The 121,896-nt window shown below is 44.0% G+C and overlaps 1 protein-coding gene and 1 long non-coding RNA gene across 3 annotated transcripts; one reads left to right on the top strand and one right to left on the bottom strand.

The window, feature by feature from the left end:
• Positions 1–512: 512 nt before the first annotated feature.
• On the bottom strand, positions 513–77,901 carry sema3fb (sema domain, immunoglobulin domain (Ig), short basic domain, secreted, (semaphorin) 3Fb). Of its 2 annotated transcripts, XM_061219319.1 has the most exons (19): positions 77,519–77,901; positions 72,344–72,496; positions 31,462–31,622; positions 30,854–30,916; positions 27,968–28,087; positions 24,855–24,944; positions 22,745–22,838; positions 20,804–20,923; positions 20,222–20,361; positions 18,732–18,846; positions 11,658–11,727; positions 10,773–10,917; positions 9,318–9,540; positions 7,907–7,995; positions 7,218–7,259; positions 6,314–6,471; positions 5,988–6,055; positions 5,740–5,873; positions 513–3,610 (listed from the first exon to the last, which is right to left on the bottom strand). In XM_061219319.1, exons 2-19 carry the CDS (start codon positions 72,453–72,455, stop codon positions 3,176–3,178), a joined length of 2,379 nt encoding a protein of 792 aa, XP_061075303.1. In that variant the 5' UTR covers positions 72,456–72,496; positions 77,519–77,901; the 3' UTR covers positions 513–3,175. The 2 variants fall into 2 exon arrangements, with proteins under 2 accessions (XP_061075303.1, XP_061075304.1); XM_061219320.1 differs by lacking the exon at positions 24,855–24,944.
• A 171-nt stretch (positions 77,902–78,072) lies between these two features.
• LOC133110760 (uncharacterized) lies at positions 78,073–80,236 on the top strand. The gene is made up of 3 exons (XR_009704908.1): positions 78,073–78,182; positions 78,714–78,818; positions 79,113–80,236. It is a non-coding gene; the product is annotated as an uncharacterized LOC133110760 (long non-coding RNA).
• Positions 80,237–121,896: the final 41,660 nt, after the last annotated feature.

Below are 121,896 nucleotides of genomic sequence, written 5' to 3'. Positions count from 1 at the left end.
AGGGTCGCAGGGTGGCTGGAGCCTATCCCAGCATACATTGGGCGAAAGGCAGGAATACACCCTGGACAGGTCGCCAGTCCATCGCAGGGCACACACACCATTCACTCACACCTACGGGCAATTTAGACTCTCCAATCAGCCTAACCTGCATGTCTTTGGACTGTGGGAGGAAATTGGAGTACCTGGAGGAAACCCACGCAAACATGGAGAGAACATGCAAAATCTGCACAGAGAAGAATCCCAGTGTAGGCACAATAAGATCCACACAGCCATTGGGCCCTTGAGCAAGGCCCTTAACCCTGGATTGCTCCAGGGGAGGACTGTCTCCTGCTTAGTCTAATCAACTGTACGTCACTCTGGATAAGAGCGTTTGCCAAATGCCAATAATGTAATGTAATGTAATACGTTTTATGTAGATATGTGTCAACTGCATCTCTCTCTCCAACTGCATCTCCCCCCCACACCCCACACCCCAAACACACACACAATATCACAAGTCACAAAAAAGCTGCTCAGATATAAATATTACACTCCATTTCTATAAAATATAGAGCTTTAATTTATTAGTCAGCAACATCAACAATGAAAGAGGAAGTCATTACAATAACATCACCTGTGCATTTAGTCTTTTTCAGAAATTAACAGTCCTCCTAAATAAACCATAAAAAAACAAAAAAACAAAAAGACACACGCTTTAAAAATATCAACAAATTGTACAACTGTTTGTTGTAGCTCCCTGTTTGAACTAGAGGAAGACAGGGACCGTTTGGTAAGACGGGAGCTAATGATGTCCCACGCTGAACAGGAGAGTATAAAAAAGTGTCTTTATTTCAAGGTACTGCATCATCTTCCACTAAAGTACATTCCTTTAGCACCTTGAGTCTGCCCCCTCAGGCATAGTGTTGACATTATTCACACACAAATAGTTCACCATTTCCTGTTACTTGAGGAAAATGAAAAAAAAACAGCAACATGGGCTTTTTAGTTTCATATTTATATACAGTACATAAACATTTCATGCACACAATGAAAAATAAGCTTCCCCATATGTTGGTGGCACGGTGTGTCACACACTGTCATTTTCTGTTGTATATTTACATGTTTTTTTTCCCCAGGCTGAGCTAAAGTGTCCACAATGGAGGTATGGGAATTCCCTATTCTTTAGAGAGGAAAAATTCATTGGTCAGGAAGATGTTAGAAATTATTGCAGAGCTTTTCTGTGCTGAAGGCCAGAATCTTCCCTCCACTCCAGAGTATCTGTCCCTTTGCACACTGAATATCTGTATCAATGGAAATCATTTTAACATGAGTTAAAAAATATATATTTTCACTCTCTTTCTCAAAATACATCTGATTCTACTTTCCGGCAAAAGTAATATCATCCCAACTCCTCCAAACTTCTGCTACTTCCCAAAGACATTGAATTTATGTTGCTGTGTACTTACAGGATGAGGTGGTATTAAACTGCATTGCTACAGAAGTGGAGTTGAGTAATGTGCAAATTGTTATCGATCTAAATTTCTTCACACGGTGCATACACTGAAAATGTACCCACACAAACCTGTTGTACACCGAGGCAATACGAACCCCTAATTCAGATCCCTGTAAACCTTATTCCATTCCTTTTGTCTGACAGAACTCTATGTACAAGCTGGAAGAAGGAACTTATTTTTCCCTATTATATAATCATCATTGAAGACAAGTGGAACTATGTAATGTGATCCTATTCTGACAATTTATAATGATCGATGAGCTATGCATTGATATTTTGGAGTTTTACAAGTAATTATGTTTTTCATAAACACTATTTTTAAATCCCCAACATCTGCAAACATTTGTTGCCTAGGAAACAATGCGCTAATCGAACCCTTTGTGGCCTCACATGTACAATATTAAGAAGTAGAATATATACACAGTAGCGATGTGTTCATCGCAAATCAGGGTGGAAGAGTCTGTGCTCGGAAGCCTTGAGAAACTAAATAAAGAAACAGTCAAGACCAACAAAATAGTGCTGATAAAGGTCAACAACACATTCTGAAATACACATTAATTGTGATGCACACAACTCAATGCTTGCAAAGTATTTCAGAAAAATGGTTTGGTATTGTGTGAGATACTGGTATATAATAACACAGACACATACAATATGGTGATGTGTGTGGACTGACCCGCAAGGCCAGTCTTGGGAACCCATTGGTGAAAAGACATTGCATACCTGCACATCACAAGTCACTGCTTCAAGGGAATTATGGGAAGCATATCATACTCAGCAACATGAGCTGTGTTCCAAATGAATACCTGCATACTGTATACTTGGAAAGTGTGAGCCATAAAGTATACCAATGTGTAGTATGGAAACAAACTGGCTCAATTTAGGATGCACTTTCAAACAATCACCTTGCACTTTGAACTTTGACCTATGTATATATATACTGAGTATATGAACCAACATATTTCAAAAGAAGCTATACATACCTCATAATACTTTAATCAAAACCCACTTTAATAGAACTTGTACAAAAATCACTGCTTTCTGCCTTGAATTTGAATAAACAGTGTCACTTTGCAATGACTTCTGGGAAACAAAAATATGGAAACTATGCTTCATGGATGGTGCTATTCTCCCAAATATTGTTGGTCAGCTACAAAATTCTTTGCAATCTAGGTAGTATGCAAGTATGTTTTTTGGAACACAGCCATGGTTCCAGCCAAAAGCAGAAGACCCTCCCTGCCATACTCCACCCACCTCACCCAGTCCCTGTTCCCTGTTTATAATAACCCTTTTAGTTCATTTCAAACGATGTACGCTTCAGTATACTCTTACAATGTAACAGAAATGTTGACGTCAAAAGATACTTTAAAAGATGGAAAACATTTTTTTGAAATAATAATAAAATTAATAATAAAAATAACAATAATAATAAACAATAATATTTGCCCAGAAGGTACCTATACACAAAGAGCCTTTCTATTTAAGTACAAAGAAATCCACAGAATGATACTATGTACAACCTACAATAAATACTGTGTATCTTATTTTCGTATTGTTAAAAGGAACGTAATTGTCGCTTTTCACGTTTGTGTCTCTTGCTTGTAGTTTTAAAGATTTGTTCTCTCCATTTCCTCTGTTCCTCTTATTTGAGTCTTTCCGGTGTTGAGTGTATGCGGGGTCCCCTCATGTCTCCTGCGTCCCGGTTTGCTCATTGTGATTCCGCCGGTTTCGTGGTTTCTTCAGCTCCTTCAGGTCCTTCCCTTTAATAGCCCCCAGTGCGGGGTCCTTAGGGCTGCCATTGCTGTAGTGCCAGTAGTCCTGGCAGTACTGGTTGATGAGGCTCATTTCAGGCTGGCTCAGGATGTTCAGAAGGTCTTTGTACTGGCCGGCGCTGGGCGTCCACGGGCTGGTCTGGAGCGGAGCTGCCCCGGGCCTGCCCGTCTCCATCAGGATGCTGTTGACGGCGCGGCCTGAGAGCACCACCAGCTGGAGCTTGACCAGCGTGTGCTTGAAGTTCTTCTCCGTGGCCGTGCACTGGTACAGGCCGGAGTCAGAGGGCTGCAGGGAGCGGAGCAGCAGACCCTGGTCTGTCCTCAGCACACGCCCGTCCGACCGCATCTGAGAGAGACAGAGAGAAGAGTATATCAATATGTTTCATATACACAGTATGGCAAAAGTTTAGATTTGTAATCAAACAAGTGCAGATTTTCAGCTTTCTTTAAAGAGTGTTTTTATCGACTTCGGCTTCACCATGCAGAAATTATGGCAGCATACAGTAATGAAACCAAGGAGTGGTTCAAAGAGTTTCATTTACCCGGAATACGAATCCAACTGAATATACAATGAAGAGAAAGAATACTTAAGGCAACTAGCCCCCAAAACAAGCAGGAGCTGAAGATGGCTGCCATACAGCACCAGGTTATGTCAATGGGTTACAGACTTTACATTAAATTACATAAATGGCATTTGGCAGACGCTCTTATCCAGAGCGAAGTACAGTTGATTAGACTAAGCCGGAGACATCCCTCCCCTGGAGCCTTGCTCAAGGGCCCAACAGCTGGGCGGATCTTATTGTGGCTACAGTCGGGACCTGGGATCGAACCACCGAACTTGCGGGTCCCTGTCATTTACCTTAACCACTACGCTACAGGCCGACCTCAAGCAAAATGACAGTACATAGCCAAATCAAGAAAACATAGGTCTTTGTCCCAAGACATATGGAGCTCATTGATCAAGTTTGTCTATACAAACACACATACACACATACACCTCAAATATGAAAAAATTATTCCAAATATAATTCAAGTTTGCAAGTGCCACACAGAACAGCTCCAGTCAGCAAGGCTCAGAAATGCACTCTATTGTGAGACATCAAATCACATGTCCCTGGAAACAGTCCTCCCAGTGAAGCCATTTCTTCTGTTTGTTCAGAGCGCTGTGGGTGGCGAGGGCGGAGGGGAAATGCCCTATGCACTCTGCCTCCTGTGTGCATTCACTACAACCCAGAGCCCACGCCAGTGTGGAGGTCCCCGCTGTGACGACCCACCTCTCCCTCCATTCAGTGTCATGAATGTGTCCGTGTTTATATGGCTGATGTCTGACTTGTACAGACTCTTAGGGTTTCAGTTGATTGCATTCCAGTACATGCTGTTTCCATGACATAATATTTAAAATCAGATGTAAGGAGCAAGGGCACAGCTGAGTGAGCAATGCCAACTGGAACGCTGATAAACAAAAGAGGAAGCCTAGGCTTCCCAAAACAAAGCCTCCTATAGTAACGATCCTCTGAGGCTAACTGTATCTAACTGTCGAGACTGTATCCATGCGCTTCAGCGTTGGCTCCTCCATTCATAATGCTCGCTATATATTGCTGCATTAATAAGCAACATTAACAAAGTAGTAAGGTCAATATTGTGAACAAAAAAAAAAAAAATAATAAATAAAAATAAATAAAAGAATAAATCTATTTCTTAATTAAAATAAAAACTGAAACGAAATCAAATTACAATATTGGCTTTAGAACTAAACAGTATTTTAGTACTACAAATAGTGAATAAAAGTGTCATTAGTTTTCAAGAGAGGCGTGGAGCAGGACAAGGCAGGTTTTTTTTCCAAAATAAAAAATAAAACTAAAATTAAAACTAAAACCAATAATAATATGGAAGCTAAATAGAATTGGATGTGTGAAAACTAAATAAAAAATGGTCAGCAACTCATAAAACTAAACTGAAATTAAACTGAAATGGAATGAAAAATAGAATAGACATAAAAATTGATTCAAAAAATAAAAAATAGTATGCAGTTCAAAGACAAATTAAGTGGTGTACAGAAAAAATGTGTTTTCAATGTCCTGTACACATTTCCTGTAACCATTTCACATTATCTGCCAAAAATGCCACTGCCTGTAGAAATGCTGACAGCTATAGCAGTAACTAATGTGACAACTTGACTCTGCACCTTATTGCCAATAAACTTTTAGAGCATGTATGATAATTCTCACTGCTACAGCAGAGGGATGAGAAAGGAAACTTCAAGGTTTTAAAAGTTTAGGTTCCCAGTTTAGGTTAGCTAAATGGTATTAGCAGGTTGGTTTCATCTCTGCAGTGTCATCCATCTTGTGAGCTTGCAGACAGCAGGTGTCCCTTCTCCCTCCATAGTCCACCCCGCTGAGGGAGTGTTTTCACAGAACGAGCCACTCAGGTGTGTGGAGCTAGCAGGGGCTGAGGAAAGAGATAGGAATGTCTCACCTCCTTCTTCCTGTCACTGTTGTCCTTCTGCAGGTGCCACTTAATGGAGGCGTGAGGAGACCTGGCCTGGCACTCCAGAAAGGTGCTGCTGCCCTCCACCCCATACTGCACCATCTCCAGTGTGTTCTTATTGGCTGCGGCAGACACAGCACCAAGCCAACCATGACATTAGTCTCTCACTTCCGCTACAATAGTAGTGATATCGATGTTATCAGTGGTACCGTGAACATGGTGTTTGCTGGGCTCACCATTAGAATTGTAGCCCCTGCACTGCCGAATCGGGTTGCCATACTTCACATCCTGTCTCCGGCTACGCCTGAAGGTATGGAATAAATATTTGAATAAATAAAGTATTTGAGAATAAAATATAATTTTGAATTAAATCATTCACCACAGACAGACACATGCACACACACACATACACACACACACACACATACACACACACACGCACGCAGGAAAACACACACACACACACACTCACACACACACACACACGCACACACGCGCAGACACACACACACACAAACATACGCAAACACACACATGTACACACACACACACACACACTCACCTCTTCTGAGATGCAGAGTAGCGTGAGCAGGACTTGCCGTCCCAGGCGCAGTAGGGGTCGCGGGCCAGGCAGCAGTCAGCGCAGGCCTCTCCGTACACGTCACAGCGATGCAGGGCCAGGTGAGTCACGCCCACCGCTGACCCCACGTACAGCTGTTGCTGTTAGCAGAGAGAGAGCACAGATTTCAGAGGGACACTGGAGAGCTTGGTTTCAGCCAATGAAAGGGAGGAGGAGCCTGTTTCAGCCAATGAAAATGGGGGGAGCCCATTTCAGCCAATGAGAGGAGGAGAAATCTCTGTGAGACTATTACTCACAGAGGAAGGAGACACTACATTTACACATAGCATTCTTGCGATGCTTCTGAATAATTAAAGCAATCAAATAATGATGCATTTATGCTGTGAGAATGTTGTGTGTTTACTGGAAAGGGCCTTGTATTTTGCATTTGCGTTACCTTTCTCATCTATTTTTCTACATCTGCTGGTTAAATCAGCTTTATAATAAGCAGTTTTGAAATCTAAAAGCCAGGCAGACAGCAGGTCTATGCAATGTCATCCATAAACCTGAAGCCAACAACATAATTACAGTGAAAGATAATCTAGAAATATATTTTCATGCCTTTTTCCATATAATCTCCATTGTCCTGCCCAGAATGAAGGCATAATGTGAATTATAGGGGAAGCACTAATTGTGATTTCAGCAATTTCATATATAGCTCTTGGCATTTGAATCAAAGAAAATACACATTTTCCTCGCATGATTTCTCATTTAGTCAAATGTGTTTTGAAAATAAACTGTGCTGCACGTGTTAGAGACACAATAGTCAGCAGATAAGTCAGTGTTGCTAAGCAACACTGCTGTTTGCTTAATGAATGCAACTTTGAATGAAAAAGCAGGCACTTACCCTTTTGGATGAAATTTTCATTGTTGTGATTGGAGTTGGAACCTGGAATTCAAAAAGAAAAAAAATCTATCAGTCTTGACTGCATAATCCCATCCTCCAATATTCCCTTAACTGCTAAAATCTGGTGTATACTGGCACAGTGTTGTACACTGACACGGTGCTGTACACTGGCACGGTGTTGCATACTGACACAGTGCTGCACACTCACATGGTGTTGTACACTGACACGGTGCTGTACACTGACACAGTGCTGTACACTGGCACAGTGCTGTACACTGACACAGTGTTGTACACTGACACGGTGCTGTACACTCACATGGTGCTGTACACTGGCACGGTGTTGTATACTGACACAGTGCTGTACACTAGCACGGTGTTGTACACTGACACGGTGCTGTACACTCACACAGTGCTGTACACTGACACGGTGTTGTACACTGACACGGTGTCGTGTTGTACACTGACACGGTGTTGTACACTGACACGGTGTTGTACACTGACACAGTGTTGTGTTGTACACTGACACGGTGTTGTAAACTGACACGGTATTGTGTTGTACACTGACACGGTGTTGTACACTGACACGGTGTCTTGTTGTACACTGACACGGTGTCGTGTTGTACACTGACACGGTGTCGTGTTGTACACTGACACGGTGTCGTGCTGTACACTGGTGCAGAGGCCCTCACCTTGAACACCTCCACCTCCTCCAGCACCAGCTCCTCGGTCTGCAGGTCGTCTCTGGGCAGGACGATCACCTTTTGAACACTCCCTCGATCTGTGAAACACAAGAGAACCGTAAACCCTCACACATTGACCGTCATGTTCTTCCACCCTTTTCCCAGCCTGCTGCCTCTCTGGAGCGCTTCAGCATTCCGAAGGGCCACACCTTAAATCCGACCATGCTTGACTCTTCCCAGGAATGCTCCTGGGTGTGTTCACGTCTTCGAATGATAATTATGACAGGCTCAACAATGACCCAAACTTAAAGAAGTACGCTGTACATTTTCATGACAGACGCGGAAAGGGAAGGAACATTCCACAGCTCAGTACATTCATGCCTGACTTAGAGCCCTATAAAATCCATTAGTGCATCAGGTCAGTGAGGGGAACATGAAAGATTGGAAAACGAGGAGAGCGAATGCAGTGGTGCAGCATTCGGGGAAAGTGATGTCATTCCCCTTAAAGGTTCACAGAGAGGAGAAGGACAGAGGTATTTGGCAGCAGGGGAAGGAGGATTAAGGTGATGGATCCTATCCAAGCAGCCTGCAGTGCCCTAAAGGTGCAAGACCTAAAGCTTTTACAATGAGAAGATGATGTAAGCTAAAGTTTTTTACACGTTTGATTTTGAACTAAAAGGGTAAAATGCTCTGCTCCTGTCAAAAACCAGACAGCATACATTTATAGGTCTATCCTATTGGAGGCTCAAGATGAAGACCAACTCTGTCTGGTAAAGCTACATTAGCTGAACCTGATACAAAAAAGGGTACTGGCCATCTATCTACTGCAATTCACTGTGATTGTGGAGCATGTGTAACGAGAGATTGTTGGATGAACGCATTACCAGTCAGCTAAAGACTAACTCACCCCTAGCCAAGGGCAACAACGTTGAATTTGAGGGTTACGTCATCAGGGACCATTGTAGCGGTAACCTGCTACGAGCCTTCGCTTTCCTGCACTTTACCCTGCCTACTAGCAAACTAGCCAAGCTAACCCTGCCACACATGGCCATGTGATGACATGCAGTTAAGAACATCTACATCATGAGCTGGTTTAGCATTAAGACATGAGTCAACCTTAAGAAGCCACCCGACAGATATAATTACAGACAGTCAATGCTCCAGGTCCACAGGGCTGTACTACTGACCCTGACCAATTAGGAGCACTGGCATCAACAAACAGCTATTTTAAGATGGTGTTTTATCTTAAAATTTTACAGAGAATAGATTATAGAGAATAACATCAACAGCATTCAGCGTCGGGTGTTTTGGTATTGATTTTCAGTGTAGGGAGTTTATTTTTGGTTAGTGGGACTACCTACGTGGGAGAGAGAAAAACAGAGAGAATGATGGTAGTGGGGAGTGTGACAATGTGACTCACCGGTCCCTAGGAACAGCACCTCGTAGTTCCCATCTGCTGCTGTAACCTGGTCAACGGTAATGGTGGTGAACTCGTAGTCCACATTGGTCCTCACCACTAGGGGGCGCTTGTGCACTGGGTACACAGCATTGTACATGGTTGGGTGGTTGCGCATGAAGTTGATGACCTCGTCTGGGTAGTCCTTGGTGGATTTCATGTTTGGGGTGAAGGTCCCTCCTGGGCACTGTGGGTTAGATTGGTTTGAGGAGACTGATCTATGCCACAGACAGCCACAGACTGAAAGGCAGGCGTTCATTCCCACTGTGGGAACCATCCTAAAGGGTACTCAGTAAAATGGAATGCATATTTTCTCTTTCAAGAACTACGATTCTTCGATAAAACAAGCATTGGCCTGAATTCAATTAACGTTTGTCCTTAACATTGATTTTACAGTATGTAAAGGCAAGTGCTAGACTTTTTCTTTTTGGTTTTTTTTTCAGAATGTAGAAATGTTCTGATGTCATATGTTGTATCAGGGATCTTTTACAATGATGCTCCTCATTATGACATTGCCATAGTTACTCTGTTTGTAGGGACCATATGTTATAATTATGTACATATTATGTATTTATTTTGTAGACATGTTTACATGTAAAGGCCTGTTAAACAGACACTGCATTGCAACCTGTAACGTGTTGGCAAAAGGGGTTAGATTGAAGTCTGTTGAAGTTTAGATTGGTGAATTTAAGGAGTCTTGAGATAAAAAGGGAGAGAGAATCTCATTGAGGGCAGGAAATTAGTATATGTCATTCTGCTGGGAGGGTGGGAGTGGGGGGGTGCTGCCTCATAACATAAACATGGCTTCATGTTATAGGCACACAGTACGCTACATTCACTTTGTTACTTACAGCTTTCCCTCCACAAAACATATCAGGTACCTGTCTCCCTCAGCAGCCAGAGGCTTGCTCATTATTCAAATTACAGCTTCAAAGAGCAGATGTGCAGTTTAGGGTTGCATGTGCAATATGCACACTGAAAGAGAGACTAGATTAAGCAGCTCATATACAGAACTGTACCAGCACATCAGCACACAAGTGAAATTTGTGTGGTGTGGGAGGGGGGGGGTTAGGAGGGGGTTTATTTACTTGTTAGACAGACAGATGGTGTCTGGTGACAGTAGCAGCGCATTTCTATGTCTATTATGCCAGCTGCTTGACTCGGAATTAACAGCGGGGCTCAGGTAACATCCCAGCGCTGTCTTCTCCCTCTGGAGACAGAAGCGAAAACAAATCAATTGTCAGATCCCTGTGATGCAGACGGTTTCTGCTGTTTTTACAACAGAGGATTATTTTCCCAGTGATTAACGGTGCACAGAGAGGTGAAGCTCTGAGCGGCAGAGTACGGCGTAAGGTATGAGGGGCCTCACAGGGGCCGCCGGGGCCACAGGACGGGGAGAGGGGTGAGGCAGCAGCTCACCGTGCCGGGGCGGGGGTACGGGATCTTCCCGTTGTAGGCCACCCACTGGTAGTTGGGTCCCTCTTTGTGAGCGAAGGGCCCGTTGAACACCATGCGGATGTCGGCCATGGAGTATACGCACACTGCAGAGCCCTTGAACACAGACCTGAAAGTGGGAGAGAGGAGACGCAGTCAGCGTGTGTGTGTGTGTCTGTTTGTGTGTGTGCGCGTGTGTGTGAGTGTGTGAGTGTGTGCGTGCCTGGCTGAATAATATGTCACCCTATTTAATTTCGTATTTTATTCCATCAGTTTACCAATATTAAGTTTTATTTGTTTGGTCTATAGTAATACATACAGCTGAAATTGTATGGTTGACAGTCATGTTAGTGTGTTTAGCAGATAATGATTTAGGTGTGTACGGCATAAAATATTAGCGGTCATTGGCCTAACGTGATTGTGGTTCCCAGGCATGGTTCTGACCAAGTGTGTGCAATTCAGTAATGGTACTGATCCTAGCCTTAAAAGAGCAGGGCCACACTAGTGTTTGAACCGCAGAAATCATTTTTCTATGTGCAGAAACTCAGATGCAGTTCCTACAGCAGGTGTGGCAGCTATGAGTTCTCTTTGATGAACTCTGATGTTTCTGGGGGCAGTTAGTGTAAGTGCTGACTGATGGCTTGTTATCGAAAGGTTCCAAGACGGAAACCGTGTAGGAAGCAGGCCTCCCGTGTGAGGGTAAAGACTTCCTGTTTGACTCTTTGTAGTGTGTGCTGTACAGGGCATATCCTATGCTCTGTGGGTCTGTTACAAGGCCCCTTTCAACACAGTAATAATAATAATACATGCAAGAGATACATTAAGTTAAGGATAAGGTAAAAAAACAATTCAAGATCAACAGTCACTCACCCAGACACAGAGAAGACCCCATAGATGACTGGATTCTTTGTGTCCTGAGTCTGCTGAATGTACACGTCCCCTGAAGCACAGAGAGAAAGAGAGTTTAGTTTAGTGGCTTCACAATGGCGACCCAACTCAGAGTGAAGGTGTGTCCAGATGCCAACCAGAGCCAAAATGGATTCACTCTGAATTGAATGGTCCACCGTCTGTCCAACTGCTGTCCAAGCGTTGGGGGTGTGTGGGGATTACTTCTGTAGATGGAAATCTGTGTAAAATGTCCAGAATGAGTGAAGACAGAACGACAGGGACCGCACCTCGAGACAGAGGTGAGGGAGTGAGGGCAGGGAGATGAAAAGAGGTGGGAGGGAGAGTGCAGTGTCCCTGCCGGACCCCAGCATCCTGCTTCCACACAGGAGGACAGTAGGAGAACAGGAAGCACACAAAGGAAGCAGCCATAGCTGTTGGCTCAGAGTAAAGGCCAGGGCAGCAAGTACGTCATTCATAAAGACTGAGCTCATCAGCTACCGCACCTGTCATAACGCCTGCTTCGGGAAAAATAACAGGGGAAAACTATATTTGCCCGATTCCCCGGTGAGTACAGGCATGATGCAGGGGCAGTTTCAGGACTGTGGCCTATCGGTGACGATCTAAGCTGACGGCTGCGGTTAGAAGTAGTGTGTGGGCGTCGGCCCCTCACCCGTGTGACTGGACGGAGAAAATGGCGTCACGGGGTCACCTGGAGTGGCCTGTTATTCAAGGCGTGACGGACGGAACCTTTCCATTTCCTGAGTTATCGGAAAAAAAACGTGACAATGACGTCCTTGTATGTGGAAGAGCTCCTGTATCGTGGATTACAGTCAATTATAGCCAGGGCTACGGTCTCCATGGGCGTGCCTCGGGATGACCTGAGGTGATGTCAGCAGCAGCCCTGTGGCTCCCAGGAGCCCTGTGATTGGACACTGATTATACTCCCACCTGCTGTGGGTAAGATCACGTCTGAAGCTCCCATAACCTGCTCCCATAACAGTTCCCATAACCTGCTCCCATAACCAGCTCCCATAACCTGCTCCCATAACAGTTCCCATAACCTGCTCCCATAACCAGTTCCCATAACCTGCTCCCATAACCAGTTCCCATAACCTGCTCCCATAGTCTGCTCCCATAACCAGCTCCCATAGTCTGCTCCCATAACCTGCTCCCATAGTCTGCTCCCATTACCAGCCCCCATAGTCTGCTCCCATAACCTGCTCCCATAGTTTGCTCCCATAACCTGCTCCCATAGTCTGCTCCCATAACCTGCTCCCATAGTCTGCTCCCATTACCAGCTCCCATAGTCTGCTCCCATAACCTGCTCCCATAGTTTGCTCCCATAACCTGCTCCCATAGTTTGCTCCCATAACCTGCTCCCATAATCTGCTCTCATAATCTGCTCCCATAGTCTGCTCCCATAACCAGCTCCCATAACCAGCTCCCATAACCTGCTCCCATAACCTGCTCCCTGCCCTCCAGAGCAACACGAGTCTTATCTCCAGCATGCCATTCTCCACACTGAAGGAAATGAAAGAGTTGAGCACGGCGTGCCTGGCGGGTGACGTGGGAGGGACAGAAAGGAGAAGCAGTCTGTGAGCGTCTGCAAGCCAGAGCAGGAACGAATTACAGCCCAGCCCCGATTTAAACTGCATTCTAAAATGTTCAGAAAAGTACAGCACTGCTTCATAAATGAGGATTGTTTTAGGATGTTTGTCTCAATAATAATAATTGTAGAGAGGTGGCATACAGGTGGCATTTCATAAAACCATGAAAGTACATTTGGCGTTTCATTTCTTTTTTTAAAACAGCAGATGCATTTCACTTCTTACTGGAGCATGGTCCCCCAGGTGTAGCAATAACTATGTGTGGAACACGGCTGGGTAAGAGCTAGCCTGTTCCTGTTCTTGCAGTACTGCAAGTAATCATCATGGAATAAAATCCCCACATTACTGCAGAGGTAGAGCAGTGACAGGTGAAGAGGTCTAGAAACAATGGGGGATTCAATTCTAGCGAACAGGGAAAACTCATTTTACATGAGGTGGCAGAATAAGGTCGTGTAGCACACATGGAGCTGGGAAAAATGATGGGGCAATTGTTTTTGATGGGTGGTCAATACTGTGTGTGTGTGTGTGTGTGTGTGCACAAGCGTGTGTGGTGTGCAAGTGTGCACAAGCATGTCTGTGTGCGTGCCTGCATGTGCCTGATACAGTGTGTGTGTCATACAGTGTGTGTGTACATGTGTGTGCGTGTGTGTGCGTGTGCCTCTCAAGCTGTGTCTCAGGGAATAGCCTGTAGTTATAATCCTATCCAAATCAGACCCAATGCTAACAAGGTGGGTAGGCGGACAGCACATGTTTCCAATAGCCCACCTCCCCCTCTCCTCTCTGCCAGTCTCAATTATCCCCCCACCAGCTGGCAAGAGCCCACAGGCTGGGCCCTCAGGGGCCACAACACTGGAGCGGTCACGGGTTACCACAGACAGAGAAAGCAGACCTGTCGGTGCTGTCAGGTAGAATATGCTCACACAGCAGGAGGGCCTAGACTCACTACACCACCTCTACTACTGCAGAGCCTGTACTCCCACTCTCTCCATGTATAGCAGACTAAAGCTCTGATAATATTACAAACTAACAGTAAGACGATAAGAAGACTCTGAGGAAATGTTTGGCATTTGGGGGCTCACAGCACTCGCATGTTAATAAGATCACTGAAAGAGCCAGACTCAGAATTGCCACCCCCCCTCATCCCCCCACCACCACCACCACCAGCAATGAAACCCACTCTGCACATTTTTCCTTTCTTGTGAAGAAAGAATGGAAGTCTGCACAATCCATCTCTCTCTTTCTCCTGGAAGATTCCGGAAAGAGCGAGAGCACCTCTAACTGCTGCCTGTCCAGACAGAGACGGGGACACTGCCTAAATCTTATCGTCTCACAACGTTCACCCCATCCCTGCGTCTCCCTCTCTCCCGCTCTCTCTCCTGCATCGTTATACAACATTAACCTCGAACACACTGCGATCATGTTCTAACAATTCAGCGTAAAATGAAAAAAATGGATGGAGCATTCATTGACGTTCATTGGCCATTTTGCCTTTGCCTTTAAGGAAAAAAGAAAACATGTGTTACTGATTTTGTCTGTGGTTCTCACTTGGTAAAATAAACTAGTCAAGCAATCACCACATTTATTTTCCTTCTCGTGTTTAATTTATTCTTCTGGATATAATTTTGCAGAAGAATCACTTGTGGTGAAAGAAGCTGAACACAGCTTTGGAACTGGGCCCCCTGTTGTTTCAAAATGGAGCCCCCTGTTGTTTCAATATTGCCACAGTCCAATTTGGTCCGACTTGATTCATGGAACTAAAACCTCTTTGCTCTCCAACTGTTTAAACTCCCCAGATCTCCGACATGCTTACGCAAAGGTACACACACACGCAAGGACTCCACAGTTATTCTTCACTTTCATCACAAGCTTCATCACTTTTCTGAAAAACACGCCACCCCCCTAGCCTCCAAGGCTCTCCTTACCATGGTTTACTGTGAAAACTAAGCATTTTATGGCTGCCCATTTTCTATTGAGTGAGGGCCATTAAAGCGCTGGGCAGGCCGTCTCCTCTCATGCCTTCACTTCTTTAAAGTGGAGAGCTGGTACAGTACAGGCTTTCACACGGCGGGGTCGCCCACTGCGGCTGGGTGGGGGTGAATGGGAGGCCTGGCTTGGCAGTTTTACCCCTCTGCCTCCAGGCACGGACCCCCGCCCAGTCATTAACAGCCTTCCAGAGCTCACGCTAAACTGCAGCTTAACAGCTTTATTAGAGGGGCCGGAGCAAATGCGCTCCAGCTTTCAAGCACCCCGTCACGAAACCGCAGCTTCGCCAGTGTAAACGAAGGCCCAATTAAAAACAGGGGAAAAAGTTGACACTTTTATTACAGCGAGCTGAAACCACCTGCTTGGGCTCTGGAGCACCAGTCTCCTGTGGTATAACGACTCAACTCCAGCCAATGAACTGACAAGGTACTGTTTTAATCTTGTTGAGTACTAGTAGGTCTAGACAACTTCGAGCTGACCTGAAACCCACAGTTCAATGCCATTTAAGGGGCTGCACTAAACACTGACCACCTAAAAACAAGAATGTGCGATTATGGTCTTAACCTCTGCAGAGTCAGTAAAGCACAGTGTGGAAAAAGGAAATGTGGAGATTAATTCAATGAATAAATGAATTAATATGTGTGCATAAAACAGAAGAAGAGACTGAAATACATTTGCAGTTGAAATGAGCCGGTGAAAATGACAGGTAAAAGACCACTGTGTGTACATATAATGGGAACACAATCAAGTTTGGGCCGAAGACATATTTTTTTCTCGAGTTGGCTCCGTACACTTCAAAATGAATTATTCTGCTATCAGCAGTTACATCCTCAATGAAGATAAGTGAGCCAGTACCTACATGCCAGTGACATACGGTACATGCCCAAACCATAACACTTTGCTCGTATCATCACTCTGATACAAATCTTTGTCACAAAACCCTTTTCCAGGACTCTACAGGCTCTTTTAGGTGCTTCTTAGCAAACTGTAACCTGCTGGTTTGCATATGCCAGAGTAGTTTGTGAAGTCTTCTGAGGAAGACAGAAGTCTCACTGACACATCCACACCTGCCTCAGTCCCAAACTGGCTTTCATTGCCACAACTCTTATTGACAAAAGCCAAAAACAGGCTGCAAATGCTTCAAAATCATAGAATCAAGACTAAATACTGAAAGTTTTCCTTTCCTGCCATAAGGAAGTGATTGAACACACCTGACTAATCAAAGACACCAGTGAAGCCATTTGTTCCAAACATGATGGTGCCCTGAAATGGGGGAACACATGTGAATTATTTTATTACAAATCGAAAAGTCTGGAGGAAAGAGCCCAATCGAGAAAAATATGTGTTTGTCCCAAGCATTATGGAGCTCATATATCTGTACACGTACAGAAATATGACATATCCCTCATTACACTTCTCTCACCACTTCTGTAATTCAAAATCAGGGATAGACAAATGGAAGTCCCCTACTGCAGTATGGTGAATGTTGTACACAAAGATTTGGCAAGGACAACAAGACAGATATGAACTTGATAAAAAACGCCATCTGTTGGCATATCCTTTTGTTTCTGGTCTCGTCTATGAGACAAGAGTCTGTGAAGAACATTTCTTCAACAAACCCTGCATTATAGCATGAAAACAAGCCTTCTGTGACAGACTTCTTGAAAGAAATGGACAAGCAACCATTTGTGTCTCCCTTTTTGCCATGGCTCATGACTGCGGTCTACAAATTCTCAACATTGCCTCCAACTGGGACAGCAGACTTGTGCACCATTGGTGTTAGGACAGTAAAGCTTTGCCAAAGCCCAAACGGTAGGCGTTACAGTATCATGTGTTATCAGTGATTCGCCCATTTTGGGTTCATGAAGAATCACTCTCTGATCACTATTCACCACCCGTTAAAGACCTAAGAATGCATTTTGTTATTAATCTGAACTAATCTGCTGGTTGGTCTAACACACCTGCCTGTTTTGTTTTACAAACAGATCAATGAAAAACTAGCTATTGTAGAGTACATTTGAACTGTTAGAGTTGCACGTTGAAATTATTTTATTAAAAGGAAATTGGCAACTTACACAACTGATTGCTTAAATAATTATATAAGTATCAATAATTATAATATACTGTGCATAAGTATTTATAATGAATGTGTCTGCAATGTGCTTTAAATTCACAGGCAGAAGCAGATCATCGAATACCTATGGAGGTACCCAGGGGGCAGTAGTGCACAGTAATGCGGGGGCAGTGACTTCGAGGAGTGGAGGGGGTGTATTTAGAGAGGACAGGGCAGAGAAACTTGACCCATGTGTTGATCTGCGATCTGTCCCATTCACTCACTCTACAGCTGATCTCCACGTGGCAGCCAGCCAAAATAAACCTACTACTTTCACAACTGCTGCTGGAAATCACATTTATGCACTCATTCAGTTATAGACTCCACAAAAGAAGGAGAGGGAGAGAGAGAGGAGGGGAAGAGGGAGGGCACAGAGAAGGAGTGGGGCATGGGGATGAGGGGTAGAACAACAGAGGGGCAAAGTAGGTGTGGGGAAGTAAAAATTTAAGACTGCCCAAGAGAGCCACAATTTATGGCATTATTTCCCATTACTGCAAATTATTTTCACTGAAACCCAGTTGACCTCTTAGTCCTGCACTCATCAACTAACAGACATATTTTGCAGAAGGGAAGGGCAGATCTATGTAAGTTGAGACATGGAAAGAAAACTACAATTTCCTTGGAAATGCTTATTTTCTATAACTCTGTTATGAGTTCGCTTTCTGCTTACAAAAGCATGTCATGCAAGATGACCCAGGCAGGGGTTGCTATGGTTCCCAAGCTGCACTTCCATAAAGTCACCTCAGTGTGACCCTCTCCTGCTAAGGCAAGTTGATGTACGTGATCTAGCTAAAGTTGGGTAGCAGTAGTATAATGGCCAGGGGACTGGGATTGTGAAGCAGAGGTTACTGGTTCAAATTGCCGCAGCTCTACCCTTGAGTAAGGTCCTTAACTCAAATTCCTCACTTTCCATCTGTATAAATAGATAGTATTCACAAAATGTAAGTGTTATACATTCCTCTGGGTAAGGTTGTCTGCTAAAAATAAATAATGCAATGTGATGCGATGCAATAGCTAAGGTGCTTGACTGGGACCTAGAAGGCTGATGGTTCAAGCCACAGTGCAGGAGCAAGGCCCTTAACCCTGCATTGCTCCAGGGGGGATTGGTACCTGCTTAGGCTAATCAACTGTAAGTCACTTTGGGTAAAAGCATCAGCTGAATAACTTAACTGTAATGGAAAAGAATCAGAATGGAGAGCGATAGAAATCTAGACAGACGATGAGGGACTAAATGACAGGCCCAGCCATTTAATCTGTGATTAAATTAAGCCCCACTGGTGTATTATTCTGTCTCAAAGCACAGTTGTGTCTGTAGACTGTAAGAGGACATTGAGAGTGTGAGAAGGCACTCACGGAGTTCGTCGAAGTGCGTCTCGATCCCGTCAGCCCCTGGCACAGAGCAGATGAGCCGCGCCTTCAGGAAGGTGCTCCACTTGTTGACCAGACAGCAGTGACCACCGTCGTCATTCTGCCAGGGAGAGGAGAGAGGCTGTTAAAACATACAACCAACATACGCACACGTATGCGCACACACACACACAGACATACATGCACACACGGACACACACACACACACACACACACACACATGCACACACGCACAAGCATACACAGGCACAGACCACCCACTGAAGTTGCACTGCACTCTTCTCGTGTCAAACACACTGTGGTGGGAAAAGACACTGAAGCACGCACTAAATGTCAGCTCTCCGCCTTGGAGGGACGAGACGCCAAACACACTGAGTCTATCCCATCTGCTGTCGCTACTGGCCACAGGCCAATACTGTCTGCTGGGGTGATCAAACCCTCCCTATAGAGGATTTAGAGCCCTGCTCTGTGAGACATATTTAACTTTGACCAGGAAACCTACAGTGGAGGGCATTATTCAATGGGAATGGCATTTATCTATGATATATACTGTAGCAGAGGCACATTATATTATATCAATGTCCATAGATTTGTTAACTCCCCAGTATTTAAAATTAGACGATGCCAAAAATGCTGGGTAAAATAATAAATGTGCTTGACAGCAATATATTACTCCTGCAGGGGAATTTAACTATATACTGCGTATAAGATGCCACAGGTTTTGAACAATTACACTACTGTATATTTCAGAAATGTATCTTTTCAGTGAGAATAGCCTATGGCATGAATATAAAAGTAGGACTTGCTGCTCCAGGCTAGGCTAAGAACAGACAGCAACTCTTTAGCCCAGACTCTGACATGCAGACGGCAAAAAAATAAAAAAGGATGGGGAAAGAGGCTTGGCCATGGAGTCACAGGCGGACCTCTCCTAGTAAACGCTAAAGGACTGAATAGGCATACAGGTGGGGTGGACAGGGGGGCTGTGCAGTGTAAACCAGACCTAATGAGATTATCTGAAGTCTATCTCTGTATCCACAGGCAACTCAGGATAGGCAACTCATTCGTAGTTCAGCACAGAATGGGGGCAGCATTGCATAAGGACATTATGGTGAATCAACACCCCTCCCCTGTGAGGTACAGGTCAGGGAGGGTTGCTTTGGACTGCCGCCTAGTGCTTTCAGCTCCAGTACTCTTACGTTTCGGGTTTCCGAGCTGGGGCAGGGTCAAAGGGTCACAGGCGCACAGGACTGGGGGTGGTGGGGCAGTCCAAGTACCTTCTTCTATGAATGAACTGTTTACTTGCAGATTCCAGCACACTGGTGTTAAACAAACTACAGCTCCACAACCAAGCATACCAGAGAGCACTTTCTGCACATAAACATTACTGCACATTGTTTGTACTCCTTAGGGCCTGTTGCTTATTGGCTGCCTGGCTGCTTGACAGCCTACTTGCTTGACCGATTTCATTCACTAACCAGGCAGATCCGGCCAATACGAGACTGGGCTATGGGGCTCTGGCCCATCTCTGAAGACTTCTCCCGGAAGAAGAAGTAGAGCTTGTCATCGTTCCTTTCGGCACTGTCAGGAATGAGGTGCACGTGGACAAATGCAGGGTCTGAAGTAGAGAGAGAGAAACGTGGTCACGTTCATCATTTATATGTGCACACATTCACTTATTTCACAATGAAAAAGCACTATATCAAAATCAGGTACCCAATATCATATAAACTCAACAAACAGTTACTATACCTGTGACCTGAACCATTTCTCTTTCTATGTTTCTGTGTAGACTGAAGCACCAAATACAAGACTAGATGCACAGAAGCCAGCACTCGGTAGATGTTGCTCATGGCAATGACAAATCCTCTATGAACATAGCTAGAAATGCCCAGCTTGTCAATTTGCACCCAAACTGGTGCCAAATGGAACATTCTAGCATGCGACACCACATGCTAAACTCACAGAGGAGAAGTTTAAGGGACACTAATTACAATGCATATGAGAGCTGGTTACATGCCAGAATCTGGTGAAAAAATAAGACACAAGTGAACTGGTACCATTTAACCATCTGGAGTTATACTGGTCTGTCCTCATTGCCGTCTGCTTCCCAAGAGTCCGGAAAATCGCAGAATCTGTTCCCATGAAGTCAATGTAGACCCCAGCATACAGCTCACCATCTGTAACAGACATCATTCTGTTCTTAATTTTTATTTTTTATTAATTTATTTTCATATTTACTCATGTTTTTTTATGTATAAAGATATTCCTTACCTTTCAAGTATACAAAATATAACATATTTATATTTCAAAATCTTCTTTCCACTTTAGCCAGAAAGTTGGTAAGTGCTAAATATATTTTTATGTGATCAAATATGTTCATTTATATAATTCACTAAATATTTAATAACCAAAAAGCCATTGGATCTGAATTGAAATGAGACAAATGAAGACTAGAGGAGTAGATAGTGCAGAGAGGCACAGAAAAGCAACTGCAGATAGACAGGAAGGCGATAAAGAGTCTCCATGTACAGACCAATACAGAGCAGCTATGCCTTCATTTCACGTTACATATGAGAAGTGACCCCATCCCAAACAGACCCAGCCTAAGGTCATGGTGGCCCAAAGGTCACAGGCACAGGTGGAACCCTGGGCCAGGCTGGGTTGAAGGGCTTGGGGAACATGTGTCCCTCTAAGGGGACATGATGTGTCTCAGAGTCTGGTCCCCAGGCCTTGTTAAGCAGTGGGGAGACCGGGTGGGGATCCACCAGCAGCTGTCAGGGGCCCGACCGGGGGAGCAGGTGTCCCAGCATGCAGCTGGCAGCCGTGTGAAAGCAGGACAGGCCGGTGGATAATGGTGGCAGTGGTGTGTGTGTTTGTGTGAGGAGGGGGTTAGGTGGCGGATATGGGAAAATAAATGGATGAATAAAGCAGGGACTCTTTAAAGATTAAAAAGAGATTTATGTGAATTGTCCAGCCATTCTCTAAACACTAGCCGGCCCAGCAGTGAGCTCAGTTTTGGGAAGAGATGGAGAAACACAGGAAGCACTCAGGGTTCTGGTATTGTGGTTTTGGGTTGGGAACTAGAATGTGTGAACCTTAATGGGACAGGCTCTCTTCATGAACAGGGACTCCTATCGCAGCTATCCCACCATAGAGGGGCGGTTCATCTGTGTGAAAATCACTCTCCCATTCTGCCAGGGTCAGCTGGAAGTGTGTGTTAATGTGGGAAAGCACAGTTGGCAGTTTACACTGGGAAGTGTGTGTCATCCGGCAGTGATAAGATACAAGATCCACTTACAACCGTGGCAACTGCACGGTCTGAACTCACGCAAACGGACCACCCTCAAAATGCCAGGAGACCACTGTGAGAACGCTGCTCTTAGAGATCAGTATTTCAAACACAAGACTAGGACCGTTAAGCATTTCTTTATTCAATATATCATCATATATTTCCATTTTACATGTATAATCATCAACATATTGACCATTACTACCACTACTGTTATTACTATTATGAAGAAGAAGAAGAAGAAGAAGAAGGAGAAGGAGAAGGAGAAGAATGGCTACAGAATTGAGTTGGAATGCTTTCCACAAATGTGCTACCGAACCTTCAAAAAATGTGGATCTATAATGACTTTGAACTAAATTTGAACTGAATGTAAAAAATGAGATAAGAAAGCAGTGAGAATGAGCAAACATTCCTTACAAGAATGTAACAAACTCTACTCACCGTTTGATCCAGTGAAAAGAGGACCTGAAAAGACTGGCCAAGCCGTCTGTCCTGACCCCACTCAAAATAAAATGTTTTAATGGGAGGGTTGCCCATTCCAACTGCTGTGAAACATCCCTGGACCAGCAGCAAGACCTGCCTGGCTACATTACCACCCGCTCTGTAGGAATCTAAAGTGAACCTAGTCATGACTAAGTTCTGCATTCTCAATTTAATGGAACATGTGACTCCATTAAAACAACATGAACATGTGGCAGATGGCACTTACTGATCAAAGCAGAGACGCTGTTCAGTTTGGGGTCATAGGAGCACTTCCCTTTCCCAGAATCCACTCTGCCCGGCTCCAGGTGGAATATGTATTCCTGGAAAGGGGAAACAGCATGTGAGATTTACCATCAATAATGCTGCAGACCTCATTAGGACAATAACGGTGATCCCTGCTCTGCAGGGCGCATTAAGGTGCACTACTTCCTTGAAGCAAACCCTGATGGATGGCACAAGATGAAGAGAGTGCCTCAACACCCATAATCCTTTGTATTGAGGATATTGCTTCCTGTCCTGACTTTGTTAAACATGCAGAAAAAAACAGTAGTGTCAGAAGTGTTTCAGTGGAGACTTTCATTAAAACATCCTCCTCCTCCCGCCTGACCAATGGCCCTCAATTGCTGACATATGTAATCCAGCAAAGAGCTGAAGAGTGGGGTTGAGGCTTGCTAGCCCCGTGTTGGTAGGGCGCCACCCGGCAGCAGATTGGCAGGTCTTTGGACCAACTGATATATGACGTTCCCCACTGCCTCGCCCTGAACTAGAACCACTCCAAGTCTCTCATTGTCTCAGAGGGAGGAGAAGAGACAGAAAGGGAGACATCACCGTCTCCCTCTATCATCGCCCGCATCACAAAGGAGAGGAGCTAGCCAGAGCTGTCTGTTCTCAATGCCGCATTTTACTCAGCTACACCCTTAATCAAAATCAACTGCAGTGTGTTTACATGGAAAAACTGCAGACGTTGGCATCTCCCTTTACTGCATGCCAGATGTCGATGTATACTCAAGCAAAGAATATAAATAAATATTAAGCAAATCATGATCCCATATTTGCCAAAAACTTCTTTCATCAATGAATTTTCCATTGCAACATTCCTCCAGGGGAAACCCAACATGCTGCACATGTACAACAAGACAACACTGAGCTGAAAACGAAGGCCAACAAGGGGTTACTTTTGTCTTTTTCTGCCCAGAATGGCAGAAGACCTCAAACATCCAAGTAATGCAGAGCTACGTGGGTCTATTATTTCCACTGGTTTAACAGATGAACACGAAGCCCCATGTTTGTCTTGGACCAACAGAACTGCAGTGGGAGCAGGTCAAACTGAGCATGTGAGAGAGAGAGAGGGATAGGGAGAGAGAGCAAGAGAGAGAGAGGGAGAGGGAGAGTGTGTGAGAGAGAGCGTGAGTGGTTAGTGCGCATTCCTGCGGGAGGGGTAGGGTGAGGTGGGTGGGACGGTAGAGTATGATTGGCAGTGCTCACATGCGTGTTTCTCAGAGTAGCCGCTCACATCCTGAGTCACTTCTCAGGCATGTGAGATGGTCTCTGTACTGCTGGCTTCTAGTACCAGCCAAAAAACTCAATATAGACCAGGACACTCCCACCCATCCCATGTCAAAGCATGCAGCACAAATGGCTCCATGGCTAAACAGCTCAAGGGGCGATGAGCAGAGATAAGCAACATGGCACACTTCTCCCACTTTGATGAGTGGTGCTATCTGACTGGTTGGCAGGTTTAGCTGGTAAACCTCACTCACCCATGCCAATTTGACCATTTCAGACAACAACAGCAGCCTACATGCAGAAGTCTGGGTGCCAAGGGCAAGCAACATTCCCTCTACAATGACTTTCAAAAAGCCCTCTTCCTGCAAGAAGACAACCATGGTAGAGAGAAAGAGACAGAGGGCGAAATGGTGCCAAAGAATGCCAATGGTGGTAAAAAAACAAACATGGCAAAAAATGCATTTGTGAAAAAAGAGAAGAAAATAAACAAACATTCATAAAATGAAAGAGGAGAATGAACAGGGGCCGGAGAAGCTACATGCTTAGCTGAGATAAGCAGGCGACTTCACTAGACTCCCGTAAGAGAGGGGGACTGGGCCCCCTCCCAGTATGACAGAAATGTCAACGTGAGACAAAATGCGTGAAAGTAAATTTTGTCTGAGAATGAGGTGTTAGGTGGCAGAGGCATGCACCCCCCCGCGCTGAGAGAGAGCGTGCTGGCCCCGCCCGCAGTGGGTCTACCCCCGGCTCCCTGCCCGCTGGGCGGGGCTCGGGGGCGGACAGGCCAGCCCAGGCTGCTGATGGGCGCCTGACCCACACCCACGTCCCACCTGCGCTCCCATTGGATCGGCCGTGGCGCCAAGGTCCGCGGCTCTGCTGGCCCTTCCTCCGAGCGGTGCCGTCTGCAGGTGCAATGCGGCCTAAAACAGAACACAGCAAACGCGAGGGTTATCTCCTCCTCCTGACGCACAGTGACCGGGCCGGCCTGGGAAGCCTGCCATGGGACTGACCCTGAGCCCACCAACCCGCCGTAACCCCTGCCATGCCGATGGGACCACCGCTCTCTCTGACTCCAACATGACACCTCTGTCACAACAGCACAATACAGGGCTCTGATTTGAGGAAATAAGACTGGATAAATGAATGCACATCCAGTGATAACAGTTAATGTAATCACTTTGGAACTTCTGGAGCATGGAGAGTGAAGATTAACTCATGATTGAGCAAATTTTCCTCAACCTTTTGCCTCCATCTTCATATGATTCTGACAAGTGCTTTTGCTTTATTAATTGGAGCTGGCATTTAGTTCACCTGTCATTTTTACAATTTACAAGATTAGGTTCAGTATCTGGGTACTTCACTAAACTTAACCTACCCGTTCTAACAAATACACCCCCCCCCAACATTACTAAGAGGCAACTTAAAGATATTTAAAATTACAATAAAAAACTGTCAAACCACAAAGTTGCACATGTAGCCTTGCAGCTGCCCCTCTATTACAAAACAGATAAAGTGCACTTCATGTAAAGCTTGAATGAGGAATTAAAGAATTCATTCACATTTTTTATTTTTCATTTGGCATCTCCAAAGATACCCAAATCTGTACAAGCAAGCTCGTATATGGCCCTGCTGCCAGCTCAGGAGAGTGAAGACAGCCCACAGTCCCCCTCTGAAACACACGCCTGCCACCAACTGCTTCTTTTCACACCATATTTTCAAGCCTCGCACAGAGAGAGGAGGAACCCCATTCATGTGTCTGCTCGGAGAGCAGGCCACGGGGGCACGGCTGCAGTAAATACCATTACACAAGCCAGCCTCACTGGCTGCTTTCAGCCTCACGGTGGAAAGTGAACTAGGAATCTTGGCCATTGGTTTCAGGTCATATACAGATATACCTGGAGTGTATGTACACTCAGTGAGCAATTGAATGCAAATATTTAATCAGCCAATCATGTGCAGCAACTAAATGCAGAAAAAGCTTTCAGACATGGTCATGAGGTTCAGCTGTTGTTCAGATCAAATGTCAGAATGGGGAATAAATGTTATCTAAGTGACTTTGACTGAGGAATGATCATTTGTGCCAGCAGCCGACGGTTTGAGTATCTCAGAAACTGCTGATCTCCTGTGATTTCCATGCACAAGACTCTCAAGAGTTTGCAGAGAATGGTGTGAGAAACATCCAGTGAGCCACGGAAATGCATTGTTAATGAGAGAGGTCAGAGGAGAAGTGCCAGACTGGTCAAAGCTGACAGGAAGGTGACAGTGGTGCAAATAACCACAGAATACAACAGTGGTATGTAGAAGAGCATCTCTGAACAGATAAGGTGTCAACCTATAAGTGGATAGGCTACAGCAGCAGAAAACCAATAAACCTAAAAACTAAGTCTAATAACTACCTAATAAAGTTCTCACTGAGAGTTAATACATCAACATCTTAAATATCCAGTGTACAGGGAAAAAAGTTATGAGTGACATCAATTGGTGTACAGGAACAGGCCTTAGAAGTGGAGTATGTGTGTGTGTATGTGCGTTTGAGAGTGCGTGTGCGTGCAAGCATGTGTGTGTCTGTGTGTGCAAACCGACTTATGTGTGATGATGTGGAAACTCAATAAGCAGCAGCTTCAGACCTGGTTTCCTGTCTGGAAAAGCAGCGTGTTCAGGGCACAGGATTCCATGATGTTTGACATTGTTTCCAGGACAGTTAAGAGGATGCCTGTTTCCAGGACAACTAAGAATAATTAAGGTGAAACATTCCCAGACCATTCCATACGAAAGAGAAAACACTCTAATGCAAAACAGGAGAATTCATGTAAAGTTGGTTCCCATGGTGGAACACACTCTTTTACATTGTGTGACCTATGAACCCTGACAGGAGCAGTGGAGTTACACGGCACAGAAGGGATGGACAGACCAAGCAGACAGGCTGCTTTAGGGATGGCACCAGTAGACATGCATGACAACCCAGTGTTTGGTTACGGAGAGATTAGTGGGAGGCACAGGAAACAACAGTGGCGTGCAGAAGGCCTCAGGCTCCTTAAGTTAGGTCCTGGAGGAAGCAAAGTCTGAACAAATGGGTTTTATACAAGTCCTGTTTCAAATGCCCCTGAACTGTCATTAAAAAAAAGTATTAAAGAAGTGGTGCAATGGAAAAAATAAAATGGGAATGCGCCCATATTGTAATGCCTGGCAGGGAGGAGGAAATTCAACCCTCCCCATTAGACCGTAAGACTAAACATGCAGCGCAGTAACAGTGTGCTGGGGACAACAGCTGGGCTCTGAAGTCACCCCGCAGAGGGGATGGCGATGAGGCGGTTCGGGGGTGCAGGGGTACAAGCTTGACGATGGAAGGGAGACTCATTCATTATAGTCTTTCAGAGTCTCTCAGACATGGAACTGGCACCACCTCTGCAGCGGTACATTTCTCATACTTCTCACTGCCAGAACTCGAGAGCCTGGCTGCAGTGAGCCTCCTCACCAGCAGGGGTCACTGTCAAGCTGTGTGTCTCAGGTACAATATGGCATCCAGAATTCCTGTGCATTTTTCTTGCTGGCACACAGGAATGCTAGATGCAGACACGGTGATTGTGTATTGTACTGTCTATACTGACTGAAGCTAAATATGGTTGCTCAGACTGACTCTTCAGTAGCTCTGTCTGTCTGCCTCACCACTTACAAATTAATGATATTTTTACTTTGATTTATCCCTAAATTTCTAAACAAATGAAGAACAACTATCTCAACATGTGTACAATCATAAACAAAAGGCAGAAATGAATACACACAGGCCAGTATTGTAGCATTGAGAAAGCTCTGTGGCAAAAGTGGAGGCATTATGGTGTCACCGATGATAGAACATAATTTTAGCCCCAGTGAAAACAGTCCTTTTACAAGTCCTTTTTCAAGGCGTGTGTAAGTTCAATCATTCAGCAGGACCCAGACTTACCTGAGGCTTGCGTCCTCGATTGACATAGGTGCACACGGGATTGTAGGCTCCAGTTCCACAGACATACAGGTGAGTGCGGTTCCACGGCTCGATCAAACGGATGAAGTTCCCACATTCTCCCTAAAGCCCAAGGAAGAGAATCATCATTAGTAATGAAGATTAGTGATGAACTGAAGATGACCTCTGACTGTACACGACAGTTGGTAAACATTTGGGACAGTTAAATTATATTTTCAACTGAAGGCTATAACATTTATATTTAGGCATTGAGCACATGCTCTTGTTCAGAGCAACTTAGATTTTTATATAGTCATTTTATTTACCCGTATATTTACTGAAGCAATTCCGGTTAAGTATCCCGCACAGTGGTACAACAATAACAAGGCCCAAAGCAGAGAAACCAACCTGAACCCTTTAGGCTTAAAGCCCAATTCCATAACCATTATAGTACACTACTACCCAAACAAATGAAGACTGAACAGGATAACGTACAGCTAAACATACTGTATCAACAATAATTAATACTACATCAATTAATTAATTCAAGCAAATATGAAGGCTGTTATTTAAATAAGATCGTCATTATTTGAAAAGCATTATTAAATTATTATGTAACAAGAGGTGGATCCTTTGGAAAAGCAGGACCTTCAAATTGCAAGTTTCTCCACCACCCACCCAACCAAACCACACTGCCAGTCCAGTAACATCTTGAAGCAGTTAACGCTTTCTTCAAGCCTTCTGATAAGTTGGATGAAGGTCAAACCAAAAATTTGGCCCATTCAAGCCTGGCGCCCTTCAACCCCTCTTTACTACTCATGCTGAATCTGTATGCGATTGAGCATCCTGCTACTTAACTTCTCATCAGCAAGCTCTCTCAGGGGTCAGGTTGGGACTGAACACCAGTCTTTCAGGTGCTAATGATAACAAAACAAACAAAACAAAACAAAACTAAAACGGTACCGAGGCCCTGGCGCCTTCCCTGGTATCTCTCTATGTAAACTTGACTGGCGTCTGTCGTGGAATTTCTCCCTTGTGTTTTTGTCTCTCTCCATACCACCCTCATTGTGGTCAGGGCAGGAGGGCTTAACACATCTGTGTCCCTGCACAGATAACTGCTGCAAGATGTGCTGGAATAAGATGCCATTATATGCCCTCATGTTCTTCAAAAAAGTTGTCTTTCCCAGATCTTCAATGGAAGTACATGCACATATATTCTTTAAGTAAAACAAGTAAAATAAAATGCCTTTTAAAAACTGCAGTACGTAAGATGCATTTGTACACATGCATGAGTTCATTCAGCAGATCAGATTGGTTGTGACTGAGATACACCTTCACAGAAGATTCTGTATGTTAGAGACTCCTTCCACTCCAATAACTGCTCATTTCTCACTTATCTGTAATTATCCATTGTTCTTTGGTCACTATAAAGGTTGTCATGGTTACCACAATTCTATATGTGGTATCGGGTTTATCAGAGCACCTGACTGATGGGACGGAGAAGAACCAGCCATTCCATTACATGTCTTAAACATGCCAATTAAGCACTTATACTGGAATATACCCCTCCCCCCCAAGTATGGAATCCCTACCAGAAAAATAATGATTAGCAACAGAGTGGCTCAATCTTGAAACAAAACGCACATTGATTTGAGTGCAGGAGCTCAGAGTGATTAAAGGAACCCACTATTTGCACGGATAATGGGCAACTGGGGGTTTTAATCTGCATCAGCTCTCTCCCCCAGGGATTCAGCCAAACAGTGTCTGTTCTGCCATCCGCACCTTCACTGACGACCCTCCACACATGAACACAAGGAGTTAATCATGGGTAGAGACTGAGAAGAGCTCTCTATACATTTTTCTCACATCAAAGAGAAAAGATTTATTCCGTTTTTTTGGGGGTTTGGTTTTCAACCCTGAGGTTTTGGAGGGTTGAGTGTCCAGTTTCCTTCCTTTATCTACCTGATACTCACCAGTCATAAAGTCTTTTTTTTGGTCCCCAAAGCACAAATGTTATTATGTGTCTGTGTCTCGGATGGAAGGAGAGTGGGAAAGAGGGGGTACATCTGCCCACGAGGTGCACTGTTACAGGCCATTGTGCTGCTGGGTAAGGCCTCTGGAGTGCTCGATACAAGCCCCCTCCATTTTCTTACACTGCAGTTTAATATAGAGCCATCCCACAGCAACACCTCAGCCACAGGCTCTGGCATCACAGCGACATTTCACTAACACCTCAAAAATTGTTTTCTACTTTAGCTTTAGTGAAGTGAAAATGAAAGGGAGTGACGCAGGAGAGTGGGTCCCAGCTGTAGTGTCCTAGGCTGGCCTGCACAGCCTTGGACTAGGCTAGTCTACGCTAAACTGGGCTAGTTTGGTTTGACCTGCTCAAAGTTTGACTGGGCTGGTCTAGTCTAAGCTCAGTTTAAAAATCTGGTCAGAGCTGGGCAGGTTTGAGCTGAGCTTCTCTAGGCTCAGTTAGGCTTGTCTGTTCTGGCATAAACTGGGCCAGACTGCAGACAGCCATCCCAAGTTTTTTTAAAGACTTTCTCCACTGTTGTGTTTGTTATTGCGACAGGTCAGCCAACACTTCCAAGCTGTTTATTATTCAGACTCGTAACATGTGACACCTTAGATGCTGCGGCCAAGCTACTCAAGCCCACTGCACTCTCAGTCCTGAAAGGCTTTGCTGAAGCCCTATATGCACATCACACACCCACATCTGCATGAAGATGCATCAAAATGTCTATTTTGATTGTGAAATGCATTACGTACATTATTGCGTCAAATCAAAAAGGGTCACAGCATTGCCCATTGGCTGATATGGAGATTCATGACTCATTAAGGATAAGCCTGAATGCGTCAGTAAACAGAATCAACATAAATACTTACGTTGGTATCTTTCCCAGATAAGACGCACTCAGTTTTCCGTTGTGGGGGAACTGGCCAGTGGATCTGAGGGGGTAGAAGAGATTATCTGTAGCAACAACACAGCTCATCACACACTCCATTCCACATCAGCTTGATTTATAGACCCTGGGCCAGCTATCGGGGGCGGGGGTGAAGTCCACACGGGGTGTAATTAGGCCTGAAGGAGCACTCCAGGGTGTTTTAACAGCGCTTAGCTGCACGCCCTGCGAAAACAAGGACCGCGAATAGCGCTCCAATACAAACGCAGGGCTGGCCAATGGAGCAGGCAGGAGAGACAGGAGCTCTTAAGGCTGCTATCTGAAAATAAGATACTCTGTAGTTTACTGTACAGCCTATTAGGCCTTCATGAGTAATTTGAATTGTCTGCATCTTAACATGCTTCACCGGATTTCAGCAGATTAAAATAATTAAGTATTGGGAAATTGACCTCAAATAAGCTTCCAAATGTTTGGAATAGCCTCAAAGTATACATTCTTGGGATATTACACCGAGCTCTGTACCTAGCATTTTGCCATATGGCAACAGGGCAGCTATATGACAGGAGAGGGCAGGGAGGCGTGGTCCCTTACGATGAGGGGCTCTTTGTTGATGTCGTGCAGATCCAGGGAGAGGATATAGTCCTTGCTGCCCACATACATGCGGTCGTGGTCTTCGTCCATGCGCAGGATGCGATAGTCAGTGGAGTTGAGCAGAAAGGAGAAATGGTGGGCTGTGCCAGTGGACCTCAGCTCTGGAGATGGAAAACAGGAGAAGGAATATAACATAAGAATGTAGCACACACATGCACGCACACACAGGCACACAGGCAGAAGTCCAAAAATGTCCTTTTAAGTCCAAAATGTTTTATTTTTGTTCATACAGTATGTCAGTCTGAATAAGGAACAAGGTGCTCAGACAACTTATAATACTACCTTCATGAAAGCTATGAAAACAGGGGTGGTTCTCATTTTCCAAACTACACGAGCCCCAGAGTGGGGTTGACTGCATGAAAGAAAAGAAAATACTTGCTCTTTCTTGCATAACTCTAACCTCATTTCAACTCACTGCAACTGCATTGGACATCCTGCAAACATGCACACACACACACACACACGCATGCACACGCACACACACAAACACACACACGGTTAGCTAATCATACAGAACATCTGCTCCATCTTGTTGGAGAATCTTTTATTTCTCAAGCCATTTCACTCCTCACGCCATGTTATTAAAGGATATATCTGGATGTTTTTTGGGGGTTTTGTCTGACTTGAAGTAATTCGGATAATTTTGTCTGTTACGCACTCCAACAAAGCACACTAAGTACAATATTTAATTGATACCTTTGGTTCAACATGTGTGTGCAAACACCCAATGCTGATATACAAGGCCTATATAGGCGATATACCATGTAATACAAGGCCACAAATCAGGGCTCTCGTTCCTGTGAATGCCTTTCAGACGAGGATTCCCATTGGATTTTGCTTTCATCTCAGAAGAGGAGGTGCCCGTATCGCAAGTTTAGGTATATCCCTTAATCATCTGCGTGCCTGTGTGTTGCCATGGTTACACGGCACTTAGAGTCGCCACCTCAGCCCTGTCAACAGTAACCTGACCCCTACACCCCTGCACCCTCCCCCATCCCCACCCCTTTCCTCATGGACAGGTTTGACGGACGGTTTGTTGAGACTGTCTCCTCAATTCAGCGCCCATGCATAGACAGGAGCTTGTCTCATAAACCCCAAAACACCAAACAAGTGCTTCTAGCGCTGCCACTGGGAGTGGAGGGTGGGCACGTGCTGGGGTTCGCTCACAGCATCAATCATCACGTCACCCAGCAATGTGCTCTATTCCCGGCTTTACAGCCATCTTAATCCCACCATATTTAAACAAAGTCAAAAACAAAAAGTGGGCATCTGCTGTTCTCTTGAAATTGGCTTCTCAATGACAAATTTCAGCATTTTTTACTACCCTTCAGCACAGCTGTGGGGTTTTAAGTGAACTTGTTGGTTGACCACGTCTTAACCTATTAACCACAAGCATGAGTCAGGTCCTGAGTCACGCCACTGATGACACGTGGCTAGCGTGTGCCTAACCACACTCAAACCCATGTTCCACCACTATGTGAACATACATTCCAACAACCAAACAAGTCCTAACACTTATCGATAGCCTCTTAATATCACGCATACATCATTCTGACATTAGTGTTGTGCGTTATTATAAAAAGCTAAAGTATTTTGAGTAATACTTCAGAGCATATTCATGAGAGAATAGTATGCAAGTCACTTTTCAGTTGGGTTGTAGTTTATATCGATAATGTGTGGTCAATAGCATTAAGGTTTCTTTATTTATAAATTATTATTTAATAAGACTGCCTGCCATGTACAGAATTGATTAAGCAGTCACACTGTTGATTGACACCTATCAGTATTCTCTGCCTCCAACAGCTGATATGCCTTTGGTATTTGGGGTATTTGTCATCCAGACAGACTGATGTGCTGCTCTCCATCATACAAGCTCCACACACACACGCACACAAACACACACACAGGTATTATAAATGATTAATATGATAGTGCAGTAGTATTAGTAGTAGTAGTAGTAGTAGTAGTGATGTATTAGTACTACAGTGTACAAAGTCTGCATGCATTCACATTCTTCACAAGCACAGTACACATCCATAATATTTCCATAAACATACATATTTCATTATTCAGTAGATGTATTAAAGTATATAGTTCTATCAGGGTACAATGCAAACGTTTTATTTGTCTGCATTTTTTGTTGTTTAAAACAATTTAAAACCATCTGGAATCTCTTATTATTCCCCCAAATTCCTCATCCACCAAGCCAAGCAGAAAATCCTGTTCTGACTGCCATGTTATAGGAACTGACCAGTGGGTCTAAACAGACTCCTAGAAGCCATGGTGATAAGTTTGTAGACCTCACACTGATGCATTACTCGGAAGGAGAATTTAAAATATATTGTGGCTATTGTGGAAACTCACTCAGAAATATTGTGTTTTAAAAGGGAAGATGTTTTACATGAAATGCTACAAGGGCTTGCTATATTAGAGCAATGGAACTTCCTGGTTTCTGGCTCATGAAAAGGCTAAGAAATGAAGAAAAAAGAAAGAAAAAGAAACAAACAAACAAAAAGAATGAAAGAAAGAGGGAAAAAGATAGAAAGAGGAAGAGGAAAACCCCTGGAGCGTAATGCTTGCCAGCTACTGTGCATTATCATTATCCACTTCCAGCCCATACGATGGGGAACTGATGGAATATGTCATTAATCCAGCCCTTGGAATGGAAGCAATGCAATTCTCCTCCTGACCACCCACTGGCTCACCACCCAGACCCTGCACTGGCCCATGACCCAGACCCTTCACCGGCCCACAACCCAGACCCTCCACTGGCTCACCACCCAGACCCTGCACTGGCCCAACATCCAGACCCTTCACTGGCCCACAACCAAGACCCTCCACCGGCCCACAACCCAGACCCTGCACTGGCCCAACATCCAGACCCTTCACTGGCCCACCACCTTCACTGGACCTGAATTGGGCAAATACAGCTGTGACCCTGTGTTCACAGCAGGAGGGTACTCGGTGCTGGCCAGTACAATGCCTGCAGGTCGGCAGGCTGTCAGAACCTATGTTTGTGGAATGTGAATGGGTTCAACAGAAACCATGCCAAACACACAGAGAGATACACACACTTACACACACACACGCATACCCACTCACACACACACACACACACACATGCATACCAACTCACACAGACCACTGACAAGTACCCACACACACACATACACACACACAGTGTACAGTAACAATTCTTTCTGTAGTCCAGAGACTCAGGGTATTCAAAGTAACAGACCCCATCTTTAAGATGTATGAAAGCGTTCTTTCAGAGGAAAAGCTTTTTGAGGCCTGGTGGAGCAGCACAAAACACTGTGTCTGCCTCTCATCCTCGAACAGGACAGTATTTTCACCCCATCAACTTATCCTGGGGCTCTGGAATCCCACATCGGAAAAAGCACAAATAACTTCCATTAGGGCTCGATAAAGCATTAAAGCGGACGAGTGCTGTGTGCTAAATTAGGCCGTCACAGGCTGGGGGGTCTGGAGGGCTGGACACACTGCAGAGCTTTGTTCCCGATTGGCCGAGCCCCCCCAGGGACTGGAAATGGCCCATTAGAGAGGGAAAGTGAGACTGCGTGGTACTGGTAAGGGGAACCTGATCCCACATCCCTCTCAAGGTGGGCAGCAGTGCAGGCTGGAAAGGTAATGCCAGGAAGTGGATGCTCCAAATGAGTCATCCCGTTAGATTTCCACTCAGATTAGCTTGCAAAATCTCCTCCTGAAAATCTCTACCTGAGAGAGCCAAGCTCTACAGGTTGAACAGGCAAAACAGTGTGCTGTTGTAAGCATCCAAATGGGCAATAATGGCAGACTGCTGTGGAAGCCACTGCTTTGCACTGTGTTCAGGATTCAAGAGCACTCTTTGAAGAGCTGCTCCAGGCTGCAGTGCCTCAGCAGGGATCACTGAGCTTGCTGTAACACTGTGTCCCTGGCTGGCTGACTGACAGGCACAAACAGAGTCCAGATGCCTTGCCCTGCAGGGGGCAGTGTTGTAGCTTGGCACTCAAAAGTTTGGGGCCCTGTCGCGGGCATGGACTGTGCACCTCTGTAACATGAAAGGACATACTTCCCACTGCCCGAACACTCCCCCAATGCGCTGTCCTCTGGCTGATATTACCCGAATCACGGATTGGCACCCTTTCAACCCCTGCTATTCCAGGTTACACCACTGTCCAATGAAACCCGAGCGGGGGCACAGGTGCACCCGCTGACACTGGCAGCAGGAAGAGGAGCTGGGGGCTATAATCCCTGCCACCCCCCAGAAGGCTCATGTTCCTGGCCTCTTCTCCCTATGCCCCCCCACAGACCCGACCCCTCAGCTGATACCCTCCGAGCAGGACCAGGAGCCTCTTCACCAAATCCCCTCCCAGATCTAGCCTAACCCCTGGCTGCTGCCACCATTTATTTGGTGGCGCGGAGAATACCCAGATGTCTAATTTCCCCACTTTGCAAAAGGGGCTTTTTAAGACGGTTAAAGGTTCATCCTTTAATCCTGACATTGACACCATGGGTCACAGAAGCGTCCGGCACACAGAACCCAATCCACTGTGCCCCTGACTGACCAGAGCCATTACCTAATACCTCTATCTGGAATGAATCAAATGCAAATGCTGACCCGTGAGTAGTGTCCAGAACATGAGCAGTCCTAATACACCCAGTGCACACACATAATTGTTCAATATCCGGTGGGGGACGGCTCAGTATCAGTGTTTGGCTCAGACCAGGCTCAGCTAAAAACACTGTTTCCTGAAAGCCAGGAAAGCTGTCTGCTGTACGCAGCGGCCTTAAGCCCTCTGGGCCGGGCTCATTGTGTCATGCTGGAATGGCTGCAGTCCATGCCAGAAACCACAAATGGATCACCGGAGCTGCTGGCCTTGGATAAGTTCCTCTTACTGAAATGGACCCTCCGCCTTTCCAAACCTGAGACAACATTTGGCTCCTACGCAAACCTGCAGGTAGGCTCAGGCACAAATGTAGAGAATGTCTTTCATTACAGTCAGAAAAAAATCCCTAAATGAAAAAACTTCTTCAATCTTAAGGCCATCGGTGCAATGGACACTGAATCGGATAAAACTTTATTCAGCCTCAAGCTGCTAAGCTGGCAAAACACAAATCAGAAAAAGTGAGCTTTTTTTTCAACTGAATAAACACACTGTGATTGCATTAAGTAGTACTTGCGTTGTGTGGTTTGTTTAAGAACGTGGGAACTTCTAGAAATTGCGCTTTGGAAAGATTATGGTATCTCCAATCACCGTACAGTACACAATCCTACCCACATCTCCTTTTTCACCAAATCCAGTATTAAAGCACATTACTGGATGATGGAATACCTTTAACATGACAATGTTCAACAATACATGCTGGCCCATACCTCTGTCATTTGCATTGCTCACGCTTTAACTCTTCTTCTTTTCAAACCAGCTAAATTAAAAGGCTGGCCACTGCCGAGCACAGGGTAGAGCATGTTTCTGCATGAATGCTCACTGGAGTCCTTTAATGGGAGAACATGAAGGGTGGGAGGGTTTAGGGTTGGAGGGGGGCTAGATATTTTGGGTTTTGAGTTTATTTGATGGTTTGACACTACAGAGAAGAGATACAGGGTGGGGAAGGGGGAAGGATTTCAGCCCTGGTAGTCCTGAGTGTAATGTTTTCTTTCAGGTTGTTGCATGGTAGATGACAACCACCTGTATAACATCAACTCGGTGTATTGTCAGCCTGTTGGATGGTGAAATGATCTTTCACTGTTGCCAGGTAATATTACCAAACACTGCAATATCTATCCAAGTAAGATCTAAAAAGGCCCATGGGCTTGAAGCTTGAGGTGAGTTTAGCTGAATTCCTGCTGTGAAACAGGCCACATTTAAAGAGCTGCTATGCAATGTGGTGGTTGAGGAGCTGAACCTGTTACCCTAAGACTGTGGGTTAGAGTCCCAGCCTTGGGTAATACCTCTGCTGAATTGCTGAATCTAAGTTGCTTCAGCAGTAATCTATCTATATAGCTACTGTAATGTGTTAAGAAAAGTAAGCCAACTAGAATAACAATGTCTGCGCTCAGTGAATAGATTATAAACGGTAACTTTTGATTTGGAACAAACCGGTTTGGATACAGATCAGCTGACGCTCCTCAGATCCTGTGCATAGATGGGACTGTGGATGGAACACCACAGCCCTGATGAAGGGTGCACAGTCTTGAGTTCCCACAGTCACTATGACAGGAGAGTTAATTACAGTGTTCAAGAGTGCCGGATGAGGTAACATGCTCTCACGCTGAAACATGAGGGTGGCTAAAAAGAAAAAAAGAAAAAAACTCTGTGCTTTAGATTTTACAAACTGTCCTTTGTGGAGAGAACTGCAGGGCCATCATGTGTGGTTTATGCCTCCAGGGAACAGGAGAGTAATGATGAAAACAAAAAGAACTGCAACGTTGGTAATTTTATACCCCTTTTATGCGGCTGTGTTGTATGATTCATCCAACCAGCTGCGGCGTGAGCTCTGAAGGCTTCATGTCCCCTGCAGTAGCCACCTCTTAGCCTTGGGAGCCACCTGACATTGAAATGTGAAACTACTGAAAAGTTCTACTCTTAAACACCCTCATGCTGCCACTGAAAATGAACAACAAGGGTCTAATTGTTTAACACACTTATGCTTGCATTGCTTCCCTTCAGGAGTCAACTCTGCTTACCACAGTTATCACAGTTATAATACGGTTCAGATGAAGTTCTCACCACTCACCATGAGTGACAAACCTGAAGTCAGCTCCTTCCGCTCAAGTCAGCGTGCTCATCATTAACCCTGTGTGAGCCTGGCTCCTAATGGAAATGTCATGAGGCATTTGGCCGTTGGGTGTAAATGACATTACACCCCATTACCAGGTTCCAGAAGTAGTCCTGCATAGGCATACTCTTTCAGCAGTGGAACACTCAGAGTCAGCCTGGCTCTCCGCGATACGTAGCTTCTGCAGCCCAGGGTCAAAGCGAAACCTGCTATAGACCGAGCCCAGGGCTGTACCCTCTACAGGCTAAAGAGTTTGTGACTCTAAGATCTAATCTGCAGCTCAATATCCCCCCAAGCAACATGACCCGAAACTGTCAGACAGAGACCCACAGTGAATCTGACACACCTCTATCTGACAACCGGGATAATTTAGCCTCTGCTGTGAACGTCTCAGGTGGCGTTCTCACTCTAATTTCCTGTGCTGAGGTGATGAGGGCAGAGGCTGTCATAAAACTGACAGGTTAAAGAAACAGTTACAGCTACGTGCTCTGCTTTGGTCTGCCCATGACCACAGGCTGCACTGTGCAGTGGCACCCTTATAGACATCCATCTTTAGCCCCCGGCCCAGGCAGAATATGCACATTTGCTATGGGAATGGCTTGTTACTACAGTGAAAAATGTATGATCAGTGGCATAGATCCCGTAGTGGCAATATGCTGCAGTGTTTAAGGAGTCAGGCCTGTGACACAGGTTCAAGGACTCTATCATTGTACCCATGAGCAAGAAAAGTAATCCAATAGATTTCGAAAATATATTCAGCAATAAAATGCATAAAAAACAAAGAAAGCTGTATAAACATCTCTAGATAATGGTTTCTGCTAAGAAAATGAATACTGTGAAAAAACTCCAAACTGAATCTCAACCGTTTCCTCCTTGGAAGCAATTTTCCCTTTGTGACATGGAAATGGGTGGCTGTCTCCAGGGCTCCAGACATGAACCCCGAAGACAAATAAACACACGGGCCATTTCTGTTACTGCGTGAAGATACCCCGGAAAGGCAAGCGGTGTTGTTGAGAAGAGCGGCTCAAAAGCTGGAAGCGTCTGGATGCCAGGTCTCGCCCAACACTATGGAAAAGGAGGCTGGGAGCAGTTATGTGAATGGACAGCTGCAACCCAACATCAGATATGAATCTCAAAATAACACCAAGGAATTGAGATTGTTGACTTAGATCAGAAGGAATCCACAGCTCAGCTTTTACAGGTGAAATCAGAGGATGCGATCACACTTCCAGGAAACTGATAGGCGAAAGTGTTATTGTATTTTCACACAGCTAGGACACGCCACCCTGGTCTTGCTGTGTGCCCGTGTCAGACTTACACCGCCCCTGGGCAACACATTACAGAGCCTACAAGCAAACAGAGTCATGGCTTCTGCTTCAGCCACTCTTCAACCAGATGAGCTTCCTCCAGACACCCAGCAACTCGACAACACAAAATCAACCCTGAAGTCCTCCCTCTCCAGCCCCTTCTCTTCAATAATAACTTTCCTATCAATAGGGTTCCTCCTGGTGGTAAACAGGGTCAGTAGCTGATCTCTGTCCCCCTGGCTGAGTTTGCGATTGCCCGTGAAGCTAAGCTGGGGTGTTAGCGTTAGGCAGAAAGGCCCGCATTGTGCCCCAGCTCAGCAGTTCCCTTTGAAGAGCGGGAGGTAATGAAACATGCCGGCGGATTTTCGGAGGGGTGTGACGGGCGTCTTGTCATCAGGCACCTGTATGAGGAGCTGCTATCAGCCAGACCATCTCCTCCAGCCAGCACACAATGGCGCATACCTGCCCAGACATTCCTCATGCGTATTTTGAATTCCCTCTCTGCGTTCACCCTGAGAGGCTTAATAAAGAGCCCATTCCACACATGGTTTCCTGCCAAGCCGGAATTTGTGCTCCACTCTGTTTGCTCACTTCAGTCTGCAGTCTCTTACTGATGCCCCAGCTAAACGACACCCCCTTCTCACGCACAGTTTCTATTACATACAGTGCTGCCCCAAAACCTACAGTCTACACCAGTCTGTACCATACCTGCTAAACAACACCTCAATATCACCCCCTCCCCCCAGCACGAGCATGCATGCGCACATACACGCACAGGGTGGGATTATTAACTCAGCTCACAAACTATACAATTAGGGACACCAGATTCTGACCCCACCCTCCACAGGGAATGGCACTATGTGCCTTGATTGTCAGCACCGAGGGCCTCTGAGTGGCAATTTTATTGCCCAAATAAATATCTTGAGCACCGTGGTTCAGTGTCCTGTCAGACCAGTGACCTCCGTTTCCTGCCCACTCCTCAGTGCTGAGGGACAGACCACATGAGAGCAGACACAGGGGTCTCTGAGCAGGAGGAACTGCAGAATGAGATCCACAACAGCATTACATACTTACACCCAGCAATACAACAGACCTGTTTGGTCACCTTGGTCAAGATGTCGACACGCTCATCCGTTTCACACACAGGTATCAGTTTTCTGATAACAGGGCTTGTTAATTAAAACCCAGGAACAGAACGATGTTGATTTGCAAATAAACTGAAGGCAGAGGCAAGAGCTGCTTTTGATCTGGCCCAGGCACCGCACCTCTTTTTCAATCACAAAAAATACAGCATAAAGGCAACTGAAAAGACGGGCTATGAAATCGGCAAATGACCGAGAAAACTGAAAAGTGATTTCAGGTGTGTTCACTCTAAAAATAAAAAGATATTGCACTATTTTCAAATTTGACAAGCAAAACTTCCAGTGATAGTCCTTTCCTCCACCAAAAGCAATGTGGTTTGTGTTTGGAGTCACATTGCTTTGGCGATTCAAGTATAACCAGAGCTGTGAATTACTGCCTGTCATTCGGCCAGAGAGGACCAGCAGCGCTCTCTGATAATGATAAAAGTCAAACACAGCCCGAATAAGGAGAAAATCCTCTAAAACCACAAATAAATGACAGGATATAGGGCAGCACTGCAGTAAAATGTAATAAAGAAATTAATCTGGGCAGAGAAATGGCCGTTAAGCTCTGTGGTTATTGGCCGTCACACACCAAAATGAGATCGCCACTCTGAGAATGGAAAAGGGGGTGGGGTGCACACAGTGACTGTAGAAGGTAGTAAGAATTCACTACACACACTCAGACACACTCAGACACACACACACACACACACACACACACACATACGTACACAGATACTCAAGTATGAGACCCAAGGCAGCACAGCCAAGGCGGTAGTCAAGGCAGGAGTCAAAGGTCACGGGCTGGCAGCAAAGCCTCTCATTGCTCTAATTTAATCTGGGATTACTTTGGGGTCAGGGTTATCTCCTTGGGTCTGAGCAGACTTGGGAATCGGGGACTGTGGGAATGAAGTGGCAGTACTGCTGCCTGAGCTGAATCACAATGAAGAGAGCCATCAGCCAGGGAAGACAGCAGAAAGAGAGAGAGAGAGAGAGAGAGAGAGAGAGAGAAAGAAGAAGCGATAAACTCAGATAGAGTGAGAGGTCAGTAACCATATGAGGTGGCCTGCAAACATCTCCAGATTCTGGCCCATATCTAGCATATAAAAGCCTGAAAATTGAAATCACAATTTTCAGACTGTTCTTAGACTGCCCAATATGCAGCTGTAATCTTGACCACTGTGAGAACTATTTAAATCAACAGAATTGACACTTTGTGAGGTAAAATGTTACCGTCAATAACAGCACATATACAGCACCCCAACCATCTATACATGACCAGAAAAGGGGATACAAAAAATACAAGTAACCCTGTACAGATGTCAACAGCCTAAACCTAACCCTGTGCAGAGGTGAACAATGCTTCCTGTTGTATCTGCGTCATGTCAGAGTGCCAACCCTGCTGACCTGGACGAGAGAAAGCCTTTCGCTCTCTGTTTACGTCTCAACACGGTTGTCTGGGCCACGGGAGGCACGGGGGCTTATGGGGGAGACTGCTGGGGTGGGCCAGCGTGTCTCTGTAATGAAGATAAAGCTGTGTTTGTTGTCCCAGCTCAGGTCTGAACTGCAGCGGGACCAGCGCTGCTGACAACAGAGGTCAGAGGTCACAGAGGCAGCAGCGCCAAGGCCGAGGTGTGAGTAGGGGAAGGAATCCATGAATGATCACACCTAAGTCAGGATTTTAATGTCAGCTGCTGCAATGTAAATGGATAAAGTGAGAAAAGCATATTCAGCTTGATGTCAGGATATCCCATGTATTAAGTGCTAGGATTCATGTTCTTTTGATTCCGAGGACACACACGCACACACACAAGCAGATTCAACTTCTCAATGTCTCTTTCCCAAAATGGCAAATACTCTCACCAGCAGACTTATGGGAAACAGTAGCTTGGTTCCTCATAATCTGAGAACACTAAACTGAAAAATAATAATAATAATAATGTATATATTTTCAATTCCCATGCAAATTAGTGAAACAAGATGTATATGTGTTAATACTTAACCAATCTGAAGTGGTAAAAATGATGTGATATGACCTCTCCAATCTCACCACAGTATTCAGCAGAAGTGCTCAGGATAGATACATTAGCTCAGCATGAGTAGTTCTTCCTTTTATCATGAGCACTCACAGAAATAAAAGGAAAGATCTCCCCGCTGAGGCCTGGCCAATCATAGGACTAGGTAATATGCTAGTAACCCCACCAGATCTCTCATGCGCAGGTTACAGTCAGGAGGGTGGGGGGGCAAATCAAAGGCACCCTTTCTCCAAAAATACTTGAGCTAATGATTTATATACCCTGCCTGCACATGCTAAAACAAGATCAGAATTGTTTCTTCACAAACTAATTTCAAACTGATCTGTTCAGTCCAATGTTGTATGAGACGGAGGCTTTTCACAACCTTTTTAAAAGGACAGAATTTCAGTTACAGTTCACAGTTCTAATTAAAGAAGGCACTGATTTTGCTCTTTAGATCTCAGTTTAGATTTAATCTCTGAGCTCGTCTTTCTCTAATTCCCATTTTCCCTTTCTGGACCTACAGACATGAATAAAGAGATCAGACTTAATATGGCTAATTAGTTATGGCATTTTAATATAATTTAATGTACACACGTTTTGAGTTAAGAGACTGCACAGTGTGTTGTTGTATGCTGGGGTGCCTTGAGAGTGAGCAGCTGTAGGCCCTTGCATGCGTTTCTCAGTGGAAGATTTGCCTCTGTATCTCTCCATAATCAGAGTACTGCTTTGAAAATCCAAGCTGATTAAAAAACAACAAGAAACTCCTTTCACGGGGTATACAGAATACACACTAATACACAGTCCCAGCTACTATTAGCTGAGTCAGGGTGTCATCCTAAAAAGTGGAGAGGGCGGTAGGAAAGGTGGTTTTTATGATGGTTGGTGTTTGTTGTCCAAAACCAGCAGAAGGAATCCCATCTCACAATTCTGTGCCGTTAGATTGACCTTAACATGAAAGTGAGGAGTGTAAGTGAGGCGCAAATCAAAAGGCATGTTTTCAAGCCCATGCTCCTCCACGTGGGTTTACACAGGGGGAATGGGCAGGATACTGACAGCCTGTGTGTGTGTGTGTGCGCGTGCTTGTATGCGTGTGTGTGTTCCAAAATTGAAGGCCACCTTCATGATGGCATGGGGTCATGCTGTGGACAGTGATTGTTCCTCTACTTCCTGGGCGCGACGACAGGCGACAGCAGCAGTTATTAATGGGTGCCTCTCCAGCAATCCCTCTGTCCCTGCTTTATGTGGCATGAGTGTTGTTTCAGGACCCTTCCTCCTCACCGCTGCCTCATTGTGCTATGGGGGAGGGAGGATTTTCACCTCCATTCATAGACCTCACTCTGCCACTTCCTGTGTGGGGAAACTGTGAAACAAGAGTTCACAGGGACATTCAATAGGCACACTGGGCACAGTGGTAGTGTCCCTCTGGAGTCTGGAGTCAAACCTGGCCCCGACGGCGTGCTTCATTTTCCAGGTGCCCCCATTCCCAGGCTGGCATAGCAGGAAGTGGGATCACAGGATAAAGCCCCTTTTCCCACGCTTATGCCAACAGGGTCAAATTTTTTGCCTCATCATTTTCTTTCTCTTTTGAGAGGGCGCTCATCTGAAATAAAGGCGATTAGCCGCTAACAAACAGCGCTCTGTTTTTGTCTGCCGCCGGGCTCTCCGGACCCCTTACCAAGCAGAGTTCAAAAGCAGCCGCATCCCTGCCGCACGCTTCCATGGGAATAGGCCGCCGGGGTTAAGCCCGCTCCGCGGCTGTACCGTCACGGCCAGTTTCACATGGCTGCCGAAACCAGGACAAACCCCCCCACAGTTCACACAAGGCAATGCAACAGAGACTCATAGGGAACTTAGCATGACTATAAGTGGTTGCTGTAAGTGGTGTACAACTGAAGTGGTTTCTGCAGGAAATTAGTAATAGAGCAATCCTTACACAGCCAGACATCACAGTCATAATTGTGCAAATGTTACATTAGCATTCAGACAAACAAAATCTAGTCACGCTGGCTCTACATTTGTACCGTATTATGAAGCACATTCAATCTAGGAAACAATTGACCACATCATGTGCTGAAACAGAAACCACCTCAGTACCACCACAATAATGTAAATGCCTGACACCAGCTGATTTCCAGTAAAGATTTGTAATATTTATGGCTTTTCCTAAAACAGACCCAAGTGTAGATAAGTATCTCATTCAGTTAATAGATCAGAACACATTCCTGTCATGTCTAATGATGAGATGCCTGCCACTCAATCAAGGTTACAACCATCTGTCGCACCCTACCCTCTCTTAATCTGTCTCCAACCCTATCTCTGTGTCAAGTATCAGCACACAACAAGCAATTACATAAACAGAACCCTAACTAAAATAACAGCACAACTAAATTCTACTTAATATAAATGCTCTTCATATGCTAATTAGACATCAATTTATGCTTATAGATGACTATATTTCACAATACCCAAGTGCCTAATTATAGTTATATTCACTGTAATGCATGTCAGCTCGATAGTCAGAAAGGGGAGAAATACTCCTGATGCCAGAGATATGCAATCAGCCCTGCACTGTGTATAATTAAGACATGATTTATACAAAGCTGCCTCACAGCTTAAAGGTACAGGCTCTTTTGTCATATTGTAGTTACAGTCTTCTCCACAGCTACACTAGACTGCTGCAAGCCAAATGCCCGGACACATACACCCAGTCAGGACAGAATTTGGAAGAAACGCACGGTATAGAGAAGTTTCGTATAACTTTAAAAGTGAGATACTGGCAAGAAACCAAAGAAAAGATGACAGCTTGTGAGGTGGGAGGTCACTAAAAAAGCAGGGATAAGTGAACGGGCCAACAGAAGGAGAGAAAGAGAGAAAGAAAGAAAGAAAGAAGCGTGTGAAAGAGTTCATGGACCACATTCCTTCTGAGGTGGAATAAGCGCTGGTGTTTGCTTTGGCCCAGCCTGCCCGAGAGCTGGGCCTGTAGAGCTGGAGAAGAGAGGGGCCTTCCAATACTCCTCTGAACTTTCTCTCCGTAGTATACGTACAGTGCATTCCCCACCATCTCCAGTCTCCTCTATGGGTCGTCTGAAGTAGGACTCTCCTCTATGTCATGGGGACCCAAGGCTATGTAAGATGGTCTCCAGCCCAACTCTGCACCTCAAACCTCCTGCCAAAGCTTCCCAGTGTCTGGAGTCACAGAGGGAATATCACTCAACACTGTGGAGGTCATAATCCACCAGCCATTACTCATTACATTATGGCAAGACCAGACAAATCAACTTCGATCAGACGTCACCTGAGGCGGCTATAGTGAACTTCCCCAGCTGTTTGAGAAACGGGCTGAAAACCTCCAACTTTGTGCAATATCATGAAGATCAAAGACAGAACCCATTACATTTTCTTTCCAAGTTTCAATTAGAGTCTATACACCTTCCATATTGTAACAACAACAACAGCAACCTCTGCTGACCTGTACATACTGCATACATACTTTTAGCACACCACTAATTCAGCAGCTATCAAAATGCATGGGACATAATTTGACCTTCAAAACCGGGTATTTGATGTTGAAGCAATCTGACAGTGATCAATATGGACGACAATAACCATTCAAGCCCCAGTGAGCCGTATCATATGTGATGAGAAACACTAAGTAGAATGTTTAGACTTGTCCAGATAATACAAATGAGTCTGTATTAGCAAGCATTTGTCATGCTGTCTTATCTTATAATCCTATTTCTTTGTAAAATATGAGTGTGTATTAAGTTACTGTTTGCCTGACAAGTGAACTTTTCTTACTCCATTGGGCAATCATGAAATGTGTCAAACTTTCTCACCTCCTTGGCAATGTTTCTGTCTCATTTAGCAAAAAAGTAATAGAAATAAGATTATAAATCTAAACATAACACTAAAATATTTGTTGAGATTGACTTATGTTTAGTTTTTGTAGTCTGGACTTTCTACCGTCCCCCAAAGCCAGGGCAAGATGGCTACCCTTCACTGCAGCGAAACAATAAGACCCTGGCATTATCTTTGGCGATGAGGGCCAAGCCATGTCCCTGGAAAGAAAGGGGGAACCACAGTGAGGAAGCACAAACACGGCTGTGTGAGCACGGGACCACAGGCTCCCCACAGCTCTGCTCCATCCTTCTTCATCACAGGTTCAATAAGTCCAAGGCGTCAGGCCTCCAGCTTTTCCATCCACGCTGAACTGGGCATTAAATTGCTCTCGTTTGTCATCCAAAAGCATGAGCTTAAGAAAAGCATGGAGGAGAGAGGGGTGAGGGGGGCGAAAGGATGGACAGAGCGGTAGAAAGGATAGCAAGGGGTGATAATGAAAGTTCGCTGATCCCCCCCCCCCCCCTCCCCCGTGGCTCTTGCTTTCACCGATTTTACACGGGCTGCAGGGTTAATCTCCCCGCTCTGCCCCGCCCTGACTCGGACAGAGCCTCTCTGTGTGCCGCGGTCAATTACAGTCTGAGCACGACTCCTGGGTCAACCCCCTCCCAGCACCCAAACAAGCAGGGTCACCCTGCTTATAGCCATTAATGCATCATTTACCATGAGCTATTCCACTGCAACACTCACACTCACACACTTTCCCTCTGCTACAACATCTACTGCATCTGCTCCCAAATCCGAGATTTGGTCACAAATTTCCATCGCTAATTAAAGAAAGCTAAAATCATTTAGAGATGTATTTTGATTCAAGAGGCAAACACACCTTTGATTACTTCTTCATTCAATGTAATTCTTCTGCTTATCAGTCAGTTTCTTTTTGAGATCAGACTGTGAGGCTTTCATAACGGACACATTTTCACAAACTTTTATTTTCAAATTAACAAAATTTCAGTAGCTTTGTAAAAGAACATGTGCATGAGTGCTGTGAGTAAACAGTATTTAAACAGCCAATTTCTGTTTTTCTACGGTCTGTGTTGAGGGCTCATGAGAAAAGCTTGCTGGAGCACTATCTCTTCTCTATCACTTTTACCACCCTGCACTCCCCCACTCTCCAGGCGGAGTTTGTAGATGGACTTGAGGAGTCTCTCTGGTCAACGGGATCACAGGGTTATCATATTTACAACCCATTAGAGACCATGTCAGGACAATGGACACAGACGTCCACCCGTCCCCAGCGCTCCACTCACACCCACTTGACCCCACCGTCTCCTAGGGCTTAAATAGGGGTCGTCCTGGCCTTAGGCTTGTGTCAACAAAGACACAGAGCCTGGACCCTGACACTGATGTCCTCTGACAAGCATGAGACAAGCATATGAAAAGAGAGAGAAATATAGCTGATTTTGTTATGCATATGTGGGACCTTCTGTGTCGGTACCTATTACACTTAATGACAGACAATGAGAGGGTCTGAGTCATGTGATACACATTTCGTCTTCTCATTGGTGAAGAGACAATGCCGCAGTCCTTTGGATAATATGTCTCTTTGCAGAAGAATGCAAATACGGTCATATACGTACATTGCCCTTTTCATGGAGAATAAAGGCTCATGCATGCATCAGTAGCACAGGCTAGAATTCAATCAGTTTGTCCTTCATTTTGACTCACAATGGGTTTTTTTACAATGGTGATCCCAAAATGTACTAGTCAGACCCTTCATGATGCTAGCATTCATTTGCAAAGTGTTAGGTTTAGGATAAATATTGATCAAATCCAGGCCACATTCTGGGGTTGGAAGCACACCATAATCATGCAGAGCAGAGCCCCAAGCAGGCAAACAGTCAAAGCTAAGGTACAATGCTACAGGAATGTGAAGCACATTGTTATTAATATTGATCCACTGGAGAAAATGGCTAATTGACTATCTGCCCTTGGGAACCCAGTGGTGCTGCAATTAGGTTTGTGCTGTGATTCAGAAAATTCCATTTCTACAGGAACAGTGGATTGTGGTGCTTTTTTCTTTGAAATGTTACAAACGAAGCTGTGCTAACCCATTCCATTAAAACCAGGGAATAAACCCGCTAATCAATGCAGCTAATGGACATGGCCCCAGCACAGTTAAAATAATTACAAAGACCTATGGCCTCAGCCTGGGCACTTTCTTGGTTTTCTCTGTTAATGGGGTAATCCTTGTTCCAGAAGAACGGGAGTTAAAACCACAGGTGGTACTTTTTCTTCCAATAAAAAGCAGCAGGTAATGATTATGAAACATTCCAAAATAAAACTGGGCCCCACACATGTAAATATACACAGAAGACCAGCAGGTTATTAAACTCAAGCACACTGAAAAGAAGAAGGCTCAAACAACAGACATCCTTTTTGAAGAGGAAACCTAGAGGAAGCCTGGTTTGTTTGGAGGCTTTCCTACAGCGCCATTCTCGGGTCCAAGGGATTGGGGGTGTTAGTGTCAGTTAGCCCAACCACTAACCTTTCTCAGCACATCAGTTAAAAAACCTCTCTGTAATAAGTCATCGATCTGAGCGCTTCAGCCCTGCTCAGCTTATCTGTTCTAATGGGACTACCTGAAAATATCCCATGAGCCTCGATGTCTCCCAGACACAGAGCACTTTGCCACAATGCAATGGGGAGTGTTGCATCGTCCCCACCAGTCCACAACACCCCCCACCATGCCCCAAACCATGACAAACGTCCTCCAAACCCTTCCTTCCTGAGGGTGTCCCCCAGCTCTCCTTCCTTTTGCCATCACAAACATAAACCTCATATTCTGACATACATACGATAGCCCCAGTTTGACCCCCTCGTGAACGAGGCACAAAGAGTACCCCCCTACTCACCCACGGTATCCTCCTGCTGTGCTCATTTATAACTTTGAGAGGGCCATGACAAAAGGACACAGAGGGGGGTAAGAGACTAGGAGTGGCAAAATAAGTATGAAACAGGGAAATGTGAGTGACAGAACCTTTCCTTCTCAGGACTTTCACCACCACCCTTTCTTTTTCTCTCATTCCTTTCCTCTCCCTTTATTTGAATCCTGTTTTTTTCACCAATCACTGTCTGAAATCCAGTGTTACTGTACTACAATATGCATTCAGTCAATTTAATGCAGTCAAAATAATAATGATATCAATAACTAATTAATCTATCAAGTAATTAATTGTTTTGACTTACAGGTAATTTCATAAACTGAGAATGAGTAGTGTGGAGTTTATTCAATTTTATAATTATCCATTGAGAACCATTGAGTACTAATGAAACAAAAAAAATAATAGTCAAATATTAATATATTAATCAGTTTTCATTTGATAATAACAATGTAGTTACTCTTCATGCTATATATTACATGATGTGGAATAGTGGCATCTAGTTTCACATTCCCAAACTGATTTTCCAGAACACTGACATCACACGACCCATGTGGAAGAACATTTAACAATTGGAAAAAGTATCACCAGCGTTAAATAAAGGCACGGCAAATTCATCTCCGGTCCTGCACTCACATGTCGCTGAACAGACAGGACTGGTCATAAAAGAGGGAACGGTGAAAGAACACATGGAAGACACACCGCTTCTTCTGCATTTGGGCTGAGACTCTAGCGCTACTGTACCTCCATACCGTCATCACTGGCTACTGTATTCCAACTTCCGGTCCCAGACTCATCACGGCTCACTTCCTGTCTATGACACCACACTTACTATTCCACAGTCTTTGCTTCTCTCTCCAAACCAGAGCTTTGTTCCGGGTGAGTTCCTCTGAATGATTCATCTCAGTTCAGAGGCCTCCTTCATTAACAGACTGAAACCACACAGACACATGGGACTGGCTGCTTCCACTCGCAGCCCTGAGGGCTAGACTACCCTGGTTCCCCTCGTGCAGGCCTATCAGATCTCTGACCTGTACAACCCCTGTGGTCACTCACATCAGCCATCTTAAAGCCCACTGCGGTCTCCGGGGAAACGAGAGCTCTAATTGAATCAAACTCTGGCCCCGGCAGTCGTCCGCCGATCCAGAACATAATCCCCACAGAGCCAAAGGGGTCATTCTGCCTACAGTCTCCAGCTCTAACTTTCTGCCTCGAAACTTTCTAAAACCATGGCCACACATAAAATGAATACACTCACAATGAGCATAACTACATTATATTGGTAATCTCCAGCAGCATTTGAGGTGTGCCCGGCAGGAACACTCATCTCCCCTTTCACCTCTAAGTTTATAGAGCGAGGGCTTTGGACAGATTTTCACGGTGCTAATAAGACACGGTGACAGACAGGCGCTCTGACAGCCCAGTGGATTACTCTGTCGGTCAACCTGGTCCCTTTACGGTTGAGTGTCTGGCCCCTCCCTTGGTCATTGCAGCCAGTACTACGTTTGGCTGATTCTTTTCAGGTTTGATGGACAAGAGGGACATCCTACCCATGACCTTGTACCCCCGAACCTTCAATGCCTCTGACCCCAGTGTGGTGAACACTGACTGACTTGCTTAAGGGGATAAAATAATAAGGAATAGAGGGAAAAGCCACTATTTCCAATATGGTGTCAGAGAGGGAGAACTGGTAGAGGACAATAGGACCACAGACAGCTGTGCTTGAGTAGGATAAATGGACAGAAACTTCTCTGAGGCTGTCATGCAGGAAGGACAAACCTGGTGTTAATGCATTTGTGCACGGCTGTGTGGGTGTGTGTGTGAGAGAGTGTGCATATTAGAGAATGTGTGTGACTGTGTGTGTAGAAGAGAGTGTGTGTGTGCGTGTGTGTGAGAGAGAGAGAGTGTGTGTGTGAGTGTGGGTATGAGAGAGTGTGTGTGTGTGTTCGAGAGAGAGAGCGTGTGAGTACGTGTGTATGTGTGTGTGTGAGAGAGAGAGTGTGTGTGTGTGAGTGTGGGTATGAGAGAGTGTGTGCATGTGTGTTTGAGAGAGAGAGAGAGCGTGTGAGTACGTGTGTGCGTGCGTGTGTGTGTGAGAGAGAGAGAGAGGGGGGGGGAAAGAGAGACTGCTGTCAAAGTGAAGCAGCCAGGGAAAGGGGTTGAGAAACAGCGGTACTGAAACGACGGGCCAATAACTATCAGCAAACATTTGCCTTTCCAGGTAATTGGGTTTTTGGCTATAGCCCGAGAAGGTGCATTACGCAGGAGACGTGCACTGGATCACTGCTGCCATGCCAAGCTGAGATCCATATCTGAGCTGGAGCCCTGCCACAGACCTCCTCATACTGGCCCTGCAGGAAACTCCCTTCTCCTGCACTCTTCCCTGCACTCTCAGGTTACCCTAATAAAGCACAGATTTCAGCATTTAGCCAACCTGTAAGAGTGCCTCCTTCAGGTAAGGCAGTCATTACCTACACCACAAAATGCCAAAAGGAAGTAAGCTCTCCACAATCTACTCAAAGACATCCCAATATATAAATAAGCAAAAAGGCTTCCTATGGTTGGTCCTTCATTGCTATTAAATAGCACAAGCTACATTTAAAAATTCCTTCCGTATTAACCGTCAAAGTCCAGAGCTGTCTACAGGTAACATAAATAAGGCAGCTCCAGCAGGATCCTGATGGAGGGCTTGATGTTGAAATCAGATATATCTGAAATGGAGAAATATCGTTTGTATTTTGGAATGTAATGAGCAATAGTAGAAGTCTTTGGAAAACTAGATTGTCTAACACAAAAGACACAAAGTGAGAGGGAAGGGAGCATGGTGCAGGTCACTATTTGCCTGTCTCGGCAAGTAGTACTGAGGCATTTCATAAGAGGGGAAATGAAGGATTGGGAGGGCCTGGCTTGTGAAGCCGTCAGTGTGTGTTTCAATGTGACAGGGACAGGGTCAGACCGAGTCAGGATGGAAGAAGTTACCAGCTGCTGCCAGCTGCCTCTCCTCATCTTCTTCTCTCTGTTTTTCCATCTCCTCCTTTCTCTCTTTTAGCTTCCCTTCTCAATTTTCAGTTTCAACTCGCTTCATTGCCATGAGAAAATGCGTATTTGAAAGACCACAGCAAACATACACGGAAAAAAACACTGATACAGTACGACGTTAACGCAACTATTAAGAAGAACTCACTCAAAAGTTCTCAAAGCATTCATCTCTCATCTCTTTCTCTCTCTCTGAGGGCACACAGGGCTCATAACAGCATGCTGGAGTATTACACAGCTGAATGGACCCAGTTAAAACAGCTTGGAGGGGTAACATGGAAAAGCCATCATCCCCCATACACCATGGTCCCAGGGCGCTAATCTCATTTTCCGCAACACGCTCCCCTGGCCAGATCTAATGGGTGAGGGGCGAAGGGGGGTTCGGATGCTGTGAATGCCCATGTTTTACATTAAAATAACACATAAGCTGGATCTGACAGATCAATATCAGCATATATCAGCAAGAATGGGTCCTCCCTAGATACTAAGCCTCACCACTACACTGCATGACTGGAACTATGTGGCATAGTTTTGTCTTGGTGTCAAGCCCACAGCTTTCCAGTAAAGGCTCATTGGAACCCATTGATTACCATTTATTGTGCATTATACAATTATGAAGAAGAGTCATGGTAAATGGAATGGGCCTATGAATATGACTGGCCAATATTTTCAGAAAGAAAATACAGGTCTGCCTCTGACCCCATTCTCTGCCTCGTTGGTAACAGAGTTAGTAGTTATGGCTTTTAAGGCTCAGGGGTGTCAACACACCTCTATGGGATAGGCTCCGACACGCTTTGAGGAAAGACGGGCATTCAGAGTGAAAGTCCCATAATCCGATTAAACAGCTCAATGTGTGAGAGAGGAGGTGTCAGTGCCAGCCAGGGATGAGGTGAGCTGGGGCGGGGTGGGCCGGGTGGGGCCGGATGCTAACTGCATCTTATCACACAAAGCTTGCATGCAAATCAACACTTGAGCCTTCTGCAAAAGGCCTGATATCAGATTCAAACGCACCTTTCCGTGGGCTCCAGCTCAGATTCTGCTGTATGTTATATCTGCCTCGAAGGAAGGCTACTCACTCTAATCTCTCTCTATCTGGTCATGCTTGGCTCGCCTGATTTGGACAGAGGACGTCAATGTGTTATGCTTATTTTTGTTTGTTTTTGTCTGCACTTTTTGGAAGTGCTGTTATCTTGACTGCCACAAAACAAAAGCACCCACAGCTCCGGAGATGATCTGGCTCCATATTTACCCATAGCCCATAGAGCATATTAAATCACATTTCATTAATTTTCCCATATCTCTCTCTCGCTGTTGTGTGCCTGTGTGTAGGTATGTGTGAGTGTGTGCACGTGCATGTGTGTGCGTGTGTGTGCGTATAGACACAGTAATTACACCAGACAAGTCATAACTGAAATAATTTCACCTCTCTCTTTGAAAATTACCTGAGGCAAATAAGAGGATGTGAAATCTCCATCTTAATTCTTGAGTGAATATGAATGATCCGCAGTCAATCAAACTAATGCAGAAATGTTTTGAGCTTTACATCAAGACAAATTTAATTACAGAGGGATTTAGTCTCAACATGAACTTCATGGCACCGCATAATCCATGTAGCTATAACTCTTGTACTGGAAGATATTGCACAGGGCGTGACAATAAATTTGCAGGAAAAAAGCCATGGTTAAGTAAATGACACAATACCAACCCTGTTTACCTTTCTTAATTGCAGGCATTTCAACAGTACCCTTGATGTTTTCACCACAATATATCCTTACATGTCCATTTTCTTTTTTTTTTTAAGATATTTTTTAGGCCTTTTTCAGCTTTATTGGACAGTATATAGAGACAGGAAGAATGGGGGCGAGAGAGAGGGAAAGACATGCGACAAATTGTCAGACGGTCGGATTCGAACCGTTGACACAATGAGCATGCGGTCAGTGCTCTGCAGGCTGCGCCACCGAGACACCCCAATTGTCCATTTTCAACAGTGAGATTGACACTGTTTGCAATTTGCAACTAAAAGCTTATATTGGAGTCAAAGAGAAGCAGTTTCAGCATTAACCTTAGACGACTGTGATCACATAGACTGGGTATTGATTCACCATACTATTGGGATGACATTACTGTAATATCTCAAAGCACTGAGACATGCAGCCCTTCAATGTCAAATGTGAAGAAAAGCAGAGCATGTAATCTAGGAATCACCAACAAAGACCTGTGGCTATGGGGAGACTAGATGTTTCCTTGAAGTTAAAAAGCAAAACAAAAGGAAAATATTACTGGTCCTGCTCATTCTTGGCTGTAAAACAGAGAATATACTTATTGCATTAGTGTCAGTTGCATTAGTGACTGTGTCAGCACAGTCAGTATCAGCCTTGTTAGTAAACACATAAAGGGCCAAGGCGGATAAACAAATTGAGTTACTGGGTGGGACTGTCTGTTAGGGTCCATCTGAAAGCAGTATGGTCTGATCTTCAGGCCTGCCATCTGGGCTTCAGGCATCAGGTGGAATCTGACTGAACTCAGGAAAGTGCCTTTCCCATGCTGACTGTTTGATTAAAACAAAGTAAATTAAAGTAAAGGCCTCCGAATGCCCTGAACCAGAAAGCTTTAGAAGAGAAATAGTGCTTCACTCCGTCTGGTGCAGGATGATAAATATGGGAACATTTCTAACATTATCAGATCTTAATACAGACTGTAGCACCAGTATTTTTTTAAACCAGTCTTTCCCTCATTTTCTCTTATAAATGCCTCGTTATCGGCTCTTGAAAATAACAAAACGTTTATTCCATGGTATTTAATGAGCCTAGCTAAGATGTAATTCAAATGCGGTATGCTGTACTAAACAGATGATACAACACATTCAGAAAATAAAATGTCAAGCTTTCCAAAGTTGAAAAAAAGAGATGTCTCCAGACAGAAAACTAATACTGGCCTGATGATAAAGAACTTGAATCCCACGCTTGGAAGCGCAACTCAATGATCTTTTATTGATTAGCTGTCTCACTCTTGAGTGGATAGATAAATACACTATATAATGATGTGCTGCAGGTCCTGGTTATCTGGGATAAAAAAAGGAAAGAACTCACTGTGATAGACCCTCATCTGGTGCTCAAACTAGGAAAATAGTTTGAAATTTTAGGGCTTATTGGTGCCTTCATGCACTGCTTTTTTCTATTGAAGAAGAAATTAAGCACTATTCTTTGAGCTGCTGGCTCAATGAAAGGGCCCCATAAGTCAGAAGACAATTTATTAGCATCCAAAACCTCACTGGGTCCTGATGCCACTGAAGTACCCTCTGGTGTCAATGGGCTTGAGGCAGTATTATGGTACTGTGTAGCGCTAAGGTGTGTGTGTGTGCCTGTGTGTGTATGTGGGGGTGCGGGGGTGTGCGTTTGCATGTGGGTATGTGTGTCTGTGTGTGTGTGTGTGCCTGTGTGTGTATGTGGGGGTGTGTGTGTGTGTGCGCGTGTGGAGGTGTGTGTGCATGCGGGGGTGTGTGTGTGTGGGGGTGTGGGTGTGTGTGGGGGAGTGGGGGTGTGTGTGTGTGTGCGTGTGGGAGTGTGTGTGTATGTGGGGGTGTGGGGGTGTGTGTGTGTATGTGGGTGTGTGTGTGTGTGCGTGTGGGGGTGTGTGTGTATGTGGGGGTGTGTGTGCGTGTGGGGGTGTGTGTGTGTGGGGGTGTGGGTGTGTGTGGGGGTGTAGGGGTGTGTGGGTGTGTGCGTGTGGGGGTGTGTGTGTATGTGGGGGTGTGTGTGTGTGTATGTGGGGGTGGGGGTGTGTGTGTATGTGGGGGTGTGTGTGTGTGCATGTGGGGGTGTGTGTGTATGTGGGGGTGTGTGTGTGTTTGTGTATGTGGGGGTGTGTGTATGTGGGGGTGTGTGTGTGTGTATGTGGGGGTGGGGGTGGGTGTGTGTGTGTGGGGGTGTGGGGGTAAGGTACATGAGTGACAGGTTGCAGCCTCACACCCCTCACCCACCCGTGTGGTAGTGATTACTGCAGCAGCAGGAGTGGATGAGCAGCAGGGTGAGTGCAGAGGGAGGGCTGAACACGATGAGCCCGGCAGGACCTTTTTGTTTCACTGATGCTTGCCAAGAGCTGAAATAACCTTGAGCTCGAAAAAGAAAGGTAATGCTAGAATCCCAATGGCACAGCCACTGGACCAGAAATATCAACCTTTGAAGAAAAAAAATGACTAAAATAAATAGATACTATCACAAACTCGTTTCCACCAAGGGAGCCAACAGTCAAGTTTAATACTACTTTTGTGTGACCGAGGGATAGCCTTCAGGAGGCTTTTTTCATACATCAGTAGGAAAAGGTTCAACAGCTAACATTTGTGGGGTTTTGACCACTACTGGATTTGAATTGTATTATGATGTATTAACTCTCCCAAAGCATTACCTTCAGGAATACATCTTTCACTCGCATTCTCGGGGACAAATATGCTTCCACAAATAGGAGTCTTGTTATTGTTATTGCATCTTCCAACATCCCAGCCTAGAATAATCCAAACTTATATTGATGGAATTCATTTCTAATACTGTAATAAATATATGAAATCGCACATGTTTCCTTGGAATTATTATCCAGGAAGTTTAACAATGAAGAAACAAGATTTGGCATTGCAACACACCCACATACCGTAGTATCAGCGTAGTCTTTGAAGGGTTAATTCCGCTGCGCAAGGCATCCCCCCCATCGCGTCATTAACCCACAATAACTCTACACATCATCAATTATCTCTCAACCGCTAATTAGTTCTGATCGGCCTGATTTATTCAACGCTGCGTTTGGATTGAACACAGGAAGAGGTGTTTGTTTTCTACCACTGCTTCCTCCCTTAAAAATTCCCCAGGGTTTGTTTTATGTGGCTTGCCTTAAAGGGCGCCATTAAAAAGCCATTTCTCTCACCGGGGCCTGCCAACGGGCAGCGGGGCATGCACCACTCCTATAAAACACATCCCGCTAACCGCCGGCGTTTACTCGCCCACAGCCGCCGAAACTGTTACCACGGCCACGCTACAGCATTAGTGCTACAGCGGTGATAAACATAAGGAGCTATTCCTGTTGAAGGCTTTGCAAAGCAACAACAGCAAAGAGGGAGAGGAATCAGCTAGTCCACTGGAGGATGTGGTAACACCAGCAGTCAAGGTTTAGGTCTTTTTTTCATGTCTTTTCAGTAGTTTTCTCTCCATTGCTCACTCTCTGTCTCTTTCTCTCCACTCTTTCATTCTTTCTCTGTCTCTCTGCCTCAAGATAAGACCAACAAACCTGAAACCTGATCCACACTGTATCTCCATTGGGCCTGGCCTTGGGGTTGAACAGAGGTGCTGAGGAGTGGGAGTGTGAAATCGCAACTCTTGCTCTCTCTCTCCTTTCTCTCTGTCTCTCTCTCCCTCTCTTGCTTGCTCTCTCTCTCTCCCTCCCTCTCTCTGTGTGCTCTGAACCTGCTTGTCTTCCCACAGAAAGGCAAAAAGGCCTCAGTGATGTCCTGGGAACCGTGGCGGGATGCCCCAGCAGGGACAATTGAAAGACCATCACCTCGCTAAACACAGTACAGCAGCAATACCATATTCATTAACCCAATTCAAAGGGTAAGGACCGAGCAAGCAGCCAAGTTAAACAGAGCCTTTATTAAGTGCAGTCCCACCACCCCACCCCACTATATAACACATATTTGCAAAATAAGACAAAATCTTGATGAACTTTCGGAAAAGGGCAGGCTTTCTTGGTAACTTGGATGCCGTTTTCCTGTCTGTCCCTGCCACAATACTATCTCTCAGATCCCAGAACAGGAAGCTTATTTCTTGGGTACAGGTGCACACACACACACACACACACACACACACGGAGAAGAGCAGCCAATCGCAGGGGTCCCGAGCAGGCCCTAAAGCCTGCTGGCCCCACAGTGCCCTGACTGTCCGAGAGGATTTTCCCCTTTCACTCTGAAACACAATCCCAACAGCTTCCACAGCCCTGGACGGCTGACCTCTGCTCCGCCATTGTTATAAATAATGGCAGAGCCCCTGAGTCTGAAGTTTGTGTACCACAAGTCATCGACAGGGGGGATGATATTCAAAATGATATCCTGGCAACCCGATATCCAAAAAACAACTCACTCAGTGTGACAGAGGAAAATATATGAGTTATCACAAATCATATTTCCCTGAGTACACAGAATGCTCTATAAAAAAAGAAAGGTAATGTCTATGGGAAAGCTTACAGTGCATTACATCATAACATTGCCAAACTCTTGTAAATAACAGCTAGTTTTCCCCGCTCACAATTGTAATCCACACATTTTTCAAATCGCAACAGAGGACTTGGTGTTGGCATGGGAAATGCAGCCAAGAGGGAAACTGCAAACAAGAGGCTCGCTGTAGCTCCGAGTGTTGCTTAGCAATCGACGTTCTACACTTTGCCTTCCGCTGGTAGGCAGCTACGGTAGTAAACGTTTATATATTTTCCCATTAGGTGCCGTGACCCGTGCTGTGGTATGCAACAATATAAACAGACATCTGTGTGCTGAGGAGGCATTCATTGACAAACGCCTTATGCCAGTTTTGCACCCGCCCCCGGGTCTCTCAGAATGTGAATGGAGTTTGTGAATGAAGGGCTAACCCACACAAACGCCCCGCTGGTATTGAGCCATAGTGCTGGCGGAGAGGGAAGAGGGCGGAGGCGACACTCACAACAACAGGAATGCACACTACGGGTCCCCTTTCACACCCCCCGACTGCAGGCAGCTCTTGAGAAAGGCTGAAGAGATGGGCGTGCAAACAAAAACAGGCCTGGGGGGGGATCGGAGGAGGACGGGGGGGTTGGCATCGCATCAATAGGCACTCGAGAGAGGCTATCTCCTTCGGTAACAATTAACACCTACATCGCCGACTCGCAGGACACACAGGAGGCACAGGACAGTGAAATAGCAGAGCAGGTGAAACGCACTGCTTCAAAGGCTGCATTCAGCCACGCACAGCTGATCTCTGTTTCCGTGCTAGGCACAGAGCTCCATCGTACTGCCTCTTATTAGAAAGGTTTGGGTCTGGGCAAGTCGAAAACAAAGTGTGAAATGGGGCCTTAGTTATCCATCCATCCATCCATCCATCCATTATATGAACCCAAACCCGAATCCGAATCCTGAACAGGGTCGCAGGGGGGCTGGAGCCCATCCCAGCATACATTGGGCGAAAGGCAGGAATACACCCTGGACAGGTCGCCTGTCCATCGCAGGGCACATACACCGTTCACTCACACACTCACACCCACGGGCCTAAACCGGAGTACCCGGAGGAAACCCACACAGACACGGGGAGAACATGCAAACTCTGCACAGAGAGGCCCTAGCCGATGGAGATTCGAACCCAGGACCTCCTTGCTGTGAGGCGGCAGTGCTACCCACTGCACCATCCGTGCCGCCGCCTTAGTTATCTTTACAAAAAATATAATTTCAATTTCAATGCATGGGATTGAATTTGAATGCTTCCCATACAATTCCACCTGCAAAAAGTATATTTTTAACAATCCATATTGCATAGAGCATGAAGAGTGAGCAAAGCATTTTATGTTATTTTGGGTCCACTGTAATGCCTAAAAGATTACGGTTCACAATGAGGGCGTCAGTTTCCTGATCAGCACTAGAGAACAGTGTCATTGGCAGGCTGTTTATTCAGCGCAGGTTCATACACGCTCTCCTTCAGACAGACGGTGAAGGTGATGAGACCCAGAGCCCGACGTGGTGTATACAGTAGTCCCCCGAAACCCAACACCCCGGCGCCCTGCACTTCCTGCTCCTGCGGATAGCGGCTCAGAGCCGCCGTCTCTTTACCCTGCCCGCCGACACCCATCTGACACCCTGCACTGTGGCACACGGGTCAGCAGAATGCTGCGTGTAAACCACACCGAGAATGACAGAGTGCACGGCTTTGCTTTACTACAGAACCTACTCCTTCCTGGAGAGAGAGGCATTGCTGTGCCTAACCATGCTCTCAAAACCACCCCCAACTAGTATGCCCACTGTCCACTTTGTGCCCCCTTTTTCAGAACCCAGACATCGCCTGGACTAGCCACGGGACAAGGCCTCTCTCCTGCAAAGTGTACGAATGTTTTGGGAGTGGCCGCATAGGTCACTAGCGTCAGAAACTGATCCCGGAGCTGACAGGCGGAGGGTAATAAACGACGGCAGGCTGGATAAACACAAGGGATGCTGCCCTTGACCCCACCCCTCCAAATTTCACCCACGGGTCACACCTCACTTGGTGACCTTTCTGGAGAGAACTCCCACACCGTAAGCTCATCTGGGGGGCAGAGTGTACGTGTGTCTGTCTGTCAGTGTGTCTGAGTGTGTGTGCACATGTGCGCATGCCTGTGCGTTTGTTTGTTTTGTGCGCTGTACTTTTACTATGCTTCTCATATGTGAATCCACACACGCGTGCGAGCACACACACACGCACGCACATACACACAGAACTTTCAAACTATTCCATTCCCAGAAATGGTTAACCGTCACTAGCTGTAGTAACATTAGCAGATGGCCTCAGTGAAATGTACAGAATTCACTACATGTGAGGAGAGGAAGGGATGAGAGCTGACCTCTGTGACTTCTGAGGAAATGCTGTCTAGTCCAAGAGATCCAGACTTTTTCTTTTTTCTCTGCTTCAAACAGAATGAGCAGAAGTCGTATTTGTGACAAATTATTAACGACAAAAGATGAAAACTTCCACTAGCCAGCCAGGCAAAACAACAACAGTTCTGTCAGCAAAAAGATGCCCATTAAAATATGTTATTTTCCCTTTTCATGAAGAGATGAGGGGGATTGAATGTCTTTGTCTGCTTCTGAGGATAAAACAGAGAGGCTAAAGAACTGCTTTAAGGAAATCCTTCCTGGTCTCATTGTGATTCCATTATAAAGGAAACCCCCATCTGTTAGTCTTGCACTTCTGTTACATCCCATCATGCTAATGAAGGAAAGAAGCACAAGTCAATGACAAGACGAAGCGACACTTAAGATTACGGCTCAGACAAGCATCTCCTAACAGTCCTCAGAGTCACCACGGCTACAAGTGCTCTTTTCCCAGCATTCCTGCAGCCTGGTAGCCCACTGAAAGGCAAGCCAGCTAATGACACTTACAGCTCCAAGCACTCTAGTTTATTCCCCCAGCATTCCTAACCCTCACAAAAACAACTCTTGAGGTGATTAACCCTAATTAATCATTCCTTCAATCAAACTTCATCTCCAGGCGATCCGATGACTGCCCACATTCACTGCGAACTTGAGTGGCCAATGTGATTCCGATTGTCTCGCATTGGAGAAAGAGGTTCAAAAGATTCAAACGGTAGATTTGACTGTCATTCATAATTGCATCCTGTAATCTTTCTTGGTTCTACTTGGCACTTGTAGTAGAAGAGCACTGAATCTAAGAAAGCTCCATTCAGACTGACAGGCCCTGCTAATAAACACACAGAGACACAGACATGCTGGGCAAAACCACAGATGTCAGTTCAAAAAACAAAAAGAAAAAAAAAAGTACAATAATTTGCTGTACTTTACTGGTGCACAGAGTCTATCCCTTAAGAGTGTATTATGAGTGTGAATTCTTCTTATGAAAGAAGGATTCAAGAGAAGAACATGCTGAAATCTGCACCAGACAGATGTCTGCGATGGTAAGTCGCTACTCCTGTTTGACCGGACTGGTCTGCTTTTTGGAGACTTAAGTGTGCTATTTTAAGTTATGGATATCAGGGTGTAGGCATCCTGCTAAGGGTGAGAACCTCTCTGTCAGGAACATGTCCCTCCACTGCACTGCAAACTGCACCACAAACAAATATACACACATGACTACACTGCCTAACTGCCCCGAGGAAGACACTGAGGGACGGAGGCTACAGAACAAACCAGTAAACAGAGCAGATGATTTTTGATGGCCACAATTCATACAGCTTTTCCCTTGTCTCCAGTAAACGTTTTGCTCCCTCTTATATGGCAGAGAATGAGGAAGAGATATTAAGAAACACAAAAGACAGACAGAGAGAGAGAGTATAAGAGAGGCAGAGAGAGAAAGAGAGTGAGAGACAGAGAGACAGAGAGGGAGAGAAATGGGCCATTCATCAAGGAACTTATAGCTGTTGAAAGGAAAAGTGTCTTAAGGGGGAAAACCATAATAATAACTATGATCTATATGGGGTGTCACGGTCAGAGGAGGAACAACAGATTAAAATGTGTTTCCTTCCTGTGAGCACGATAACTGCACCATGGGGAAGCTGTAAACATTGCATCCCTTGCTGGTACTCTATCAAGATGGTCCATTGCTACAGCATGAATCAAAATACATTCTGGACACTCTGGTAATTAAAGACAACCCTTCAGCCAGGAGATTTATGCTTTTTACTGTGCAGTATTCTATGCAATTACTTGAGAAAATGATCATTAGATTAAAGGTTAAAGCACTGTTAAACCATCAAGCAATAAGCGTATATTTCTTCCGCAAAATGACAGGTGAAGGGGAGTCAGTGCTGAAACTAAGAAAAGCGTTTTTGAAAAGAGAATGTGAAAAGCATAAATAAAGGAAAGGAGAGAAAGAACAAGGGGGACAAGGGGAACAGCAAGGAGTGTAGTGAGTGAAAGAAAGTCTGGGAGAGCGTCAGGAGGAGAGGAAAGTGGGGTGAGAATAAGTAATGGGCACTCATGCTGGCCTCAAAGCTTGTTTACTCAATGGTGATAGACATGGTTTTCCAGAATGACTGATAATACACACAAAACTTTGTAGAAACTAAAAGTCCATTTTAATAATTAATTAATGAATTAATAAGTCCATGTTAATTTTATGTGGATAAAATGAGAATATATTAAATATCACATTAATTTGTTCATTTATTTTACCGATATGACTACTCCCATTTAAAAAAAAAAAAGAAGTGATTCATGGTCATTGGATGGAATGTTCCTTCATGGTCATTTGCAACAGATGCAACAACACTGGTGTGAAAGATGAGCTAGACAACAGAGGAGACCGTAGCTATTTCCTACAGGGCTGTTCTCAGTTACCATCAACATGAGGCTCTGACAGCCAAGGTAACCCAATGCCAGCGGACATCCACAGGTGAAAGTGTGACCGAAGGGCATCCTTCTTAAACAGCCCACTTCCTGCTCGGGCTGAAATAGAGTCGGGAGAATTCTACTGCTGCTCCTTTACGTTCTCTGCTAGGCCTTCAGACATAAGACAGAGAGAGGGAGTCACAGAGTAGCTCCATTACTAAAGACACCAGTAAGCTGAATGCATGTAGACTGCATACTGTCACCTGTGAAGCAAAGGTTGGTGAGTTTCCCTGGGACGCATTCAGCTCTGCTATGGGAGCATTTCCTACCATAGCCAAATGGGGGAAATGGAAAGTGATGTCATGGAAAGGGGACAGGAAATGACAACATAGCGAGAACATGAGCAAGAGCATGCCATGGCATTATCACAGCAATGCATCATTTAGAGCTTGAGAAACCATCAGTGCCAGTAATAATGTTTCATTCCATTCCTTTGTCTCTCTCTCAGCAGAGCTTGTCCAGCTGTACTGATTGCAACAGCTGGAAGAAAAGCAAGCACGAACTTTAACCCCCAAAAGCCCACCTTCCAACTAGGATCTACACAGACCTCTGTTCCCTCAGACTCCAACAATGGAATTAGGACTTGGACCACCCACATGATTCAGAACTTTACATATTTCCTCACAGGGCTTACGGGCTACTATTCGACTTGTTCGAACAAAAGTTTGAGGCCCCACCTTGCAGAAACAACAAGATATTTAATTTATACAAAAACTGTGATCTTTGAGCATATGAAAACCCACTGTGGCACATGTGTTTAAAAGTGATAAAAAAATAACTCCAGAGTGGGCGAATTGGAACGATTTACCACAGACGACAGCACGGGAGGCAGGACTGGAGCCGGCACAGATGGAAAATTACATTGTTGCAGCTATGCATTTTTTTTGAGGGACATTTCGTGGGAAAGTTGTGCAGAGATGTTATAATACTGCAGCGTTTGGGACATGTGTTTATAATGCCACCCTCATGTATGACTCAGATGGAAGTTCATGCAACACCCCCTCCTTCCCCATCAAAAGGACAGCATCTATCATGGCTTAGTCCTGTTCAGAGGCACAAGTTCTCCCGGCACCTCAGAGGGCACATCAGTTAAAGTTACTTATTGACAAGGACAGCTTCTGTAGGTCAGCTTTGCACACAACAAGCATGGCAACTATCAGCACCCCAAGGCTTACAATGGAGGATTAACTGTATTTTTGGAAAGCAGAGACTGCAGTTAGACCACACAGCTCTGCCTGTATTAAAAACCTCTCAGCGCAGACACGCAGGTAAACACATGCACAGGCAACTGTAGGTCGACAGTGAACCCTGTGAAAGTCATGGATAAGCAGTCACGGTGCCCCTGGAAGCAGCAAAAACTTTCGCTGAGGTTAAGTACTCAATTTAAATATACCATTATTTAGATGAGCTGACATGTTTTTTCACAATTGAATACGTTGCGAGTTTAAACCAATGTCTGAGTCACAGGCAAACCTGGTGTCTGGTTACATTACCTTTCAGGTTTACGGCAAGTGAACAAACACCTGTGAATGCTCCAAGGAGAGAGAAAGAGAGGGCATAATGGGTAAGGGTAGGGGTTCAGGTAAAAGTAAGGGTGAGGTACAGGACCTCTGAGCACCAGAGTAATGGAGCAGCTCATGCCCTGTGACCCTCATTTCAAATGTTATAGAACCACAGGGAGATCCTAGGATACAGAGTTAACTGATTGACAGGGGCGCCCTTGGCCCTGTACTTGCTTTCTGTTGCCGGTCTCTGTGGAAATGGTGTGCTCTGACACAGAGTTCCCCTCTGGGCCTGCCACACCTTCCTCAGGTTTGGCCTGCCTGGGAGGTTTGCCCTGGCTAGTGTGGGTAACCACGATCCTCTCAGGCAGACCGGTGTTGGTTGTCTTTTCTCACCGGAGTCCCATGTCTGACATTTCGGCCCCCCATTGATGGCAGGGTATCACCTGGCAGACTGGGTCAAGCCAAGGCACTTAGCTCAAGCTCTAGTATCAGAATAGTTGATAAGCAAGCACTGTTAGAACCTAGAACCCCAATGGGACCATAGGGGTTGGAGGGGACCTTGTCCTTCTTGATTATCTGGAGTTTGAGCTTTGAAAAAAAGAGCTCCTACTCATGTTCCCTCCCTCTGTTGAACCATGCACTGAAATATTTTCTTATCACCCATGACTGAACACACCATACCTCTGTTTCTTGTCGGTCTTTTTTGGTTCACATCCACATTTGGCAAAGGGGACAACTCAAAGCAGGGCTGCACTCCAGGACCAGCTCAGTAGAAATAACTTTCTAGGTACAATGTGACTGCAGCAAAATGTAAACATAAAATCTAGTTACACCGCATGTAAGTGATGTAAAACATACCCAGATGGAGAAAAAGCTAAAATAAATCTCCCTGCCATTGAAATATCTCAGCAAATATAGGTTACAATAACTATATGCATTTGCAGGAATCAAGTTTCTGTAAAGTTCAAGCATGGATAATGGGTAACCAGTAATAAAGTGTCTGCCAAGTGAGTCTGTTCTCCAATGTGTTCCTCTCCTGAGAAGTCAGTGAAGAGTAGATTCTTTGTGTGAAAGGTCACAATTTAAGCAAGCGATACTGCAACAGGGCAGCACTGAGATCTACTGCAAGTAGATTTGCTTTTATACTCCAAAACCTCCAAATGGCTTTTACCGGTAACTAGGCTAGAACTGGCAGAATACTTCACTCACTTACTCACACACTCATTCACACTATCATTCAGAAACTAAAACCAAGAACCCAATGACTTGCACAGAAACAACAATGCTCCCAAGGAAATGCTTAATTAAACCCATAAATGGTGAAAAGTTCACATATTCTTCTTATTCATCGTTTAATATAAAAATAAGTCCTGAAATGTATATTAAGCCAAAAAAACAAGAAAATAAAGAAACGCTATTAAGTGATTGGATAAATATTGAGCTATTTCAAAATAGGGCTCTCCATAACAGACCCTGTTACTCCAATTGGAGGTCCTGACCCCACACCAAAAATAGTATGTGTTTTAGTCAGAGGACAAAAATAGATGCTCAGCGAGAGGACAGATGTGTGCGGGATGGACGGGAGAGGGCGGAGCCACGTCGCCCTGGGACACGGCTCACGCTGCAGTAGTGCACGGATATGGTGATAATGGTGATAATGGTGACCCACATTCCCCACTCTCCCCGTGGACCTGGCCTCTGTCAGCATCCATGCTTTGCAAGCAGGAGATAATCTGATGTGATGCCAAGGCACTTTAAAAGGGTCTTCCTGAGAATTCCCACAACATGGTGTAATCCCACCTGAAGCTCAGAAACAAGCCGTTCCACATTAAGCGTTTGTGGCTCAACGAAGTGACAGAGAGCCCACACAGACAGATTAATTATTCCGATCCTGTACTTGGGTGTTCTTCATAAACAAAATAACATGTAAAAAGACGATTCAGTCCTCGCATTTTGCAGGTTATTCGTAACTTGCATTTCAAATTAAATATAATTTTCATAAAATAATAACTTCAAAAAACATTCAGTCAAAAATTGAAGATAACGATTAACTATGAGTTTTTGTTTATTTACACTAGTATCGGTTGGTTTGAATGAGTTTAGTTTGAACATTGAGTTTAGTCTAGGAATAGAAACTGGCCCATTATCTTGAGGTTTAGTTCATTCAAAATCTGAACAGACTGTGAGAGCAATGGATTGCACTCACAAAACAAAAAAGTCACAAAACAATAATCTGGCAAACAAGAGACAACATTTCATGTACATTCACTCACATTCATTGCCCAACCTTTCAAATATGTCACTCCTGTCCTGTGCTATGCATCAGGGCCTTGAGAAAACAGATGATAGGACCACAGAAAATAATAAATCAACATATCTCATCTTAGTCATCTGAAACAGATATGGCCAGAGAGCAATGATTGGGTGACTGCAAAGTAGCAGTTGCCGTAAAGGGTAGGCCACCTCTGTCTATGCTTACAGTATCCTGCCGAAAGCGGCTTCTTTGAGTTTGTTAATCATTATGAAACTTGTGTTTGCTTCTCACAGATATACACACTGCCTTATCATAGCTCGTATAGATCAGAGCTAGGGCTAACTGCTTCTGAATCCAGGGCCATTTCTAAGGGCAATGCTGCCCCATAAACTGTATTACCTTGTCACTTTTAATGCCCAATAAAAGAAATCAGGACTCCTTTAGCCTAATGAGGTAAAGAAGGAGAAAATAATCAGCCTGCTGAAAAAGTTACATGATTGCACTGTTAGGACAGGCAGAATAGAAATGGATTCTGACTGTTGCAAATCTTGCGGGCGCATTGACATTAATACCAATTAGAATTATAATCATAAAACGGGCCCTCGCTGCCCATGGCCTGTGTCCCAGCAAGTGTTCCAGCAGCTGAGCCACACGAGTAAAATATAAGATTCAAACACTGTTCAAACCAATGGCTAATGGCTGACGATGGTTTCCCCAGGCTTTCTTTATTTTTTCTGTATTCTTAGATTTTTTTTCATTCAGTGCACACTCATTTACAATGGGTGTGTTTACGATGTTGAGGAAGAGCAATAATCTGCGGTGTGACACACATAAAGCCGATGTCATCTCTAAACGAGTTTACACGGAGGCTCGCATGTCAACATTTACTTAGCTGGTCACAAGCAGATGCAGGGATCACGGCCCTTTCACAATCCCTCCCAATTCATTGCCTTCTGCTGTAGAAGGCTTTTCCAAATGTGTCCTAGCTGCATGCTAAAATATCAGAATCTGAAATAATATTATGAAAATATCCTTTTGCTATTTGGCTGGATGGAAGGGGGAAGGGGAAGTGCATTCTTTACTGGCCAAAGAAAAATATCTGCCATTGGTTCCAGCATAAACCCGAGAGTCACAGGCCGAAAGCACACATAATGAAAGCCATGAAACCCATAATGGGTTCCTCATTCCACTTTGATCCCTGCTGGTTCTGACTGAGGATGTGGACGCCTACAGACTGCGTGATTAACCCGGGCCAGGTTCTGTTTTAATGGAGAGAGTGGACTTTCCTCTCTCGGGTCACTGCCAGTGAAGTCCTCTGCAGATCCTCCAAGTAATCGATTCTCCACAGGGTCTCCTTTCACACCCCCCGCTTTCAAAGCCCCATTTCCACCCTCACTGGCTACTCCTGCTGCAAATCTGCACAGCCAATCAACTTTCACTTCTGTCTTTCCTGTCAAAGTCTTCTTTTGAAAGTCTTCAGTTGGGTGTGATGAGACAGATAAGCCTGGTCCAAAGTCCACTGCCAGGTCCCTTGCCTCATGTACTTGTATACGATGTCAAATGAGCTCATAGGCAGTATATGGTCATATTGATCAGTGCATGCTCTTCTTTGTACCTGTCTAGGTTTGAAGCCATATAATGAGCTTATCGCAGCTCTTTGTATTACAGAACAAAAGCAACTATGCAGAATATCAGTCAGGTGCTGAGAAGCATTGTTCTCTCAGACTCACTCAGTCTCATTCTCCAGAAAAGAAAAATGCATAAAAAACCTTGTTTTTCCAATGCTTAAATTGAGGTAAATTCATTTCAATAAATCAGTTTACACAATTTCTTGCTCAATAGTGGAGGAATTTCTTACACAATTTCTTGCTCAATTTGCAGTCACTGGAAAACAGCATACAATCTTAGTAACATTTAAAAAAATAACTAAAAAAGCTGGCTTCCAAAACAACTTCAGTGCTTTAAGGCTATCGGTGGCGCAGCCTGTAGAGCACGGACCGCATGCTCATTGCGAGCCGCGACGTCGGCGGTTCGAATCCGACCGTCCAACATTTGTTGCATGTCTTCCCCTCTCTCTCGCTCCCATTCTTCCTGTCTCTCTATACTATATACTGTCCAATAAAGCTGAAAAAGACCTAAAAAATATCTTTAAGAAAGTTAATCAAAGCAACATGATAACAAAGCAGATAATGCCACTATTTAAATGAATTTAATATTCATAATATCTGCCCCAAGCACACATGTAGCTTTAGCCTCTAGGCTAGTTTTACAGCTGCTATGTGCCCCACTCATTCTTCAAAGACAGAGAAGGCCCTCCAGAGAAGGGTCAGTGTCAAAACATGGAGGAGGAGGAGGAGGAGGAGAATGAGGAAGACCACAAACAGCACTCTACCCTGGAGTGCCTGGAGTGGGCTGGGTTCATTAGGAACAGCCGGGTCCGTTTTAATGGCAAACACAAGTGCTTATGCTTTAAGAGGTCAAGGTTTTAACCTCGACATGGCGCAACAGTCCTCAGTCTCTACTCCCCTCCAGTTATTGCTGAGAGGATGCTGCCACCACGTTTCTCATTAGAATTTAATGAGTGGCACCACCATTAACATATCGTATGTGCATTTTCAAATAGAGAACGTCTGTGTGTGCACAAGGCAATCATGTCTGAATTCCTCACTGTCGCCGTGTCAGCCAATAGAAGCAGAAGCAGTGTTGTCATTAATATCAGAATGAGAGGAGAGAGACCTGCAGCTCTTTTGTTGTTGGGGGTAGACTGCCACCACCCAACCCCAACCTTAGCCAATACCTCTCAGACTGCACCCCAAATAAAGATTTCCTACTAGAGGCAGACTAGAGGCCATAATGATATGGGCAAGTTTCTGGCCAATGGAAAAAAAAAACAAACAATGGCTTAAACAGGAATATAATGTTAAAATACGATATTATAAGCTGTGAATGTTGCTGCATAGTCACTGAGTGAAGCTACTAAGCACATACAAGAATAACCAGAAATTCTAAACCCTATTAAAAAAACAAAGAAAACATAATACTCTGGAGGATTATGGATATAGAACCAGCAGAATGTTAAATCTCACTCTGCTCAGAAAACAAACAGGTAAGCATAAAGAAAGAATTTCACTGATGTAATACTGTTTATACAGAATACAAGACTTTAACTCCTCCTGTGGGTCTGCCACTTCAGAAGACTGTCCTTTTGTTCACACCTGATATGCAGAATGCAATTATCTCACAGAGGTAAAGACATTTCATGTTCAAACGACACCACTTCATGTTGCGTCAGTTCACTCCCTGTTCCTGCATTAAACCAGATTACAAAAAAGACATGACTACAGACTAAAAAGGAATAAAAATGACCCTAGGATCAGCCTCTTTGCATTTCATTACTCTCACATTAGACACTGTGGATTACTAGCCATCTATGGCAAAGCAAGGATTCTCTATTTGATTATTCTTTTATTGTTTATTTTGAGTCTGGTTTTCCATATGACCAGCTTTATATTCACAAGGTGATCAGATGAGACAATTCAGATGAGATCACACTGGCGTGCATGCTCGCACACACACAGACACACAGACACACAGACACGCACAGGCGCACACACAGGCGCACACACAGGCACACACACAGGCACACACACACAGACAAATGCAAAAGAGTATATGGAGAGAGAATTTTGGAGGCTGTATTGGAAAAGAGAGGAAATAAACTGCAAGCTCTGGATTTGTACCAAGCGAAGTGTTAAATCCGACTTGATTAAAGAGAGAAAAAAAAGGAAAAGCCCATAATAGCAGGCTGCAGTTGCCTTCTTAATGAAGTCCACTCCTGCTCTCCAGCTCTGGGACTGTGTACAGCAAAGCAAACACGCTCATTTGCTGTCCCCTTGACTGCAGTTGCTAATCGCAGGTCTGATCTCAGCACCGGCCAGAGTACCGGGAACATCGCTCTGCTCTGACCATCCAGGCAATTTGCTTTGCCTTAATCCCTCCTCTCTCCATACTCCGATGCCCCCTGGCTAATCCATACAGCCGCCAGAGCACCAGGCACACAACGCTGCCCAACTACATTTCGCTGACTGGGATGACAACAGCTATTCCTATAACTTGGAGCGATGTATTTAGTGTACATCAGCACATTCTAGAGCCCAGAGTGTTACAGTTCCTACTGAGTGCTGCGGTGTTTACTAACATATTTGAGTGCATGTGTCCTTGCGCCTTTTATAAATCGCTCTAGATAAGAGTCTGACGAAACAAATGTCATGTCATGTCATGTGGTCCTGAGCCAAAGGCTATTCTTCCCCACTCTCGCATCCTCTGTTTGTTAGAAAAAAAGCATCATTTTCATGTGGGAATTATTGGCCTCAGTTCAGAAAGATTCCAGTGGTACTAAAACAAAGACACAATCACACGCAGGAAGCGCATCACTCATCACACTGTTGCCTTCATTGTTGATTATTTTTTAGTATTTTCCTGGGTTTTTTTCTGTTGTTGTTTCCAGTCACTCTTACTACCTACCGGAGTGAAAACAGCTGTTGGAAATCTACATAGCCAGGATGTTTGAGGGGAAGCAAATTAGAGCCGCATGATTTCTTTCTGTTTGTTAGGACGCTGTCTCCCCATAACTTCCTCAAAAGCACTTATCGGATGCCACATCAGCCCCTTTATTAATCACCAAATTGCCAGTTCATGCACGGAATAAACATGAACTGGCAATTTGATGATTAATCGTCATGATGGTCCACCAACCGCAGGACTAGCTAGAATGGCAGTAAATGGCCCTTGACCTAAATCCCCTCCACTGGGGAGGCTGATGGATTTCAGACAGGAAACAAGGGAGAGGCTTTCACCAGCTCTCCCTATTCTCCGAAATGCAAAAAGCCCCTCAGAGGTGTAATGGATGCAGGATGTTCCTTACCTTTGAAGGACAGGAAGACACGCGGGGTGGAGTGAGTCTCACTCTGAGAACCCAGGGCCCACAGTGTCAGAACCACCAGGGTCTGAACCGACCACAGAGCGACCAGGGGCATTGTGGGTCCACTTCCTGTGACAGAGAAACAATCCCAGGACCCTGTGAGGAAGAGAGGGAGGTCTGAGCTGAGGTCTGAAACACTACTTAGGATAGCGCTGGAACAGGAAAAGGCGCTGTTGAAGGATGCTACAACACCAAGCTACAGTTAAAATAGAGTTGAGTTATACCTTACATTACATTACATTACATTAATGACATTACATCTCTTTAATCAAGTCGGATTTGGCTTATCCAGAGCGACGTACAACAAAGTGCATATCCATAACCAGGGATAAGTGCGCTGAAAGACCCTAGAGGGAAGAACAATTTCAACTGCTACCTGCACAACAAAAATAAGGACCAGGGCCTACTGCTTACCTAGCCAAACTAAAACATCCTGATACACAAATACCTGATAGACTACATGAACCCACACCATAATCTCAAATCCAAAATGTGCAATCCAATGCAAACACTGATGTTTACAATCTCTTGCTTTCTCATTGATAACAGGGCTTAATCACAGATAAGTTGGCAAAACTTATGTTATAAGAAACTGTTCCAATCACTACTTTCAATAACTGCTCCACCTAGTAAGTTTGTTAGATTCATTAATCTTTCATGAGTATTTAAATAAAAGATTGATAGAAGTAATTTATTTGCAGTTTAAGAGCTCCAGCTATAGAGTCTGACTCATGGAGTAGAAGTGTCCTCTAACACTGAGAAAATGATGGTAAAGTCATTCAGTGAAATTAATATGCAAACACTTGAGACTACATGCTTTGCTGGTTACAGCAGACATAACTCAAAAACATGCATTTCATAAGAGTTCATAAAAACCCCCCACTCTTGTCCAACCAGTGAACATACGCATCATGAAGTTCTTGAATAATGGCCCAGATCTCATGCAAGTTCTTTCTTCATTTGTACAGCTGTCAGGTTGATATCAGTGATATGGACATTGGTCACTATCAGGGGATGCAGTAGACTATCAGTCCAGAATACACACACATGCACGTATGCCACGCATGCACTCACACTCACTCTCACACACACACACACATCTGTCATATGGTTCAGTGAGCAGGTCTGAGAGACAAAGAAAAGACCACACAGCTGCACTGTGGGTTCAGATTGTCTGAAAAATGAAAGAATATGAATCCCATGCAACTGCAAAGTTCCTGACGTTCCAAGCCAAAGAAACAAAATCACTCAGTGGCAAGTGCTTCTGCATCAAACAGCAATAGGAAACCATGCTGACGCAAGCTAAGTCTTTTGTCAATTGTAACATTATGCAATGGGGTGATTACCAAATATTTAATAATGCATATTTTGTTCTGTTGTCAAAAAATGCAAAAGTTAAATCTCTCTCTCTCTCTCCTGATGTTTATTCAAGTGCTCATAAACCATAAAAAACCTTATCACCCCTAACCAGAGCAGACAGTCCATTCCGACTCAGTGAATAGTGTTGATAGTGTTGTTTAATGTTGGGATTGGAAGTAAACCTGTGTTCACTACGTCGTATTCTGGTGACGATGTTACAGCCAGAGATAGCTTCGCCACCCCTTTCCTCTGATTTAAGGTCCCTCCGTAACTACTTTACCTCCATCTTTACTTTGTACATTTGTAACATTCAGTTTTTTTTGCATTCATGAAGGCACAGAGCAGGCTACTTCAAAGACAACCAACAGAAAATAATTGTCTTAGGCAATTACTATCATGTCACTTTTTTGTCCAGGTACAGGTTTCCTGTTCAAAGTAACTCTGCACAACACCATAAAGCAAACATTCCCAGGGCAAAGATTTCGTCAAATGTGTTTCTGATTAGAAATGAAGCCGATGTAATCCAACAACCCATCACGTCCTGGATGTCACCTAGAGCCCGTGTCTCAATTCAGGTATAATAGTTCTCTATACATTGATGATTTAAGGGCTCCCATCAATGTGAGAAAATTTCATCGGCAAAAGTGAACTGACAGTATTGCAGTCCAATAATACTGTGTATGGTGAATGGAGAACTGGAGGGCTAGTTCTCCCTGAAATCCTTAACCAACACACATATGCTTTCACCCTGAACTCTAAACACCACAAGCTTCATCCTGTGGACCTAACCTGCCACCTAACCTCTGCTTTTATCCAGGTTTACACTGGGATTCTCATTATTTATTTGGATTCTGACAATCTTAATAAAGGATTTGCACTGCAAAGAGCACAGAAATAAACAGCACTGAAGAACACTTTAAATATCTCTCCATACCTAACAAAATAGAAAAATCAGAAGCAATGTCACTAAGCATAACGCCAAACTGTGGAAGTGCTGAAAAGCTGAGGAAAAAGAGAGGGGGGAGAAACCAGGATATCTCTTGACAAGAATGAATTTACATGTATGAATGAAACCAGCTGTTCAGACCTCAGCAATTTGTTAACTACCCTGCTATTTACTTAGTCAAACCTCACTTCCCCCCACCTGCAAGTTACACTGCACAATATACTTTCAAAATTCAGCTTTTAACCATAAATCCAATTCACCTATAATTTTGCCTTTCCTTTAACAAAGACTTATTTGAAAAGAGTTCTAAATAGTAGCCCACACAGTGCATATAAAGTAGTGCATTTCTTTTTCTACAGTCAGTTAAAAAAGGTAAATTATGACAAAAACTAAACTGTGTATTTTTCACTTGTCTTTTTTATATCAAATTACATAATCAAATATCATTTTATTATAGTTCTGCTTAAATCTGACAATAGGCAATAGGTTAAAGTATAAAAAATAATAAATCATGCCTTGGCATTCTTATGTGTTGATTTAAAGATGCTTGATAACTGTCTACCAACAAGAATCAAACTGTGGACTACAAATCTGTAAATAAGAAAAGGGTTGCAATGGGAAGACACATAGCCTGCGTGCCCCTGCTAATAGGCTACTTATGATGATCCGAAGTGAAAGAAAATTGAGCAACCATTACAACTGAGGCCAATAAATACTGCCAAAATCTGGTGTTATGACTATTTTTATTGTGTTTTACTAAAACCTAAATAGCCTATCTAATTCTTCACAAAACATAAGTTCCCAGACGGCAAAGTCGCATTATCATTTTCTGTGAGAAGCTTTCTCTAAATAAATCGGTGTATGGCAACAAACACCTGAAATACTGTACAAAACGCATCTGGACCGAAGAAAAACTAATTAAATAGAATCATAATACTGTTCCGTACTGTCCTCGTGGATGTGCCTTTCACATGCGTTTAAATGACAACAAAGGTAGTCAGAAATGTCTATTAAGTTAAACGTAACTACAAAGCTAATAGACCTATCAAATTATATGACAACTCAAAATATTCAACAATTATGGGGTCTTATTAAAGAAATAATAATAATCCTCATCCTTATCCTCATCCACAGAACACATGTACAAATATAATTACTTCTAAAAAAATGATGGTCATCAGTTTGCTTTGTTCATGGCGCAGTATACACATATTACACGTATATTCGCAGTAGACAATGTATTCCAATAGTTCTGACAACATGGGTAAATGGTTGCATATATGATTCGCCGCTACAACAGCTTTAAAAACTCCAAGATCTGCGTAAAGCTAGGAAGTCTGCACGAGTCTGTTTCGCATATAAATCCACATTTTTACATCTTCGAGGGGAGAATCGTTTAAGAAACGCAAGATTTATAATAAGAAGTCATGGTGAGATTATTACAATTTTCCAATTACTTTGGGCGGACTGGATTCCATTGCATGCGCAAATAATCTCAGTCTCAAGTGAAAATGTGTGGAAAGTAGCCTAATACACGTTGTTTTACAATGTTGAAATAACCCAAGTCGCCCTAATAGTGATATCGTTCCACGGAAAACCACTGTTAAAACTACATAGGTAAGTCACCATGTTATTGTAAAATCAAGGCTAAATAAATAGATGGCATAGATCTGGATGCAGTCAAGGAATATACCTCACCGCCCTCAAGTTTCATTTTTGCGTTAATAAGCCTACATTAGGTGCATGATAGATTTACATGTATCAAGCTAATACACAAACAAACGAAAAATAAATAAATTCGCTTAGATTATTGCATTCCTCTATACTCGACAGTTTCATTGGGGGAAATGCATGGATCTGTCAGAAGACGTCGGAAGTAGTCTTATTTTATACAGCGGATAAGAGTATTGTTATATAGAATACCTTGATTGTTTGAGTACAATTCATGAACATCTTCGGCACTAATTAACATTGTAGCCCATTTAAGTGTTTTAACTGCTTACGTTATGGGTAAAGAAAGCACAGTGAATTTGCTGTGTGTAGTGTATTATTGCACTTCATGTGCGTCCCAGTGTCTTTCTGACAATTCTGTTTGAAAGGACAATTCACTGACGAACTGACTCGGCGTGCAAAAAAAAAGGAAGAGAAACAGAGAGAAAACCCTGGCAACAGAACGCGTGTACAGTAAAAGTTCAGAGAAGCCTGGGGGTTAGAATGTTTAATGTGTCTTGTACAGAGGTACGTTTCAACGCAATATGACTATGCATCTGCAAATTACGATCAAGTTGAATTGATCTCAAACGCTTATAAAACCGGGCTACTCATAAACAAACTCTGAGGTATAAGCACAGAAAACACTACTGTTTTCGCAAACACCCAACTTGTGGTTTTGCACATGCAATTGGAATTAGTTTCTTACAATCTGACATTTTCTCCAAGTAACGCGGACTCCCAAGAAAACTCAAAGACCCCATTCCAATACATAGCTACACAAGCTAACGACTCGCTGCTGCTACGACTAGTCTACTACTACTGATGCTGTCATAATCATACTAATAATAATAATAATAATAATAATAATAATAATAATAATAATAATAATAATGTAGGCTACTCCCCTGGCACAGCCAGCATATGAAATGTTTTTTTTTTTTAATTACACTCAACTGTAAACTCAATGACATCTGAAGCAACGGTTTGAAAAGCTGTGATATCAGTCGTCTGATAACAAAATACTGTAAATCTCCTTCATAGATTTGGAAGGAATGATGCGCATTGCCTGCTGTCACTAAAAAGTTCAAGTAAATAGTTACCTCTTTGTTAGCTACTCTCCGCCACAGACAGTTGAAATCCCAGTCATAAAAGTCATCTAGGAAAAGTCAAGAATCCACTGAAATTGATGTTTTCTAAAAATATTAATAAACCGTGTCGATCCTGTGTGAAATGGCTCGGGTCCTTTATCTTGAAAAGCACACAAGCTTGGGTTATTTCTGGTCTGAGTTGCCGCCACTTTCCGCCTTTTTTATTGAACCTGAAAAAAATCCACTTTATGAATCGCTCGGATGGTGCGATTGTATGCAACAGAATGCTCCGACTGGCAACTCCTGGAGACGAGCAACTTGAAGTATTCCGTATTTTCTTTAATTGGTCTGAACGCTGAAACAGCAGGCTGTCTCTCTCTCTCTCAGTGCTAAGTGGCTCCTGACTGCTGTAGAAATGCGCTGGCAGGTGGATGCAATGCTCTCATTTGCGTTGAACACACCCATGGGGCGTGGACTTACCTTTCCTGCTGCAGCCTCTTGCTCCGCCTCCGACAGAGTAGCCTACATAATAAGCGTTCAGATCCATTTTACGTTGTTAACATTGACCGAGGAGGGCTGCACACCTTCTTGGATTAAAACGTGAACGAGGCAAGCACGTATTCCGTTTGTCTCTAGTCTAAAATACTAGCAACCCGTTAACCTACTGCCACAACGTGTGAGTATATTAAATACATCCACTTAAGGATGACAGTGTAGACATAATGGTTCTGATTCTGGGCTTACAGTCAGAGTATTGAGTTTGATTTCAGTTTCTCCTTTGACTCGTATGTTCTGGAATACATTAAAACACATCCAGACAGTTTATCTGGCAGTTGCCTTCGATTAACTTGTCAGCTATGTAATCTAATAATGCATTTCATGTATTGAAATGACAGAAAAATACATGTTTTAAATGTGGTATTGTACCTTACATCCATGTGTAAATGTCGCATCTGATGCCAGTTGTTTAATTGTGTGTGTATGTACAGTATTATAAAATATATATACATTGGTGAAGGATGTGGTTTAGAATTGTCTTCAGGCTCCACTTTCCCACTGAGTGTACCAATGCAGAATTATTATTTAAAATATATATTCTTGAATAACTTTCTAAATCTTAAACCTCAAGTTTTATTATATTATCTGTGCAACCATCAAAAATGCAGCAGAAATGAATGGCCTCTTTCTCTCTGTCTGTCTTTAATAGAAACACACAGCACACTCGTACACACCTGGCAATCTGTGCGTTTGTTCAAACTTTTTTAAGTTGACACGTTTGGGTGGGGAGGCAGCTGGGCATCAGAAAGGAAATGTGAGGAAAGACTAGCTGCACTCATGTTCACCACACAGTGAATGCATGCACAAATGACTGCTAGGCCTTACACTAGCTGATTTACTGTTGTGTCATGAATGTTCCAGCACTCTCTGGAATCTCTGTCATCTGTTGGGATATTTAATGTATATACCTGCATGCTATCATACATCTTCATATTCCTGTTTGCCAAATAAAACATTTTTAGGGATCATGTTTCAGAACAAGTGGAAACTGAAATGATATGATGTATGCACAAATGAAACGGATGATTTTTTCTTTTTTTTTTGGAAGGATGGGGAGTCGATTTGACTGAGGAGAGGGGCATCAAATGAGGATATTGATTGGAAGGGAACGTAAACGGACATGTCCAGAAAGTGGATGGAAAAGTGCAGCTCTAACTTTCATTTCAGCTGGTCTATAAGACTTTAAATATTCTTTTGAGATTTACTGTCTTCACAGTATAAACTCTGTCAGGGTGAATTTCATGGTCGAGTGAAAACCCCCGAAAATGTCCAGTGGCTCCTTGGACTTTCACTTCTTTGTGGCATTCAGACAGGCTTTTCTCTTGTGTCCCCATGCTGAAAATCCTATTAATTTCTGCTGTGTCCTTTTAAAAACACCATTAATAGGCAGCACCAGAGCCCTTCAGCACTAATCACCTTACAACTCCCGTACAAATCCAGTTTGAACTGCTAATTACAGGTACTATACATCTATTGCAGTTCTACTTTGGAAGAGCAAATTCCCTGGCACTGACAGCCCCCTGTTATGAACTGCATTTGTCACATATTTTCACGATAGAGAAAAAAACATTCTAATCATTCTCATTACTGACACATTTGCCTGTCTTTGCTCGGAAGATTGCAATACAGGTACAGTGTTATTTACAGAAGGCAGTCGAGAGTTATGTGCAGACGAAACAAGGATGAGTGGAACAGCTTGCATCATTGCCATTAAATGGCAAAGAACTTGAAGGTGCAGAGATTAGAGGCCTGTGGGTTAGTGCTGCAATACAAGTCTCTCCTGGTCCAGCTGCTTATGTGTTCACTGCATTGCAAGTTTGTCCATGATAAGAATGCCTGACAGGCCATTTGGATGCAGTAGATATCCTTTAGGTACAAATAGTCCATCCAGTTCCAGACTGTAGGCCTGAAGGAGGAAGACAACTGAATTTGTCTGAAGTGACCTTGACTCTGAATGTTATCAACCATGTCTGTAGAAGTGATGTTATGCATATTAGCTAAGCAGGTTGTGATGTAAGGGTTGCCTATATATATATTCCCAAGATTTGGCAGTGCACATGTAGCCTTGAGGAGAGTGCTTCCAGGTGTATAAATACAATATATGCAATTTAAACTGTGAGTTGTCATAGAGGTCTAAAAGGTCAATAGAAGACTCAAACAATAATATAAACACACTCACGGTTACTCTATAACAATTGTTTGAATGAAATGTTTATTTACATATGTATGTGCAAATCTATAATTGCGTATCTTATATATGATAATTATTATCAGAAGAACAAAATAGTACACATTCTGTTGGCCCAACTCTGCAAATCCCCAGAAAAGGAAAGATGTTTGTCAGCACAAAAAACATCAATCAACTTCACTTGCTCAGCTGCTCACCCAACCCCCATACATCCTATTTTCACTGTTTTCAAAGTGCCCTTTCAAATTTCAATAAAAGCCCTGTTTTTGCACATCTAAGACATCCTCCATATGGAATAGCCCTGACCGAGGCAGCCTTTAGTCTTTTATGTTTCTGCAGAGGGTGGCTGCTGCCTTCTTCATGCGCTGCCAGCTCCAGGGCAGGTCCACTCTCAATTGAACATGCTTTTGAAATGGAATTTGGAATGGGGCCAAGCTCAATTGGAAGATTTTTATTTTGCTATTTTTTTTATTGCCTATGGACATTTTGCTCCTACATTTTGATGGTGTCTCAGGCCAGACTCAAAGTCACTTTTATTGGACCCCACAGACAGTCTACACATGCACTTCAGATTAGAGGAGGTGCAGATGTGACCATGGTTGAACAGAGGTAAACGTTAGGACGTTTTCAAGTTGGACTGTATTGGGTGAGAAAATGCTTATCACACTGCGTTTGTTGAAATGCGGAGGATGACCTCAAACACCGCACTATGGAACCGAAAGAGCCGCAGGGTCACAGGTCAAACCATGTGTGAATTTTCTCTTTCACAAAGTGTGTGTGTGTGTGTGTGTGTGTGTGTGTCGATGTGTACATATGTGTCTTTGTCATATGTATGCGTCTCATGTACAGTGGATCAGACCTCACCAATCACCAACCATTTGTGCTTCAGATTAATGGAAGTATTTCCCAAGTCAAGTCAAAGTTAACTACAGTAATTACATTTTAAAAATGGTCTATTAGTAACATAATTGACCATTTCTAAACTAGTAATCATTGCTATTTTATTTTCTACCCTGTTTCATGGTTATTGATATTATATGTGATATGTGTAATGATATTACTGTGAATTACCAGCGGATAAGGTCCATGTTGAATCATAAAGTGAAAAGGAACCCTCCATTTCAGTCCCTGATGAGTCCTGGACATCACTGTCTTCTCCACATGCTTCTCAAAGGGAAGGCAGAGGTCTGCTTTAATAAATGTCCATTGACTTTCCCCTCAAAGTTATCTGTTCAAACAATACCAGAGTGCACCTGCATTCCGCAGGAAGAAGATGAAACTCAGACTCCCACAGGGTTATCTTACCATCTTCATGGCGGGTCTCATTAAAAAGTTCAGCTCTACCTGTTTGCAATTTTTCCAGTTGTGAATTTACAATTCCCCACACGCACTTGAGCTGAACACATTCTTGTAACATTATGTGCTGTGAAGAACTGTATGACCACAATACGTACAAGGGTGCAAATATGTACTTGTACTCACCGATGTCCATAATAATTCCATGCCATTTCAGTAATGAATATCTTTTGACAGCACATGCTTTAGTGATAGTGTTCACTGAAGTGCTGCATTGCTCACTGAAGTGTTGTTTTTAGGGCCACGCTAAAACCATGCATTTTTTAGATGTAATACTATGGAAGTGTGCATATTCAGGATTAACATGCTTCAGCAAGTCCTATAGAGAAATATCAGTTTAAAGGTGTATGTTCTGATCTTTGTCTCTATGTACAGTAGGTTCTGAAATTTGGGGAAGAGAGTTTACTCACCTTGAAGAAAAATAGCAAAAACAAAAGCATTGTGAGGGGTGAGTGCAAGAAGGAAGGTGGGTCATACACAGTATAGTTATTCTGAGTAACAAGGGCCAGTAGTGTCCTAGGACCAGTCATGCCAGGCTGAATGAAGCTTTCATTAGCGATAGTGTCTGTGTGGCAAACCATACTAAACCCACCGTCCTATTGGCAAACGTGTAATGTGGGCTTCTTCTGTTTCCACTGAGATGTCATGGTAACATTTACAGGGGGACATCCTTCTCGTCTCCACCCATCACCACCTCCTCCTCTCCAGGCCAATTAGCAGAGATGAGTGCCTCCCAGTTTGCAGCTATCCCAATGTTGACATGAGGGACACCGTCCAAACACTGCAACTGTTTACAGAAAATCATTACCTTGGAGATGCAGTGGCATGTAAATAAACACTACTCTAATTACAGGATTTTATTTGTGTGTGTGTGTGAGTGTGAGTGTGAGTGTGAGTGTGAGTGTGAGTGTGAGTGTGAGTGTGAGTGTGAGTGTGTGTGTGTGTGTGAGAGTGAGAATGTGAGTGTGTGTGTGTGTGTGTGTGTGTGTGTGTGTGTGTGTGTGCATGCTTGTGCATGCATGTGTTTTCAAACACAGTGATAAGAAATAAAACCTCTTGTGTTTTGCTGTAAGTTTGACTTAATTAAACCCCTGTTATTTCTCCCCTACTCCTGTCATGGTATTTAGTGCAGACAGCAGACTCGCCTCATAACCCCAAGCTTTCTCCAGTCCGCAAAACAGCACAAAGCCCGCATGTTAATATTGACCCTGCTTCATTCTCATAACAATGGGGATTTCAGCCACAAAACATCCTTTGTTCTGGGGTCTGTGTCCTTGGCTGTGGACTCCTTTACTCTGCAAAGCTCCAAAACAACTTTTATAACATTTAAGCAATTTTTCCTCAAAATGTACCAGTGGTTTTTATTGAATCGAGGAGTATATCATGGACTTTTTTTCTTTGCATTATTCTAGTCCATATTTTCTAACCAAGGAACCCCAAAATAAATAATAATAAAGCATATTGAGATGATGACACTGAACCTTTCATAAATGTATAAGAAAAATATTTAAAGAGGAACAGGTGCAAAGAAGAGCTATTGGCTGAAAGTGCCACAACCATGATTGCCATACTTTCTTGGCTTTCGTCTGACCTTGCAATACAAATTTTCTAATGAAAATCATGTTGTGGACATGGAGATTTCTTTCAGAATGCAATGTTCTTCCTTTCTCTCTGTGGGGCAGATTGCCCTGTTAAAGACTCAATATGTAGTAATCTTTCAACCTCAATTGAAAAGCTGTTACCTGACAGTGAGATAAGATATTAAAAATTCACCAGTCTTGGCTGTGCTTTGGCTACTATTCTGGCAGGCTCATTAGCATTTAAATGGGAAAAGATAATATAGTGGTTGACGGCATCTCACCTTGAACAAAGAGGATCTTTGTCAACTTAGAAAAGACATAAGCTGAGGGGGGAACTTCAGTGAGACTTAAAAGGAAAGAAGTCATAAACTGTCTTCCACGGCTGCAGTGAGACGGCCATGATGTAGACCCATACAATCAGGCAGAGGCATGGAGGGCGCTAGCTGTCCGAGCTTCAGAAAGGACGTCATTTACAGCTCAAAGATGATTTCAAAATGGCATAGGTTCATTATTTTAAAGATTTGAATTGTACTTGGAATGATTTCATTCATTATTTTTAATTGTAATTTTAGTTTGATACTATTTTGTTAATCCATCCATCCATATTATCTGAACAGGGTCGCAGGGGGGCTAGAGCCTATCCCAGCATACATTGGGCAAAAGGCAGGAATACATCCTGGACAGGTCGCCAGTCCATCGCAGGGCACACACACCATTTGGACTGTGGGAGGAAACCCACTCAAACACAGGGAGAACATGCAAACTCCACACAGAGAGGCTCCACACCAGGATTTGAACCCAGGACCTCCTTGCTGTGAGGCAGCAATGCTACCCACTGCACCATCTGTGCCGCCCTTATTTTGATAATTATTTATTTGATTATGTATTTTTTCTGAATTGCTTGTATGTGTGTGGAGTGTCGTGAGTATTTGCCCCATATTTGTTCCCCCCATGTAAAAGGTTAAAAATAATAATTTAAAAAAAGATAAAATGGCATAGGTTTTCATGAAGACTGATGTAAATACATCCAACTTTTCTTTTTTATCAAAACAATGTGATGATAACAAAGATGATAATGGATACAGAGGCAGTGGGAAAATATGAAAATTGTGCACACACACATACGCCCACACACACACACACACACACACACACACACACACACACACACACACACACACACACACACACACACACACACACACACACACACACACACACACACACACACACACACAGGAGTTCTGACATCCAGGGACAAGAGCAGTGGTGAGCTGGCCTGCTGTAAGGGAGTGGTACTGCAGAGAGAATCTGTTCGCTTACCTCAGCACAGAAGACCACTCTGACCATCCAAAATCAATCATGCAGAGGCACCACATCACAGCTCCAGAACAGCCCCTCACAACCAGTTCCCAACTCTACACACTTTTTTTTCCAACAGATGTCAACTACAACAAATTACAACCGTACCTGTTGACCAAAATCAAGAGCATCATTTGACAGAAGCTCTGCTTGGGTTATATACCTATGATTGTTGTCTGTTGTTGGTTTTTGTAAGAGTCTCATGTGGACATAAGCTTTCCTCTATAGCAGGGGTGTCCAATCTTATCCAGAAAGGGCCGGTGTGTGTGCAGGTTGTTGTTTTAGCACAGGACTAAGACAGCTGATTCTACTCATCAAGGTGTTGATTAAAGACCACAGTTAGTTCATTAGTATAATCAGGTATGTTACTGCTGGGTTAAAACAAAAACCTGCACCCAAGCCGGCCCTTTTAGGATAAGACTGGACACCTCTGCTCTATAGTGTTGATGGGCAGAAAGTCTAACAGAAGGGATGTGGATTAGCATGTGAAAACTGTTGTTTTAAATAATACTGTACTTTGCCTTTGGCTTCCATTTGTGGTCCTGGGGAACATAAAAAGTGGTTTTTGGAAGTGGTTTTGAAATGAAACAGCAGTCACCTCCCAGGGGAGTGGAAGGTTGTGTTTCAGTTTCACTGAGCTGGGTTGCTGGTTAGACTCATGCTCATAATCTCTGTGCTATGTTAACGTCTCACACACACACACACACACACACACACACACACACACACACGCAAAAGCATGTATGCATGCTCACACACAATGTATCAAAATAAGATGACTAAATTATTCTTTCTGCCAACAAAAACAGTGATTTATGTGTAAATTGGGCATGTCTGATAGTTTTCTTCTCATTACCTGCGGTTGGTGAGATGGAGGAATGTTGGCTGCAGTGACCCAGTACACCTCCTGACCTGCAGCTTCTCCCCACCGCCATTCTCCTCCTTGGCAAGCCCACTCAGACCATAACCTCAAGTCATTCTGCAGAAACCACTCTAATTTCCTTCCATGTTTCACACGTCAAATTGGAAGAAGAAGGAGTGAACTGCTCTCATCCAAGCAATGAAAACAGCCAGAGAACCAGAAGGAGAGAACTGGAGCATGGCTGAAGAGATGTAGCATTCACAACCGTGGACGTGTTTAGGTATGCCGGCATAGGCATGCCTGTGTATGTGAATGCATTCATGTGTGTGCGTGTTTTTCTGTTTGTATTGGCTCCTATTATCCATATATGATTTATTCTATGCATTGGAATGTGGTAAATACAATAATAATGAATAATATCACAAATATGCAGCAATGAAGTATTCTCCGATTTAATGTTCATTAAATGATTTCATTGTTTGAAGGCCAGGAAATGTTATGGCCTCTTCTCCTGCTAAGTACACAGGGCAGGAATGGATTGAATTATATAAACAATGACCAGCTTTAGGGAGAGCAAAACGCTGACAGAATGAGCAAATAATGTAGTGAGCAAACACATTCTTTACTATCGATGAACAGATTTGTGAGCTCACACCGGTATCTCAAAGACACTCATTATGTAGCAGATAATCTCCGTATGCTGTACGCTGCAGCATGCGTTACTGCTGAGTCAGGAGTCAGAGATCTGGCCATCACATCACCACCAGTGCTCAGCTTCAGGCTCAAGAACATAGACAGCAGGAGAAAGTAGAAAGGTGGAATTACATTGATTTGCAAGTAGGCTATGAAGTAGGCTAGACAAGTGGGGCGTTCCAACCCATTATTGTAGACAGGTTTTGTTGCTTTGACAGCTTAAAATATTGGTACTGGAACAATGATTAATCCCTTCGGCAAAATTGTTTTGGCATTTTTGTGCTGGTAGTTTTTACTCTTAACTGTGTGTTACTGCATCGCATTTTATTGCAGCAGTGCAATGCAGATACCACCTCTGCTTGATTAAATGGTTCTTGCGTTATCTATATATTAATATCTTTGGTTTGTCATTTACTGTTCACTGTAAACAGTCATGTGCTGCAAGAAACCCCTGAGACCTTTTAGCAATAAGTGTGGAAAAACACTCATCCCATTGGTCTGTTTAATAGGTCCCTCTGCAATCGTCAAACAAGGCTAAGAAGAAATATCCCCGCAAATGTTTAAATGCCAATGGAAAGGTCACATTGTGGAGGGTGCGAGCACAGATGGGGATGTGGTACACCGTCCTCTGTAAACCCTTTTCTTGTTATTTTCTTTCCTGTAATAGATTTTCAGTGGCCCATCAGATGGGCAAACATACACTCAGTGAGCGCTTCATTAGGTATTTATTAGACTTATTTTTTAGACTTTTTGGTCTTCTGCGGCTGTAGCCTATCCACATTGACGTGTTTGATGCATTGTGTGTTCAGAGATGCTCTTCTGCATGCCACTGTTGTAATGTGTGGTTATTTGCTTTACTGTCACCTTCCTGTCAGCTTTGACCAGTCTGGCCCTTCTTATCAGACCTCTCTCATTAACAATGCGTTTTTGCCTGTAGAACTGCTGCTCACTGTATGCTTTTTGTTCTTCACACCATTCTCTGCAAACTCTAGAGACTATTGTGCATGGATATCATCAGTTTCTGAGATACTCAAACCACCCTGTCTGGCACCAACAATCATTCCACAGTCAAGTCACTTTGATCATATTTCTTCCCCATTCTCACGTTTGCTCTGAGAAACAGCTGAACCTCTTGACAAAGTCTGCATGCTTTTATGCGTTTAGTTGCTGCCACATGATTGTCCGATTAGATATTTGCATTAACAAGTTGGTGTAGAGTTCTACCTAATAAAGTGCTCACTCAGTGTATATACTGTATGTATGTACATGTACCTCAGTCCACCCTGGTCTCTGTCTTGCCTCAGCAGCCAGTTTAGGAGATCAGAGATGAGTGGTTTTTGAGGAAGGCATTGAGAGCTGCACAATGTTGATGCTTAAACCAGTTTAGCAGTGGCCTGACTTTCAAGGGCAGCAACCCCCCCACCCCCCACCACCAACCCTCCAAGTGACACCCTGCTATTCTGTCCCAGGGCAACAGCATAAGAGCCAGAACAAGGTTTCTAACCCAGGTGAGTGTTGGGGGTATTTCCTGCTCCAAAGATTTTGTTGAGAGGGGAAGAGAGACAGGAGAGGGTGGGAGAGAATGACATTGAGGTACCAGTTGGTGTCATGTGCTCTCTCGGACCCTAGTGTCCTAGTTCTCGTCTTTATCTTTTCCCCTTCCTTTATTCTTCTCCATCTTGGACTCTTACCTTCATTCCATCACCCTTTCTCTCCCAGGCTTTCTCCTCCTCCCTTATCTTTTTCATCACATTAGGTCTACTTCTCACATCTTCTCTTTGACTCTTCCCTTTCCTCATCCAATAACCCCACCCCCCACACCGAAGCCAATATCTGTCTGGACACAACAGTAACTGTACGTAGCAAAGCACTCATACATTTGATATATTCTACTACTTCCTCCCACACGGGGAATCAGACGCTATTTTGGCCTGCACCAGCACTGATGTCCCCCCTGGGGTCTGTGATGTCGCAGCAGGGCATTAAGCTGATTGGGAGAGGGCACACTCTGTCTGTGCCATCTTCTGCTGCCCCAGAATTCTTTTGGTGCGTGGGAGCAGGAGGTAGTGTATAAGTACTGCTATTTGCATATTCAACTCAGGACTCCAGTGGTTTTCAAAATGTCACAGTACTTGATTTTTAAAAAATAAAATGAAATAAGAAGCAAAGGTAAAGGGCTGAAAACTAATGTAAACTGTGTTTACTGTGCAAATTAAACTTTTCAAGAGAAGCACATCAAAGCCTTTTCTTGAATTGCATAATTAAGCATGCAAAATTAAGAATGTTTGAAAAGAAAAGTCTCAACAATGGCCTCAGTGTTCTGTTCATACTTCATATCTGCGGGAGGTGAAAGTCCAGCAGAGTCAATCTGCACAGAGCTCTGTCCCTTACACTGTAAATGTACGTCATTCCTTCACAAATTAATGTGGAATCTTGGTATAATCTTTTTTATATTCAAGTTTATAAGCCTGTGCTCCATGAAATGAAACACTGGCACAGTGCAAGCTCTGCCCACTAAAGCTGATGGAGGTGATGACACATAAGGGAAATGTAGTCCTTCCCAGGATTTCCTTCCACCCACTTTAATACGTAATACTTAGAGGATGTTAAATGACCTTCATGACTGGTAGAAACATCACTGCTCCAAGCTGCTGAAATGCCATTGGCTCTGTATTCCAGGCATCATGCAGTGAATTCAGGGTGGAAGGAAAACTGAGCTTTCATTTGTGATTAATAGAAAATGATTTGTGTGTACGTCATTATCAAACAAGCAGAAGTACCTTCAACTTTACTGTGGACTGTATGCATGGCCTAATGTTTCCTGAGGAGGAAATGACTGTTTCACAGGTTGCCATGGGAACTGAACAGACAAGAGGACGTAGACCGCAAGGAGTGGTTTTGAAACGCAAGAGCTACAATGGCAGATCTCGCTGCTGAGTCAGCCATTTCCTGTCTCATGCAGGCCGTGTGGCTTTAGTAGAGTGCGGAGAGTCCTGGGAACCTCATCTGGGAACCTCACCCTCTCCAATGCAATCTCCCTTTAAAGTGTGACTGTAAGGACATAATTCTGTTCTCAATCACACACACGTACACACACCTCACCAAATGCACTGTGCCTACCAACTTGCTTTTCATTTATTATCTCTACCCCATTGGCAGTGGATTGCAGTAGAGAAGAGGCAAGAGACCCAACTTTAATGTGGAGCTGACATGTTTTGCAGCCATTACATGGCGCAGTATGAGCTGAGAGACAGGCAGTCCCTCTGCTGCGCATTAGCAGTCAGTAATGAGTGCTGCAATGTACTTCATTGTTTTCTGCCACACAGCTGCGATTCGGAAATGGACACGCTTTCTCCAATGGCGCGCAGCCACCGATGGACAAACAATTCAGAAAGGTCCTTCCGATCGCTTTAATTAAAGGACTCATAATTACTGGTGTGAGGCAGAGCTGAGCTTCCGTAAGCCAGCACAAACTGACCTCTGGGACTCTGTGCAAGCTTCCTCACCACCGAGGGAATGCTAGCACGGCACACTACACGGCCATGTGTCCTTCCACACCACAGCCTGGGAGAGGACGACATTATTCTTACTCCAAATGAGGTGTGCTGGGAATCTGGCTGCTGCTCCTGCTATCGTTGGAAGGACTGTGTGGATTTATGGATGGGGCCTGTAAGAGATGGGATCGAGAGAGGGATTTTGGGCCAGACCACTGTCCCAGATCTGAAACAACTGGTACAAAAGGCAGATGATCTCATTCATGTCCTTAACCTTGTGCACCTTGACTTGGGTAACTCAGCTCCAACCCAGACCCAAATGTCCAAGTAAATACATTCATTATTTATTTAGGCACGCACATTTTTAGTCCGGCAAGCAGCTGTAATGTTAAATCAAAACATGTTGCACTGACAAGAAACATCAGTACGACTGGAGGAAGGTTTTGTACAGTATGTGCAACAAATAAATAAATGAACATGGTGCTGTATGAAAATGCTAAATTGAATTATGAAACTCTGGGAACTTTGAGTGCAGCTGTGTAGTGATGCGACCTCTCGCTCTCTGCCTTTGCTCAGGCACAAAGCTGACGTGAGTCTCTGCCCTACAGCGCCCCACAGGAAACACAGAGCAGATCTCAGTGTGTGCCAGAGACAGCTCCCTGTTCCTCCCATATTACTCACTCCAAACACGGGCTGGCATCTATTTCAATCACAGGAAAGGGCGGAAATTCTGATATTGCTTAAATCTATGCATCACCCATGTCAGTAAGGGTTATTCATCAGCTATTATTGATTTATTATAAATGTAAATGCTGGTGTTGAAATGATGACTGGTTTGAACAATGCTGGTGGATTAGCCTTTGTCTTATTGAATAGTCATAACAAAAATATTCTGTAATGTATACACAGAAGTAAATCTAGTAAATCTAGTAAATCTAATCTTCTTTTAATCTGAGTGAACTGGCTGAGTGAACATGACTTTATATGGGAAAGGCTGTACTAGAGCATCAGAAACTGCTCAGCTTTCCCCACAGCAAGTTACACATAAAGGCAATGCAAGAGTTGCAACAGCACAGGGCGCTTCACCAGCATCGCTGCAGCACTTGTTTATGGCTCTCCTGGCCTGGTGGTGTGGCGGGAGCCTGGGCGGTGGGATCCCCTTCAGAGTAATTACCCCGCTCGCTCCGGGCGGCGGGATGGAAGACGGACAGTGTACTGGAGCTGTGTGAGTGCGGGGAGGGATTGCAGGGAGGTGGTTTTTGGGCAGGAGGTAAAAACCTGCCCGGCTGAGACGGGCGCTTGTCTCGTCTGCCGTTGCGCTGCAGGGCCGAGGGCGCTGCAAGTCTGGGCCGCTGTGAGCCGCACTGCAGACGGCTGAGAGCCTCCCACCAAAGCCCCCGGATCAGCCCCGCTCCCCCCTGTTCTCCCGCCTCTGCTCCATCACACTTGAACTTTTCTGGAGGTATAAACCGCTCACGCTCCGCTCCTTTTGAGTGTCACATTCCCAGCACCCCTCGAGGGGATATTTCCCCTCGTGCACACACAGGCTTAGCCGGGCTAACCGCACACAAAGCCTCAGATATGCATTGGTTTAAATATGTTTATTTTTTTTGTGAGATGAGCAATGTGCTGTCAGAGGGGAGATTCTGTCCCTGTGTCTGCTTGACAAGGGGCATGTGAGAGTGTGAGTGAGCGTGTGGTGCATTTAACAACGTGCAGCCGCTTATTCAAATGTACGAAGCATCACGATTGTTAGAAAGTATGTGATGCCATCTAGAGTAAAATATAGAAGTCTCAGTCTATCCCTGCTACTCTGTGCCCGAGCATAATGATTGGAGAATGACACTCAATGATCCCTATAATCCATGCAGCTGCCCTAGTCTTAACCAGTCAAAAGACCCCACAACAAATTGATATAATTGGTTCGGATCAGTTGGTGAAATGGATGACTTATAATGCATGACAGGTTAGCCTCCACCCATTTTCAGGAGTTCAAGAAGTCTCTCTCTCCCATTGCCCCGAGACCTCAAGGCCTCTCTAGTGAAATCAGCAGATGGCTGATGCAGCGGCTCTTTAATGTTACCTGCATCATGTGACAGGGAGAAATAGGAGAAGCGGTATACACTTTCTCTATATCTGCCATTTTGTTTCTGAGGTAATAACAGAGATATTACATTAGACAGGGGTTGTCAAAAAGAAGAAAAAAAGCACCCACAAGATTTTGTAAGCCAAAGGTGCAGCGGTGCACTGTTCCTCTCAGACATTCGGCTGCGCTGCCTAGACAGGATCCCGCCCGGACTTTTTCAACAGGGATGGCACGTCTGCTGAGTGAATACCTACTTCAGCTGCTGAACAAATACACCCAGACCCACGAGGCCCGTTTACTCCCATCCTGCCCTGCATAACCCAGAGAACACACCCCACCCAGGCCCACAGGTCAGAGGCTAATCTCCCCCACCACACAAAATAGCTTCTAATGAGCATTGACAAGGCTGGCACACAAATTTACTCAGCACATGACCTGATGATCTAATTTCAGTTTTACACCACCTAGTTTGGACCTAGGTTGATTTTGATAAGCCTAAGGTTTTACCGATATCTCTAACCGTTTTATTCTTGATTCTCAGTCTCATAATGGCTTCTTGGCACAACATTGATCCTCATGTTGATAAGCAGCAATAATAGTTTTCAAAGGTGATCGAAAAATGAGAGGAAAGACTAGGTGCAGAGAGCTCTCTTATACCCGCATTAAGGAGGTAATTAAACACACCTGAGGCTATTAAAAACACCTGTGACACCATGTGTCCAAAACATTATGGTGCCCTGAAATGGGGGAATGTATACAAATACCATTTAATAAAATCTGAGATTGTGCACTTTAAGCACATGTTAATTGGTGATTCCAAACGTAAAATTGTGGCATAATGGGTCTTTGTCCAAAACATTATGGAGGGCACTGTTTTGGACAAACACACACACACACACACACACACAGTCGGATATACACCTGCGTCAAATCAGACAGAGGTGTTTGCTGTGTGAACTGGATCTCATTAAAATATGTCCGTGGTTTCACACTGTTGGAGAGGGGGAGCAGTCACAGGAGGACAGATTCTCTGCTCTGAGTATTAGCCAACACGTTTGTTAGCTGTATTAGTCCTGCAGAGAAGAGCACACGGCTTATGAACGTCAGTGAAAGGCAACCTTGTACCCCAAAAACACCCTCAATGTGTGTGCACTGATTCCAACACATTTTACTTCAAACCTGACACTCAATAGTTATCTCAGTTATCCGTGGTACTCTATACATTACAATGTATTGCGCCGGTGGTCTCGGAACTGTAATGAGGTGTTACTACGCAGAGCACAGATAATGGTCCCACAGTATTATAGTAATGCTAATGCACAGATGCTCAGTCATAAATTCACCATCCCTGTATCATCTTGTCTCCTCCTGCAGGCCTTATTGGAATCATCTGTTTTATAGGGTTTACAGCCCAAATGTGAACCCAGACTCAAATGCAGGACTGAACAATTACAAAGCCTTACAATAAATTAACATGAATCACGCTTGACTTATAAAAACAGCGATCACCCTCAATTATAAAATAGCTTATCCGCAACATCAAGGCCCGTTCCTTTGTCTGAAGGAGGAGAACATATTCCTGCTTGGCAATATAGATTTAATTGTGGTATGTAGTTTGAGGCAGTTCTGAAGTGATTGTATGCTTTGCCGGCTTTTTTGGCTTTGCATGCCAAATCGTTAAACAGGCCACAGATGGAATGTGCTTATGAACAAGGCCGGGTCATACGTCAGGGTGGCTAGGGGCTCGGTTTGCACTTAGTCATGATGCTCTGCGACTTTGGGCTCTCGCACAGCGTTTGATTCGCTCTCAGTACATGTTTCAGCCAGAGTGACAGCATTTCCTGTTTGTGAGAGACACTTGCTGACCTCCACTGAAGACTGCATACTTGGACTGTAATGTGTTCTGGATAGACTGCTGTGCTTAAATCCCCATGACACCCAGCAGTCAAAGAACAGCAAAGCCCCGCTCTCCGGAGAGCAGAGGCTGAAGTTAGGTCAGGCTGAGTGCATCATTCCCCTGAGATCACTTAGCCCATAATAGGCCTGAGGGCAAAGAACCAAGTGTGCTAGTGCTGAGCGGCTGCAGCCACAGTTGTACACGCAACCCAAGTCAGAAGCATTCCTGTCCTGGGCTCAAAACTCATTATTTAACACCGTACATAATTCCACTGAATTGCAGCAATAAATGAATTTGGAAAAAAAGGAAGATAAAAAAAAACTGCTCTTTGTTCAGCAGTCAGGCCAGCTAAATTTTGACAAGCAAGGGGAATGGAGAGAGGATGGTACAGTGAGGTTTGAGTAATCAGTGTCATCACTGAAAAAAGAAGAGTAACGCCTACATGACAGCAAACAGCAAGAACATCAATAAAATAATAAACGTTCTTCTGAAAGCACTTGAAAGACGGCCTGAGGTTTCAGTGGCCAATAGTACTCCATGTGTAAGTGTTTCTCTTTATTGAGGACCGTGACGATTTAGCAGTTCGACTGGGCCCACACTGTTTTATGGAGCCTGATCAGTTAGTATCAGAACACTGGATGACTTTTGGCCAGGCGTCTTTGGAGGGGTTTCCTAAGCCCTGTCCTTGTGTAAGTCCTGATTTATCACATGTACACGTGGCTATGTGAGGCAGAGGGGGATTCTTTTTTTTTGTGCCAGGGTTTTTTTAATTATTTTATTATTTGTTCGACATGTGTTACCAATGGAAAATAAACAGACATTCTCAGCAAAAAAACCCCCCAAAAAAAACTATGCCCAGGGAAAAAGTGAACCATCAATATCCAAATGTGAGACAAGAGTTACATGACGGCAGGATAAGGGTGGGGCATGGGGGTGTTAGAGGGTGGGGGTGGAACTATTAAGGGGTTCAACCCAGAATTTCAAACTTAAGTCTGGTGCTTTGCTCATAATAAACAGAAATATTAATTAGGGGCTCAGATTCCCATGCACTGTGTCTCCAGACAGCCCAAAGAACTCACTCAGCACTTCCACACCATAGAGACGCGCCATTTGGACCGTTGTTCTGTTTAGACACAGCTTAGCACGAGTGTACATTGGCCAGCGCTGAAGCATGATATTAAAGCCCTGACAATAATTGATACCTGCAAGCATTAAGGACATGTTTGCTTTTCCTTGGGTAGCTTTGGACATTTCCGTCTGGGTGTGCGCGAGTTTGTTCCCAGAGCTGAACTCTACGGAGAGAAGGGTGATGCCTGTTTTAGAGCCACTGTGAGAGACGCATTTGAACAAGCCATTTATCCCGTTTACGAGACTCACCTGCATTTACCTTCTTCTGTTTGTGCTGTGGTAGGAAGTGTCCCGCTGCAGGTATGTGTCAGTAAATACCTGTAGGGGTGGGGGTGGGGATTGCTCGTTTCCTCTCGAATATGAAAAGGATGAAAGGGGAACCCCTGTATTTCAAGGGGCAAGAGGGACACAAAGCAGCATTAATCATACTGGCTGTGCTTGCTCCCTACAGATCAGCAGGGGGCTCAGACTGCCCCCCCAGCCCTGCCCCCTGTCCAAACGTCAGGTAATAAAACCCCCCTGGTACATTTAACCACCCTATTTTAATACATCAAGCCGATTACGCCTGACATCAGGGTCAATGCAATAGGGTAGGCTGTCTGTCCTGCCAAGATTCTTTGTGTGGAACACTGAGGACATTTTGGGAATGTCTGAGCCAGTTGGAGAAGTACCAGTGGGGAGTGGGGTATCAGTCATGTGTATATTGGGGATGTGGGTAGCATTCCTACTTCTGCTCTGATAAGTTATATAGCTATGCTGTAATTATGCATTTGTGGCATTCGTCTTTACTACTTAATTTGACCCAATGGGATATGTTGGGTTCACACAGCTCCAGAACATTGATTGTTTTCTATCCTGTGGCCTGGAGCAATCAGGGGTAATTATTGTGAAGGAGATCCTACCACCCAGGTTCCTGCCACACTACCAAAGGCCAGAAGCACAATAAACAAGTGCTGTGGTCTTGGCAAGATTGTAAAAATTTGCAAGTTTCCCTATCAATAGATTTGGACGGTCAGGAAACTGAAATGCATTAATAACTTGAATGAGAGATGGAGACAAAGTATGTGAGGGGGAAGGGGGTGGAGGGTTGGAAGTGGGGTGGGGGGATGAGTGCCAGGTGTTTATATCCCAGAGGGGAGCTGTCAGATTCCAGCCCATACAGACCCAGATCTGGGATTCCCGCCGTCAAACACTGGCTCTGATAAGCGACGGGCAATCCACAGAACCCTCTGTCCTGCCAGGCTCCCAGTTCTCAGGTATTAGCGCTGTATGTCAGCAGATGGAGGGTGCGATAAGGGTGCAGGACACAACGAGGGGCAAACGGAAGAGCGGAGCGTGATAATGTCTCCTGACAACAGGCCCAGAGTGATGGCTACAGTGTGATGGTATGCAGAACATGTCTGTCCGACCGTGCTAGTGAGCAGGGCTGGATTATGAGGCCAGAGCTCCCTAGGCCTGGATATTCTATACAGAGAAACGCCTCTGAGCGTGAACATACAGTAGCTCTCTCCCGCAATGTAAACAGACAGTGTCTTACAGTGCAAGAGCACAGTATTGCACTGCATTAGTGTGAATGTACTGTACTATACTTCATCCCGTAAGCTTTCTCATCATCTCCTCTTTCTTTGAGTGACATTTGCAGAGCTCTCCCACTGACGTGCTATGTAGCCCAGCAGCTCCTCTTGTATCCTGTGGGATTTCATTATGCTGAAGGCCGATTAGGAAGGAGCAGGAGAGCCCTCCAGGGCTCTGTCCCAGGAGCACTGAGGGAAAATATCCAAGCTCCGGGTCGATGGGAGCTGCCAAAGCCCACTGGCAACATCAGGATTAGGCTGTTATGGCAAACGCCAGATCCTGGAAAACAAACAGTGTCTGCTTTGCTCCTAACCCAATGAGGATTCTTACAGCCATATTTGATGCATGTTATGGAGCTTAAAGGAAACAATGATATTTATACCTAAGTGTCTCAGACAAGCTCAGACAAGAAATAAAAGAAAAGAAAACAAAGACATTATTACACTTGTTATAGTTTCAAATGGACAAAATTTATACAGAGTAAAAAGTTAAATCAACTCTTTATTGAGTACTATTAATTCTTTTAGTGTGTACTGTACATAAATGTGTACTGTATATGTAAATATAGATTATATATTTATGTGTTTGATGTATTGCTATGCCATATTAGAGTATATTGAAACACAATTCCATATGAGACTCACTTTTCTGTTACATTTTCCCAAACAATATTTTTACTGGGGTCGTACTAAAATTTATAAAATATTTGATGGAGGAAAAACATGGGAAGCGATATCTAGAACTTATCTTAAATAAAGAATAAGAAGCCTGAGTGAATTAAAATCACAAAACGGAGGCCAGACATGCAGTATTTAAACTTTAACAGCTAAGACCGATGGCTGGTGAGGCTGGACGCGCCTCGGTCGAATGGGCAAGATGGAAACAGAAGCTCAGATTGGCAGACTTTCTAATTATCTCTGAGAATCCAGCTGCTGAGCCAAGACCATCCACTGAATCCTGGAGGATTTTATTGGTTGTATCCTCCCACTCTTCTCCAATGATAGGCATTAGCATCTTAAACTGTAATTGCCGCCTCTGGGGAAACTCGCTGGCATGTCCTCTGGTTGGAGGTGTGAGAATTGTTAAAAACAGGTAAAATGTGGCTTATGGGAGGAAGCTTTTGAATGCTGAGTTAGGAGTGGCTGCATAGAAACCTGAAATGGTGTTACCATGTTGAAGGGGATGACCATATTGAAGTGAACACAAAATCCTGAACCTGCAATGTGTCTTCTCTCAGCCTGCATATATGAAGATCGTAAAGAATACTGTTCTGCAGGAAGTATTTGAACAATGTGAAAATGAGAAATAGCATGACATCACTGATAATTATGCCTTCATTATGAACTGCCTGCTAAAATGCATAGAATAATGGATATTACTGAACACAGCTAGATGAAAGAGCGTAATGAAAACCAGTCACCAATAAAACCGTTCTGGAAACAGCTTGATTATTTTCAATAACTAAAAATAAGATCCTTTGCTTAGAGCAAAAAAACAATTGTTGCACAACAGTAATGGCACAATAACTGTCCCGTTCTCATTAAATGCATCATCATTGCCTTAGCATTAAACTTGACAATGGATAAAATAATCCAACTCATGTTTCATGGAATTACCACCTACTTTAGATTTCCTCCCAGCTGTCACTCAGGGATTATGTTCCTGTTCAGCTATTTTTCTCAGCTGTTGTCCCAGCTAATGCAAGCTGACATCAACTGCTAAAGGAAATCAGACTGAGTTGTGTATGAATTATCATTAACACCAATGTCAGCTCATAGGATCTATTCACCAGTGGCTGCTTGTACCTGCTGAGAATAAGAATAAGATGTGTATGTGTACTCTGATTTCCCCCACTGTATTTTGAAATTTGGCTTTTTTTATATACACCTAACAATAAGTACAACCAGGGGAAATAACGTATAATCCTATGTTGTAGGTTTAAGAGACCATGGAGCAGACCTATTCTTCCACACCTTGATTTTAAAACCATCTTTTTTGGAGCGGGGTAGTATGTTTGTGCAGCAGGAACTCCCTAATTGCATCATTCTTATTACCCACCTCCCAAAACAAACACACACACACATACACACACAAAGGACAAACTTCAACCCATCAGTTGTAGTATACACCCCTTTTCTATTCATAAAACAGTAGCAGTCCTGCTGGTTCATTTACCAACACGTGTGAGAAGTAACTGCTCATGTATGGATGGGTAAGGCTCTTCTTCCCCACACTGAAACAACACCCTCCTCCCCCAAACCAACCCCCATGTGTGGGGTCCCAACTGGGCTTTGTTGCTATGGCTACAGCCACAGTTATATTGCCACATTGAACACAGAGATCAATTTCATACCTCCAAGGTGAAGAGTCACATAACTCCTCACTGCCTGGATGCGATATAATGGTAATTGGACAGATTATACAGTATATTCCATACAATTTATTAATAAAACGTATTGATTCGTTTTCAATACAACATGCAGGTAATAATTTGGAAACATTTCTTTGAGGAAAACATGTTTAAGCATTCAAGACTAATTGCAACTGCTAGAGTCCTTAAAGCTTTCATGAGATGCGCACTAGTTCAATGTAACTGAATTACATTTCCTCTCATTGGCTCCCATATGTACCGTATATCATATAATTCAAATAAGTGCTCTTCCTGGCAGTATGTCCAAAGAGTATACATTAATAGTCACACAGATACATAACACATATGAACACAAACACATGCATGCATGTATATGGACATGCCTGCACAAAGCCAGACAGACACACACACAGATTTATAATTTGAGATGTAAATCACCGTGACCCTGACCAGGAATAAGCAGGTTAGATAGTGGATGGAAGGAAGGGGGGATGGTAAGCAATGACAATGCTACTTACTTGGAACTGAGGTGTAATCCTGTGTAAAACCCCCTGTAGTTATTTGCATAGCTGATAGCTTGCAGGGGGTCTATAGAAAAGGAAATCTTTGCTGAGAAAGCCCCTGCTTTAGGCTTGGCTTTAACATAAGGATTAGGCTCCATTTACACTTTCCTACAAAGACCTGCTAATGTTTCTTCTCAGCAAAGAGCCTGACCACAGTATTTGTACTGAGAATCTGCTGGAATGTCAGAGGACAACTGTCCTCCCCTCTGCCTCCACATGCCCACGGTTTGTGTAAACCTGACAGAGGAAAGCTTTCAAGTTCCAGGGGTTATTTATGATTGCCTGTGTCAAAGCTGGCTTCAACATCACAGACAAGAGGAGATTACATTATTTAAAATGTATTTCAGGTGCACTTGTAAGGCAAACAGAGGGAAAACAATGATGGGTAAACAAAAGCCCACTGGGAATCACACATCCATTCCCTAACCAAAATGTAGAGGTTAATACTATACTGGGATGCACCTTTTCTGATTATTCTTCCCAGTGACCTGGGAAAACTGTGATCAGAGACTTGGAAGCAAAGTGGGTTTGTGTGCATTGCTGTGGTCAGGGATTGATGGCAGCTGCTAGCTAGTAGGCGATTAAGGAGCAGCAAAGGGGTGCTGGTGCAGTGGTAGCCTAAGGAACCTGAACAGACTTAAGGCAATACTCTGAAGAAAGCCAGGTTCATCCCATTACTACTCATGAATGGCTACTTACACTGATCAGCCACAACATTAAAACCACTGACAGGTGAAGTGAATAACATTCATAATCTTGTTACAATGGCACCTGTCAAGGGCTGGGATATATTAGGCAGCAAGTGAACAGCCAGTTCAAGTTGTGAAGGTGTCCTGGTTTGATGAATCACATTTTCCTTTACATCATGTGGATGGCTTGGTGCGTGTGCGTCATTTAACTAGGGAAGAGACTGCACCAGGATGCACTACGGGAAGAAGGCAAGCCAGCGGAGGCACTGTTATGCTCTGGGAAATGTTCTTTTGGGAAACCTTGGGTCCTGGCATTCATGTGGATGTTACTTTGACATGTACCACCTGCCTAAACATTGTTGCAGACCAAGTACACTCCTTCATGGCAACAGTATTCCCTGATGGCATTGGCCTCTTTCAGTAGGATAATGCGCCCTGCCGCACTCCAAAAATTGTTCAGGAATGGTTTGAGGAACAACACGTGTTGACTTGGCCTCCAAATTCCCCAGATCTCAATCGAGTATCTGTGGGATGTGCTGGATAAACAAGTCCAATCCATGGAGGCCCCACCTTGCAACTTACAGGACTTAAAGGATCTGCTGCTAACGTCTTGGTGCCAGATACCACAGGCCACCTTCAGAGGTCTTGTGGAGTCCATGCCTTGATGGGTCAGAGCTGTGTTTTGGCGGCACGAGGGGGACCTAACACAATATTAGTCAGCTGGTTTTAATGTTGTGGCTGATCGGTGTATGCAGCCCAGACTCTTATTTGTGATCCCTGGGTAAGAAGGCCCAGCCTTTGCTCATGATGAGCACCTTTACCAACTGGGTTCCTTTGGAGCTCCTTCTCCTGTCGCTTTCAGTAAAGAGAAAGAAAATAGAAACACGTGGCACAGGAGAAGGTGAATGTGATTTAGAATTGTCTTCAGGCTCCACTTTTCTAAGGGTGAAAGAGAGCTGTATGGACACAGAAACCCAAGCAGGGTCCAGGCTCCCTGATGGATTAGAGGCCTGATGATATTTCGTACAAGGCCATTAACACCCCACAGCTTAGTGCAGGGGCTAATTCTGAAGCATCGTGATCAATGATGGAGGAATGAACTGTTACAGTCCTTCCAATGACCTCTCAGAAACCTCCATTTAAAAAATGCAGTTGGGAAAACTGGCAGACGTCTATGCATTTATATTTTTAACTTTTGCAAAAAAGGACATCCTTCCTGACAATAAATACACAACCTTGATTGACCACCAAGGCTGCGGATCAGACTCCAGGAAGTAGCAGGTGCTTTGGATCATAATATGCTTCTAAAATAGGACTGGTGCTGTCCTAAACGACCTTGGCCATTTGGACTCGCTGTGACACCCCCTGCATTCTGAAGCACATTCTGCAACACCGCGCCAATGCACTCGTCAAAATAAGCAGAGTACATATTTCTTCAGGAAAGAATATCATTCCTCTTTAGGACACTCAGAGATCACATATCTTACAGAAGTACAATAATAGAACCTGTGCATGAGAACTTGAATAGTATGTTTTATCTGAGCTTTATTATGCAGTCTAATGTATCTCAGACCTGTTAACCTCATCAGCGTGCAGCGTGTTCATTCATATTCATATTCACTGCATCTGTAGCTTTTTTTCTCTCTACCAAGTTTCCTTATGTGGGAATAATCGGAGCTTTAACTAAGTAATGGCTTCACATCTCGCATGTGGAATCTTGTATGGGAGAGGGATAAGGACAGATGCAAACTGCTGCAAATGAAAACAACCTCTCTCGCCCCCTTGAATTCCTCTTTGTGGTATGTAAGAGTTTCATTGCAGGTGATGAAAACCGTTCTGATTCAGTGTTATTGGTGTAATGGAATTTGCTGCCGACGGTACAAACAAACAAACTCACGGTTGGCTTGAAGTGCCGGCGGCGTGTTAAACCCAGAGCAGGCTCCTTTTTGCCACGTCACTCCAGGCCGCTTCCACACTTCAAAGGCAGCCTAATGGCTTGTAATTTACAGCCTCTTGAGTTAAAGAGGTGATTTTTTTTTGCCATAAACGACCATCATTCATAGCCCTGTCATCTCTCAGAGCCGCTGAACACTCCTCTCACCGTGAGCGGACACGTCCCAGAGCCACGAGAGAGCGCGCGGGCGTACCCGAACCCTCACCACAGCGCCTTACCCAGCCAATATAACACACCCCGAAACATGCTGGAGCACTGCGAATCACGTTCAGTCTGAAAAGCAAAGGAGAGAAATGAGTAAATGAGCACCATGAGCTAACCTTGTTTGGCAGCAGCGTAGTGTAATGGTTGGGAAACAGGGCTCTAAACATGGCCTAATTTAAAAGTCAAAGGTTTGATACCTACCCAGGGAACTGCGCTTGTAGCATTGAGCAAGGTATTTGACCTGAATTGTTTCAGTAACTCAGCCAACTGTATAAGTGGATGGTATATAGAAATGTACCCATTTTAAGTTGCTCTGGGTAAGAGTGGTTTCTAAATGCTAACCTGTAATACAATGTTTGAAAGACAAAATATGAATGCTAATTGCTTTGCACCCTGAGATAAGTGTTTTCACTGCCCCAATTTGAAATTTTCAGCACTGTACCAAACATGTTCAACACGGCACAAGATTTAACCCTTAAGACAAGCATACTGTCATAGGCTCTCACATTCATATTTGCATACCAGTACAAAGTAAAATACAGGTTTGCTCTTTACGCTATAATTTTTATTTTTTTTACCCAGAGTGCTGTTAGTTTTCAGCATGGTCCTTGCATGTGAACGAGTACATGCGCTGGAATTGATTCATTTTCTCCACCCTTCAGAAGGTTATGACCCGTGTGTGTCAGGCTCACTGGACAAGCCTGCCCGGCATTTGGCAGCAGAAACGTGTGACAAATCAAAGCGTCGCTGCAGTGCATTGATGTCCCCGCCACGCTTCCATATAAGCCGTGAGCTGGAGACAGATGGTGCAGGGCGCTCTGTGATGCGATACTGTGCTACAGCGTCACTTTCCTTCCTCAACAGGTATCACACTCCAGACAACAGGGAGCAGGTGGATGCCAGAGATCTTCAGTGAATGGCCGCCCCTTTCATCTGTTTTCCAGCCCTGCTTTAGTTTTCATTTCCTCTCTCTCACACACACACGCACACACACAGGTCTGGTCCCAACCAAGAAGATATAATTTTAATTTGACCACAGAAATTAAACACATCATGAAAATACAAACTCTGGGAGAGAAACTGAAAGGTTGAGATTCATCTTTGAAACTGGAAGCTTCAGACTAAACTTTGAAACAGGCAGGAAAATAGTCTCTCCTCTACGTATGGGTCTTTTTCTCACGCTCACTCTCGCTGTTTGCCCTTCTCTCTCTGTCTGCCATAGCCTTTCCTCTTCATCAGTCTCACAGTCAATCTCACTTCATGGTGTGACATCTGTGCCACCCCTGCCCGGGCCCGTAAACTGTCCCAGAGTAGAAACCTCACAGCTGTGTTGGCAGGCGCAGAAGTAGGGAGATAAAAAATGACATTCACCTGTTGCAGCAGGAGCTAGTGTGGCCCCTGTGTCACGCAGAGAATGTAGCCATGGCAGGGCAGACGCGGGGGGGCCGGGTGTTGGCAGGGTGATGTTGGGCGGGTGGCCCACTGATCTCTGAGCCGGGTCAGGTGCTATTAATAACACATTGTTGCCGTCTGAGGTTTTTGGACTGCACTGCTGTGGGGGTGGCTTCAATGCTGTCAGTCCACGGCTCCTCCACTCACGGCCGGGCGACAGGCTTTCCCACGCCCCCGGCCCACACTGAGCGCGCTCATTACTGCCCCAGAACCCGGGGGACAGGTGTGCCCCACGGCCAGTCACGCTCGTAACAACCAAACCTGACAAATCTGTGGCCCCCTGAGCTAATCAGACGGCTGTAAATTAAACGCAGGGGCCCGGCGGAAATGAAATTACACCTCCACCTGTCAATTAGCTTGGATTTATTTTCCTCACAGCTCACGGCATTAACGCCGTTGCTATGCGAGTAACTTAACAACCTGTGGCGGGTCTATTTTTGCAACGCAATTGCTATTTCCGCAGCTTTATGTTTGACATGATGTTACGTATATGTTTGACCTCGACCTGTTTTTGTTTCTCTCACTGGCATGTCAAACATGGATACAAAGACCACAAAATCAAGAAATTGACAATAGGGTTACTGTCCCAATGAGGTGAGGGTGGGAATACTCCTAGATACCCCTAATACTCCAAAATAAATCAACTAATATCAAGTAAACATTTAATTCTGGCAACCCCCCGCAATTCACTAGCAAATCTAAATAAAAGCCAGTTAGAACCATTACAATGTTACAAAAAGCTAATGTTTCTTAAAGATTGTTTAGCTGTTTGAATTCCTGGACCAGAATTAGTGTGGCCAGAGCCTGGTGTTGACACAGTTACAGCACATTAATACTCTGCCCATTCCACAGTCAACGTCACACCAGCAGTCAGCATGGAAGTCCTCCGGGTAAAAGAGCGTAAGACACGCACACGCAATCTCCAAAGCAATCAAGCAGATGTAACTCAAATACCCCCATTGCTCCCAGAGCAACAACAAAGAGCTCCCTGCAGGTAATCTGTGTTCCGTGCGGAGAGGGTGTGAGGGGGAAGCCGAGAGCCATGCGCTCGCCACCGAGAGCCCCCTTGCTTTCACATTGTTTTATAAATGCCTGTCTTTTGTTTGAAGTGGACAGATAAAATTGTCAGACTCTCAAAAGAAGCAGGCGGCACAAAACTCAAAGGAGGACAAGATAAGGGGGAAATTAGTAGAGCGATGAAGATAAGCGTATTTTTTCATTGTCGCTCTCTAATGCGTTTTATCTTGAGGTTGGGACAGGCCCTTGGAGGGGATCTCTCAGACATGGAGGTAATTAAGGGGCAGGTCTGATGTAAACATGGTGGGCCAGAGGGACCCACACCAGGGCTGAGATGCAGGCCCTCACAGGATTTGAGGATGGGCTCAGATGAAGACTGTGATGTCATAATGAGGCCCTTACCAAGAATATGATCATGGCTCACTGCACTGGGACACACTAGTGATGTCATATGAGGCGTATGCCAAGAATGTGATCACTGTTCATTGCTGTGGAACAATCTGTGATGTCATATTGAAGCTGGTACCAAGAATGTAACTTTAGCTCATTGCATATTGTTTCAATGCTATATGGCTCATTTCTTCACATGGATCAAACGGTGCAGTCCGTAAGTATTTGGACACTGGACAGTTGTTTTGTCGTTTTGGCTCTGTTCAAGTGATTGCATGACTCATACTACATTTACAGTGATTCACAGATGTGTATTTGTTTAACAGCAGTATACTTGTATGCTGATATTTTGTAGAAGACTGATTATCACATTGAAGATGTTTTTTTTCAAGGTTTAATCAAAATGAGGTGTTCTAGAATTCCACTGCTTTCAGTCACCAGTAGTGACTGTTATATCAACATTAGAATGGTCAGCTAAGAACATTCTAATCACATATTTCAGACCTCACACCGTAAATGGTTAATTGTGTGAAACAAATATTTCATCCTTTAATGAACTTTATTTGGTGTAGTTGCAGGAGCGTCAGAGCTCTTGTCTGGCCTCTCTGTGACCCGGACCCTCGGGCTTTAGCTTTGACATTTGTCATAAATGTAAACCACACAGGGGTGCTGGTAATGACCACAATTAGGCTTTTACTGAAAAGTCAGACTGAACACAATGGCTTACACAAGTGGTCACGTATGGACATTTCACGGGTCATTGACTGCGTGCTACAATCACGTAATATGCTTAAACTTTAATCCGACATTGCGCAGAACATGTGGAAGTCTTCTGTACTGCAAAAAAAGGAGTAAAATAAAAGCAATACTCAAATACAGTAGGGGGCAATGTAGCAGTGGAACAAGATTTGGAAGGGGGTGTGTAGATGAATACAAATAGTTGCTTGAATATCTCTGTCATTGTGAACTGCAGCTTATTGCGTTTGCATTTGTAACAGCAGATCAGTAAGCATGAGTGAATGCAGAAACCATTGTTGTACAGCATATTCCAATTTGCAAGGCCTTTTGCTTGGCCTCCCCCTTTGATTATTTATTGTGCATGTAGCATTGCATAGCTGTGATGTTGATAAGAAAGTGACATCATTTCCAAGTTTGCTGGATCACAAGGCAGGGTTCCGACTTTCCACAATCTCTTTCTTAAATGGGAGAATGACTACAGATTTAAATTATACAGCTAAATAAAATAGAATAGTTTGCATATCATGCTTATAGCAGTAAAAGACAAACAGAAGTGGCTTTATCTTGATTCACTGGCTGAAAACTGCCCCTGGGACTGTCTGCATTAGAACAAAATGAAGAGAAAAAGAAAATGTGTATCCTTATAGAACCAACGCATTTGCTATATTTCCAATGCATGTTCAATTTGATATTACTGTATATACAGTAACTAAACATCATTTTGTTAAGCATAAAAACACATATTTGCACTGGCATTTTTTTTTTTTTTTACCATTAATTATAAAGAGTGTGGCATGAGTGGGTTTTCAGTAAACAATAATAATATAATTGGTGGTTGTAGTTTTATTTCTAATCCCTGGACAGATAGATAAAAAAATTAAAATAAATTCCATTCGCCTCCAAAAGATTTACACTAAAAATGAGGTCATTGAAACACTAAACAGTTGCATGCAACTGTTCTGTATTCTCTATGTCCAGTGGGATCAGTGCACAGCTGCATGTCTGGACTGGTTCTGGAGTTTTCCTTACCTCGTAGTCCCCCCTGGACCAATACTGATTGTAGGGGCATGTGGCCTGCTCCAGAAATATCATGTGATTTGTCTCTGGATTTTGCAGAATAAATTCTCTCAACCAGCTCTAGTCTCACCCCACTGAAATGTTAGCTTTGCAGTGAGGTGGAATTCTTCCCAATGACATAGTGGAAAACAGTGGTTTTGGGAGGGTCAACCTTGAAATCTAATGGACTGAGATGACTATGCTCACGAGTCCCTGTGTGGCCATGCTGGTTGGCTGAATAACACAAAACAATGAAACAAAGGACATACGCTGGGCACACAGACCAACATTATCTCTGATTCTAAAGTTTAATATATGTACATATATTTTTGAAGTTTAATAAATTCTTCTTCAGGTAATCGCAATTCTGTAATAATTCTTGCCTTTGTGCATCCACAGTCAGAGAAATATCTTCATATGTATCATTTGAATGCAATACAGAAAGATTCAGAGGGGATGTTACTTGTCATCAACTCAGCTGGCTTCACAAGTGGCCACACAAGCAGTCATAATTCCACACACAGAACCATAAAAACAAGATCAGTACCAATAAAAGCTGACTGCATCAAGCCAATCAGCACTGGCCCTGCGTAGGTCAGATTCCTACACATGCACATAAAATAGATGTCGAGCTGTCACTCACATCCAGATTGACCGAGTTCCTTCTGCTTAAAAATATTCTGTGGATTAACTACAGGCTAATATTATATCCTCATTGAAAGAAAATAGTAAGATGTAAGTTTATGATTAATCGTTGCAATTTATTGAATTTTAATCTTGCTTTTCAGCTTGAACAGAGAGCTATCAGATAAAATCTAATGTCTATGTTCAGGCAAGTCATAGAGTGGTGTCGGGGTAAATGAGTTGGGGGGGTCATCTGCTTCATCTACCTACTGTAAAATTGAGCCTTCTTACTTTTGGGTATGTGATGTGATCTTAACTGAAGCCTCTCTCCGGTCTGGCAGCTTTGTACATAGTCTATGCTCCAGTATGTTGCATGCGGAGCATTCAAAATATTTGTGCCTGCTTTGGCTGGCAGCCGCCGTTGTTTTGCCTTTGACTCATGCTTGAGAGATAAGGAAAAAGAGCCAAGGAATGATAATGCTGAGGACTGCCCCCTTTCCTTGTTTGGCGATAGGTCCTCTGCAAGACTAATCTGGAGAGGCTAACACCCAGTAATTATCTCAGGCTCCACTGATTGCGTTTATCTATCATTTTGCCAATTAGAGTGAGCATGAGGGATGACGGCTCTTAGGGACTGACATGGAGGGGCATCATCTGGATGGGTGCTGGCTTGCCTTGTCTCGCTGTTATTGTGTCCTAGGAAAATTAAGATCCATGAATGAGGCAAGTCTGGGGGAATAACTTTGACTGAACAACTCGTCTCCTATACATTAAAATAAAGGACAAAATGACCTATTCTGTAAAGGGAGAGCTTTACATCACTTTCATTCGTTACACATTGCATTCATCAGCCTGAGCTCTGCAAGATGTCCCCAGGTTTAACTCCGAGCCGTATCTCCATGCACGGAGGAAGGTCAAAGGTCGGACAGTTTTTTCTTTAGCTTGTGGACGAACTGAAAAATTCCAGAGGTTTGACCCCAGTATTACAGTGTATCTGCTGTTAGAGTATGAGACAGGAGTTTTTGGTTTGGTCTGTTTAGGCTGGCACTCCAGAATGGATAAGCTTTAGGCACCTCATTAAGGAACCTGGGGTGGCATATACATTCTTGGAGTCTACATGCCAATGTCATACACTTTACTCCAGAGTCTCATCCTGACCTGGACCTTACTGAAGATACAAAATAATGATCCATTGAGTTTCTGTTTGCTTTGAGGGATTAGGGCTCACTTATAAATGCCAGAAGTCCCCTGTAACTTTTACTCATCCATGGGAATATTTACAGAAAGCATCCATCCACCCTCTCATGATCTCCAGGCATTATATCCTCGTTGACCACTGCACCCTGATCAGATTCATACTTTTGTTGCTTGGAGGAGCAGTTTTTGCTAAAAAGACATCTGGTTTTGCTTCTCTTGGGAAGCAGGGAGTCCCTATCGAGGGATTTAGCTGGGGTAAGAGTAATCTCAACACTGACTTTTGGAGGGAGTGTCATGTTACACTTGTAATTAAATTTATTGCACTTAAAAAGATATGACTGATCTTCCTCCTGACAGGGGGAAGTGCAAGCATGACTATGCATCAACTCAATTCAGCTTTCCATCTTAGCACAATAAAGTTCCAAAACCAACCCGTCTTAGAAGATAAAGTGTTGCCATGCTACTATTTGTCTCTTTTCAATTGATCCCGGGCATTAGTACCAATATCAAACTTCATACTCAGAGGCAAATAACTAATACTCTATGTTGACCTTTAGGTATAAATAATTGATTCCTGCATGTCTCCTCAAACTTAAAAAACAGATACTCTTATACATGCAGTTTTAAAATTATATCCCTTGTGTAGCCATATGTCCAGTACCCGTACACAAGTACATTCACTATAAATAAGATTATAAGAAAGAATACTGCAGAGTTTAGTTCCTCACAGTTCTAGGGTATGTGGCTTACTGTAGACGTTTACAAAGGACTCTAGTTCACTTTGTAGTGTACATTTTTCTGCAGTAAGGCCATCTCCCCCATAGAGAATTTAGCACTGTTATAAAGACTGAGCTCAGGCTATGGATCTAATATTTCTTACATAATGAAGACAGCTCATTACATCAAGCCGTGTCACTGTGTAGAGCATTCTCTCAGATGAAAAATGTGCTTTTAGTTTTTGGTTTTACGAGGGAATTAGTCAAGGCAGCGTCAGGAACAGTATCTACCCTTTTTACTTGCAATTACACAAAAAGGCAGCTTGACGACTGATTTAAAGTCTAAATGTTCTTTCTTGGACAAACAAAATGAAGCAAAACCACATGTAATTATAAAGTCATGGCTTTTAAAGGTACTGAGGGACTTTAAAAAGAACAGATTTCAATTGTTGTCATTAAACATTCATGTTCCTTGCATTAAACTTGACACTTTAATAATATAGTGAATTTGAGTTATAATACCCCACAGTTTGAAAGCATTGTCCATGATTATTATTGATGGTCTACATCCCCCATATAGAGAGAGCTGCAAACACTGTAAGTGTGGTCTGGTTAGTGAGGGAATGGACAGAGGAAATCCCCTGGACAGAACATGCTCCATCTTCTCTTGAGAGGCCCTTGTTTGCAACCAAAAACTAACCAAGTTTTGAATTAAATGATACCCTGAATGTGAATGTTTGTTTCCCTTGAAGAGAAAGGGCATCACAGCAGAAAACAGGACAGCCCAGTCCCTTGGGAACACTGAGTTCAGGCTGATAAAGAACATGATCCAGCTTTAATTGAGTGTAGAAAGAAGCCTGGATGGTTACTCCAACACAATCTGGGAACGGTTTCCTAATTCCAAGAACAAAAGAAACATGAAGATCACATCATCATCAGACTGATCACCTCAGTGATTATATAATCATTTCCCTCTACTACTCAAGTCTCCTTCATACTTAAGAAGATACGTGTGGGGATAACGGGCAGCACCAGTGCTGGTGAAACCGGGCCACCTTGTGCATAAATCATCCCAATTATTAACACAAGTAATGACAAGAAAATGGTTCACAGGAATATGTCTCTTGAATATCCGTTGGTCTGAAATCACTTTGTGGTTTATTTTACTTGTACTTTGTAGCAGCACGTTCCTGGAGATAGTTATGTGGACGATGTCACGAAGGGCACACTTCCCTTTCCGATGTCTCAGTGGGCACTCACCTCTACATTCTCTCAGTTTAACTCCTGGTATATCTCATTTCCTTCCTTATCACTGCGAGCCCATCATTCCAGCATCATTATCACATGGTGTTAACCAGCGAGATGCGTATGTGTTCGTGCGTGAAGGGGAGGGAGTGCTTTGTTGCATTACTGTTAATGGAAGTGACATAGCGACTGATAGAAATGAGAATTTATAGAGCCCGGGTTTAACCTATAGTCTCAGGAAAGCCCTGGGCCCTGACACACCACACTTTCACACGCATAAAGATCGAGGGACACAAGAGTGCTCTGCAGCATCTGTTGCGCATTAGGGCACTTAAACGCCACCAGCTCTTCTACATTTATGAGTGCCTCCACCCACCCCCCGCCTACACCCCCCTCTCGCTCTCTGGGGCTCTCATGACTGCTCCTCAAGATCGTTTACAGCAGGTCTGTATCTCCGAAAAACTCCCCCCCACTCCCCCCAACAGTGAAAGCCTGCCCCTGTCATTGGTGTAACTTATGGGAATGCCACTGGAAGGCATCCCTGAATGCTTCTAATAGGAGTCGGATGGTCACAATTGAGAATCACGGTCCAAAATTGCTCTGCACATCTTTAAAACATTGATTGATCTGTCAATGATCCATCCTGAGACCCTGTTTCATCTGATGGGAAAAAAAAATTTGTTGCGAACAAACTTGATGATTGAGTTTTGTGAGTCTGATCTTGATTGTAAAGTCAGCAATGGAAGTTATAACATTTGCAGTGATAGTGATAACAATGATTATGCCAATAATGATGGTGAAAAATTGAGAACTGACAGTGAAAATGATGTCACAACTGGAAGATTTTGAGGGTGCCGGTGAAGATGAGTGTCTGTCAGCGGCGTGTCTTTGATCATAAATGAGAGCATTTAACAGTCACATGGTCCTCGGGCCTTTGACCCTTGTGCCTTGCATACCAAAGAAAGCCTTTACACTGCAACAGCTGTAATTTTCTCCTACCACGGAGCATTGTGTGAGTGATGCTTTCCTTTGAAGTACAATGCCCAGGAACCATCAGCATCTATGTAATTACAGCAAGCGGGTGTGGGAGAAGGTTTGTGTGCATGTGCGAGAGGTGTTCGGTTGTCTCGAAAACGGAAGGACACGAGGTGGCAAACTGTGGCATGAGAAGCAAACTGATCAATGGGGTCAAACTTAACGCAAGTCAAGCCCGACTCAGCGCAGTATAGCAATTTTCCCTTCAAGGGGAAGAATATGGCCCAATTGCCTTTCTTACATTACTCAAAACTTTAGAACAGTAACCATTTGCCCAGAACTGTTGTGTTGGCTGACACAATCAGCTGTTTCTTAAATAATTTCAGCAGGCTCAGTTCACATGCCCACCATGTGCATCCTGAAGGGGGACATGGACAGTCTCAGCCGCAGAAGACTGCCGTGCTGCTGATCCAGGCAGACAGCCCGCTGATGAATCTGGGTCTTGCGAAGGTTTCTGCCCTTATCTTTGCACTTGAGAGAGACACAGATCTCATCTGCTGTTTTCGCTTAGATTCTGCAGTTTTATCTAAGGGCAAACGGGGCGTAGCCACCGTCTGCTGGGAACCGTTTCAGAGAAGACACGCACAGGTTATCTGCTCTGCACAGCCGAGGAGGAGCCACCATGCATCTGGACACTTTGAAGAGCCAGGAGGCTACAGGATGGGGTGCAGTGTACTGACCAAGGCTGGAGGTGACACAATTAGGAACCCCCCCTCCTGCCCTTAAATCTGTTCCAGGTTAAAGGCAGCTCAATGTGCATTTCCATTTTAGACATTATCACTTTTCCTGGATTAAAGACTGCACCTTTCCGACAGGAATGAATGAATAACGCATGTGGCATGTTTCACCTGCATTGTATGTCATATGGTTTTATTCATCCAGTGCTTTGAAGCGATTGTCATCTAAGTCACAGAGATGATGTTCAGGGATGGGGTGGTAGTGCAGCATAGGAACTTCATTTGTAACCAGGGTTGCAGTTGAAATTACAGTTTTGCACTGCAGTTGCAGTGAATGGTTAAGAAATCGCACACTGGCTTGTATCAATGCCCTAAGACCTCACCTCAACGATAGCACAAATCAGGCCGACAGACCAACTAATACTGATAAAAAACAGCAAAGCCATTTTCAAAATAGCAATTGAGGCCACAAGCCAGATGTGGCTGCTCTCTTTGTCGGGCTGGGAGTTGACAATGACATCGATGGAACTCTCCCCTCTGCCCAACCGGCAATATTAATGCAACAGCCAATGTCCTTAGCGTGATATGTGGCACAGCAAGTTAACAAATTAATATGCTCAGTACAGGTCCCACAATGAAAGGGTTGCATTTTCTTAACCACTGAGTATGGAGTCAACACAGCTGGGGGAAGATGTCACTGGAGGATAAAAAAAATTGAATTCAGATCTGCCCCCGATTTGTTGATGATGTCATGCCTCCAGCCCTGATACGATCCACAACAAGACATGTTTGCAAAGACAGGCACTTCACAAGATCACAATCACCAGCTTCCACTTCATTTCGTCTAATCAATGTTCGGCCTAATCAAGGATGAAGATGGCAAACCTGGCATGAAAGAAACAGAAATCTTGTTCTTAAAAAAATAAAAAATAAAAAATAAAAACGCTCCAATCTCTTCTGTTCATCTTAATGAATAACTCCGCTGTAATGATGCAGGATGCCTGCGTTTACCTCAGAGGTTAATGTGGAAGTATGTTCTGCGGTATGCTCCAAGGGCCTGCCCTGGTTACGCAAGCCCAGCAATGCCGTGGCTGGGGAGGGCAGACACGCTGCGGTGGGGTCCTCTTTCTTCTGCACATTTTCAGCACACCATCACGGGAACGTAACCACCGATCCCCTTACAGCCTCACACACACCGCTCCAGCGTCTGCCGTAGGCCGGCGGCGTTACGGGAGGGCCACCCTCGGCAAGGTTACGGCCGGGCCCGGGGAACCTGAGCAGGGCTGGGCTCCGCACTGACTGAAGTGACTCTGGTGCACAGGCTATTACGGTCCCTGAGCGTCATTCTGAGACCCTCAGACGGAGACGGGCCGAGATTCATATGCAGTGTGCATGGTGGGGTGGCGGTATTTCATCTGTAATGGGATTTGGTTTCCCCACTACTTGTTGCCTGATGCTAAATAAACTCTGGCATGTGGTGGGGAAACTCTACACCATGGCTGAAAGAGGGGGGGTCACTCACAACACTGTACGTCATCGACGTTACCTTTCTTCTTCGACTCCTAACCGACCCCCTCCCACTTACCACTCCAGCCTGAACATTATTGCTGTTACCTTTGCCTCCTGCTCCTTAACTCTCCACGCCCTGTAACCTTTTACTTATTCACAGAGGAGCAAGCCAGCAGAGTAAGTGTAAGCATCTGTAGTATCGCAACTGGTATTAAAGCCATCAATTCCATAGCTATAATCTCCCTGGAACATGCCCATGGGGGGTATGATTTCCTGAGCTTGGCAGTGTCTGACTTCATGTTGTGCCCCACCTCGTTATGTGTCACAGTGAGGATTTAGAACTTGGCGAGGCGCACAGTCATAACTTTATAAAAGCATATCGGATTTAAACCACACATGCACCCACTCAGTCCACAGTATTTACACATGCAGGTGTGTGCGACAGTGCATGTGTGTATGTGTAAGCCCAGGGGAAATATATACTTCAAAAACAGTAGTCCAGAATCACCATTAACCGAAAGTCTTCAATGATACAACTTCCTGCAAAAGTTCCATCAAAACATGATCTGTATCTGTATCTCATAAGTAGATGCAAATGAAATATGAACTGCAGGTCCCATATTACATTTGCCTTCTATGGAAAGCAACTGAGCCTCATCATATAGACCAGAGTGGAACCAATTCACCCCCTCGTCACCCACAACAGATGGAAAAAACATTGAAAGACATTGAAACACTACTTATCTCCCCAGAAGCCTGTGAACCGCACTGCTACTCTTGCTCTCATTTGGGAAGTCGAGTGCATTTTCATGTTAATTCAGCTCAGATCAATGCCATCGCAGCCAGGGCCAGTTGGCTTCGGAGGCTGCCTGCGGCACACTGAATCCATCATCACGGGCTGTGGAACAATCAATAACAAACGAGCCGAGGAGATAACACCAATGTGTCTGCTCCAGTAGAGCTCTGGAGAGAGACCTGCCAGGGCACTAATTGTACATTAAACCAAATCAATGAGTGCGTTTGGCCTATATTTTTAGCAAGGGTACATAACCACAATAAAAAACAATCCTGCTGTAAAATAAATACATTGGCCGAATGATTGACAAAGAACACCACAGCCTAGATACATGTATTGAGGGGCTCCACCATGGATTTTTAAATTCACCAGATGAACATATATGATCTCGTCTTTTTAGTGCTGCAAAAAATAAGTAGGCTCGTTATATTGTTCAGTTTCACCAGTGCCATGCAGTGCATACAAGTGGTTACAGCCACACTGCCAATACTGCCAGTAAAAGTAAAAACAATAAAAGAAAACTTTGACGTTGATGTTATTAAGTTAATATACAGTAAGCACATTGTATTCACAAATTGCTATTCAGATACCATCAGATATAATCAGTTCTCCTCACCCTTAGGCGGGTAATAAAATATTTTTTACATTGAAAAATTGTGCATGTTTTGTCAACATTATTTAACATCTATAAATATTAACTATCGTTGTACATGATATGTTTATGGGTTCTTTTTAAGTCTACTGTTATCATCTATTGTTTATTAAAATATTTCAAACATTGGAGTGAGTGAAACAAGAGTATTAGGCACATATCATCCAAGTGAAATAAATCTGTCCTGTTATTTACAGCTGTTATTCAAATATGCACTCTGTAATCAAACTGTCAACTGACAAGATCTAAAAACGCTGTCCATCTCCACCACTTGCACAGATGTTTTGGGAAACACAATCACGAAACGGTGCATGTTCTGGAAAAAAAGAAAGTGCGTTTTAAATGCTGTTATTAAAGCAATGAATCATTTTCATCTAATATATGCACAGGCTGGTAAAGAGCCCGGAGGGGACCATTGACAGGATACAAAAAGCGCGCAAACATAAATAAAAAACATGCAGCTACAGTGGAGCCATGTGACCAGAGCGCGACCCCACTGTGATATATCTGAAAGGGATCGTAAATTTAAAATAATTCTTGGTTGCCACTGCTGTGGAGAGGTTAGTGGAGATGCATGAAATGTGGAGATCAGTGCACTGCAGGGAGCAGTAAAGCCATGTGCTTCTCCTCGCAGGTGCAGTCCAGCTCTGCTCATTCAGACTGCGTTCTGAGCACCGCAGTGGGACGTTTTAGGGGGGAAGAGGTGATTCAGGCAAACACAACCCCCACCACACCCTATTCGCCAGGGGAAAGACTGTTTCTCAGCCCCATCAACCTCAATATGTGATGACTGATGGCGTGTATTACTCGATGAGCTGCAACAGGAACTCTTCTGTGCACACTGATCAGCACTGTGCTCTTCTAGTGGCCCATTGACCTCCATTGGACAGAGGAGGGAATATGTACGAAGCAAAACACGTGTTCTGCCCATATCCCTCTTTCACTCTCTCTTTCTCATACTAACCAGCCATTCCTATGGTCATATCTTTATGTAGGAGGAGGAAATAATCTTACAAAAGTATTTCCATGCATTCACTTTGGGGATCTGTCTGGAAAAAAAATGGTTAAAAAAGAGGCAAGTAAGAGGAAAGATGTTTCTAATTAAAAAGAAATAAAGAGTCATTGAGAAGTGCAACAGTCCTGTGGACTGACACACAGACTGTAGGTTCCCCAGAAGGCTGCTGTTTATTTGGAGAACGACAGAACTGTAATGGTCTCGTCAGCTGAAATCATGCGTTTGTTTCAGGACCAAATGGAAGATGGAAATGCCTCAAATTCTGTTTGCGTAATGAATAGAAACAAAGAGCATAGAAAGATTAATTGAATGCTTTTGTTGAAATAAAATTAAACACATAATTTCAAGAAACATGTCTAAAAAGAGTTTTGATCCCAGGGGATAATTTACAATAAAGCGAAAGGTAATTTCTTGGACAGGGAATAAAGATCAGTGTAGTTTTAACATTATCTCTCAAAAACGGAAAAAGAAATAAGGAAACACTATCTGGACCGATTAAGAATTTTTGGCAATGCCAAGCCTGCAGTTTATTTACCAAAGACACCAGATCGTTTTATTCATAATAGTCCTAGTGGAGGACACATTCCTATTGCACAGAGGAACCAGGGATGGAAGGAAAGTGCGGACTGTCATAGCAGTGACCTGTATAGTCCAGCGACATCCAGATGCAGATGCGCTAAACTGTGAGATTTATTTTTGGTTTAGCACAACCCAAGGCTGAAATGACTTTTTTCCCCCAATTTGAATAGCATGAATATCGAACTATGGTTTGACAGTCTGAGCGTGTGTGTGTGTGTGTGTGTTTATGTGTATGCAGACATGCTCCAAGTTGTCTTTGTGAAAAAGTGTGCTTGTGTGCTCTGTAAATGCACGCAAAAAAAAATAAAAAATGCTGGCTTGGAAAGCCATGCATAAATACTTTTTATTTACAATACGAATAATCTGATTTGCCTGAATGGACACATGGATATGGGCAAAGGAAAGATAACCAATTTCATCCTGGTTTAGTTCCAGTCTGAAACCCAGTCTGGAAGCCCTCCAGAGAGAGGCTGTGGACTTGGCTTTACCATGACCATACATCATATTTGTATTACAGAATGTATCATATTCACAATGAAAAACAGAAACTGGCCCAGGGCAAACAGAGTGTTTAGGCGATTTGGATTTATTCATAAATATTCCTGTCAAAGTTTCCCCAGGCACCGTTACTGGGGAAATAAAAAATACCTGTTACCTTTTATCAGTGTATTTAACCTAACATTATCTGTATATTTAATCTTTCTGAAATACTTTTTTATTAGGGGTCATGCACTATGGAATTACTGCATTCTTTGTGTATGAATTGCAGCAGGTTATGCAGCATTTACAGCTTGTCTGATGCCACGTATCTATGAATGAAAGCCTTCAGGAAGTGAATACCCATGGCCAGTATCACCGCGCTGTTCCCCGGTGAAAAACAATCCCTCGACAGGTGCGAGTGAGGGCCCTAACCCCGATTAAATCACCGCACTAAGCACCCTTCTAGATATCACCCTGGGAACTGGAAAGCAAGGCACCTGTGGATCCATTCATACCGTCATATCTGCAGTGCTTTCACGCCTTAATAAAGAGGTCAATGCGTGACTGTCTCAGGAAGCCAGAAGCTCCCAGCAACTGCCGTCCACCTTCCACAGGCACGCACACACACACGCTCTCTCTCACACACAGATCTCAAGAAAACAGTCCATCATGTATGAAAGGTGGGCACATCCCTGTCCGCACCTGCACACACATCTGTCCAGCTGTTCAGAACTGTGTCAATACCACCCCCCCCCCCTCAATTCACCGGCTTTTCATCCCCTTGACAGGTGGGTTTCCACTAATCCTGCATTCTGTACAGGACATATTTATTAGAATTCCCATTCACAAGATCTCATGAGCCTTTGCCTGGGGGATGAGAATCACATCTTGGCGATGGCTCGGATAAGAATTCACAAAGTGTCACGACAGATGTTGCAGAGATCTAGTCTTTTTCCTTTCCTTTTTCCGTAGCCAAGTGCAAGCACAAGACGGCACGCAAGGGCAGGGGTTTTAGCTGCTGACGCATTAATCCATCACCACCGCGGAGATTCCATCAGGGCGTGACGAGCTGCGGCACCCAGGGCCCCGCTCCCATCTGCCTGCAGCAGAGTGTGCCGCGCTACAGCGGCTGATAATCCGCCAACGAGCAAAACCGCCAAGAGCCAAGCAGCTGGGGAACAGCGGAGACCTGTGGTCTTTGTGCAGGGACAGCTACTGACCCAAGTACTCGCCACAAAAACCAACTATTGCTTAACCACTGCGGGAGTGGGAGTTGGGGAGATTCCTACGAAATTAACAGTGAATGAATGACAGGAAGTTAAGGTTAAGATTAAATCGGGGGGTGGGGTGGGGGGGATAGATGTTTTTCTTGAGAAATATTTTTTATCCCTGAACTCCACTGTGTGATTGCTAATATATTATGGTAACTTTGGAACCTGCGTCTGCCAATGAAATAGAAATGGGGGTCCAATTTCATTCCTAGGCTCCTAAATCAATCACAGATTTCAGGAAAAGTGCACCCAAAGTTTACAGGAATAGTAATCATCGTATATCAGAATCTCAGGTAATAAAACTGTTCATGCAGTACAATTTGCCTTGACATCACTGCCATGTTTTTGAGCTCTTGTTGCATGAGAAAGGAACTGGAAAGCAATGGAAACACTGCACTTGAGTCTTGTCTATTGGTCATTCAAGGCCAGAAAACCGTCCAAATTATTTCTCAGCTGAGAACATTTACAGGTGAAACAGACTGAATTTAACAGATGCTTTGGCTGACTTGCTAACTGCTTATTTGTGTCGTCAATTACTTATTGACTTTTATAGCTGTGTGATAAGGTACCTTACCAAAAATTGGGTTACAAATGACCAGGGGATTCTTCATCTTCAAACCCTGAACCCATGCCCCTGGACAATGTGCTGTAAAAACGTTGACTGGTCTTCTTTCCCACGGGTGGGGGCAGGGGTTGGTGGAATTGAGAGAGGTACACAGAGGATCTCTATCGCAGTAGGATGGGTGCACCTCGCTGTACCCCTGAGCATGAATACCAGGGCTGACACTGAGCAGCTGCTAACGGTCTCAGGTACAGCTAGCGACATGGGAACACTTCCTTCTCTTTATCGACAGGCAGTAAAGTATTCGGTTACCGAGTCATTAAACTGATGAATGACAGTACGTATGCTAATGTAGGGGAAAATTCACAGAACAAAAGATCTCCCCGTACAACTGGTTGTACAGCAATTTCAAACACAAAGCCCAAATCTGAATAAAAGGACAGGGAACCTTTTTTAAAAAAAAATCAGTTCATTTCAATTTGTCCTTCTATAATACTTTGTGATGCTTCAAATTTTGTATTGTGTAAGCACTCTCCAGTTAATTCATGACTAATTACTGTAGTAACTGTACTTTTTGCTATATATAGTGTTAGAGTATTGTGCAATATTTTTCATGCTATACTGTGGAATCAGTCATTGCAACTTTCTTCTTGGGCCTGTCCTATTCACCAACCAGTAAGCATGCGATGGTTATCCTAACTATATTGTGTGCTACAGCCAGAGTTGAGGCAACAGCAGGATGGGACCTCATTAAAATGGGGTCCTGCTCTGGGGCCATCTTAGGCACTGCCTGCAGGGACTCAGTAACAAGCACATAGCTCAGGGCTTTCTCCTGCCCGTTGTCTGTAAGCACTCTGCCAGGGTTGTGTCAATGAGGAAGGACTTAAAGAGTTCAGGAAGTCCTCCGCGTTAGGTTAAGTTCATTAGTGTTGTTTGACCCAGGGGGACAGGTCTCTTCCTGACCTGCCAGTGGTATGTTATGGCTGCATTGGCTGTGGAATATGACTTGTGTCAGCGGACTAACCAGGAACAGCTTAATGGAACAAGACAGTGACGGCACACAGAGTTTGTGGGAAAGCACCAAACTTTAGAACTGCAGTCACCTGCACAATCTCCCAAACTTTTCCTAACAAACCTTCTGAAACTACAGCCCTATATCACACAACAAAGTCATGAAAAAAGATATGTCTTTCGCAGTTTAGACAATCAATCCCTCATCATTACTCCATTGCTGAATGGAGTAGGGATCAACATTATAGTTACTTAGAGGTTTAATAGAGCTCATCCTGGCCGTGCTTCCAAAAAAAAACAAAAAAAACATGGAAACCACTGCCAATGGCTTCACAGGTCACATTTCAGCACACCATGAAAATGATTCTCTTTGCAAGCTGAATCAAATCCATGTGTTTATAGTGGAAGAACTCGCAGAGCAATAAGATATGCTTAAACGCACCAAATCAGATTTGACCTGCAAAACACTTCCCTCTAGTAAGGACACACCAGATATAGACTGAGTGAAAACACATCTATTCCAGACCAGCATTTTGTTTCTGTCTCCATGTTTAAATGGTGACAATAAAGCAAGGACTCCAGTATACTCTTTCCCTCACAAAATTAGACGGGATTTCATTGCCAATGAAAACCGATGATTCATTCATAAACTTTGATAGATGCAATTTTAAAGTTGGATGGCCGGGAACAATATCCCATTGTATATCAGAGCTATAAAACCCCTGTGGATGTGTAGCGCGAGAGGAAGTGCCTCTTAATGATTTGTTTACTTACTCATCATTCTGTGAATCATCTTCTCCTTTCAAGAGTATAGCTGTGTGCATGCAACATAGACAACTATCCCCTAGCTTGTTTGCTCAGCCATACCCAGTTATGCTGCTGGCAGCACAAAATCCAAGTCTTATTTCACAACCGAGGCTTTCTTCTGAAAGAAACCTTTCATGCGAATTACTGAAAAGAATAACCTTATGAACAAAGATTGCATTGCAAATGCTATGTGTTTGAAATGATGCTAACTGAATGACACTTCGGAATTTGTCAACACAGAACAGCATGCACATTGAGGTATTTGCGCCTGGTCTTAATAAACTATGGTCGTATGTGTCAAATTCAAAGTGCAAAAATACCACTTGACAAAACACAGCACAGGATTACGATTTGCCAAGGAAAAATGATTCTGCGGGAAGCTCTCACAACCTGCACAAATGAGTATTAGTTAGCATTGGGGTTGTGTTTCCAAGGCAGACCCTGATGCCCTAGGTCCTTTTCAGATCACATCTAATTCCTGTTTGCATTAAGCATTTTAAAAAGACTTAAGAACTCATCTGGTTAAAATTACTGGCCAAGTACAGGAGTTTTTGGGAGGATTAGAGGAAGGTAAGGTAAGGTTAAGGAGAGTGTGGCGATATAGGGAACATTCAACAGCTTTAGGGAGTGAGTCAAATAGGCATAGGACAGTGAAATAGCCCTATGGAGTTATGCTTAATGAGATATATACAGAGTGTGTACAGATGCTTCAGTCCTATACCTTCTTAATGCTTCTCTTTTTAGCCTATAAGGGACATAATGTGAGCCAGATGTGACCGTTTTATTTCAGTAAGCCCAGGAAGGGACAATAGATCCAGTTGGTGATATGACAAACCCTTACATCCGATTTATGAGGGACGTTGTTTTTCCCCACTTATGTCGTACAGTATATCTGCCGTAAGACCGTCATTGCTGTCAGTAGCACCAGAAAATAGCCGGCTGAGGCAAAACTGAGAAGAAAACCATGTTTTTAAGGTGGAGAAAATCTGGTTTCACATGAA

Source organism: Conger conger, chromosome 14, assembly GCF_963514075.1.
Source record: "Conger conger chromosome 14, fConCon1.1, whole genome shotgun sequence".
In the NCBI taxonomy this organism is placed as follows: domain Eukaryota; kingdom Metazoa; phylum Chordata; class Actinopteri; order Anguilliformes; family Congridae; genus Conger; species Conger conger.
This window is presented reverse-complemented; position numbering and strand designations above follow the sequence as displayed.

Bases quoted from the DNA above. Each gene is read 5' to 3' on its own strand.
- sema3fb (XM_061219319.1), bottom strand. From the start codon at position 72,455: ATGCCCCTGGTCGCTCTGTGGTCGGTTCAGACCCTGGTGGTTCTGACA. The intron at 31,623-72,343 runs GTAAGGAACATC...TTCCATCTCCAG, and splicing joins TGTCTTCCTGTCCTTCAAAG to AGCTGAGGTCCACTGGCACA. The intron at 24,945-27,967 runs GTAAGTCTGGGT...GTTCTGTTTTAG, and splicing joins ATCGAGGACGCAAGCCTCAG to GCCGCATTGCACCTGCAGAC.